Source organism: Impatiens glandulifera, chromosome 3 (genome assembly GCF_907164915.1).
Source record: "Impatiens glandulifera chromosome 3, dImpGla2.1, whole genome shotgun sequence".
NCBI classification, from domain to species: Eukaryota; Viridiplantae; Streptophyta; class Magnoliopsida; order Ericales; family Balsaminaceae; genus Impatiens; species Impatiens glandulifera.
In genome coordinates, this window is record NC_061864.1 from 50,496,102 (window position 1) to 50,640,280 (window position 144,179).

The 144,179-nt window shown below is 30.6% G+C and overlaps 5 protein-coding genes and 1 non-coding gene across 10 annotated transcripts; 3 read left to right on the forward strand and 3 right to left on the reverse strand.

The window, feature by feature from the left end:
• Positions 1 to 20,582: 20,582 nt before the first annotated feature.
• Positions 20,583 to 25,751, reverse strand: LOC124931580 (polyadenylate-binding protein-interacting protein 7-like). 5 transcript variants are annotated; one of them, XM_047472080.1, is made up of 7 exons: positions 25,698 to 25,751; positions 23,697 to 24,501; positions 22,530 to 22,747; positions 22,304 to 22,455; positions 22,160 to 22,230; positions 21,232 to 21,356; positions 20,583 to 21,005 (listed from the first exon to the last, which is right to left on the reverse strand). In XM_047472080.1, exons 2-7 carry the CDS (start codon positions 24,426 to 24,428, stop codon positions 20,675 to 20,677), a joined length of 1,629 nt encoding a protein of 542 aa, XP_047328036.1. In that variant the 5' UTR covers positions 24,429 to 24,501; positions 25,698 to 25,751; the 3' UTR covers positions 20,583 to 20,674. The 5 variants fall into 5 exon arrangements, with proteins under 5 accessions (XP_047328036.1, XP_047328040.1, XP_047328038.1 ...); XM_047472084.1 differs by lacking the exon at positions 25,698 to 25,751 and having other exon boundaries at positions 22,319 to 22,446; XM_047472082.1 differs by lacking the exon at positions 25,698 to 25,751 and having other exon boundaries at positions 22,304 to 22,446.
• A 2,936-nt stretch (positions 25,752 to 28,687) lies between these two features.
• Positions 28,688 to 33,274, reverse strand: LOC124931236 (G-protein coupled receptor 1-like). The gene is made up of 9 exons (XM_047471661.1): positions 33,025 to 33,274; positions 32,309 to 32,340; positions 32,052 to 32,221; positions 31,839 to 31,942; positions 31,664 to 31,765; positions 31,523 to 31,579; positions 29,877 to 30,020; positions 29,294 to 29,364; positions 28,688 to 29,150 (listed from the first exon to the last, which is right to left on the reverse strand). The coding sequence occupies exons 1-9, from the start codon at positions 33,205 to 33,207 to the stop codon at positions 29,039 to 29,041; spliced, it is 975 nt and encodes a 324-aa protein (XP_047327617.1). The 5' UTR covers positions 33,208 to 33,274; the 3' UTR covers positions 28,688 to 29,038.
• A 92-nt stretch (positions 33,275 to 33,366) lies between these two features.
• Positions 33,367 to 33,448, forward strand: TRNAS-GCU. Its single transcript has one exon. It is a non-coding gene; the product is annotated as a tRNA-Ser (tRNA).
• An 11,956-nt stretch (positions 33,449 to 45,404) lies between these two features.
• LOC124931302 (guanine nucleotide-binding protein alpha-1 subunit-like) lies at positions 45,405 to 50,463 on the forward strand. The gene is made up of 14 exons (XM_047471738.1): positions 45,405 to 45,598; positions 45,839 to 46,028; positions 46,348 to 46,420; positions 46,879 to 46,916; positions 47,012 to 47,101; positions 47,176 to 47,253; positions 47,412 to 47,519; positions 47,615 to 47,716; positions 48,622 to 48,677; positions 48,972 to 49,106; positions 49,196 to 49,289; positions 49,698 to 49,757; positions 49,843 to 49,922; positions 49,998 to 50,463. The coding sequence occupies exons 2-14, from the start codon at positions 45,942 to 45,944 to the stop codon at positions 50,173 to 50,175; spliced, it is 1,179 nt and encodes a 392-aa protein (XP_047327694.1). The 5' UTR covers positions 45,405 to 45,598; positions 45,839 to 45,941; the 3' UTR covers positions 50,176 to 50,463.
• Positions 50,464 to 75,917: 25,454 nt separating this feature from the next.
• LOC124931409 (fatty-acid-binding protein 2-like) lies at positions 75,918 to 80,361 on the forward strand. Its single transcript, XM_047471865.1, has 11 exons — positions 75,918 to 76,149; positions 76,325 to 76,836; positions 76,904 to 77,129; positions 77,395 to 77,470; positions 77,559 to 77,661; positions 78,834 to 78,902; positions 79,030 to 79,066; positions 79,157 to 79,231; positions 79,843 to 79,894; positions 79,979 to 80,023; positions 80,101 to 80,361. The coding sequence occupies exons 2-11, from the start codon at positions 76,379 to 76,381 to the stop codon at positions 80,196 to 80,198; spliced, it is 1,239 nt and encodes a 412-aa protein (XP_047327821.1). The 5' UTR covers positions 75,918 to 76,149; positions 76,325 to 76,378; the 3' UTR covers positions 80,199 to 80,361.
• An 11,080-nt stretch (positions 80,362 to 91,441) lies between these two features.
• Positions 91,442 to 98,936, reverse strand: LOC124931137 (LRR receptor-like serine/threonine-protein kinase ERECTA). The gene is made up of 27 exons (XM_047471533.1): positions 98,111 to 98,936; positions 97,894 to 98,032; positions 97,641 to 97,712; positions 97,484 to 97,555; positions 97,335 to 97,406; positions 97,174 to 97,245; positions 97,017 to 97,088; positions 96,862 to 96,933; positions 96,699 to 96,770; positions 96,553 to 96,621; positions 96,415 to 96,486; positions 96,244 to 96,315; positions 96,062 to 96,133; positions 95,809 to 95,880; positions 95,569 to 95,640; positions 95,429 to 95,500; positions 95,259 to 95,330; positions 95,095 to 95,166; positions 94,941 to 95,012; positions 94,797 to 94,868; positions 94,643 to 94,711; positions 94,497 to 94,568; positions 94,335 to 94,411; positions 94,120 to 94,251; positions 93,204 to 93,551; positions 92,394 to 92,764; positions 91,442 to 91,966 (listed from the first exon to the last, which is right to left on the reverse strand). The coding sequence occupies exons 1-27, from the start codon at positions 98,262 to 98,264 to the stop codon at positions 91,598 to 91,600; spliced, it is 3,024 nt and encodes a 1,007-aa protein (XP_047327489.1). The 5' UTR covers positions 98,265 to 98,936; the 3' UTR covers positions 91,442 to 91,597.
• Positions 98,937 to 144,179: the final 45,243 nt, after the last annotated feature.

Sequence of the window (144,179 nt, forward strand, 5' to 3'; positions counted from 1 at the left end):
GGTCTCTTCACTACCAAAAGACATTCGGCCAAGTCAAGTGGCCGACCTGTACAAGAAGACACTTTGGGTATCTGTTGAGAATGATACCAAAGGAACAGACTGAATACTTCCATATCCATGCAAGTCTGAGGAAAGCCTGTAGGCTGCAGAAGACAGTACTACCGGATCCTTCTACTTCGGGATAAACCAGAAAGGAAATCTTCAAAGTACAGACAACTGTCCAAGCAGACAGTGCCTATATCAAGTAAAAGACAAACCCAGCAGGTTTGCCTTACAGACCGGCAGGTCTGAAACAGGATACCAGGTCTGAGACGACCGGCAGGTCTGAGACACTGAATCACTGCATCTCTGATCAGCCAATCAGATTCAAGGCTTCGAAATATGACCGTTGGCATATTTCACCTATAAAAGGAGGCAGTTGCAGAAGAGTAAATGCAGTTACTAAGAGTTACTAAGCGGGACATTAAGTGAGACAAGTGAAGCGTTGAGAGCATTTACTACAAGTGATAACAGTGTGGTATTCTAAGAAAGCCTAAGTGCTAAATTCTAAGTGTGTGCTACAATTTCGGTGTGAATTGTAAGAGTGTTATCGAGCAGGAAATAAGTCTCGATCGAATTGTACTTGTATTCCTTAGTGAATATCCTTCTCGCGGTTTCGAGAGGAAGGGGTGACGTAGGAGTTCTATCTCCGAACATCCATAAAATCTGTTGTGTTATTTACTTTCTGTTGGCTTCATTACATAACCGACTAACTTAACCATACCGCTCCAAACCAACTCCATACTGACCATACCGAATATCCAGATAACCGAAACCGATCCACTATTCTTCAAATCTCCATCATCCGAAACCGACTCCGCCTATCATACACGTGTACCGCTTCAACCTGAAAGCAAACCTCTTCCGCGCTTGAACCTAGTTCAAGGGTTTGTGACAGGTTGTGTAGTATTGAAACCCCGGTGTTAATCTCTAACCGGATTAACCACCACCCTACGAGTGAGAACCGCTAACCGGTCCAACCCCCGGTCCACCAGCGGCGACCTAGATCCTAACAATAATTATAATCATTCATAAAAATTAATTTAAATATCTCAAATCACATAATTTATGAATATTATTTTAAACAGATCTTGAAATAAAATTATATTAATTCATAATTATTATTTTATATATATCAAAAATAAAATTATATGAATTATTATTTAATCATTTAAATACATCACAAATAAATTTATGAACATAATTTATAAATCGGAGTCGAATGAAGTTCATTTCACTCAACAGTGAATATATTTCAATCAGTTTTACATGGACAACATAATGTAAAACGGTGTAGACCGTCTTTTCAATTGGTCATGTAAAACGGAGTGAAGCGAAGGAAGCTTCATTTTTTTCCGCTTCTATTGAACCCGGAATGAAATACGGATTCCGGGTTCTCTGTTCCTTTTAACCCAGTTTTAATTTATTAATATAACTAGCATGGATCCCGTGTATTTGCACGGGTAAGGATATAAAAAAATATTATTTATATATAATGTGTTTAATTTTCTTTTGTAAATGTGATATACTTTGTCTCCTACTTTGAATTTTCTATTTAGATTTTTTTATATAAATTTCGTCTGTAAAAACCAATATTGTATATAGATTGTAACAATCAATCCATAACTTCTTCATGAAAAATTATAAAATGACAATTGAGTAAATGAGATAACAAATAAAAAAAAAAACTTATAAATTTTCGTCTAAAAAATTATTTATATTAATATAATATATCAATGTTTGTTATATTTAATAGTTTAAAAAAAAAAATAATTCAATACAATAAAAATAGTTTTCACCTTAATTAAATTTTGTAATATAAAATATGACACATTTAAGTTTCATTTTTTTTTTAATTTACAACTTTACACATGATTTATACCAAATTAATAATCATTTCAATTTTATTCCATAAATTTTACCAAATATATAAGTTTGAGAAATTTTAATATTGTGTGTATGTTGTTCTTTTATTGTTCTATTTTTTTTAATATTTTGTGAAGTTATATAATCCCACATTTGTTATAAATTTTCTTTTATAATTTTGTTTTTGAGATTAAGACAACTAAAATAAAATCTTGAAAATATGGTTATTTTTGTTCAAAATTTTAGTTTTTTGTTCTATTAATTTAATTTTATTTTTTTTATTTTTTTTAACGTGAATTATCACAATATCATCTCAAATTGGCGAAAATAATATTTGAACGAAATATATGTTTGTGGTTTTCAATCTTGTGCATAATTGTTTCAGCTTCCACTATATCATCTCAAAAAATCTAGAAACAGTTTATTATATTTAAAATTTTCATTTCAAAATAACTAATATTTCACCAAAATAAACTTTGACTTATTAATATTCAGATCTCACCTTAAGCATTCTTTAATTAATCTCTAATTATAGACCTCCATTCGATGAGTTATTTGTAGTAATCTTACCCTTACATTTAACCTTCCCTGTCATTGGATCACCGCAAATTCACACATGCATTTACGTATGGACTCAAATATGTCATCTTACATTCACATATGTCATCTTACATTTACTTTTGGCTTTATCAAGTTCTCATCGACCAAAAATTCACACACGTATTTACGTAAAGACTCACATATGTCATCACATCAAGTATGTATCCATTCTCAATAAGCACCATTATTCACCCTTCCCTCAAATTTACAATTCACACCATCATGTAACATCACTTTCATTTTAATATTTATAAATTTGCATCAATTGACACTATTAAACCTCTTTTGATTGTTGAATTTAATTTAAAACTTTATGTATGTATAAATATTTAATCATGGTTAATTAATAATAGATAAAATATATAATGAATAAAAGAAAATTTAATTAATTATATAAATAATAAATATGCAGTTAAGGTATAAAAATATTTTTTTAATAAATTATTTAGAAATTTGAATTAAAGAATAAAGTAAATATAATTTTAAAATTTAATATATAAATATATTAAATTAATTATTAATTTGTAAAATTAAATTTAATGTTTATTTATATTTTTAAATTCATAGAGTATATAAAATTTATAAATACATTATTAAACATCATTATATATATATATTAAGCATTATTATACATTTTTCTCTTATCTATGTCAAATGTCCATTAATTTATCATTTATTAAATTGAACGTTTTTCTCTTATTGATGTTTAATGTACATGAATTTATCATTTAATAACATGAGAATTTGATGAGAAATATGGTAAGATATAAATACAATATTATTTATTTATATATATGTTAGATAAAATTAATATTATTTAAATTTATTAAATTATTTTATTATATAAAAATTAAGTTTAGTCCAAATTGAATATTCAACATAAATTTTAAATTAATCAAGTGTATAAAATTATAAAAATAATTGTATGATTGAAATTTATTATGTTTATTAGAAAAATATTTTAAAAAAAGATTAAATATATAAACGATAAGTTGCACGTATACCAATCATATCAATTAACAACATTTGTTAGTTAGAAGTTTAGTAATTTTAATAAAATGTCTTTAAAATTTGAATTATGGATCAAATTATATAAAATTTTACTTTGATCTAATATTAATTAATAATTTTTTATTATAAAATATCTTATCATTTTATAAAAAAATAGTGATAATATGGTAAAAAAAAAAAATATAGTTAAATTTTTAATTTAAAAAAATTAATATTATATTAAAATAAACTTTGACTTATTTGTGATCTCACTTTAAAGTTTTAAACAATCTTTAATTTTCTCTCATTAGACTTCATTTCAAACATTTTGTACCGGTCTTATTCTCTTACTTTTGGCATTTCCCAATTGACTCCTCGTATTATTAATCTCGTGACTAAAAATCACTCTCTCAATTCGAACCATAATTTCTCCATTCCTCAAATTCTGACTCACATATACTATTATATTTTATCTTTAAAAGATTGATAATGGTTAAATAACAATATAATTCAATTTTTAATTTAAAAACAACTAATATTCTACTAAAATAAATTTCTAACTTATTAATATTGTAACATTGTTTTAAGCATTCAATTGATCTCTCATTAGGCTTCACTTGCATTTTGTACCAATCTTACCTTTACTTTTGACATTCCGAATCGACCTCTCATATTACTAACACTATATAAAATATATTTAAAATTTTCATTTAAAAACAACTAATATTTCACCAAAATAAACTTTGACTTACTAATATTCAGACCTCACTTTAAGCATTCTTTAATTAATCTCTCATTATAGACCTCCATTCGATGAGTTATTTGTAGTGATCTTACCCCTACATTTGATCTTCTCTGTCACCGGATCACCGCAAATTCACACATGCATTTACGTAGGGACTCAAATATGTCATCTTACTCTTACTTTTAGCCTTCCCCATCAACCACAAATTCACACACACATTTACGTAAGGATTCACATATGCCATCTTACATTTACTTTTGGCCTTCTCATCGACCAAAAATTCACACACGTATTTACGTAAAGACTCACATATGCCATTACATCAAGTATGTATCCTCTCTCAATAAGAACCATTATTCACCCTTCCCTCAAATTTGCAAATCACACCCTTATGTAACATCACTTTCATTTTAATATTTATAAATTTGCATCAATTGAGACTCGAACTCTGGTCTCAAATATTAAATATGAAAATTTTAACTATTAGACCTTTTTTTGATTGTTGAATTTAATTTAAAATTTTATGTATGTATAAATATTTAATCATGGTTAATTAATAATAGATAAAATATATAATGAATAAAAAAAATTAATTAATTATATAAATAATAAATATGTAGTTAGGTATAAAAATATTTTTTTAATAATTTATTTGGAAATTTGAATTAAAGATTAAAGTAAATATATTTTTAAAATCTAATATATAAATATATTAAATTAATCATTAATTTGTAAAATTAAATTTAATGTTTATTTATATTTTTAAATTCACGGAGTATATTAAATTTAAAAATACATTATTAAACATCATTATATATATGTTAAGCATTATTATATATTTTTTCTTATCTATGTCAAATGTCCATTAATTTATCATTTATTAAATTGAACGTTTTTATCTTATTTATGTCATGAATTTATCATTTAATATCGAGAATTTGATGAGAAATATGGTAATATATATATATATATATATATATATATATATATATATATATATATATATATATATATATATATATATATTAAGCATTATTATATGTTTTTTTTTTATCTATGTCATATGCACATTAATTTATCATTTATTAAATTAAACGTTTTTCTCTTTTATATATATATATATATATATATATATAATGCTTAATTTTTAAAGTGTCCGAATTGTCGGGTCGAGAGCTGTGGTTAATTTGAATACTTGGGTCGGATTGTGGGTTGACCCGTTTTTAAATTTAAAATGGTTAAAAATAAAATTAAAAATGTTAGAGGTATGTTTCGAACTTGCAACCTAACAAAAATAAGTATAACCTTTACCAACTAGGCTACTAAGACTTTATATTTTAAATTCAACACCAAATTTGATTAACGCAGGACGTTTTAACATTAATATAAATTCAATTTTTTAACTAACTAATCTATATATATATAATGATGCTTAATTTTTATAGTGTCCGGATTACCGGGTCGAGAGCTGTGATTAATTTGAATACTTGGGTCAGATTGTGGGTTGACCCGCTTTTAAATTTAAAACGGTTAAAAATAAAATAAAAAATGCTAGAGGTATTTGCAACCTAACAAAACAAGTACAGCTCTTTAACCAACTAGGCTATTAAGACTTTATATTTTAAATTCAACACCAAATTTGATAAACGCGGGACGTTTTAATATTAATATAAGTTCAACTTTTTGACTAACTAATCTATATATATATAATGATACTTAATTTTTAAAGTGTCCGGATTGTCGGGTCGAGAGTTGTGATTAATTTGAATACTTGGGTCGGATTGTGGGTTGACCCGTTTTTAAATTTAAAACGGTTAAAAATAAAATTAAAAATGTTAGAGGTATGTTTCAAACTTGCAACCTAACAAAAATAAGTACAACATTTACCAACTAGGCTACTAAGACTTTATATTTTAAATTCAACACCAAATTAGATGAACGCGGGACGTTTTAACATTAATATAAATTCAATTTTTTAACTAACTAATATATAATGATGTTGAGTAAATTGATACTTGGGTCGGATTGTGGATTGACCCACCCATAAACTTAAAACGGTTAAAAATAAAATTAAAAAATGTTATCCGTAATTTTTTTTCACGGTTTTTTTTATTATTACTCGTGCAAATGCACGGGCTAAATGTTAGTTTATGTTTAATGTCCATTAATTTATCATTTAATACCACGAGAATTTGATGAGAAATATGGTAAGATAAAAAATAAAATATTATTTATTTATATATATTTTAGATAAAATTAATATTATTTAAATTTATTGAATTATTTTATTATATAAAAATTAAGTTTAGTCCAAATTGAATATTCAACATAAATTTTAAATTAATCAAGTGTATAAAATTATAAAAATAATTGTATGATTGAAATTTATTAGGTTTATTAGAAAAATATTTAAAAAATAAATAAATATATAAACGATAAGTTGCACGTATACCAATTCTATCAATTAACAACATTAGTTAATTAGAAGTTTAATAGTTTTAATAAAAAATCTTTAAAATTTGAATTATAGATCAAATTATATAAAATTTTACTTTGATCTAATATTATTTGTGTACCAATCCAATCAATTAACAACATTGGTTAGTTAGAAGTTTAGTAGTTTTAATAAGATGTCTTTAAAATTTGAATTATGGATCAAATTTTATAAAATTTTACTTTTATCTAATATTATTTATTTTATCGTTGATATTTTTATTTAAGAAAATATTATAAAATTATCTAATTAATTAATTTACATTTTTTTATTCACAATCAACATCCACGGATATGTCTTACACTAATAAGGTCTGAAATTCAACCATAGACTACACAACAACAATAAACTACTAATTATTTATTTTTCTTATTTATTATTAAAGGACTATTTGTAAGTCTAACGGTTACAAAACAAAGTGCAGCTATAAATATTTATTTTAAATATTTGAGAGAGATGAATTGAAAAACTTTTATCATTACATGATACTTTTGATTGTAAATCAAAGTTTCATATAATATAGATCAAGAATAATGACAAACTTATTTAAAATTATATTAAATTGGAAATATATTGTAAGAAATTCTAACTAAGAAACTATTCTGAACAGTTTGAACCACAATAAGAAACTATGATTCAAAAAATAAGCTCTCAAACGAAACACATGTTAGTTTTCTAATATATCATGTTCATACTTTGAGTAACTTTTCATATTATTATATAAGTTTTGGATGTCGCTATTGAGAGTTACCACATGGTCTAAAAAGGGAGTGAAATTGCCTTTGAAATCCATCACCTTCAGCTCGAAATCGGCAATGGTTATGTCAGAGGTTGGATTTAACACAAAAGCCAAGTAGACCATCCTCCAGTTAGCACTGCATCCCCTTTAACCGTAAGGGATAAAAAGTTTAGAATTCGTAAGGTATATTCTGTTTTTTTCGAAAAAGAGAAGGAATAGAAAGTTTACCACGGGTCAAAAGAGGGAGTGAAATTACCTTTGAAATTCATTCGCTTTAGTTAGAAATCGTCAACATTGAAGCTGTCACTCAGCGTCTGCAGATCGAAGATCACTCATCTAGTACAGAACAGTGTCTCGCCCGTCCAAAATCCTAGCAGAAAAGTAAAAGAATGAATATATGAGAGACGGAAAAGTAAAAGAAGGAATATGTGAGAGAAATTAAAGTTTACAAAGATTTGTATTGTTTTTCTCAAAAACAGAAAAGTGAAAGAAGGAATATGTGAGAGAAAGAAAAGTTTACAAAGATTTGTATTGTTTTTCTCTTATTTATGTTTAATGTCTATTAATTTTTTTTTATGTTTTTCTCTTATTTATGTATAATTTATCATTTATTAAATTGAATATTTTTTCTATTATTTATGTTTAATGCCCGTTAATTTATCATTTAATACCATAAAATTTTTATGAGAAATATGGTAAGCACGGTGATATTTTTATATGTAAATATTTATAATATATATAATAATACTATATAATTAATAATTATGATATGAAATATAAATTAGTAATTAATTATGATAGGAAAGAGAAAAAAATACTTAATAATTAAATTAAGGGAAAGAAATATATATATTAGGAAAGATATTTATATATATATATATATATATATATATATATGTATATATTAGGAGAGAAAAAATAATTAAGATAAATAAATTAGAAAAGAGAAATTACTGGATGATATTGGAGAGAGCGTGTTGTATTATATAATTAATAATTATGGTAGAAAATATAAATTAGTAATTAATTATATGATAGGAAAGAAAAAAATATAATAATTAAATTAAGGGAAAAAAATATATATTAGGAAAGAAATTTATAAATATATATATATATATATATATATATATATATATATATATATATTAGGAGAGAGAAAATAATTAAGAGAAATAAATTAGAAAAGAGAAATTACTAGATGATTGTGGAGAGAGCGTGTTGTATTATATAATTAATAATTATGGTAAAAAATATAAATTAGTAATTAATTATGATAGGAGAGAGAAAAAAATACTTAATAATTAAATTAAGGGAAAGAAATATATATATTAGGAAAAAAATTTATATATATATATATATATTATGAGAGAGAAAATAATTAAGATAAATAAATTAGAAAGAAAATTACTTGATTTGTACATGATTGTGGAGAAAACTTGTTATACACTTTCAACATTTTAAATTAAGAGATATATAGATAATGTTGCTGAGTTTTGATTGGTCCGCAACATAGGAAAACCAATTCGGTAGTACCATATATCTACAAATAGTTAGTGTGTTGTTTAGATGCAACACATATTAAATTATCCTTGTGACTTTTCTTGTAAACATAGCGTTTGAAATGAAATTAAAAAATTTTAAAAAAACATTTTAATCCAAGTGTGTTGTCATTGGACTATGTTATATGATTAAACAAAATCATATATAAGACTTGTTTACAAAACTCTAACAAAAGAAGTTAATATTGATAAAAATTTATTTAGAAACACTTGTTTTTTAGTATCTCATATGAATAATGATATTTGAGATAATATTTTACAACATAACTCAATTATATATATATATATATTATAAATTTGTTTAAATTTTGAATCGTTTTAATAATAAAAAGTGCTTTCATGTGAGTTAGACTAAGGATATGAGATATAATCTAAGGGAAAATAGGTGTAGACATCTATTTTAAACTATGATCATACTTAATTATTAGATGGAGAGAATAAAAAACAGAAACACTTTTCAATACTAGCTAGAAATGACCATTTGAAAATAGTATAAACGTCAATTTTCGAAAATACTCGAAATTAGAATGATCTAATATGTTCATATTGACCGATTTAGAAAATCATGAATTTTGAGTATATAATATTGTTATTAGGCAAAATGTACATATCAACCATTTTAAGGCGTGTTTTTGCACCCAAACATCATTTTCATAAAAAGTCGGAATTCGGGAGATCTGATACGTTCAAATTAATCGGTTCAAAAAATTATGAATTTTGAGTACGTTTATAATTTTGCGTATAAGGTTTTCAAAAGAGAAAAAGAGTGAAAATCGAGTCAAATCGGACGGTTCGAGATCGGGTCAACGGAAGTCATCGTCAAGCTACCATGCCCAGACTTTTCAAAATGAGTGAGTGACACCATCCTAGCATCAGCAAGTGCCTCATTTGAAAAATGCCCAAAAACGTTTTTCACTTGGCAGCATCAAAATGAAGGGGATTAACAATTTCAACTAACTTCAAAAAATACTCAAAGCTCTACACTTGATGATTTTAGATGATTTGGAAAGTTTGAAGAGTCCTCTACAAGATCTGTTTAAGTCATGTTTTGGATTGAAGCTATTAACCACGAAAAATCGACGTACAAGACAATGCATCCAAAATAGGATCAAATTGGACACATTACAGTTATAAATTCATAATTTGAGCCACGTGGCGTTAAAATTGAATTGTTACATATGGTTAAAAAAAATTAAGACACAGGTCGATCGAATGGCACCAGTCTCAAGTCTCTATTTGACGGCTAAGGTGGTATGCGTAGCCCGACAACATGATGCAAGTATACTCGTTTCAATCCTGAAGCGAACTAAAGTTATATGTGACTTTGTAAATTGTTATATTTTGATCTACTCAACCATTTGATACAAATGAGCTACCATCGAAAAGATCTTTGAGTTAGTTTTTTATTAACAACAAATAACACTCATGGCACAACCTACAGCCCACGTTAGTCGCCCGTATGCCAGATTGTCCATTTCGGGGCCAACGACGTTTTATCAAGAATTGAATGAACTTGCGACTTGTCTTGGACTTCATGGACAAGACGAAACTTATAACTAACTCAAATACATTTCCAATGCATCCCAGCTCGACCTCAATTATGATATGAGTCAAAAGTTATACCAAAAGAAAAACACTCCAAGCGTTTTCCGACGAGTACAACTTCTGCAATTGTTCCTTCTTTTTCTTCTCTTTCAAGTAGGTTCTCTAATCCTACGCTTGTATGACATTTATCAATTACCTCGATGTTAGAGTAATTGTTAACATATTCAATTGCAATTGCTTAATTTGTGAATGCATTGTTATTTGGATTTGTTTGATTGAATGTTAGTTAACCATTAGCTGCTAGTGATTTAGGATAGTGTGTGCGTCTAGAGTAGAAAGAGGCTAGGTCAAGACTAGCCTCATTACAAACTCTAATTGGCATTGTCGAATTCTATAACAGATGCCGAAGAAGAAACTATCAAGAATTCTTCAACTGAAGCACTAGAACGACTTTGAATCTCGATGAACATTCGGTAGAGGCTCAATGTCACAAAGTAGACTAAGTCAAAGGAGAATGAATTAAAGTTGTGACAAAAGAAAATTGCGAACAAAATCCACAGACGTGCTTCTGATCCATAGGGGATTCTAAATCCGCTGCTTCTCTCTCTTCCAGTGAACATAGCTCTAATTGTCTATGCTCAATGCATTGGCAAGATCTGTAGACACTCATTTTCAACCTTCCAATTTTATAGCTTATACTTTTAATAAATTTGAGTCTATACAAATTTCTAAAATTCATTTATGGGTTCATTGCACGATTTATTTTAAAGACAATCATTTTTAGAACAATTGAGTTTTTGGAATAATTTATGTTGGATTCTTAGAAAGTTAATGTAGTAATTTGTCTAAATTACAATACTTAGGGAAGTTATTATATTTTGAATATTCAATGTTTCATTTAAATTAATACCTTAGATATTTATAAATAAACAAAACATACAAAAATATATATATTAATGTTTTTTAATTTAAAAATAAAAGTTTCTTTATATATAATTTTGTTGTTTTTTTACAATTAAAATAGTTGTTTTAAATTGTTGGATTAATTGTCGATTAAATTAGTTGTTAGATTAGATTTTTGATAATTTCTTGAATTAGTTTGTTAGCATTTTTTTAATTAGAATTGTTCCTTAAAAGTACGAATAATTTTAAAAAAATGACTTTTGTTTTTAAACAAAAAAAAATTATAGGATGAAGGGATATGTTTGACTTTTCAAATGGTCAATCCAAGATTCACATGCAAGATCGGAATCAGATTTATGAATGGGGCCAAGAAGATCCAAATTAAAAGCAAGTCAACCCGAAGTAAGGCCAAAGAAAGGATCCAATTGACGAATCCGATCGGTGATCCGACCTATGGACCGACCCATGCCCGAGATCCAACCCATGGAAACAATTGCTAAAAAGGAAAAGGTGAATGCAGCGTTCACCTTCATGATGGTGACAACCGCAAATATTGAAGTCTCAATCTAATTGTGTGTGATCAAAGGAAAAAAATGGGAAGTTGCTAAAAAAAATAGGAAGTTTCCAAGAAAAAAAAGAAGAAGTTAAAAGGAAGAAAGATTCAACACCGTGAGTTCAAGAATAATATGAAGACTTGGTCATTTTTTAAATAAAAATTAAAATGAACAAGTATTACATCATTTTTTTTAATTAAAAAACTTAATTATTTTTAAACATTTGTACATGTTTAAAAGCAAAATCTCTTTCCAACTTCAAAAGAAAGGTGTAAGAAAGGTGTTAAGTGGGCCTATGGTCCCTAGGATTTCATAGTTTTTTTCTATAAATACCCCTTTTAACACTTGAAAAAAATTCTCTTTTTTACTCTCAAGTGCCTTAGGCTGCCCACCTAAAAAGCTTCTTTTTCATTCTCTAGTGCCTTAGGTTGTCCTTACTTTCTCTAAAAACAATCTGTCCATTTTTCAAAATTCAAAACCTAATCAAGAGTACCAACTAGTTTTGTTGTGTCAGAAGTCTCTTGCTTAGAGTCTTCATCCTTTTTGTAAGAATATAAGAGCATCTCCAGTGCATGACCTGTGTCTGCATCGGACAGCATGGTTGCATTGTAGGTAAAAGCAAAAGGAGGGCAGTGCCCTCTATGCCGTATGCCCAACTCTGACATTTTCATTATTATATAATATAATATACTCTATAATATGGGCAGTGCCCTCTATGCCGTATGCCCAACTCTGACATTTTCATTATTATATAATATAATATACTCTATAATATAATATAGGAATATTAGTTATATATTTAATTATACTATTTTTTTCCTACTATTTTTAAATAACATTATAATAACATTAAATAAATATATATTCTAAGATTTTACTATAATATAGGAATATTAATTATATATTTAATTATAAAAATATTATAATATATTTTAAATTATAAAAATATTTTAAGTTATAATTACATTAACATGTTTTAAGGATGAAATTCTCAAATTTTCTTATAATATATATAATATAGAAATATTACTTATATATTTAATTAATAAATTAATATTTTAAATAAATTAATATATTTTTTTATTAATTATAGGAATATTAGTTATAATAGTATAAATTAGTTATTTATTTAAAATAGTATAAATAAAATTGACATTTAAATTATTTAGATAAGAGGGCGGGCAGAAGCATTGGAGTGTTTTGCCCAAGTACAACATGTGCCCGCTTTCTGCTGAGGTGGAATATTGATTTGACAAAATAAGAGGGCATAGGCTTTGTGCGCTGCTGATGCTCTAAGAAGCAACCCCTTCTGTAAGCTATTTTATTCCTTTGGTTTCTTTTTATTCATTTTATTGTTTATCTATAACATTAAATTAAATAATTGCATAATTTCATAACAAATTTTTGTCTTGGTTTAAGTTTTTTTATTCATACTTGTATATAGTGTAAAATATCATTTTTTTTTAAGTAAAATAAAAACAAAAATCGACCCTTGAATTGGCTACTTTTTTTAAAAAAAACTCAAAAGCTATAAAAAAAAATCTATTTTGATTTCATTTATTGTTTGTATGATGTTAGATTTAGAATTTACTTATTTAATATTAATATGTTAATAATCTAGTTAGTTTATTTAGTTAAGGATCACCAATTAGTCATAAAAACCCAAAGCGGTTCTAACACAAGGAAACTAGTAGGGTTTCTACCGATTAATGACACTTAGGGCCGAAAAAACTAGCCCTGGAATGCATTAGAAGAGCATCCGACCGATAAAATTGCACCCTAGAGCGTACTCGGGTGCCAACCGACCAAGGAGTTTCTCTACACGCAAAAGTCGACGCCTTCCCGACACTTCTAGCGCTTTTGGATGTCTTTATGCACACAAGACCGAGAAAACTAGCCTAGCTCCACGCCTATGTTGGTTTTCTTGACGTTCTGGACCCTAAAACTTGACCCAAATTTCTTTTCTGACCGAGAAAACCTAGCCCCAAGTTAAACTTTTCTCACACTCGATTCCTTTAGACCTCCTTAGGATTATTTTCTTTAATATTTTGTTTTATTTCTTTTATTGGCCTCTTTGAGCTGTAATTTGCAGCCAAGAAGGACCTATTGCCCATTTAGGACCAAAATGGAGAGCTGCATCTGGTCAAGGATCGATGATGACTGCACATGGCGATTGAGGACCGACACTTGTTGCACCTTGATAGGATCGGGATCGTCGATAGAGGAACGGGGTCCGGCTAAAGGAGAACGATTACACACTCACAACGGTTGGTACTAATCTGGTTAGAGATTAATACCGGTCTCAACACCATACAAACAGTCCCAAACTTTTGAATCGGGTTCAAGTGCGGAAGTAGTTTGTTTCAGCTTGAAGCAACACACACAACTTGGATAATAAGAACGAATAGAATGAAGAGGGATCGATTGGAATAGAGAGAAGTCGGTTCAGATAATGAAATGACCAGAAATGAGGAAAGAACACAACACAAGGATTTTATGGATATTTAGAGACAAAGCTCCTACGACACCCCTTCTTCTCAAACGTTGAGAAGGATATTCACTAGGAATATTCAACACACAATACAATCTGTCAAATGATCAAGGCTTATTTACTACTTGATATTGACTTACAGCTCTCACACAATATTATAATTGTAATACTCTGAACAATATTTAAATATAGAGAGTTTTTCAACACTAGTTGTTGTTCTTGAAAGATGAATTCGTGTGTCAAGCTCTTTCTTCTGTTCTTCAGCTTCTCCTTTTATAGTGGAAATATGACAACGGTCATATTTCTCTTTCAACGGATACCTGCATGGTAATCCTTGAATCTGATTGGTTGGTCAAAGGAGCTACAATGCATTAAATGCGGTTGATGCTTCCCAAGAAGCAATACAGCCAGTCAGTTTTGTCTTCACTTGACTTTAACAGCTGGTCGGTTGGGCAGTTCTCTACTCCTTGGAGGCTGCTTTTGGACTTATACCAAAATAGGTATATCTGCACACTTGACAGTTTTTTGCTGACTATAGTCTATCATCAAACTTGTATCAAATAGGAAATAGCACAGTCTGCATATTTGAAAGACTCCTTCTACATATTCCCAAAGAGAACTTATTGTATCAAAATGGAAACTTCCAGTAGTTCTATATCTTTGATTTGATCTTGATTAATCTTCTTGTTGGAGTTGTACCGTGACTTAGAATTTTTCAGGAAGTTGAACCAACTGGACATCATCGGTTGACCGGTCCTACCGAAAAGTAGCGACCGATCAAGGGAAGGAGTTCACTGATCCTGAAGTTGAGCCTGACCGGTCTTCTAAGAAGATAGATCAATTAAAGTGAATTTTGGTTTGTGTTGCTTTAGAGATGTAGATTTGACCGCTTCCTGTTTTTCCTGCACCAAAGGTTGAGTTTAATTAAGTTTTTTAAATAGTTAATTACTTATTAATTAACTATCTAATTTATCTAACACACCTGACGACCAAGGACCGTTGATGCTTGTTGTTGGTGACCAAAGACCGATGATTACTACACTTGGTGACCGAAGACCAGTGTTTGCTGCACTTGCTGACCAAAGACTGACGCTTACTACACTTGGCGACCGAAGACCGGCGTTTGCTGCACTTAGAGATCGAAGACCGATGCTTACTACACTTGGTGACCGATGATTGCTTCTACTAGTCAAAGACCGACGTTTGTCGCACTCAAGGACCGAGGACTACTTCTGCTGATCATGGACCGACGATGACCCAAGGACCGAGGATCGCTATTGCTGATTATGGACCGACGCTGACCGCACCCAATGGCGGAGGATCGAAAAAGGATGCAAATTCTGACTGAGTTGGGTTTGCGCCTTGACTAAAAATAAGGTATAGGACCATGGAGGCTAACCACGGTCCTTTGCTTTATTTATTATATTTTTTGGTTTTTTTGTTTTGTTTGATTGGTTTTATTATTTTATGTAATTTTGTGGTTTATGTAATCTTAGGTTAGCATAATTTTTTTTAAATCCAAAATGTAAAGCGTAAGGATTTTTTTTAAAATATGCCAAAAATAACTAGTAGAGACCTTAGGGGCGTTGTGGGACATAACGTCTAAAAACTCATTTCCCACACGTAATCAAACGTCGAACTCACTCTCTTATTTTCCTAATTTTTAAAATTAAGTGGAGACTCTCTAATCGTGAGAATTAATTAATATTGAAAAAAGTTTAAATAGGCCTATGAAATACTTCATATTATATTAGATTCGACGGGAATGTAATATATGTAGTTGTCTACAAAACCTCGTTTTTTAAACTTAAAATTTTCAAACCTTAAAATTAATTTCCTTCACGTTTTAATTTTTTTTAAAGAGCGTCCCAGATTTTTCAAACAAGTTGATCAAAAAAATTTTTTTTTTTAAAAATTGATAACTGACGATGTGTTCTTAAGATAAATGGATTCTCGATCTAGAATAGAGTAGACCTCTACTTCTTTTCTCATATTCCTCTAGCAATTAGACGTGCACTATACGAAGTTTATGGCGAGGCAATTACGAGGACATCTCGAGCAGGCGACTTCCAATCGATCACTAGCGTGCAACTGCTGTCTTGGAAAAATCTGCGAACGGAGCAAGACGACGAACAAACTGCTGCAGATTTCCAGGATTCCTTCTTTCCGATTTCTCGAAGTCTTGAGGCGTGTTCAAATCGACCCTCGTGATTTCAAATCTTTTAAAGTATGCCTGGAAGTTATATTATGAATTGATTAATTGAATTAATTTATAATAATTTAGCCCCTACACTCTCTGTTTCGGTACAAATCGGTCCCCAAACTCTTTTATCGTCCAATTTTGACCACAAACTTCCAATTTTAAATAATTGTTAGAGAAATGATTGGGGGAGGGAATTAGGCGGCGCAATCTGATTGGCTGAAAAAATAAAATAATTTTTCTCTCTTTTCTCTTTGCTCACAATTTTTTCTTTTTTCTAATGAATGAGGTGATGCTACACCATTCATTCTTTTATCCCTTCCTTCAAATTCTCTCCCCCTATCACTCTTATTTTTAATAATTTTGAAATGTTTTGCACACTAGACTATTTCTTCAAGTTTAATTGGATCCCTAAACTTTATATATGTCCAATTTTAGTTATAAAGTCTCAATCAATTTTTTGGAAATTTCTTAAGCCTTGTTTGGTTCCCTTTTACACCAAACGACCTTAATTTTTCAATTGTAGCCTCTAAATTATTTTAGAAAAAAATCTAATTTTTAGCCTCTAAATCAAGGATGGTTAAAAAAATTTATTTTCTACAATAATAATATTTCGCAAATTTTAGGGCCCGTTTGAAAAATGACCTAACTTTGAGGGCTCATATCTACACCTCGGAAAATAAAAAATTCTAAAGCGGGTCCATACAAATAATTTTGACCACCATGAATTTTTTTTGAATTTTCGGAACAAGTTTGGAAAAACACTTATTTTTGCAGTGTCATATTCGGAATTCTACAGTTCTGAAAATTTCAAACTCGAGTGCAACGTGCTCCTAAAAATATGTTTGACATGCACAATATTTTTTAATGAATTCAAAAAAAAATTGAGAAATTCTTACTTTTTGTGTGTCGTAAACAGGGCTCCAATTACCTCTAATTCTCCTCATTTTCTTATATTCGTGAATTCTTTTTCTACAAGGATTCACCGACTAAGCAAGCAAATAATCAATCAAGATGCAAATAAGCAGATTCACATTGATGTTCACATGTGCCCATAATGAATCCGAGGTTTCATTATATCCTCTTTGTCTAAAAACCTAACAAATGTTTGAGTCATCTTTAAACTAAGAATAAAGTTACCTCTTTTAAATAGAAATAAGACATGATAATAAAAATCAATAGAATTCGAATAGCATGATATCAACCATATCTAAACCTAATGGAATTAGAGTCATTTTTAAACAAGTAATATGGTTAATCCCTTAGCTTAGACACAAGGTTGGGATATTCACAAGCAAAAAAATTGAACTCAAAATGTATTGTAACATACCTTCATACCTTCAGAAAATGCAACGACTATCTATTATATTATATGGAGAGAGAATGATATATTTTTAAAGAGAATATATATAGAGAGAGAGAGGGGGAGAGGAGAGAGAGGGGGAGAGAAGAGAGAGAGATTTTTTCCTAATTATTTATATTGTAAATTAGTTGTAGAGGGTGGTGAGACTAAAAGATAGAACATACATAAAGTTAGAATTTGTAATTAAAACTCTATTAAATTGATTCTCCGAAAGTATGACGTATGATATTTTTGATCCGAACCTGGGTAAAACTCTTGTGTCGTTATTCTGTTTATTATTTTCTTTTACTTTATTGTTCTACATTCATTACGATTGCTATATTTTCCGTTTTTCATTCTTCGGGTGATAGTTTTCACAATATTTTTTTTGTGAAATAACTAAAGTGGCGACTCTTAAAGTCAATTAGTTACTATGTTTCTACATGTACTAATCTAAAATTTGTACGGGTCAACCAAGAAGTTAATGCTGTAGAACTCCACTTTGGTTCATCATCTCTAAGATATCTTACATGGATATATAATAGTCCTATCTACTTTTATGAGATTCGAAAGAAAGGTAAGCAAATGGGTTCTATAATATAACTTCTATAAAAAATTTCTTTCTAAAACAGTGCACGAGTTGTGTCTACCATACAAAATTTTCGTTGTGTCCCCTCCGTGGGTGGAGCACTCGAAAGGATAGGTAAGGTATGGGACAATCTAATTTCAGATCGCACAAATCGCCCTTAAAGACGGGACATTCGAATGGATAAGAAACATACTTATAATAACATATCATTTTGTGTCTAAAATGAGAAAAACTTTTTAAAAAAGAGACAAAAATTAAAGCTGAAGAGACGATGATATAAAAAAAATGTACAACATGATGTTATTTTTCTACACATTGAGGCTCTAACCAATTGGATTGGGTGAGGTATATGAATGTGACAATAGTTCATTTAACTCATTAGTGCAATCTGATATTATGGTCAAGTGAATAATTTTTATTTGATGATTTTTGTTCTTCTTTAGATTATCATGCAGCGAAAAGGATAGCTTGTTTGGGAGATAGATAAAAACATACTTTACTATTTGCTCTTAATCTCTCCAACCAAATGGAAGAAACAAATTCTTGAGAGATTAAGTTTATAAAATATATTCAAATTAAGTTAAACTTAAATATATTTAATTTTAAGCATGAGTTAATTAATAAATTACATTTTATACATTAAATAAAATTTAATCAACTTTTAATCTAGAATTTAAATTTTAAATAAGATATTTGCATAATTAGAATTTGACATTTTACTTTCCTTCTCGTTTTTAAATTCAATAGTTTATCTTCTTACAAAATTACTTTGTCTGAAGTTGGTATATATTATTATCTCATTTTTTTGTCGTGTGTTGTCCCTAGTTTTGAAGGCGGTGTACACGATGATTTCCTTTGTGTGGCTCGAACTCATCCTCGTTGAAAACTGAAAGCCAATGTACAATTCAATTTCGCCTCTCATCTTCTCGTAAAACTGCCGTATCATCAATAGAAATAATTCATTGATTCAAAAGAAACCTGCCAACAAGTTTATGAGTTTAATGCAACATGTCGAATTAGGGTTTGCTTCAGAATAGTTTTATTTTTATTTTTTCAAATAGGTTAGTTTATTTCCAAACAATTTGTATTAATGTTAATTAATAAGGATAATGATAGAAGGTCTTTATTGATTGACTTAGATTATTTAAAAAAAGAATATTTGCTAATCGAATAAGATCACATTCATAAATTTTCATTTTGTCTCTGTTCACAATTGTGTATTTAACTTGAATCCATTAAGTTTGTTAAAGTTTAAAAAAATTCTATAAAAGACCAAATATATCATATTTAATTCTCAATAAAAAATATCATTATCGAATCATGGTTATAAGAAAAGTTTTACTAAATTAACTCAAGTTAAAAACACCAAATATTTTATAAGTAAGAGTCCTAATTTTAGAAAAATAGGAAAGACATGCTAAGCTAGCTCAAATAAAAAAATTGGTTTAAAAGGGGTTATGCCAAGAAAATAAACCAAATTTAACACAAAGTTAGAATTCTAGCAAGTTTCCTCAAAAAGAAAGTAGCTCCAAAAACAAAATTGTTTTAAAATGGAATCATGTAAAACAAAAGATTTTTTCAAAATGGGTTAATTTGAATGCAAAAAAGATGGAGATTTAACCTATCATCATATTAACTAAAACACAAATTCTGTCAAATTACATCTGAGATTAAAATTAAAAAAAAAAAAAAGAGTAACAATGTAAGGGTTGATGACAGTAAAATTACAAAAGAGTACAACAAACAAAAAAGAGTTACTACAATGATATTCTCTCTTTTCCTACTATTGATTGGTTTGATCATCATCCATCATCTCAAAGCTGACTGAAATTATACATACTTTTCCTTTCCTTTCCTTTCCTCTTTTTTCTGCAGATATTTCACCACTTTCCCATATACAGATGGAATTTTTTTGTTTTTGTTTTTGTTTTCAATGATTTTCTTTTGTTGTTGGTGGTTATCTATATGTCAAATAAAAAAGGTGTCTACTATACCTGCTGCTGCTGCTGCTTTTTCTCTTAACGAATGACAACACGGAGTAGACCGGGCTGCGGTTCCGTGAAATCAAGGCCTTCTTCCTCCAGAAGATATCGCTGCACCACAATCGGGAGTCTTGCAGGTGTGGCGCGCACCCCGCGAGTTTGGTTGATTGTTCCTACGCATATATAAACCTGGACCCTTTGTTCGTCAGCTCTAGCCGCGAGTTTCAGTAGAGTCAGTTCTCGATTCAGGATATGTACGGCTTCGTTAGCTTGAAGTCCTTGCAGGTCTATTAATCTTTCGTGAACCCTCCCAGCATTCAATTGTTGATGCTGATGCTGATACTGCATCATCATCTCATTGTTCCTGCTGGAAATATATTGATACCAAGGTTCAATCTTTTTGGGACTTGTTGTTTTATCAAATCATTATACAAAATATATATTAGGAGTATAAAGATTGGATAATGGGTTCTTTAGAACTAATCTGATATAACCCATTGTCCATTCTACCATCATATCATTCAAATCATCGACTCAAATACCAAATTACCCAGAGTTTAAAAAAAAGGCGAGAGGAGAGATGAGAAGCAAACCTCTGGCGGAGAAGAGATTCCTGGACTTTCCCATGGGCAGCCTTCATGTGCAAATTGTGTAATTGTCCTTTCATGCTCATTTCTTTCGCTAAAACCTTGTTACCAATATAGTAAGCCTGCCGTGCCTGTGCATTGCAACATAGTAACCATAAACAAACAACATTTAAATTACAGTGAGAGCCAAACACAAATCTCATGTTCTAAGGATTTATAGGATTAAACCAGAAGTTCACAGGAATGCACTATTTGAATCCTCCCCCTTTTTGCACAACTTTTTTTGAGGAAAATGCCAACTTTTTGTTATTAAAAAGGATGGAAAATGAGGGGAGTTCTGGTTTACAATCAAGGAAGAGGGGAAAAATAACAGCAACAAAGTACAGATAGTTACAACCCTATTTAACTCAAAGTAATCCCATCCTGTACAAATCCATAATAGTTGTTTGTTATCCAATTAAACAATCAACCTAGTTCTTACCTATTTTTCTCTTCCATACTCACTTGGATTAAGATGTTAGAAACAATTTAGAGCAAGATAATAGAAGGCCTAATGTTTGAAGTAATGACAAGCCCAAATAACCCACACATCAAACAAAGCCTTACTGTTTGAAGTTAACATTTGTATCTCTTGTGACATGTCATGTCCAGTTCTGAAACTATCATCTCATCAGCTTAACAATCATGCATCAACTAATAAACAAGGAACTGTTCTTCTGCTCTCTCTCTCTTTTCTTTGAACAAATTCATTTCATTAAAAAGATAAATAAAGAAAATGTTATGTACATCAAAGAATGAAAGCAGAGAAAAGAAAAGAATGGAGGTGCAAAAACCCTTTCACATTGAATCAGCTCATTGCCTTCTCCCACAAACAGGTTAACTGTTTTCTTTTACTCTTTCTATAGTAAAAAGAAATGAGTTCCAAGCAACAAACCTGTTCAAAGTAAGCATTACGTAGGCGTGCATGATCACGAGCTTCCTCTCGCGTCTCAGCATACAGATTCCCTGCCATCTCAACAAATTAAGAGTGTGTACAGGCAGAAGAATTTGTCACACAAACTAAATCGAAGAACATTACCAACTACTGCATCACCAGTTTCCATCCATGAAGGAGCTGCCCGTGGTGAAGTCCGAATTTGAAACCCATCACCAGTTGTGCCCCTAGCCTGCCCGAATAAATGTGGGTAGCTTGATCCCCCAGTAGCATCAGTAGAGGCATTTCTATCATACATGTTAAAAATAATCATTAATAATTATTTAAATAAAAGGAAATAATGATAATAAATAATTATCTTTAACAATACCTCCCTATATTAGAATCGTGGGATAGCATGTTCCTTATTAGTGCTGATGTAGATGCTAAAGCAGCTCTGTCGTGTGCCCTACGATAAACAAGAGGTTGAGCAAGAGTCTCTTCCCCAGAAGTAGAATACCTTCCTGGTGGACTTTCTGCCCCAGCAGCAAGAGAAGGATAATCCGGCATACCAAAAATTGGATCTGAAATTCTTCTCTCACCTTGCAACTGCAGTTACAAATCAAATGGGCTATTAGGACACTGATAAGAATCAAGAAAGTGTTTTACATTTAAGGCAAGGATGGAAAGCAGGGTTACTATTCATGGTTTTCAAACATTAATATGAAGTTCCACAACAATTGCAAGATGAAAACTACATTTTTTGTGTAAAAGAAAGAGGACTGCAGTAAACAACACATGTAAGACAGGATTCAAAATCTTAAAAAAACAAGAATTATAAGGTGTTCAACTTGGATACACAAACTTCATAGCTCTTATCAAGATACTCCAAGGGCCATCATACTCAACTAAACAAATGAACAACCATAGACATTGTATTAATGGAGATAAAATCTAGCACATTGATGTATATCTTCTTAGAGATGTTTGAGGAGGGATTTTTTTCCAAAAAGATCTGATCTTTTGAGAGAAAAAGAAAACTGTTCGACAAGGGATATGGGTTATTTGGGTTTTTGTCCAATATGTCTGTCGAATTGAAGGTGAAAAGACAATATTTCCCTTTGAAGAAATTAAGAAGAAGGGTAGTTTTAGTATTTTAGAATATGGGTATTTTAGTTGATGGTTTGAATGATTTGATTGATGAAGTGGTTCACAATGGGATAACCCTTCATCAAACAAGGCCTAAAGCTCCGTATTCTTATCTCCTGTGGTAGAATTCCAAATCTAATTATGTTCTATAAAGCTTAAGAAACATCATTACATCTGCTTACCTCCATGCAACCATTTTTTCCTGACAAACAAAATTTCTAAAATTATAATGTAATTTGATAACTCAAAGCTACATCAATCCCAGTTGTAAGAAAACATCTTAACATAAAAGTACAATAAAGGGGATTAGAAAAAAAATCAATTTAATGATTTGAAATATTTTTGTGGCTCCGGAATTTGTTAGACAATGAAAAAGAGTCGTGTAAAGAAGATGATTAGTCTGAAATACCTCTCGTTGATTTAGCGCCTCGAATGTCAGGTTCAAATCGCATCCATTAGAAAAATACAATTCTGCAAGGCTATCTGTAGAAACAGTAGGAAATTGTAAAGTCAGGAGCTCAAAAGGACTAACATTTGGCACTTCTACTGTTGCCCGATCAGGCGGGGCAATGGTTGGTCGTCTTAGAGCAAAACTCCCATTGTGAAGAGACCCCTCATTGGAGGTGGAAGGAAGCTGGTCATTTTTCAGGACTGGATCATCCCATGGTTTAGTTGGCAAATTGAACAAGTTAGCAGAAGAAACATCATCAACATATGATGGAGCTGAAGACCTTAATGGTAGTTCAACTTGATCCTTCATAATGAATCTGCTACCCGAGGAAGCTGAGAACCTGGGCAGTTCATGGTTCTCTTGCAAGGACAAATTCGCAAATGGAAGGTCATTAATCACTTGAGGCTCTTCTTGTGCCATTAGATTGAAATCAGGAATAATATCGTCTGGAAGCTGTTGACGCCAGTATCGATGAACTTCGTCATCTGATATTGATGATTCAGATCTATCAAGCACAGATTTTCCCATTGTCTCTGAGCGAGAACTTTGATGGTTTGAACGAATGTCAGCAGTGCTAGTGCTTCCAGGAGACGGTTTATGAGAAAATGGAACGAATTCCACAGCATCTGGGTTCAAAGACTTGAGATAGCTGTTACCAAGAATGCTCCCTTTTCTAGTAGATAAGCTCATTCTTGTTTCTTCTCTGTTTGTCTATCGCTTTTCGCAAAGACGGGAGAAGAGCGCACAATCCGTTAGCCAAATCCTGCAAAGACAATAAATGCACTAGAAGTTAGATAGAACAAGACTGTGTTTGGTTCAAGCGGAATTGGAATTAGGGGTCCAATTCCATATTCTTTGTCTGTTTGGTGACTTAAAATAGGGAACTATAACTGAAATAATAACTCCAATTGAATTGAATGTATGAGTTTTTAAGTTTCCATTTACCTCACTTCCACTTTGGAATTGCAAGTCAATGATTTCTCCAAACATAAGAATTCAATTCCAATCTTATAAAATTGGAATTACAATTACACACATCCAAACATAGAGTCTCTAACTCATTTTGACAAATTAAGAATGACAGTATCACTCAATCATTATTCCCGTAAGCGACAAAAAGAAAATGTATTTTTCTCTATTAGGGCTCAAGAGAGAACCACACGTACGTCACGACAACGGTGACCATCCCATTTGTCCGTTATGGAAACGACAAAGCTAAGAAACAGTAACTAATTAATACAACACACAAGATTTGCAGCAAAAGTTACAACCAAACGTACTAGATGAACACCATGCAAGTTTTGGAATTTAATTGAATTATCACATATGACACATTTAACTAATGGAACGAAAATAATTCAGCCAAATCCACATTTACTATCAACTCATAAGAGAAAAAATGAATACCTAAAGGTACATCAAGCACATAAAACCTAAATTTGCAATTAATACAGATGGAAAAGGTTTATATGAACAGCAATTGAACAGTAAAGTTAAAGTTTCTAAACAATCGTTCCAAACCAAAATCTAAACCATGCAACAAACAGAAATCTAAAACAAAACTTCCTTAAGCAGACATACCAAACAAAGTAACATTTCCCATACATTTCAGAATCCAATAAATCTATCTATCCATCCATCCTTATCTCCAAAAAAACAAAGAAATCCATCTGGAATAACAACAACAAGCCACAACTTTGAATTCCACCTCATGAGGTCAATTCCGATAGATCTCAAGATAAACAGAGCTTCTCAACCACATGCGAAACAAAAGAAACTAATGCTGTTTCAAACTGTACAAAGACTTAGAGATCTGGAAGTGATAGATGAATGAACACAAGCGGATTGATGAAACATAATGAACGGTGTTCATAAACCAGTAGATATATCAAAAAAGAACGAAATACTGAAAAAACAGATTCAGAGAATTGCTTTAACCTGATTTGTAGCTACGATTACCTGTCGATTTGGAGCTCAGATTTCTAGCTAATCCTCGTATCCGTCTTCCTCTTCCTCTTCGAATCCTCCACAGAATATGTATATGTAGAGAGAGAAGTAGAAGAAGAAGCAAACGCAGAAACCCTTCGCCACTCAATTTGACGACCCCTCTTCTCTCTCTATCTATCTCTTTTAGCTTTGCTGACCTCTCTCTCTCTCTCCTTTCTTCAAAGCTCACTAATTACAGTCATATGTGGCTTCCGTAATCATTTAGAGCTGTTTTTTATATAAATTATTTCTAAAAAAATCAAACAAGGCCTTATATTTTTTTATTAGTAAATATATCATAATCAAACTATAATAACAATCATTTTAATATATTTTTTACTATTTATAAACAAGTTAGATATATAGATATTTTTTTTTTGTTAGTTTATTTAAAATAACCTATTTTAATAAAATTAATTGAACTCTTACCTTGAGCTTCAATTTATCGTGAGGAGTCGTGATATTTTCATAAATAATCGGTGTTGAAGTTAGTATCTAATACATTGCTTAAATTTTGACTATGGATGGTATTGGAATTCGATTTGGTTAGAAGGGTAATGCGCGATTTGGTTGGAGGAAGTCTTAACTTGAAGTCGTGAATATTTTAGGTACCAGAGTTGTTTTATTTCTTACGACGGATCGTAAAATTTTCAATAATAAACGTTGATTTATTAGGTTTTTCGTGTTATCATGTTTTTGATTAGGTTTTGTGAAGGGATTACCGTGTATTTTGTTTTTATCTCATATTTTGTTTCGGGTCTAATCATTTATTCGCTTTTTAAGTTTTTCTCTTATCTTGTCGTTTCCTTTTATTATTTATTGCATTGATATTTTTATTGGTTGTAAACAAGATAATTATGACGGCGAGAAATATTTCTTGTAAAAAATTAAGTACACATTATTTTATACAAGTTGTATTGTTTTTTATTTTCTCTATTCACTGTAATATGTTTTTAGAATGGTTGTATTTGTTATATAGTCTTATTTTAGGCTTTGTTTAAAATTTTGAGTTACTTAAAAATAAATATAAAGATGTTTTTGTTTAATTAAAAAATAATTATCTAAATAAAATATTTTTAGTATGTAATATTTTAAAATATTATAAAAAATAAAATAAAATAAAAATATTTTTAGTTTATGATTAGAAAAATAACTCAAATTATGTCAATCAAACAAGGCCTTATCCCAAAAAAAGTATGTCAATTAAACAATCACCATAATAATGTTAACAAACTATATTAAATAAAAATATAAAAGATTCTTATTAAGATTATGATCAATTATCTTTAGATAATGATAATTAATTATTGTAGATAATTATTCATATTTATTTATTATTACTATTAATATTTATTTTATTAACATTTATTACTTTTTGAAAGTAAACAATTAAGTATAAATTTTATAAATATATTGTATAGTCAATTTTATATATTTATGAAAGTTACATCACTACTATAATTTATTATATATTATTTAGTTTATATATCTACTTTGTTTTCACAAAATAAATATGACTTTTAAAAGTGAGATTTAGACTCAACTATAATTTATTAAAATCATTTTAAATATACTTATTTTTTTTTTCTACTTGATTTACATTCATTTTGTCTATAATAATTATGTGAAATATGTTTTATATGAAGTCTATTTTTATTTCTTTTTAAAATTATTTGAAACTGAGTTAATCGTTGCATCAAATTTAAATTTAATGCATCTTCCCTCAATTGGTATCATTTACTTACATTTTTTTCAGTTTTAATACAATTTTATCACTTTGACCCATGTACATCTCAACCCACCAAAAAAAAAAAAAAAAAAAAAAAAAATAGTAAAAAAAAAAAATATTTAAAAATTGGTAAAGAATATTTTATTAAAATTCAATTTTATATATATATATTTTTACTTTTCTTTCAATTTCTTAAGTTTCTATTTAATAGAAGTACACTTTTTATGCTTTTTTTCTACTGAATACCTAAAAATGACTTCTACTTTTGACTTTCAATCTTTTTTAAATATAACTTTAATTGTGAGTGATATCACAAAATATTTTCATAAAATATTAAAATAAGTCCATTTAAAAATTAATTTATATTGATTCATACTCATGTGATAATATATAATAATATGATGTTCAATAAAACTTAAAATTATGTCTGAATAATAAATTTTAAGTATTCAATAAAGATATATAATAACATAGATATATGAATATAAAAAACTGAATTAATTTACATGCAGAAGATCAGATTTTGATAATAAATTCATTCTGATTCAAAACCATTATATATATATATATATATATATATTGAAGTCAAAGTTTGAAAAATATGATAACCACCTGTAGCTAATAATAAATGAAATGAAATAAAAATATTTAAATACTCAAATATAAATATATATATTAAATATATTAGTTAATAAATTATATAATTAGATAAATATAATATTAAATATTAAATAAAAATTAATTGAAAATATTAATATATATTTTCTTTTGATTTGTATATTAGATAATTAATTTATAATTTATTCAAGTAATATATATATATATATATATATATTAGATAAAAAAATGAAAATATGTATATATATAAATAAATATGAGTTTGATGAAATATATATATAAATAAATGATAGTGTGATGGAAAATATATATACAAGAAAATAAGATGATATATATATTTTTATTTTTCATAATTTCTTTAGATCTATTCAGATTCATTCTTCTATTTTAAATTATGTTTAATTAAAGAGAAAGTGCTGTTAAGAGAGAAAATATAAAATCTAATACAATTTTTACTAAAATTTTGTTCAATTTAAAAAAAAAAAAAAATTGTAGTATTTCTTTTTGTTAGAGTAACATACTAATTATTTTCTTCCTTTACAATAAACTAGACATTTTAACTTTTTATTTTTAATATATTTTTACTTAATTTTACATAAATAAGTTGGTCATTTTATCAAACACTACCTATCTCACAATTTCTCTATCAAATCAAATCCAAAGTGTTTCCAAATAGAGGAATTACAAACCAAAACAGTCTAATCCTATGACAAATGTTTACTACAAAACAAAAACCACAATTGGATAGTAATGTAAAAATACACTCATTATCTTACCCTGTTTTTCTTCTTGAGAACAAATCTTATCGGTACGAAGTGAGTAGCGAGCGATGTTATGTAAGCCAATCGGAGAGTTTATCTTGCAGTGGAAGAATAGGCAAATGCACGAAGAACAACACTGTGTTCTCTCCTTCGTACTTGTCCCAAAATATTAAAAAAATGTTTCAGTTTTGTCGGTCACGATTTTGCTAATTCTGCTGATCGATTTTTAGTGAAACCAGTTCATTCTCATGTGGTTGGTTTCTGGACTTTGAAATACTATTAGGAATAGGAAGACATCTTCTGAATCTTTCGGGTAACCTACAGAAAGTCAGATGAAAATGCATATTGGTTGTTGTTCATCATTTTAGGATTATTATAAAATCTATCTATTAACAATATAAAAGATTTACAAAATTTTAATGAGATTTTGAATAGGGTATTTAGCTATTTCTGAGACTTACAAATCCAATCTCTCATAAATTGCTCGACGAACAGATGTGTTGAAGCCATATGCTATTGAGTTGAACAAACCCTGTTATCAGATTTTCAAATAAACAAACATTTAGAATCTATCAGATTTCTCATCCAGATTGAGGCAATTGGGATGTTTTGTTATGCATTTTTTTCCATGATTCAAGAAAATCACAACAATTTAGAAAATAATTTGATCATGATCCAAGAAAATCTCTACACCAAATGAAACAAAAATAATTATACTATAATTTGGATCATAATTTCGAAAATAATTTGTATATAAAATGAAGCAACGATATTTCCATGGGATCATGAGTGTGACATAGATTGTGATAAAATACCAAATAGGCTCATCAAAAAGTTATTAATGTTTTCTCATCCCGATCAGGAATAGAAAACAAAAGTGTTTCCAAATAGGTTAGAGTTTAGTTTAAGAGGTTTATACTCCTTTTTCACAACAACTACACACATTTAACAGAACCCTGTGTAAACCACAGACATTTATAAACAAGACTAGTTTCCACTTTCCACATATATATAGAAAAAGAGAAATTAGGGTAAGATGGTTACCATTAGTGAGGCCATCCCGACATCAAGAACCGAGAGCCAAAATATTTCATGTCTTGGTTCAATGAAATCATGGATTCGGTTGATTGTCCCAAACATCCACGACACTATTAAAATTAGAGGATAATAACCCCACCTGTTCAAAGCCTGTATAAACCAAGAAAAGAGAAGTCTGAATTGAGAAACATAAATATAAAATGGAAGTTGCCAATTGAGAGAACTATGAGCTGCCAAAGAGGATAACTTATAAAGAAATGAAACCATTGTCATGAAATTAGATCTTTGAGGTACTGTCAACCATCTTGATCATACCAAAGATAACACTACAAGGAAGCTAAACAAAATGGCTTGTTTGTTAAATTTTAATTTGAACAGGTACTCTTGGCATTGTGTAACCGCACTAAACAGACATTGAAATATACACAAGATCGAATAATGTTTGGGTCTTGCATAGCAATGGAAAAGAGACAAAAACAGCTTTTACTCAAAATACAACAACAATTAGAGTCAAGTTTCATCACATACTTGGGCAACAAATATGCAAAACCCAAAAACAAAAGTTGTAGAAAACAGGCCACCATTTTGATCGACAAATGAGATTCCTAGGTCAATTCATCGTTTGGTTGGTGTTCCATGGAAGACTATAGACGGAAGGCATTCTACGAAGGTTCATGGTCATGGACAACGTTCATTGCCTGTTGTGCATAGATGCAGAGAAACACACAACAAGAGAGTTCTAAGAGGGTGAAGCCCTACAGGATTGGGTTATCGAAAAACTAAAGAAAATAGCATTTCCTTGAAGATCTACAAATGCACTTTTGGGGCAATGATCTATCTAAATAATATGGCGGGAATGAAATGCTAGACATTTCGACAAGACAAGAAAAGTGCGTTGATTCAGATTAGAGTGTGAAAACAGTGCCCGAACATTACAATCTCACAAAATTGGACGTTGAGCAAAGAATGGAGATTGGATCCCGATCAGATAGTATCCATGACACATGTTTAGGCTAACTTGACGAGTGAAATTTGTGTTTTTTTTTTTTGCTTTTGAAAATGAGAACCTAGTATGTTCGGCGTCTCTCTAAAATTAAATAAATCCTTTTCATTATTTATTAGTTTTTCCTTTTCGACATAAAAAAATGAAGATAGATCACCACATCATTCTGCATACTGAATAACGTAAAGCTACCCTCTTTATATATAAGCCTTGGCAACGTCTGTTAGGTCACTAACAACAAGAATACAATTTTTTATCAGGGATTATATCCTCTACACCCTATCTATTTATCATTCTCAACAAAACCTTGATCTACTCATGACAATGTTCATATAATCATATTGAATATTAAGATGGATAATTACAAACAACAACAATGTTTTCACTTCCCCGTTAATGCAGACATGATTGTTCTTAGAGCTTGTTTGATGTGAGGTTATTTGGAAAACAATCTAGGTTATGAAATCAAAATCTTGTTTGTTGAAAAGTGGTGTTTTTGGTATTAGATTAAATTGCTAAAATGTCCTTTTGTATTTAAAATTTAAACTAAAAAAAATAAGGCTAGTTTATTTAATCAATTAAGTAATTTGATGTGATAAAGTTTTTTTTAAATAACCCAAGATTAAACAATCTCTAATGAAAGGCATACCTTCATGTCTGGTCGTCCATCTGGTTGGTAAAGCCTATTTGACATACCAGCAGCCATCTGAAATATTGTAACAGAATAACTATGATCTCAGCATTCAAATATTTTCAACCAGCAAGAGATTTAAAAGGAAGGAATCCATACACGTGCTACGTTATTCAGCATGCGTATCACTTGAAAGTATGTGATCCCATTGAAAAGAATAGCACCCCAGAGAGGAATATAAAATGTTATGAAGTGAACCGCCTGTGACAACTCAATTCATTAATTAAATTGCAAAACCATAACATATTTCTAGGCACATCTTCTATATACTCACCTTCCCTGTTGTTCCGAGCTGCGTCAGACACCAGGCACCAAGACCCCTTAAATGCCCATGATGATTTCCAATAGATCGTACGACAGTAGTAACTAGTGAAGTTCCTGTACAAAGAAAAAAAAAAGCAACAGAGAATAGGCAAGAAAACCATCCAAGTGTTAGACAACAATTAAGAAAATCAATATTTCTGTCTCCAAAGAAATGCTTACATACCCCAAACATACAAATGGAACATTGGTTCAATATCTTCAACATCTGTTTTGTGTCGAACAACCGTACGATGAAGAGTAAAGGCAATTGTAGTGGTCCACAAAAAAGATGCCACACAGAAGAAATGTGTGATATATCCTTGAGCATAGCAGAATAGTCCTTTAGATGGATCCCTACATAATGCCAGAGAAATCTTTCAGTTGTTCATGGTAAGACATGAGATCTAATAGTGTATGCACTTGAACTTGAGATCTACACACCCAATAATACTGAAGAAACTGAATAACATGTCCTGCACACAAATAAATGCAATAATTAGGAACTGCATTTTACAAGCAATTGAGTAAACTAGGACAAAGAACAACAGCATAAAATCTGATCAAGAGAAGTTTATAGCATTTCAAACAAAGTGTAAATGCATTCACTTATCTCCAGCATCTATTCTCTAAGGATGGTCATGAAAATGACTCAATATCCAATTGATGACATATGATCAGGACAAGCATAGAAGTCCCTAAACCTTCTTTTGACAAAAACTTACTAAGAAAAAGCTTATGACATGCTATGCCAATTCAACATATAACACTGTACAAACAGTAAGTCCTACTGTCTCTTTCATCCACAAAAAAAACCATAAAATACACATTGAACTTCTAAATGCTCAAGTGAAAAAAATAACCTATAATATACCAACAACTGTGTTTCTACATGCTCATCTATTGTCTCCAATATGTAAATCTCAAAGTCTTTCAGAACTATCTTAGAATCTGACAAAAACTCAGTATGAGAGAAAACCCAATTATGAATGATCCTAGTTTAAATTCCTATAAATAGCTTGGCACACTTGTTAATAGCTAGATCAGCACAAGGAATGCATATATCTAGTTCTTACAAATCCTTTAATGTGAACAATGCAACCCAGAAATCGAAAGGTAGCATTCAGCGAAACGCAATAGAAAGAGTAAATTAAGCTTACAGAAAGGGCTAAAAAGAAGACAAGCTTGAAGGAAAACTTGCGGAGGTCCTTGAAAAGGTAGTAGCAGAGAACTATGAATCCTGAACCAAGAAGAGAGAGACTGGAAGTGGCGCTATTGACGGTTGTCAAAATTCGGCGCTCTTCTGACGTCCAATTGCCTAAGAGAGCCTGCACCGTCGCCATATGAAGAAGAAGAAGAAAGTTACTTGATGATGCTCATATTGAAAACTGCAAATCTTGGCTGCTAAGCTATTGATTGATCTTACGCCATTATCAACTATCAAAAGAGAAGTGAACAAATATTTTTATAAGTAAATAGAAAGAACGCAAGATTTCAAATAAGTCGCTTTGGCCGAGTGGTTAAGGCGTGTGCCTGCTAAGTACATGGGGTTTCCCCGCGAGAGTTCGAATCTCTCAGGCGACGGTTTATTTTTTTTTATTTTTAAATGCCTTATCCCGTCTCACGCGAAAGACACGATCATGAGTTCGAATCTCTCATGCGACGGTTTTTTTTTTTTACTTTTAAATGCCTGACGAAATTATCCCGTCTCACGCGAAAGACACGATCATGAGTTTGAATCTCTCGTGCGACAGTTTACACGAAGGACACGATCATGAGTTTGAATCTCTCGTGCGACAGTTTATTTTTTTTACTTTTATGTGACTATCAAACAAGGCTAAAAATAACTTCAAATGCAATATTATGACGAAATTATCCCGCGACGGTTTATTTTTTTTTTATTTTTAAATGCCTTATCCCGTCTCACGCGAAAGACACGATCATGAGTTCGAATCTCTCATGCGACGGTTTTTTTTTTTACTTTTAAATGCCTGACGAAATTATCCCGTCTCACGCGAAGGACACGATCATGAGTTTGAATCTCTCGTGCGACAGTTTACACGAAGGACACGATCATGAGTTTGAATCTCTCGTGCGACAGTTTATTTTTTTTACTTTTATGTGACTATCAAACAAGGCTAAAAATAACTTCAAATGCAATATTATGACGAAATTATCCCGTCTCACGCGAAGGACACGATTATTCTGGACTTTTCACCTGCCTTCCTTTCGCGTGACGATCCTCCCCTTTGCGTTACGCGAATGAAGTGTTTTTGTCAAAAAAAAAAAATTCAAGTGGTCATGCAATTTAATTTATGTGTTGTTTCTGTCTCACGCGAAGGACATGATTATTCTGGACTTTTCACCTGCCTTCTCTTCGCGTGATAATTCTCCCCTTCTCCGTAAGAACTTCTCGTTACGTGAATGAAGTATTTTTATAAAAAAAACAAAATGTGATGGTGAACCCTTTTTTAGGGTCATTTTTTGAAATTTCCCTAAAAACAATCCTTCATAAATCATCTCATCTCATTAGATATATGTCAATCAAATGTTCTACTATATAATTCCAGAACTTAAATAAATCAGAATTATTTGAGTCAAAATTCTCTTTTGATATTTATTTTATTTTGCAGTCTCCAATGAGACTTTAATCTGAATATATTAGTTTGTTTATGTGCCTAAAATTGAGTAAAATATTTCCTAATTGTATTCTAATATTTTTTTAAAATTAGACTCTAAAATAGATACACCTATTGTTAAATAAAATAGTGTATAAAGTAATAAAATAAAACCAAAAAATTAAGTATATTTGGATAAACAAACCTATAATCAACTAAGAAAACAAATGTTCTATACCTTTAGAATTTGTAATCTGTATTTGGGACAAAGTATTTTGATATGTCACTGTTTTTTTATCTTTCTTAATAGAATATGAAATGATTTTTCTTCAATCATCCTCATATGATGTCGGCTAGCATACAATTAGTGTGGCATGTGTTTTGGACTGCCCAACCTCAAAATAGAAAAAAGTGAATGAAAATTTTGGCTACCTCAGTTTGAGTTAAAAAAATTATTTTTAAGTAAGATTTGAACATGTGATCAAATAAAAATTCTCAATTTACATCTTGGACCATTACACTAAACCTTTTAGGTTTAAGAAACAATTAAATTTAATTAAAACCTTTTTTTTGCGTTAAATGTAGGGGTGAAAGAAATTACCGTTATTATAGGTATATCGAAAATACCGTACCGTAATATATTGAAAATATCGATTTTTAAGGTATACCGAAAAAATATAAGGTATGATAGCGATACCGAAATTATTGGTACAATAAAGTACGAAATTTTTAAAATTTTGGTATATAAGGAAATAATTAAATAAATATGATATTAATTTAAGTATATAGAAATATAATTTTTGAATAATATTAAAATATAATTATAATAAAATATTATTCAATATACGCAATTTCTATCTACTGATGAGATTGAAAAAAAGATCCAACCAAATTTTCAATTTTTTCGAGTGTTGGAAAGAAAGTGAAATTTGGTATTCAATCCTTTCAATTATTGTTAAAGATATTTTTACAATCTAATCATTAACGGTTGTTAGTGAGTCTGTTTCAACTTTAATAAAAGAATAGTGGTTATTTTTAAAAGTAATTTAAGTCATAAAATGGTTGAAACATTGGTTTGCGCAAATGATTGACTAAAAGGAAAAAAATTGATCTTATAAAAATATCTTACCGATGATGATGAACTTGAATTTTAAAAAAAAAAATAAAAAAAAAATTAAAAGAGTGATTTTGTTTATTAATTAAGTCTAAATTAACTAATATTTATTATTAATATTATTATCTAACCTAAATTGTATTATCAATTTATAAAACAAATTTATAGATACAAATGAATTTCACTCTCTCGTTTCCATTTTAGTATAACTTGAAGATTATACTTATGTTTATTCTTATTAACTCTATTTTTTTAACTAACTTTAATTTATAATATTTGATAGTTTTTATAAATGTTGGATTTTAAAACGAATATTTTAATTTATGATAAATTTGTTTTTTAGTTTTGTATAACGTTTTTGTATTAATTATATTAAATTGATTTTTTTTAAGTTAATATATTTTTTAGGTATAAAAGATATAATATCGATATCGTACCTAAATTAAGATATACCGAAATTAAAGTAAGGTAAATGTATGATTTTTTTTTGTATACCGAAATTAAGGTATACCGAAATTAATGTAAGGTAAAGATATGTATTTTTTATATACCGAAATTTTTGATAAAATATAAGGTATGAATAAAACATTAAAGTATACTGTAGTACACTGACCCTGCATATACTTGTTTCAAAATAAATAAGAAACAATGTATTTTGAGTCAAAATTTATCAGAAGACTGATTCGCATCGCGGCTCTCTACTCTAAATCATTCCGAAGTAAGTTACGGGTCTAGCTCAGCTCTAAGCCTAGGATAGGACCTTGTCCAGGAACCAATCTTTTATTTTCCCTATCTGATGATTATCATGATGCCTGAACTGGTAGAATCCCTACTAATCACCGATGTTGGTGCCTTTTCTGCTCTTGTCGGAGTAGCTACTCTTGGTGCTTTTGTAAAGGCATAGCGTAAGGAAGCTTTGCTTCTTCTTATTCATCTGGGGCCTTTTGTCTGTACCAATCTCAGGATAGAGCTTTGTTGTCGATCGCCAAATGTAATTTGCGACAATCTCTGAAACCTGCTCATGGCTAGAATAAGACAGCTTCGAAGACGAATAATGTTATGCCCCACTTTATCTTTTCTTTGTCTCCCACCCATTTTTTTTTCCCTAAGAAGAGGGGCTTATTTTATTCGATTTCCTGCTTCGAGTGAGTTCCACCCAATGGTATCCCACCAATGGTGTTAAGGTATTCCTTCCAAACGTCAGAGTAGGAGTTTCCTGGCCCAGGGCTTTTACTGTTAACATTTGAATTTCCCCAATCAACCTTGATTGAATATGTTTACTCTTTTTTTTTAATTGACTAACGGGACTTCTGAGGTTCGGAGTTTACTAGTGGAAGACCATAACTCGTTTAGTCGTAATCGTAATTCTATCCGTTATAGGGGGTCTTGCTGCATAAATATGGGTCGCCGGAGAGTGATAGGCGACGCAACACGTCTCCTCTTTGGCGTGGTGTTCAGAACGTTTGGAGCAAAATGCTTGAGGGGGTCCTCGGTAATGGATCCAAGGGTGACTGAACTAGCGGGCTTAAAAAAGCGCTGTTGCCCTGTCTGCTATGGTGAAGTGACAGATGCTTTCCTATAGTATAGTAGGAAAAAAACAGGTGGGAGCGAGCGAGAGCAAAGTTTTTTCGGAACCCGGTTCAAGCCATAGTAGGTAAAAAGGCTAGTGGTTGCTTGACTTCCTTACCTCGGGGAGGTTGAAAAAGCTGCTAAAAAGAATCGTTTTTCTTTTCTCTTGCGACCTTGAGGCAATCTTAAGACGAGAAAAAAACAGCGCTTACCTCTATTCTGGCTGAATACAGAGATGTTTTTGTATGGTCTTATGCTACCGGTCCCGATTCATCCTTGGTAGAGTAGCACTGCTTGGTTGTACGGTCCGATGAAAGGACGGTATTGCAGGACTCCCTGTCCTTTAGGCATGCATCTCTTCTGCTTGCGGGCAGCTCGAAAACCTGACTTCCACAAGCAGAGTCAACGAGTATAGAAGAGCGCGTCTATACGTGTAGTGTGGTGGTTGGGCCTACCCACCCTATTTGTTCCATGATCTATGGGTCTACTGGAGCTACCCACTTCGATCAATTAGCTAAGATTTTGACCGGATACGAAATCACTGGTGCTCGATCTAGTGGTATTTTTATGGGGATTCCGATAATATAATCTTTCTCTCCTATCTCTTAGCAAAGACAAAAAGACGGGGTTTGAAAAAGTTGTACGATTGAAAGGCGGAGAAGCTAAAAAGTCACTAAGCAAAAAATCCCGACTTTCCTCAACCGGGCTGATGAGGCCTGCTATGACAAGGCCGAAATTAAGGTATACCGAAATTAATGTAAGGTAAAGATATATATTTTTTATATACCGAAATTTTTGATAAAATATAAGATATGAATAAAACATTAAAGTATACTGTAGTACACTGACCCTGCATATACTTGTTTCAAAATAAATAAGAAACAATGTATTTTGAGTCAAAATTTACCTTCCCATAGTCCTCTATTTGACTTCACAAACATAAACATGTAACAAAAATGATTGGATTTTAATTATTAAATATTATTTATATATATATATATATATATATATATATATATATATATATATATATATATATATATATATATATATATATATATATATATATATATATATATATATATATATCATTAATGATTTTACAACTTTCTAGAGGATTTGAAAAAAATTAAATTAGTATGGTTTTTTTTTCAATGATTCCTATATTAAAATTAAATAAATGAGTAGTTAAGTAAAAAAACAAATATGACAGAACCATAATAAAAATCAATAACAAAAGATAAATTAATAAGTGAATTATTTGATTTTTTTCTATCGATATATGTATATATTTTTGTTTGAAAAATCCCTTTAAATAAATTAATATATCATAATCACAATCATCTCAATGTTTAAAAGAATAAGTCAATTATTATAATTCAATTTAGTGTCATAAAACAAGATAAAATATTCTTATACAAATTCCATAAGACAACATATGCATATACAGTTACATAGGGTCCTTCATATTTATATAGCCTCATTTTTTAATATTTAATAATATTATTAATTATATATTATATTATTAATCTTATTTTTTTTCTTCTTTAATATTAAATATATATTATAATATATATATATCATTTTTTTAATTTTTTCTTTTGGTATTATAATATATTAATTATTTATCATTTTATATTATTAATTTTTTTTAAATAATAAAAAAATTATTTATTATTTTAGGAGACTCAAATTTAAATTTGTATTGACCCAAAATTCTAAAGACATGCCCTGCATACCGCATACCACGATAAAAATATTTAGTGTAATTATTTAAAAGATAAAAATAAAGACATATAACCTTATTATATATATGATATTTCACCTAAAATGTTTTTTTTTAGATCTTAACAGTTTTCTTGGTTATAATTTTGGTTCCGCCTATTTTAGTATATATAGTCTAATAAATAATATACATTATGCAATTTATTAAAATATATTTTGTCCCTCAAACTGCATTTTTTTAAGGGATCAAACTAGGCCTACTTATAGATAAAAAAAGCAAAAAAAAAATAAATAAGGCCTACATCTATATCTAGAGCTTGTTTGATCTTGAGTTTATTCAAATTTTCGGTAAATTTTTTGTTTGACTAAATTTAAAAAAAAAATGTTTTTTAAAGTTAAATGACCATTATACTTTTTTTTTTTTTGTATAAATTTTGAGAGAGAAAATATTGAAAGAATTTTATTGCTCGCACTTTTTCGGTACATAAAAAGTTTAGTTTAAATAATAAAAATTATATTTACAAGAAATGTTTAAACAAATTAAAATCATATGAATTATAATTGATTTGTCAATCAATAGAGAATCTTCAATCAATTATTCCAATTGAGTTGTGGCAACAAAAGCTGAATATTCTCAACCTCTTTAAGAGTCAAGTGCCAAGAGCCAAGTGACAAGTGCCAAGAGTCAAGAGTCAAGAGCCAAGAGCCAAGAGCCAAGAGCCAAGAGCCAAGAGCTAAGAACTTTTCCCAAGTGAAATTTCGAAGAAATATGTGACAAGTTGGGTACTCTCAATATCCTTTATCTAACTTGAGGGGAAGTGTAAAATTACATCTCTATCATCCTTAGAAAGAAATATGGAAAATCAAACAATTCTGAGAATGAAATGTTAATAGTAGCAAATCAATTAGTCTAACTGATTTGCTACTAATAACATTTCATTCTCGGATTAACAAATCAATTAGTCTAATTGATTTGCTACTGATAACATTCCATTTTGGAATTGTTTGATTTTTCATATTTCCTTCTAAGGAAGATAGAGAGATAATTATACACTTCCCTCAAGTTGGGTAAAGGATATTGAGAGTACCCAACTTGCCACATAGTTCTTCAAAATTCCACTTGGGAAGAGTTATTGGCTCTTGGCTCTTAGCACTTGACTCTTGACACTTGTCTCTTGACACTTAACACTTGGCTCTTGACACTTGACTCTTGTCTCTTGACACTTGTCACTTGACTTTTGACTTTTAGCACTTGGCTCTTGATCTGGCTCGTGCAACTCTTAAAGTGAAAGATTTGCTAATTTTTGGACTGATGAAATGTTGGAAGAAATCCGTCGAAACATAAAGACGATGCTCGATACATATTTGAATGAAGTGTAGTTTCGAAACGATGAAACTGTCAAAAAAAAAAAAAAGAGAGAAAAAAATACACTAGGATTTGTGATAAATAATTTTAAAAGAAATGAGATTATAGAATCATTTGAGTTCTCATCCAATGACTATTTACACCATTGGAGGGGGCAACGGAAAATTGCGAATCGATTTCTTCAAAATGGAAAAACCCGCTCTGAAACCATGTAGAAATTTTGAGAGAAAAAATATTTAGAAAAATTTGTTGCTTACATTTTTTCAATAAATAAGAAGTCTAGTTTAAATAATGAAAATTATATTTATAATAAAGGAAATGATTTAAACAATAAATCAATTAAAATCATATGAATTTTAATTGATTTGTCAATTAACGAATCTTCAATCAATTAGCAAATCAATTAGTCTAATTGATTTGCTACTGATAACATTTCATTCTCGAAATTGTTTGACTTTTCATACTTCTTTCCAAAGAAAATAGAGATAATTCTACACCTTTAAATATATAAGATAGAAATATGAGAAAGAATATATATATATATATATAAAATATTTTAGGCCTAGTTGAAATATAAGTTATTTAAATAACCTGGTTAATAATGTTATAGTTATTTGGTTAATCTATTTTTTTTTTTTTTAAATAATGATTAATGATAATTTTAATGAGTTGATAATGATAATTTTGATGAGGTAAAAGATTTTTTTTTTTTATTTTTAGCGGATATTAATATATATAGATAAAATAAAAAATTTAAAATATTTGATATTTTAGTATGTAATAATAAATTTAGGATGTAATGAGTGAGAATATGATTGATGGGATGAGTTTTGATTTTTATTATTCAAATAACTCAAAGCTTTAGGTTTGTGGGTTTGTCTCAAATGAGTTAGGGGGGTTATCTCAAAATTCAATCATCAATTTATATATTTTTATTAATCAAATTAATTAATTCATTAAATAAAATACCAAATTATTCTTATTTAAATATTTTATTATTTATTAAAGATAAGTGTATTTAAATAATATATACATAAAAAAAATCATTTTTTTCCAAATTATATCAAACTATTATTTTTAACTCAGTATTTACCTCCAAATAACTCATATCAGACCGAACTTTTAATGTTTTTGTTGGATAAAATGAATGATGGAATAAATAAAGTGAAATAAAAAAAATATTAAATGTTGGATAAAAAAAATGAATATCAAACAAAGTCCTTAAAAGTAGTTGACCAGGGGACAAGACAAAATTAACTTGTCTCCTCTTTGATTAAGACATTAATTCTTCATATCCTCCAATTAATAATATTGATTTCTTGTGTAGTTTAATAAGTGCCGATCTTAGATATGGGTTTAAACTAATTAGTTTAAGCCAATTGGGTTGGATTTTAATTAATCAACTGAACATCAACTTAAGTTACGTACTCCAATTACTTGGTAGCACGTGAATTGTTGTTAGGACGTGTTTGATTTCTAAGTTATGTTACAAAAACAACACATTTTATCCTCTCATTTTGTTTGTGTAATATATTATCAATACCAACTAAATTATATCATATTCTACCTTTTAAATCATTAAATATTAGTAAAATTAACTCAAAAGTTTTTTATATTTTTTATAAAGTTATTTAAATAATTTTAAAATAATTAACATATTTTTTAAAATAATAAATATTAATTAACTTTAAAAAAATCACTCAGACCCAATATTTTCAAATAACAAATACAATTATTTAAATAACCCAAATACTTTTTTAAAATAACTCAAATCTCATGTAGGTTCAATTTTAAATTAGGATAAATAAATAACATCTTTCCTAAATTTTCTTTTTTTAAGTAGTGAGAAAGCCTTAACATTTTTTTTACTTTCATATTTTAATAGATCATAGCTTTCAAATAATTTATAAATATTATATTTCTTTTACACTCAATATATCATTTAGAACTTTGTTTAGTACTTTTTTTTATACAAATTTTAATATAACTATTAATTCAACATCATTTCTTACATTTTTATTTATATATTTTTATTTGAATGTAAAATACTAACAATCTAGCATAACTCTTCAATTATTACATCCACTTCAACTTAAAACATTTTAAGTGAGAATCAAATAATCTTAAGTCTATCGATAATCCATCATTTCATACTTTCTCATTTCAAAAATTACTATTATATATTAATATTCTTTAAATGATTTTTATATATAAAAAAAAATATTACCCTTCAAAATTACCACTAAAAAAATATATTTTTTAATAAAATGAAACATAATCAAACAATATTTCATAACTCTTTTATCAATTCTATCACTAGTAAAACTAGGAATAATAGCGAGGAATAATAACGATGGGTATAAAAACCATCAAGGTAGTAATAACTATTAGTCTTCAAAGCCTTCAAATAATTTATAAATATTATACTTCTTTTACATTCAATATATCATTTAGAACTTGTTTAGTAGTTTTTTTTTCTTTATACAAAATTTAATATAATTATTATTTCACATCATTTCATACATTTTTATTTATATTTTTTATTTGAAAATAAAAGACTAGCAATCTAGTATGACTCTTTAATTATTAAACCCACCTCAACTTAAAACATTTTAAATAAGAATAGAGTAATTTTAGGTCTATAAGTAATTCATCGATTCATACTTTCTCATTACAAAAATTATTATTATATATTAATATTCTTTAAATTATTTTTTATAAAAAAAATATATTACTCTTCAAAATTACCACTCGAATTGAAAAAAAAATTTTTTTTTTAATAAAATAAAACATAGGATAATAAAGATAATAACGAGCAATAATAGTGATTGGTCTTTATACCAATCATTATTACCCTATATATAACGCCAATTGGTTACAAAAACTAATCAGTATACCCCCAATTAAAATCGCGAAAAAAAGCGCTAAGTTTTGTCGCATTTTGGAAGCGTTAGTAGCGATTGGAATAACAACCAATCGGCTTTAATTCCTTAATAAGTGACCAATCGCTATTACTCAATTCATTAATTAAAATATTAAATTTTTTATTTTAATAAAATATATATTTTATTATTATATATTAATACATTTTCTACTTTTTAAAATAAAAATAAAAATTATATCTATTTAAAATCATTATTAATATATATTTTTTAAATAAATCAAGATTTATTTAAAACCCCACTACCAAACAAGGAAGTAAATGTAATAAACCGTACAAAAGTGGTCATACAAGTTTAAACCACTACTTTATGGTCATTATCTTCGCAATCTATTAATTAATGAGCTAAACAAGCCTTCTTAAACAAATTTATATTACAGATACTTTTATTAAAATAATCTTCAAGATAAGCTTTTTTAATATTGCTTGATTTGTAAACACTTGATCTAGATTCAATTTTATATTAGAATAAATTTGGAACTATAAATTTATACATGAAAGATATAATTGATAGAGATTCACCAAGCTATCTGTTTTGTTTGAAAAACTTAGATCCAGCCTGCCCCTGATCAGGTTTGAACAAACAAGAAATTTATAAATTCATTTTAAAATATTTTTTTATTATTATATATCTACTTCAAATATTTACTTAAATTAGATAATATTTTAAAATACATATTTTAATTATATATATTAACAAATTCAATCATATTTCTTCGAAGTATACTCTTATTATTTATTAAAATAGTTTATATATATTAAAAATTATAATAATCATTAAAGAAAAACGAAAAAATATGAAAATAATAATAATAATAATAATAATAATAATAAGATAAAAATAAAGCCACGTGACCCAATAAGTTTTTAAACTAGTAAGTTCTCGAATTTTTTTTTATTAACTCTTCAATCTTTTTCACCCGCTTTCCGAAATGTTTACGAATCTACGATTATGGAATGTTCGACGTTTTTTTCCAACCAAAAGTCCAGATAGGATGATAACTCAAATATGTAGGTCTATCATATTAGTCACATTAATTTAAACTTTGTAACAATTACCTTAGTGAAACTCAATAGGTGAAGGGCTGATTGAAACTCAATAGGTGAAGGGCTGATTCAATCTCCTCGTGACCAATTGAAAAACTACATAGATGGCGGATGTGGGCTTTAGCCTAGGGTAAAGTTATAAAGTTTAAACAAGAAAAGAGTTGTGAACGTTGTTGTGATGTTATATAATTATATAAGTTAAAATATAAGGAATTATATATAAAATAATATAAATTTATTATTTATTTTAAAACTATATTTATATGATAATTATATAATATTTTTTTATTAATTTCAATATAATTAATAATACAGATTATTTATAAGATAAAGATTATATATAATAATTTATATAAATATAAGGGCAAAATAGTCTTTTATATTTTTTACTATTTTTTTATTCTACTAACCAAAAATAAAATAATAAAATATATATAATTGTCTTTTCGAGTATCTACTCACTTAATAATCTGTTTTTGATAATGATTTTATATTTTTATTCTTATTTTCATGTTTGGTGTCTTTTTTACCTATTTTTTCATCGAAGTATTTGAAATATACTAAATTAGACTTTCATATTTTCTTTATTTATATATTTAGTCTTCACTTATTTAAAATCTAATTAATTAAAATTTTCACATTTTCTTAACATAATTTTTCTTTAATTATATAATTTTAAATGTATAAATTTGTTTTTTAAATCGATATTATTATCACTTTTTAATTTTCATATATTTATTTTATTATGGGTATTCGTAAAAAAAACTCTATATATGTTAACTTATTACCCGTGTAACATTGTAATACCTATAATCTTTAAACCTAAAGGAAAATTTTTTTAGATTCGCTCTTGCTCGTGACGCATATAATTTACCATAATATAACATTTTTTTTATATACCTATTATCGATAAGAATTACACTATAAATAACGTTTAATCCAAAAAAATATATTTAATAGAATTTTTGACTCCTAAATTTTCTAATAACAAAATTATATAATTTTTTTTATCAAATAAATTATATATCTTGTATAATCCATAGTAAAACTAATTTTCAAAAATGTCCATTTTTTTTTAAAGAAATGATACATAGAAATGAATATTATCACGCGCCCGTTGATCTATGTCAGTCTTTGACTGATTTTTGTTTTCTCTCTCCTCTCTTCTCTTCTCTTCTCCACAGTCATACACTCTCAGTCTCTCACTCTTAAAACCACTTTACAGAGAGAGGTTAAGGTCTGTGAATGTGAACCAGAACAGTTTCTTCTGCATTTCCACTTCCCGATCACCTCCATCGCCACCGCAGATCATCCGTTTTTCCAGCAGATCCAAGCGTTGCTTTGTTTCAATCTGGTTTGTTATCATTCTGCTTCTATCCACAATGTTGTTTATTTTAAGGTGTTTTTTCTGTAATTATGAGAATTTGACAATGCATTTTATGTGCATTGGAGTATTTCCTGGATGAACTACGAGTTAAATCCATTCAATTTTGTTCATTCAAGCTTTAGCATCATTTAGGAAGAAGTTTTGTAGAGTAGAAAATTAAGAAATTCATTAGGTGTAGCTTAATTTTCCTTTTATGCTATTTTGCAGTTAGGTGAGCTTGAAATTGAACTGCTCCTCCGAGGTCACAAATAGTTGTCAAATTGAAGATTTTTTCTCATATGTAGGGCTCTGCCTGCTTCATTGCTATTATATGTTGTCTACAACAATAAAAAGTATGGGTATATTTTGTGGTAAACACCAACATCGCAAGAAAGCAGATTCACGAGAGAACACTCACGTATGTATCCTACATGAAAACTTGTAGATTGTATGTAAATCTATAATACATTATGTTATTCATTTCAATTAGGCTATGAGTTTTGATGAAACACTTTCTGGAGCTGGATCTGAGTCTAGGTTTGGATGAGAATAAGTTAACAAATGTATGAATATATGTCTAATTAAGTTATGTTTCAAAACATGATCTCATCTAAATCAACATCCTGAGGAGACACCAATAAAAAAAGTGTTTCCAAACCCTGACTCAGCTCTAGCTCCAGGAAGTGTTTCCAAATGGACGGGTGCCATGAAATCACTTACCTGTCTTGTTCAATCAGACTGCAGAAATTGAAAGACGGATTGTGGAAGAGACGAAGGCAGAGAAACATATACAAAAACTTCTACTACTTGGTACATAAACAATCAAATATTTCCTTGTGATTTTTTTCGGTACTTGCATAATGTAAACTGTAACTACAAATATCACTCTTTCTTTTGGTTGGGAGGGGGAAGTTTCTTGATTTCTAAAAAACTGATTAACATTCACCTTAGTGATTGCTGATGTATTTAAGTGAGATGAATGCTTCAGTTATACCATTAGAAAGTGTGGCTATGCTTTGAATTCCCTTCTAAATGAAACAAGTGTTCATGCTTTCACTTGCTTGCACATGGTATATTCTTGATGAAGAATTGAGTTTTACGCATGAATATTTTCTTCACAGAACTGTATTTCTATTCGGTTTATTTATGTATTTGCTTATTCTGAAGTGTTTCTCACAATGCCTCCATTTGATTGCAACAAGATGCTCAAATTTTTCCATGTTTGGTACGACTCTCTTCACATTGTTATGCCTGATTTTTTTACTCAGGTGCTGGAGAGTCTGGGAAATCAACTATTTTTAAGCAGGCAAGAATTGAATTATGATTTGCGTATTGCTATATTATGTGCAAAATTTGAAATTTACATGTTATGCACCAATGGGGTTTATGATTATTTTGCAGATCAGGCTTTTGTTTCAAACTGGCTTTGACGATAAAGAGCTAAAAACCTACACTCCTGTCATTCATGCCAACGTGTATCAGACTATAAAAGTATGTGTACAACTATGTGATAAGACTTTTTGCTTTTTCAATGACTGTTAAATGTAAAATCTTCTCTATGTCAGATATTGTATGATGGATCCAAAGAACTAGCTCAAAATGGAACTGATTCTTCAAAATATGATGTATCTGCTGAGAATAAGGTCTGATCCTTCATTTTCTAACCAATGGTTGATTGTTCACCATAAATTGTGTTGGAAACACTACGTGAAAGACATTTCTAGTGCCAAAATTGCTTCTCTCACTGTTCTAACATCAATGGAGGTTCTTTTGCTAATGACAAAAGTATATTCTATGCCAGACAATTGGAGATAAACTATCTGATATTGGTAGTAAGTTGGATTACCCACGACTAACAAAAGAGCTTGCAGAGGAAATAGAAACCTTGTGGAAAGATGTTGCGATACAGGTACCTTCACTTTATTTGTTGTAAATTTCTGGTCAAGTAAAACTTGATACCCACAATAACTTCCAAAACTTAAGTTTGTTTTATATGTCATGTAGGAGACATATTCTCGTGGCAATGAACTTCAAGTTCCTGATTGCACGTACTATTTTATGCAAAATGTACAAAGAATGTCTGCAACAGATTACGTTCCAACGAAGGTACTTCGTTGTACAATTCATCATAAGTTTATCTTCACTTATTCAAGTTTTAAAAAACTGGGGATTAGCAATCTTCTTCCACAATCAGAAGAAATTCTTCCAAATCTTCTCAAATTAATGACAAATATTGTCTGTTAATCGCTCTTTTATATGGATACAAAAAATTATAGTTTTGGAAAGATTGACACTTTCATTAAAACTACTGCAAATGCGAAATTTGCATCAACTATAGAAATGTGTTATGAGATAACTAGAAATTAGGGTTGAGAAGATAGAAGAAGCCTAAAGACGAGAATGGAAGAATCCATTAAGATAGAGAAGCATAATTACATCAACATATTTAATACCTACAAATATATGGGCCACTTTTTATATTACGACTAAACCCATTAAAAATATTAACCAAGGCCAACTAACAAGACTCTCTAACATCCCAACTATTGCATACTTAACCTTAACATGTATCAAAATGATACACTAGTGAAGGACAGTGTAAATAGTTAAGGCAAATAAATAAATCAAAATGGAAAATAAGTAAAGGAAACAATTAGAAGTAGGCATCATCACTTACTCCCTATGTCACTGCCTCCATATAAGGTACCTGAATCATAAATCAAATTGCTGAAAAAATCAAATAGCTGAAAAAATCAAATAGATACAACAAATTACAGTTGAAGCTTAAATTTAGGGCTTTGGCCTATTTGGATTATGACATTCATGTGTTTGACCGATCTTATAATATGGATTCCATGTATATTGTTGGGAGAAGACTGTCTCGAGCTAGGCAGCACAGATTTAAAATAGAGAGATGGAGTGGAACAGTATGAGAAGACTGATAATATGTTTGAGCATATGCAACAGTCTCCGAGTCTACTACAGTGATTCCTCTTTTCTTTGTTTCGTAGGAAGACGTTCTCTATGCTAGGGTTCGTACAACAGGTGTTGTAGAAATTCAATTCAGGTGAAGTTTTTTAAATATAGTTCCTTCTATCATCTTCCTTTATTGGTTTACCAACATGATTCTTGTCTCAAATTAGTGCATTCATTGATATATCGTCTAGGGTTGAATCATATACTAAAGTTTCATCATCAAAGAAATCTGAATTTTCTGTGATCTTGAGACACATAATGAATGGAGGACTTAAAATCAATCATGATTCCCTTTTCTTTTTCTTTTTCTTTTTGCATGAGTTTGTTCAAAATTATATGGTTTGTTATACCCATATAATTCATCCACACCCCCTTGCATTTGCAGTCCTGTTGGGGACAATAAAAAAAGTGGGGAAGTATATAGGCTTTTTGACGTTGGGGGGCAGAGAAACGAAAGAAGGAAGTGGATTCATCTGTTTGAAGGTGTAACGGCTGTTATATTCTGCGCTGCCATCAGCGAGTAAGAAGGAATATGTTTAAGTTTGACTTCAATTTGTTTTGGCATTTATGGTCAATGGAGACTGGATATTAAATTGACTGTTTTTTCAGGTATGACCAGACACTATTTGAAGATGAAACAAGGAATAGGATGATGGAGACCAAAGAACTATTTGAATGGGTTCTTAAGCAGCCATGTTTCGAGGTTGTCATCCCTATTTCTTTTCTCTTTTCTCTTATTTTTTATTTATTTATTTATAATCTATCATCTTATTCCTCAAATAACCTTGTTTAGAATCAGGTTATTTGGAGTTATTTTAGGCCCTATTTGAAAATGTTTCCTAATAAGGAAACATTTGGAAATGAAATCTAGTTTTTTTTTTTATATCTAGATAAAAATTCAAAATTGTTTCCAAATGGGGATATAATGAATATATATTTTTTAGATTGAGGGTGTATACTTTATTTTGGTTGATGATTTGAATGATGTTAGTAGATAGTTGATTGAATAGTGGGTTATTTGAAATTAATCTCAAATAACCCACATCAAATTAAGGCTTTGCTCACGAAGTAGGTTATCTTGTTTTTTATTTTATTTTTGTTTTGGGTGCAGAAAACATCTTTCATGTTGTTCTTAAACAAGTTTGACCTGTTTGAGAAGAAGGTTCCCAATGTAAGAGCCAATTAAACATCACTAATTTACTCCTCTAGTTGGAAATATGATTTAAAATGGGAATTTTGATGTTTCATTCTCTTAGGTGCCACTGAATGTTTGCGAATGGTACAAGGATTATCAGCCGGTTTCGACTGGGAAACAAGAAGTTGAGCACGCCTACGAGTAAGCATCTTAAATCTATTCCCATTAATTATGCTTGTCCCTAATAATCCTGAACAAAATATAATGGATTTACAGATTCGTGAAAAAGAAATTTGAGGAGTTGTATTTCCAGAGCACAGCTCCAGATCAGGTTGATCGGTTCTTCAAAATTTACAGGACAACTGCCCTCGATCAAAAGCTCGTGAAGAAGACATTCAAACTGGTTGACGAAACCTTAAGAAGGAGACATCTATTCGAAGCAGGATTATTGTGATTTATGACGAACAACAAACGCTGATCTGAAGAAAAGAAAGATGAAGAAATGAATATTGTCAATATCCTAAAGTAAGTTTTACTGAAATTCTTGATTCAATATCCATTTGTTTAGATTTTTATTTGAGTGCTGGATTCTCCTTTATTGGTCTGTTATTCTCGTTTCTGGGAAAGTAAGATGAAATTGAAATACAGAAATATTTGTTGTATTCTTTAACACTCTAGTACTCCTATTTGGAAATACTTTCTGGATTTGAATTCGGATTTAGATGAGAAATCATTATTAAAATTTTAATTTATGTTTTACTAAGTTTTATTTTCAGGATCTTTTCTCATATACATCCGGATTCAGCCGCCAAACCTATTTTGAAATAGCTTTTGTATATAGATTTCAATTAAGTTATTTAATTTATAAATACATATTTGATTAAGTTATTTTTGTAAAAGCTATATCATAATGACTAGAATTTGATTAGAATGAGTTGGAATTAAACTAACTAGTCCCAATATAAAAAATTGTGTAAAAAATATTACGGTAAAAATGTGATAGCATTTTTTATTTTATTTTTAATCGTTTTAAATTTATAGGCGGGTAAACTTACTATCCGACCAAAATATCAATTTACTCTCACATATATATTCAAATTAATTACCGCTCTTAACCCGGCAATCCAGACACTTTAAAAATTAAGCATTATATATATATATTAGTTAGTTAAAAAGTTGAATTTATATTGTTAAAATGTTCAACGTTCATCAAATTTGATGTTGAATTTAAAATATAAAATGTTATTAAACTAGTTGGTTAAATGATTTTACTTGTTTTTGATAGGTTGTAAGTTTAAATCATACCTATAGCATTTTTAATTTTATTTTTAACCGTTTTAAGTTTGTGGGCGGGTCAACCCACAATCCGACCCAAGTATTCATTTACTCTCACATATATATCTAAATTAATCACAGTTTTCGACCCTGCAATCCGGACACTTTATTAAGTATTATTATATATATATTAGTTAATTAAAAAGTTGAACTTATATTGTTAAAATATCCTGCGTTCAACAAATTTGGTGTTGAATTTAAAACATAAAGTGTTATTAGCTTAGTTGGTTAAAGAGTTATACTTATTTTGTTAGGTTGCAAGTTCGAATCATATCTATAGCATTTTTAATTTTATTTTTAACCGTTTTAAGTTTATGGGCGGGTAAATCCACAATCCGCTCCAAATATTCATTTACATATATCCAAATTAACCACAGCTCCTGACCCTACAATTCGGACACTTTAAAAATTAATCATCATATTATATATATATATATATATATTTCATTAGTTTAATGAAAATAATAATTTAGACAAATGAAATTTATACTAAATTTAAATGTGAATTAATGTGAAATTTAATCTAATTAAAATTCACATTAAATTTAAATATAAATTTAATCTAAATAAAAATAATTTATTAATTGTTATTCTCCTAATGAAAAGTAAATATCATTGTAAGAAGGTGCATCCACTACTAACTATTGAATTAATTTCAATAATTAAAAAATTGATGAATCATTTTAGAGTTTAATTTCCAAATATATATATATATATATATTTATATAAAATTGTTAAGAAATTGATGAATCATTTTAGAGTTTAATTTCCCTGGTATACATCATCTTATTATCTCTTTTAAAAACTCCAAAATTCTAAAAGTTTTTTATTATATATTATATATTGATTGTTCTTCAAGTATTCTGATTTGACTATTTCTGTTTGAAACTCGGTGATTGAACTAAGATAATTTTATCAAGTTTGTTGTTGTAGTGGTTATTTTGTTCTAAACAATTGCATGTGTCGCTTGTACCATAGGAAGCACAAATGAGAGACAATTAAACTATTTTAAGTGAACTATGATCCTCATAGGCCTCAGAACAATCAAGAAAAAATCCTTCATTTATTTTCTTTAATAAATTATTGTATTTCTTATATTATCATTTAGTTGTAGTGTGATAATATTTTCGTGTATTTGTTACTAGATAAAATTACAAACAATATTAAAATAGTTATGGTAACCCCTGGAAAACTCTTTAATTTCGGTTTTGTGAAAAACTCGAAGTTCGAGAATTTCAACATCGATTTACTTGTCATAAATTTTCTTTTAAAATAAAATATTATTTTTAAAAGATTTTTAACTATTCATGAATTTTTAGAAATTAATTAAAAATAATTAATTTGGAATTTAATTTTAAATAATCTGGGAATTTACGATAATCAAATCACAATTTGATATTTTAGAAATTATTTTAGTTTAAATTAATTAATTTAAGAGATTATTTATTTTGAAACAGAGTCGCCAATTGATTTTTGAAAATTAATAAAAGTCGACATACGTGTACAAACGTATTACCCAAAGTTTCTTTTAGTTTATAGTTTGGTGATACTCGAGAAACGCTTTCACACTTCATCCTCCATACCCGTTTTTAAAAATTGATTGTATAACATTTTATTTTTACCGATTATTCTTCCGGTCCTAAGAATTCATAATGTTTATGCGTTATTTAAAATATTGTAATAACAATATTTAAATACTGGTACCTGTTGTTGATGATGCTAACTTAGGTAAGAAATACCTGAAGAACATCAGTTCTTTTAAGGATGTAAGAGTTTATAAATAAACATGCCTTAGTCAAAATATTTTTTGTGTGGAAACATCCCAAAAATATTTTGAAAGTATTTTCTAATTTTTTAGGATTTTTAGAAAATAGTTCCAGGGTCCAAAATTATAAAAATAATTTTGGAATTTTAAAAAGGGAACCAAACAGGCCTTAAGACCGAAGTCCTAAGCCTTGTGTTCTTTTTTATCGGCCAAGATCTAAAATCTCCCGGTCTAAGTCGAGGAGCCTCTTAGTCGAGGCTCGAGATCTTCGGTCAGAGTGCCGAAGTCTCTCGATCTAGGTGCTAAGGACTCTCGGTCCTTGGTTGAGATCATCGGTCTAGGTGTATAAATCCACCAATCTTGGCTAGCTCTGGGCTAAGTTCATTGGTCATAGGTTCAGGAATCCTTGGTTATGGTCAAGATTCATCGATCCTAAGTTTAAACATATTAGTCATAGGTTAGACCTATCGGTCATGAATATACAAATCCTCGGTCGGACCTCTCAGTCTTAGCTCAAAAACATCGGTCTGAACTCTTAGTCTAAGCTCAAGAACATCGGTCGGACCTGTTGGTCCTATTTGATTTCTCGATCCTAGGTCTTGGTCTGGACCAATGATTGTCGGTCGGATCTCTTGTTCTCAAGAACACCAAAGTTACAGATTTTATAATTTTGATTTAAGCTTGGATTCTTTGATCCAAGAGCTTGTGTAGCTTCACAAAGCTCACGGGAGCATGTTGATCATCATCTCAATGTATCAATCAACATGGATGATGATCAAATCGTTCAAAATAGTTTGTGATAAAAAAATCCTGTTAGGGATTTATTTCGCTTTCTATTCTACGCAAACCCTTGTAAATACTTGAAACAGAATCAAGGCGGAATTGTTTACTTGGGTTTGAAGCTCAAGATGAAGAATGAAAAGATGACAGAAATGAAATGACACATCAGTTTGTTTATGTATGTTCGAAGAAACTCTTCTACGTCACCCCTTCTTCCAACCACTGGAAGGATTCACTATAATATGATTAGAATCAAATACAGTTTGCACACACTTAGCTCACTATTGAACAGAACACACTCTGTTCAATTTACAAGATGAAGAGTATCACTCAACTAATGATGTTTTTTATTCTAGCTCTCTCTTGATTCACACACAGTACAATCAGGAAAGCAACTTCACAGTATGAATATTCAAAGGCTTGATTTCTCTCTCTGTAATTCCGGCAAGCAAGATGATCGAATGAATTTTCAATTAGTAGTTTGTCCGTTGTCCTTGAGATTTGATAAATACTGGGCAGAGACTAACGGTCGAATCTTTAGAATGATACGTGGCACTCTTCCATTGGAAAGTCTCCATAGTACACAACAGGTTCTGAGCACAATGATCGTGGACGTACAATAACTGATAGTGCCCCGAATATTTCATTAGAGATGTACCTGCAAAACAAGTAATATGAGGGAAATTCTCTTACGTGGCATTCGTTGGATGGTTGCATATAGTTATCGTACTAATCTTCACTAGAAAGTGGAGCATGAGTAGAGTACAACTATAGCACGTGGGTAGGCGGGTGCTAGCTTCAAGCATACTTCTTAAGCTGAACATTAGACGTATTTCAGTTAGACGACCTCGTCTAATGAAATCAAACATCCCCGTCTAAGAGCAGAATCCATTAGACCGCTTGGTCTAATGGGATTAGACTTACGTCTAATTACAATCACTTCAGACTAATCTGAAGGAGTTAGACTACACGTCTAACTTTCACTAATTAGACTTCACGTCTAATCATTCACAAACCATTAGACTGCACGTCTAACTCTATTGAGTTAGACTACACGTCTAATTCCGGTTCTACTCCAGACTTGTCTGAAGGAGTTAGACTACACGTCTAACCTTCTAATTCTATTAGACTGCACGTCTAACTCCACGAGTTAGACTGCATGTCTAATTACGGTTCAACTTCAGACCCGTCTGAAGGAGTTAGACGACCTCGTCTAACTTTCACAATCCAATAGACTGCACGTCTAACTCCACTGAGTTAGACTGCACGTCTAATTCCATATACATTAGACTGCACGTCTAACTCCACTGAGTTAGATTGCACGTCTAATTCCATATATATTAGACTGCACGTCTAACTCCACTGAGTTAGACTACACGTCTAATTCCGTATACATTAGACTACACGACTAACTCCGTTGAGTTAGACTACACGTCTAATTCCGTATACATTAGACTGCACGTCTAACTCAGCTGAGTTAGACTGCACGTTTAATTCCGTATACATTAGACTGCACGTCTAACTCCGCTGAGTTAGACTGCACGTCTAATTCCGTATACATTAGACTGCACGTCTAACTCCGCTGAGTTAGACTACACGTCTAATTCCGTATACATTAGACTGCACGTCTAACTCCGCTGAGTTAGACTACACGTCTAATTTCGTATACATTAGACTGCACGTCTAACTCCACTAAGTTAGACTGCACGTCTAATTCCGTATACATTACACTGCACGTCTAACTCTGCTGAGTTAGACTGCACGTCTAATTCCGTATATATTAGACTGCACGTCTAACTCCGCTGAGTTAGACTGCACGTCTAACTCCGCTGAGTTAGACTGCACGTCTAATTCCGTTGAGTTAGACTACACGTCTAATTATTAGATCTATTAGACTGCACGTCTAACTCCACGAGTTAGACTACCTGTCTAATTCTGTGCATCTAATGCCAAATCGGTCTAATGAGCCTCATTAGAGCCAAGTCTCATGAAATATGATTTCGATACACCTGCATCAACGCGCATAAATCATTTCATCATCAAAATCCCAATAGTCAAACTATTTCAACACATAGTCAAAATAATTTGACCCAACAATTTCCCCCTTTTTGATGATGAAATTTAAAACCTGCATATATATACCAAAATACGCATTCATCATATAAATAAACAAACCCCTATTTGCATGCAGATATAGCATTCAAAATATCAAGATCAGAAATGCCCATATATGAGTGTGTTAAGAAGAAACACACAAAACATTGTTCAAGGTAACGAAAATAAGTTCACAACAAAAACTTCATCAAAAGATCCAAAAAAAATTTCATCTTAAATGAAAATGATTTCTATTCTAATCTTCTTCTTCTCCTTCTTCCTAATCTTTTCACTGGAAATGATGATCTTCAACCTAGGAGATCTCTAAGACTACGGTTAGAGGAGGGTTGGAGACATCTCTCTTTCTTTTCTTGGTCTTAAGCTTCTTCACCCTAAGAACGTATTCGACAACCTTCTGATTGTTTATAACTTTGGAGGGAAGATGAAAACTTTTACCAGGTTGATCCAGAAGAAAACATAGGAAGGCGCTGAAAGGACCATCAAAACCAAAGATCGTTTTCCGGGCAACAACCATTCTGACCAGATTTCCGAAGAGGAAGCTTGTCCAGTTGACTGACACACCCCTTGTGATAGCCACCATTATCTCGAAGACTTTGGAACAAAATTGGTATGAATATTCTTTGGCTAGAAGAGATTTAGAGATGATTTCACTTAGAAGAGCAAATTCATCCTTCAGAAGATTTTTCTTCCCATAGATGTCCTTTTGAGGAGAATTAGAGAAGACTTTCATCATAGTAAACATGATTTCAGGAGGAGATCGAGGAAACTCATGAATACCTGCAGAGGGAAGTTGAAAGAAAATACCGAAGGACTCTTCGGAGATGCAAATCATTTGGCCCATGACAATCCCAACATCGATTTTGTCCTGATAAAAGCTCACAGTTTCGAAGAATTCACGGACCAACTGTTCGTGATAGAGTTAATGAGGGGTGAGGAATTTTCTCAGCTCGGAGGCTTTCAGAGATTCAAACATTTTATGCATGCCTGGACATTTTAGCGTGGATACGGATTTGAAATACACTTGAATCGATTTTGGACGGAAGAGAGACATTTCGACTTTATGAACAATATTTTAGTCGATTCGAATTCTAGAGAGAGAGATGGATTTCGAAGAACTCTTATCTTTAGAATTAGTAATTAAATAAATATAAAGGTCTAATCATGTAGAGAATATCTAATGATTACTCCTACCATCAAGAACTCAAGGGTCTATTCCCAATAAATGCAACCGTTAATATTAGCATGAAACCGAACAGTTAATACTAAATGTACCAGCAAAAGTTGTCAGAAATATTAGTCATTCCTTATATATTGAGAGACACGTGTCTTCAATTCTTTTGAGGAATGACTGATTTGATTTTCGGCGGGAAAATGAAATTGAGTAGAAACATAGGCAGAAACAGAAGATGAAGGGTCTAATTACACTAGTAGTTAGACGTTTATTCTCATTTTCACATTTTCAACTTCCTTTTGAAAACCAGTCTATTAGACGTATACGTCTAATTATGCAATAACACCACGTACGACACGCGTGTCTGGTTAGACGTGAGCATCCTCTTGCTCATGAAGTAAAAAAGTCTAACGTCTATTAGACGTATCCGTCTAACCATGCAGGTTAATAAAACCAAGACAAAGATTCCAAAGGAAGATTAAACTGTTAGAGTAGACATAAGTCTAAGTAGATGTGTTTCTCAAAACCTGAATCCTTAGGATGAATTAAGACCTCTGTCTTTCATGTCTGTTCAGTTGCGTTTTGAGCAATACGCCCCCCCTCAATTTATGCACGTAATCACATCAATCAAGATCAACAAGACCTAACATGTTTCTAAAGTGAGAAAACTTAGCTTCCGGTAGGGGTTTTGTGAAAATGTCTGTAGTTTGTTGATATGTAGAAATATGTTCAAGACGAATCTGCTTCTGACTGACGTGTTCTCGGATGAAATGATGCCTGATTTCAATATGCTTTGTCCGAGAATGCAGAACTGGATTGTAGGTGATTGCGATAACACTCGTGTTGTCGCAGAAAATTGGAGATTCATCAGCCTCAATCCCATAGTCCCTGAGCTGTTGTTAAATTCACAGAATTTGAGAGTAACAACTTCCAGCTGCAAGATACTCTACTTCAGCTGTAGACGTGGCGACTAACGTCTACTTCTTGCTGAACCATGAGATTAGAAAATCTCCAAGGAACTAGCAAGTTCCACTTGTGCTTTTTCTATCAATTTTGCACCCTGCATAATCTGCATCTGAGAAACTAGTTAAATTGAAACTGGAATTCTTCGGATACCACAGTCCCACATTTTGAGTTCCTTTTAAGTATTTAAGAATACGTTTAGCAGTAGTAAAGTGAGAAAGTTTAGGATTAACCTGAAATCTGCCACAAACACCAACAACACATTGAATGTCTGACCTGCTAGCAGTTACATATAGCAAGGATCCGATGAGTCCTCTATATGCTGTTACATCGACACTTTAGCCACTTTCATCTCTATCCAATTTACTAGAAGAGCTCATTGGAGTAGCTGCTGCGGAACAGTTCTCCAAACCAAACTTCTTTAGCAATTCCTTGGTGTATTTGGCCTGATTGATAAGGGTTCCGTTTTCTAACTGACGGACTTGAAGCCCAAGGAAGAATGTTAATTCTCCCATCATGCTCATTTCAAATCTGTCCTGCATCAGCTTAGCAAACTTCTCACACAATTTGGGGTTAGTTGAACCAAAAATAATGTCATCAACATATATTTGAACAAGTAGAATGTGAGAATCTTTAGTGAATCTAAACAGAGTTTTATCCACAGTTCCAACAACAAAATCATGATCAAACAAGAATTCAGTTAATGTGTCGTACCAAGCTCTAGGAGCTTGTTTCAGACCATACAATGCTTTATCAAGCTTATAAACATGATTAGGTAATACATGATCTACGAATCCGGGGGGTTGCCCAACATATAATTCTTCACTTAATTTTCCATTTAGAAATGCACTTTTCACATCCATTTGAAAAACCTTAAAGTTCTTAAATGATGCATATGCTAAGAAGATTCTGATTGCCTCTAGTCTTGCAACCGGTACAAAAGACTCATCAAAGTCAATACATTCCTCTTGTCTCTATCCTTGAGCAACTAAACGAGCTTTGTTTCTAATGACTAAACCATCTTCACTAAGCTTGTTTCTAAAGACCCATCTTGTTCCTATAACTGACTTGTCAGTTGGTCTAGGAGTAAGATACCACACTTTATTTCTCACAAATTGGTTTAACTCCTCCCGCATAGCATTGATTCAATCTGGATCAACTACAGCTTCACCAATCTTCTTGGGTTCAATTTGAGAAATAAATGCTGAATTGGCCATTTCATCCATCAGTTGACGTCTTGTCCTTCGAGGAGAAAAAGGATATCCGATGATCAGTTCTAGTGGATGATTTCTGTTCCATCTGAAGTTGGATCCAAGGGGATTGGTCATCTGAACTGGTGACTCCGCGACGTCTAAACTCTCAACTTCTTGTTGAACAGGAGTTTGTACGTCTGGTTGAACTTCAACCGGATCAGCCACTAGATTAGACAGGGCAATCCTTTTGTCCAGAGTTTCTTCTTCTTCACTTACAGACTCAAGACTAGTCGCTTTTAGTCTGTCAGCAAGATCGATGGATTCAATGGATTTGCTCTCAATAGGCTCATCAAAAACTACATGGAGGGATTCCTCAACAGTCTTTGTTCTTTTGTTGTATACTCTGTAAGTCTTGTTTACTGATGAGTATCCCAACATGAATCCCTCATCTGCTTTAGTATCAAAAGCGGTCAGATAAACCTTTCCATTGTTATGGATAAAACATTTACACCCAAAAATCTTAAAATAAGAAACTGTGGGAATTCTCCCATAGTACAGTTCATATGGAGTTTTATCAAAACGTTTGTTAATTATTGACCAATTTTGTGTATAGCAAGCAGTACTAATGACTTCCGCCCAGAACTTCTGAGGTACATCTGATTCAGCTAGCATAGATCTCGATGCTTCCTTCAAAGTTCTCACTCTTCTCTCAGCAATGCCGTTTTGCTGTAGAGTTCTGGCACTAGACAACTCGTGCCTAATTCTAGTCTCCTCGAGATAAGATGATAGGTATCTGTTAGTGAACTCAGTTCCCTAATCACTTCTAATGCACGTAATATTTAAAGATTTCTGATTTTGAATTCCTTTCAATATTCTAATCAAATTTTCAGCAGTTTTATCTTTTGATGGTAAAAATGCAACCCATGTAAATCGAGAAAAATCATCAATAACAATTAGGTAAAATCTCATTCCTCCTATACTCTTTACAGGAATTGGACCAAACAGATCCATATGTAAAAGTTCTAGGCAACGACTGGATTGTGATTTACCTTTACTTTTGAACGATGACCTGCCCTGTTTACCAAACTGGCAAGCAGTGCATATCTTGTCCTTTGAAAACTGAAGTTTGGGCAAACCAATAACTAAATTGTTTGAGCAAATGTTGTTGATGGTCTTGAAGTTTAAATGGTTCAAACGTTTATACCATAACCATTTCTGGTCATTCTTGGCAATCATGCACATAGGATTAGAGGACTCTTTTTGCCAATTCATTTTGTATGAGTTTCCTACTCTATTGCCAGTCAATAAAGTGTTTCCATCTTGGTCTTTAACTAGACATGCATGAGTTTGAAAATCTACTGACAAACCATTATCACATAATTGACTAATGCTGATCAAATTATAACACAGATTGTCAACAAGCATCACATCATTAATAGTTAGATTACCATGGATAATTTTACCCTTACCCACAGTCTTACCCTTCTTGTTGTCACCAAAAGTAATTTTAGGTCCAGAGCAATCTGATATGTCAGTGAGAAGCCGTTTGTTTCCTGTCATATGCATGGAACATCCGCTATCAAGATACCATACAGATTCCTCCAACCCTTCGTTTATTTATACCTACATAAATAAATATTTACAATCTTTTGGTACCCACTTTCAATTGGGTCATCGGTCAATCAGTCCCTTAGGAATCCATATTTGAGTTATTCTGATGGATTTCCCATTTTGTGTTGTGATTAATGCGTATGTTTTTGACTTAGTAGACGACTTTTTTCTAGCCACTGATCCCTTAGCTTTTGAAGAAGACTTTCTTTTAAAATTCCTTGACTTAGAGTCAGGTTTTAGATTGCCAGACTTGCTAGCTGCTTCTAGCTTATTCTTAAGCCAGCTAACAGTCGGCGGAACATAGATTATTTCATTTTTGAAAGCTACTTCTTCATGAATAGGATCAGATTCAATGTCAGTCATACTCCCTTTGACAAAGCTTATTGGCTTAAACTTGTCATTTGTTGAGATTGACTCTTTGCAGGACAGGTTAGGGTCATTGCTGTCAAATCCCAATCCGGATCTAGATCCAGCAGGTTTCAACATACTGATCTGATGTTTGACAGCATCTCCTGACCTTGTCCATGCACTGACTATATAGTTTAATCTTTTGTTTTCAGATGAAAGAGTTTGAATCTGTTCTCTGAGCATCTCATTCTCAAATGAGATCTCTGCTATGTTTTCGTCAAAAATGTTTGATTCAGATTCTTTGTTGGAAGAAAGAACAGTTGATTCATATTTAACTTTCATTTCATAAAAAGAGTTAGTTAACTTCTTGTACTCAATGGCCATTTCATTGAGTGCATTAGTTAACTCCTCGTTTGTAAATTCTAGTGCAGAGATATCATTTACCTTGGATTGGTCATCTGCCATCAAACATGTAACAACTTCATTCTCTTTTTCAGCAGGAGACTACTCTGAATCGCTATCGGCCCATTTGGATTTGTTTTCACTGCACATGAACGCTTTCTGGTCCTTCTTTGCTTGAATAATTCTATCGTAGATCTGGTTAAGCTTATCACATATCTCTTTAGCAAAAGAACATGACTTGATTTCATAGAACACGTTCATGTTGATCGACTGATACAGAATGTTCCAAGCAACATTATCCAGGTTGTTGGTCATCTTATCTTCAGTAGTCCACTCACTTCTTGGCTTCGAAATCTTTATGGGGCCATCAGTAATGACGCTCCACATATCACAATCAAGAGCAGCCAAGTGAGCTTGCATTCTCATCATCCAATATTCACAGTTATCCCTTGACAGAATAGGAATTTCATTGATGATAGACATGCTTCAGGTTCTTGATGATTGAGAATAGAAACAAGGCTTTAATACCAATTGATAGGATCGGCTTTATCGATAGAGACGGGGGTCTGGCTATTGTTGAAAGCTTATGAAAAACGGTTGGAAAGAAATCCTGTTAGAGATTTATTTCGCCTTCTATTCTACGCGAACCCTTGTAAACACTTGAAACAGAATAAAGGCGGAATTGTTTACTTGGGTTTGAAGCTCAAGATGAAGAATAAAAAGATGACAGAAATGAAATGACACAGTAGTTTGTTTATGGATGTTCGGAGAAACTCTCATATGTCACCCCTTCTTCCAACCACCAGAAGGATTCACTATAATATGATTAGAATCTAATGCAGTTTGCACACACTTAGCTCACTATTGAACATAACACACTCTGTTCAATTTACAAGATGAAGAATATCACTCAGCTAATGGTGTTTTTGATTCTAGCTCTCTCTTGATTCACACACAGTACAATCAGGAAAGCAGCTTCACAGTATGAATATTCAAAGGCTTGATTTCTCTCTGTAATTCCGGCAAGCAAGATGATCGAATGAATTTTCAATCAGTAGTTTGTCCGTTGTCCTTAAGATTTGATAAATAAAGGGCAGAGACTAACGGTCGAATCTTTAGAATGATACGTGGCACTCTTCCATTGGAAAGCCTCCATAGTACACAACAGGTTCTGAGCACAAGGATCGTGGCCGTACAATAACTGGTAGTGCGCCGAATATTCCATCAGAGATGTGCCTGCAAAACAAGTAATATGAGGGAAATTCTCTTACGTGGCATTCGTTGGATGGTTGCATATATCTATCGTACTAATCTTCACTAGAAAGTGGAGCATGAGTAGAGTACAACTATAACACGTGGGTAGGCGGGTGCTAGCTTCAAGCATACTACTTAAGCTGAGATTTAGACATATTTCAGTTAAACGACCTCGTCTAATGAAATCAAACATCCCCGTCTAAGAGTAGAATCCATTGGACCGCCTGGTCTAATGGGATTAAACTTACGTCTAATTACAATCACTTTAGACTAATCTGAAGGAGTTAAACTACACGTCTAACTTTCACTAATAAGGCTTTACGTCTAATCATTCACAAACCATTAGACTGCACGTCTAACTCCACTGAGTTAGACTGCACGTCTAATTCCGGTTCTACTTTAGACTTGTCTGAAGGAGTTAGACTACATGTCTAACTCCACGAGTTAGACTGCACGTCTAATTACGGTTCAACTTCAGACTTGTCTGAAGGAGTTAGACGACCTCATCTAACTTTCACAATCCAATAGACTGCACGTCTAACTCCACTAAGTTAGATTGCACGTCTAATTCCGTATACATTAGACTGCACGTCTAACTCCACTGAGTTAGACTGCACGTCTAATTCCGTATACATTAGACTGCACGTCTAACTCCGCTGAGTTAGACTGCACGTCTAAATCCGTATACATTAGACTGCACGTCTAACTCCGCTGAGTTAGACTACACGTCTAATTCCGTATAAATTAGACTGCACGTCTAACTCCGCTGAGTTAGATTGCACGTCTAATTCCGTATACATTAGACTGCACGTCTAACTCCGCTGAGTTAGACTGCACGTCTAATTCCGTATACATTAGACTGCACGTCTAACTCCGCTGAGTTAGACTGCACGTCTAATTCCGTATACATTAGACTGCACGTCTAACTCCGCTGAGTTAGACTACTAGTCTAATTCCGTATACATTAGACTGCACGTCTAACTCCGCTGAGTTAGACTGCACGTCTAATTCCGTATATATTAGACTGCACGTCTAACTCCGTTGAGTTAGACTTCATGTCTAATTCCGTATACATTGTCTAACTCCGCTGAGTTAGACTGCACGTCTACTTCCGTATACATTAGACTGCACGTCTAACTCCACTGAGTTAGACTGCACGCCTAATTCTGTATACATTAGACTGCACGTCTAACTCTGCTGAGTTAGACTACACGTATAATTCCGTATACATTAGACTACACGTCTAACTCCGCTGAGTTAGACTACACGTCTATTTCCGTATACATTAGACTGCACGTATGACTCCGCTGAGTTAGACTGCACGTCTAATTCCGTATACATTAGACTACACGTCTAACTCTGCTGAGTTAGACTGCACGTCTAATTCCGTATACATTAGACTGTACGTCTAACTCCACTGACTTAGACTGCACGTCTAATTCCGTATACATTAGACTGTACGTCTAACTCCACTGACTTAGACTGCACGTCTAACTTCACTGAGTTAGACTGCATGTCTAATTATTAGATCTATTAGACTGCACGTCTAACTCCGCGAGTTAGACTGCCCGTCTAATTCTGTGCATCTAATTTTAAATCGGTCTAATGAGCCTCATTAGAGCCAAGTCTCATGAAATATGATTTCGATACACCTGCATCAACGCGCATAAATCATTTCATCATCAAAATCCCAATAGTCAAACTATTTCAACACATAGTCAAAATAATTTGACCCAACACTCAAGAACACCAAAGTTACAGATTTTGTAATTTTGATTTAAGCTTGGATTCTTTGATCCAAGAGCTTGTGTAGCTTCACAAAGCTCACTGGAGCATGTTGATCATCATCTCAATGTGTCAATCAACATGGATGATGATCAAATCGTTCAAAATAGTTTGTGATAAAAAATGAATTTTTGATTTTAAAACTGTTTTAAGGAGAAAATAGTTATCCAATAACTTTCTTATATATCATATACTTGATTGGTACTAAAACAAGAACACTAAATTTCATTTTGACCAAATCAAGAACTAAAAAATTTCAATTATTTTGAAAATTTTAGTTTTGATCAAACATGACCGAGATGGATTAAACATGATCCAAATAGTTTCCCAACATAATTATAATCATGTTGGAATGCTTTATGGACTGTGATTCAAGAGAATTAACCAAAGAACAACAAATACATTTTTTTAAAAATTCAAATTTGGGTTTTCTGTTTTTCAGCTGAAGTGTAATTAAGTTCATACATAGTCATCCTTTTACTGATGTAATACACAACCATTTCGAGTTTGTCCTCGTTTTCTTGAGCTTTCCCATGGCTGTGTCTTTTATAGTAAGGTATATGATGAGAGGAATGCCGACTCTGAAAGACATGAGTATGGGAGGGGATTTTAAATAATCCTTAATTTTGTCAAACGCTTGTTGATAGTCTTCATCCCATACCAACTTTTGGTCTTTTTTTAGTAACTTAAACAACAAATCGCATGTCATAGTAAGCTTGTTGATGAACCGACTAATGTATTGGATTTTACCTAAAAATCTATGGACCTCTCTTTCATTTCAAGGGACCGGCATAGCCGTGATTGCTTTTATCTTAGAGGGATCGACTTCAATGCTCCTCTATGTGATTAAGAAGCCAAATATTTTACCAGCTGTGACTCCGAAAATAAAATTCTTCTGGTTAAGTCGTAGATGATATTTACTGATTCGTTACAGGAATTTCTCGAGGTTTCAAACATGTCCTTCTCGATCCTTTGATTTGACTATCATGTCGTCGACTTATACTTCCACTTTGTTGTGGATCATGTCATGAAGGATCATGGTGACTTCCCTTTGATAGGTGGCTACCGCATTCTTAAGACCAAAAAACATGACCCTATAATGAAAGGTTCTTACATCTGTTATAAACTTGGTCTTTTTCTTGTCTTGCGGGGCCATCATGATTTGATTGTATCCTGAAAATTCGTCCATGAATGACAACAATTCATGACTAACAGCATGATCGACCAATATGTTGATGTGTGGTAGCGGAAAGTGATCTTTAAGGCTAGCCTTGTTCAGATCTCAATAATCTACGCACACATGTATCTTCCCATCTTTCTTTAGGAAGAGAACTACGTTAGCTATCTAGGTAGGATATTCTACTACCTCGAGAAATTCAGTTTCGAGTTGCTTTTGGACTTCTTTTCAAATTTTATTCATGACTTCCTCTTTCATCCGTCTGAGCTTTTATTTTACTAGTTTAGCGTCAAGATATAGAGGAATGTGATGTCATGTGATCTTTGGATCAATGCATGACATGTCCTTGTATGACTAGGTAAATACGTCTTTATTGGCTTTCAATGGCTCAACTATCTCTAGACGTTCTCGTGGCTTTAAACTTTGGCTGATTTGTACAATCTGAGGATCGTCGGCTGTGTTTAAATTGATTTCGATTGTCTTTTCCGCGACAAAGACAATCTCATCCTCAATTTCTAAAAGTGTTTGGTTTTAAAGTTTAAGTCAGAATAAAATGAAATATCATTTTTACTCATAGATTCAAAGTCTACTTCTTGTGTAACATTGAGGAAAAAGAGAAGAGAAATAAAGAGTTCTACTTTTGTCGATCACAGTATCGACGAATGAAAGATAGTCGGTTTCTTGGGAACTGAGAGAGCTAGATTCTTGAGCTGGATTAGGTGTCTTGGGAATCCGAGCCAATAGTCTGTTCTTTTCTTAATCATACAAATAAAAGGGTTAGGTTTATGAGGACAATCTGAAAAGATTTCGAGACCTGGAAAACGTTTTTGTAAATTTGGATTGGTAAGGAGTTCGGGGAAGTCAAAGCATAGGGTTCTTTGTTTATCGTGGATGAACTGTCCATTCAAGGTTGGTGGAACAACTATGCATTATTTGGATATCATTTCCTTACAGATTTCTTCGAATCCTATAGGGATGTATCCTAGACCGTGATGATTCATGTTACAACATGGTTGCGGGAATGTTGGCATGCCATTGGCATTTGGACCTACGCCTATGCAAGGGAAATATCCCATTTTGCGCATCATTCTAATAGAGGGGAGGCTAAACATACTAAAGTTAGGATGTTTTTGATGATTCTTTACCTTTTGAGAGGATTAAACATATCTCAAACCCGATTAGTTCAACCTTAGTGTGTCAACATTGGTAAACATAATGACTGTTGTCGTGTCAATTGTGCCGTTGATTGTTATAACTTGGTCGTTGGCGATGAACTTGAGTTTTTGGTGTAGTGTAGAGGCTAAAGCCTTGACTTGATGCAACCATAGTCTTCCTAAGATCAAGTTATAGGAAGACTGCATGCTGATGACACCAAAGTCAACTTGGAAGGGTATGTCGATGACTTGGACAATGCACTTAAGGCAACCCATTATCTCACAACAAGAGTTGTCGAAGTCTCTATCACAAAGGTCAGATGATATAATATTGTCTAGGGATATTCCAATCTTCTCAAGAGTCTGCCAAGGACATATGTTGAGAGCGAATCCACTATGTATCAAGACCATTAGAACAGTCTTCCCTCCATTTGCAATGAAATGTAGAGGGCTTTATCAAAGTTTGATTCGGCGGATGGAAGATCATTGTCTTCAAAGCTGATCATGTTATGTTGCGAACTAGTGGATATGATCCATACTAGTTTTCCAGGGGTGGTGTTGGCAAGGACATTGACCTTTCTTAACTCTTTGAAGACTCCTTTCTTGTGCTCGATAGAGTACATCAAGATTTCCCAGATAGAAAAGTTAGCATTGGTCATTTTCAGTTGACTCAAGAGGCTGTCACTTGGGTTAAGAGATCTAGGCTCATTTTCCCTTCTAATTCCTATAGGATGTTAGGATGTGGATGGAACATTGGCCGGTGTGATTTTCATGAAATTGGGTTAGAAATTCGTTCCACCACATTTTATTGCGATGTAGATGCGGGCAGTCACTGTTGACCTCAACAATTTAGAAGACTTACCAGAACAAGTTTTGGACCTCTTTTTGGACCAGTGATCGATCATGTTGATCTCTAGTTCGGTGTTATGGATCAAGTCTAGTAACGCGTTAACGTCAATGGATGCTTCATCGGTGGTGAGCATGTTGACTTAATGATCCGGTAGTAATTTCTTTGTTATTTCCGACTTGGAGAACACGTTCTAATCGATCAAATTCTGAAATAGGTGTTTGAGGGTGCTACAACTGTTGGTAGCGTGACCCTTTTCTTGGTGGTAGTCGCATTAAGCGTTCTCATATTTTCCCAAGAATGGTCTATCAGTTATTGGGGAGAGAGGTTTGATAAGATTATTTTCCTGAAGAATCTTCATCACTTGACTTAAATGCATTCCTAGGTGATCAAAGACTCTAAGAGGTCTAGGTGCCTTTGGAGGTGTGGTTCTGGTAGGAGTGATTGTACCTACCTTAGGCTGTGGAGGCTTACTTGGGCTCGTCTTTTAAGGTGATTGCTCCTGCCAAACCGTGGTTACCTTATGTACTTCTATCTTTTCTTTTCTCGGGAAATGAGTTGGGGATGTGGTATATTTGACTACTTTTCCCTTTTCCCTTCTTTCTCGATAACATCATCGAGGTTATTGCTAATCTTTAACATTTTTTTTCATATTTTGAAAGGTTTTGACGATGAATCCAACATAATATTGCACATTAACATTTTCTAAAATCATATCGATATGTCGATGTTCACCCGGGAGGGAATCAATTTCCTCGACGACATCTTTCCATCTTTTGATAAACACGGAGAATTTCTCATATTCACCTTGTTTGATGTTCTTCAACCTCTTTTCTAGTTGTTCAAGGTTGAAATACATTGAGAAGCGTTTTATGAACGCTGCAACCAATTCCCCCGTGCTCTATAAATAGACTATCTTTTGTTGGTGATACCAGCGTAGAGCAACGTCATCAAGGTAATAGAGGAATAAGTGGAGAATAATTGGTTCTCCGAGTCGCAATGGGGTCATTGCGGAGGCGTACATTTTGAAAAAGACCAACAAGTCGCTTTTTCCTATGTATTTAAAAAGAGCTAGAAGATTAACACCTATTGAAATAACTGCTCGTTTGACAACTTTCATGGCGTCTTTCCAGTCATGGTGTTCTTTAGTGCTTTTGCCCTTAGCTATCTTATTTAGCTGGGCTTACATTCTTCCAGCATGGCTTGGACTTGAGTCATCTGGTGTTCATATTATGTTAGCGGTGGTTGATCAGTCGCTGGAATTTGTTTTTTCTATGATCCTAGGGGAATGATTACCTACTCATGTTGTTCCCGTGTAGTTATGTTGATATTCTCTTTGGAGTCTTCGTAGAGAGGGACTTCTTATTGAGCTTGTTGACTAGTAGGACGGGGGTTAATGGGAGTGAACATAACTGGGATAGTCTCGTTAAGTTTGTTACAAATAGAGCTCTCAAGCTGATATTTTACAAGAGAGTCTAAAAGGGAAAAGATGTTGACGGAGGTCAAAGACTTGTAGTCCTACTATAGCCTGTTCTAACACTGAAAGATTTCTCTTCTTCATTTTTCTTCATCCTCTCGTATTCTTAAAACATAACGGTCAAGTAATTCTTTCTCTCTATTGGAATAACTATCTAAGAGGCGTTGTTCCAATTCTCGAGGTATCTCACATAAGCCTTGTGATCGATTGACATGTCTATAATAATGGTATTTCCCGTATAAGGGGGTATGAAGTCACAACCAAACTGTTTGTAGAGGTCGTGAGTGTAGTAGGAGATAACCCATTCTAACCCCATAATCATTATCATGGGTTTAACTTCCATCATGTATGCCATTTTCTTGATAGGATACCATAGGAATAAATACATGACTTCATCGTCATTTTCCACGAGGGGTCCAGGTGAAGCCTTCCTCATTCTTCGGTATTGAAGAGAAGGGAATATGATGTCTTTGGGACATACTAGCGATATGCGTCCTAGATTTTCAAGTAGTCAGTTGTAGAGGATTAGAGGTGAGCCTCTTTTCACAATAGAGGTTAAGAACGATCCATTCAAATTTATCAACGTTTTAGCCAAGATGATACATGAGGGGTCTTTGTTTCCCCTACGCATGTGGCATGCTACCTCTAGGATTTTGGAGGATGGCTTGTTATCCGTTGGAGCCATAAATAAATGGGCCAACATGATCGTCATCATCATCAGGGAGAATCCCATAGTTAGGGGAAATTGTCCATTCCCAATTTCCATCTTTGTCCATTTATGGAAGTCGATGACATTCTTTTTGATGATTGTTTCGGATGTGGTTTTTGTATATCTGTATTCCTCTTGCAAGAGTTTACTCAAGGAAATTGATTCGACAAATGGTTTCAAATGTATAACATTCTTGTTGTCTATTATCAGAATAACTCAAAACTCTTCTATGGTTGGGCACATAGACCTTTCTCCCATATAATAAACTCTTCCTGTATAGCTCCATCTTTTTGTATTTGCATTATGAATGTGAAGTTTATTTTAAAGTTTGTGATCCTCGTGATGGGGGTTAGTTAGTAAATTCCATGGTTCCACTCGTTTTCGTGGAAACTTAAATCCTTAGGATTAACTCAAAATCCGTCATCATGGACATTGTCTTTGATAGGAAATTCAAAACATTTAAAAAATGTTTTTGTTTTGAAAAGAAGGAACATCTTTGAGATGCTCACTTATACTATACATGCATACACACAATACATATTTAGTAGTCACGTAATGGTTGTAGTGACAAGGTTTTGGGTTGTCTAGGCACAACAAACAACCAGATTGGTGATAGTATCCATGTTTTTTGTTATAAGAGTAATCATAAAAGAGTATCATTCGCCGATAGTGAAGGGGATAAACTTCCGCCATAAACTAAGGAATATCAACTCAATTGGGAATTTCCTCCCACCTCTACAATGCCTACGTCCCATTGGACGGCTCATCGCCAAAGGGTGGGGTCGATTCCGTGCATTCTTATTTTTCCTCTCGCAATATCACTCAGTTTGTAACAAGTTATCAATCTTCATTGACAATCTATGTATATAAGTGTAAAAGTACCGATCATAGTCGTGTACTTCTTTGCAAGTAAGAAGAGGGTGATGTACCCTTTACACGTAAATGTTTTAAATAGGGTAAACATATGTCTTTTAGGTGTTGTACCTTTCAAGACAACCCTATTAAGTATAAAACGTGATACAAATATTTCAAAAACTAAGTTTATGTTTTCGAGTTAAACATTTAATCCCTAGTAGAGTCGCCAAAAAGTTATAACCCCTAGAAAAACCCTTTAGTTTCGATTTTGCGAAAAAGCTCAAGGTTCGAGAATTTCAACCTCGATTTAAATGTTAGGAATTTTCTTTTTAAATAAAATATTGTTTTTAAAAGATTTTTAATTATTCCTGAAAACCTTTAAAATTAATTAAAAATAATTAATTTGGGGTTAAATTTTAAATAATATGGGGGTTTGAGATAATCAAATCACAATTTAATCTTTTAGAAATCCATTAGTTTAAATTAATTAAATATAATTAATTTAAAAGATTATTTATTTTGAAAGAGAGACGCAAATTGATTTTTGAAAATCAATAAAAGTCGGCATACATGTATAAACGTATTGGTCAAAGTTTCTTTTAGTTCGTAGTTTGGTGATACTCGGGAAAGGTCTTTCGCGCTTCATCCTCTATACATGTTTAACAACCTCTATTTATAAAGTTGACTTTTGAAAACCAGTTGCATAACGTTTTATTTTACTTATTATTCTTCCGGTCCTAAACATGCATAAGGTTTATGCGTTATTTAAAATATGGTAACAACAATATTTAATTGCTGGTACCTATTGCTGAGTACGTTGACTTAGGGAGGAAATACTATAGAATATCAGTTATTTTAAGGGTGTTAGGGTTTAAAAATAAACACCAAACATGCCTCTAGTTAAAAATATATTTTGTGGAAACATCCCAAAAATATTTTGAAAACATTTTCTAATTTTTGGGATTTTTAGAAAATAGTTTGAGGGTCCAAAATTATAAAAATAATTTTGGAATTTTGAAAAGGGAACCAAATAGGCCTTAGGACCGGAGTCCTAAGCCTTGGGTTCATTTTTATTGGTTTGGGTCTAAAAACCCTCGGTCTAGGTCGAGGCTTGACATCTTTGGTCGGAGTGTCGAAGTCCCTCGGTCTAGGTGCTAAGGACTCTCGGTCCTTGGCTGAGATCATCAGTGTGGGTGTATAAACTCATCAATCTTGGGCTAGCTCTGAGCTAAGTTCATCGGTTAGGGTCAAGATTCATCTATCCTAGGTTTAAACCTATATGTCTTAGGTTAGACCTCTCGGTCCTATATATAAAAATCCTTGGTCGGACCTCTCGCTCCTAGCTCAAGAACATCGGTCAGACTTGTCAGTCCTATTTGATTTCTCGATCGGATCTCTCGGTCCTAGGTTCGAATTTCCCGATACTAGGTCTCGATCCGGACCAATGATTGTTGGTTGGACCTCTCAGTCCTAGGTCGAACCTCTCGGTCCTCAAGAATACAAAGGTTGATGATTTTATAATTTTTATTTAAGCTTGAATTCTTTGATCCAAGATCTTGGGTAACTTTACAAAGATGTGTTGATCATTATCTCAATGTATCAATCAACTTGGATGATGATCAAATCGATCAAAACAGTTTGTGATAAAAAAAAATAGATTTTTGATTTTAATGTTTTTTTGAGGAGAAAAGAACTATCAAATAGTTTTCTTATATCTCATATACTTGATTAATACTAAAACAAGAACATTGGTTGTTTGTTTTGACCAAATCAAGAACTCAAAAATTTCAATTTTTTTATTTTGATCAAACATGATCGGGATGGATCAAACATGATCCAAACAGTTGTCCAACATGATTACAATCATGTTGGGATGCTTTTGGGATGTGATCTAAGAGAATTAACCAAAGAACAATAAATACATTTTTTATTTTTATAATTCAAATTTGGGTTTTTCAATTTTATGTGGATTGATTGTTTCCAACCTATCCATAAAGTTTATAAATGATCATATGATCGATTACCAACCATAAAAACAAATAAACAACAAGCATACAAGCTTATGCAATTTGAAATATAAAAAGTTCAAATTCAAATTGTAAATATGAATTAGAGGATGATTGAAACCTTACCAAGTATTAGAGAACACTCCTTGATAGAGGATCACCTAAAGACTATTTATATTAGCTTTAGGTCGGTCGAGGAGGATGAATTCAACTCCAATTTGATCGCCAGAGTTCTTGTCTCTAATTCTATCTCATTCGTGGCAGCCTAGTTCTAAGGGGAAATAAGGTTAATAGGTTTAAGGTAATGATGGCGAGGATAAGGCGAGCACATGGGTGAAAAAAATCAGAGGATAAGATTAGGCGGAGATAATCCTTCTAGAAGATCACCGTAGTTCGTCACAGCCGCCTAGAATTCACGAAGAAGACGATCAAAACGACTCCATTTTGACCAGTCCAAAACGTGTCGTCGGCGGTGCGTCAGCGTTCCATTGGCGCTTGGGCGATTAGACTAACGGGGTTAACGTCCCGTTAGTTAATCCCATGTGGATCGGGCGCACGCGTGCTTCTGCTACAATGGGGTGCGTGGCGTCTTCCTAGGTGCTAGATGAAAATCCAGCACTGATCCGATGGCTGATATTCTAGCTGCAACAATTAAACATAATTTCTGCTACACAAGATTGTTAATTTTATTTTTAATAAAAGAGTTATTTGAAATCAAATTTAACCCCTTTCTTGCGTTTTTCTTCACCAAAAATTCCACAAAATATTTTTGGAAACATAATAAAAATTATGTCCATTATTTTATTTTTGGGTATTTTGGGGTATTTATTTAATTGTTTTAAGACATAAATTATATATAATTTATGTTTAAAATCATAATAAAATAATTTCAACCCCTTCTTAAATTAATTTGGGTAAAATAAATACAATATTTTAACCTCAATTTATTTTTGGATTTTTATTTAATTTTTCTAATTATGGTTTAATTATCATAATAATTAACCCTAATTTGACATTTAATCTCTTTTTGATTATTTTGAATTTAAAAATTCAAAATATTATTTTAATATTATTATAAATAATAATATTATTTATAAATTAGGGTAGGTCAATTTTTCATGTTTACAGAATTTGTTAATTGTTACAATTAATATTAATACTTGTTACTATAACCTATTTAACTTGCATTCTCCTAATGAAAAGTAAATGTCAATGTAATGATGAGACAAACAAGACTAACCATTAGATTGATGAATAAGTGGTTGTTGATTAAAGAATTGGTAAATAGTTTTATGGTTTAATTATATATATTCACTCTAAAATTCTGAAAGTCTTTTATTATCTTTGTGAGTGTTCTTAGTGTTGTTCGAGTTTCTTAACTCGACTATTTCTGTTTAAAACCCGATGATTGGATTATGGTAATTTTGTCAAGTTCATTGTTGTAGTTATTATTTTTGTGCTAAATTATTGCAAATTATGTTGTACCCTAAGAAGTAGTCACCGACAGAAATTTATCTGAACAAATAAGAGGAGACTGTGAAATTGTTTTAAGGGAACTGTGGTCCACACATATTTCAGAACATCAAGAAGAGTTTTTTTATTTTATTTTATTTAATAAATGATTGTATTTATTATATTATAATTTAGTTGTATTGTGATAATATTTGTATGTATTTGTTACTATCTAATATTACCAAATTTATCCATCTTCAAATGACTCAAAGAGATTCCTTAGGTTGAATAATTATTTAATATTTTATGATAAAAAAAAATAGCTTCCCAATTTGTTTTCTATGCAAGAATACCTAAAAAGTTAGAACTACATTAATTAAATAAATAAATAAATAAATAATACCCGAAACAATTTAAATAATTAAAATGTGTAACAGTTGCTATCTTTGACCATTGTCTCCTTTGTGGCACGTGCAAGTTCATAATGCATTGTTTGGAATGAATTTGTTTCTTTTAGGATAGTTTGACATATTTTTAAAGAATATTATAATATGAGAAAAAATAAAATATGATATAAAAATTCTCTCTAACTAAACAAATAAATTGTAATTAGATTGTGTATATTTATTTCTCAAGAAGTTGCGGGGGTCTTGTTTCGATAGCTTATATGAGTCAAAATAATTTTTTCGCTAAATAAATATTTAATTATTTTAGTTTTATCTCCATATTTTTAAAATTAATTTAGATAATATATTTTCTTTATTCTCAATGAAATTCATTAACTGTTTATATCATTGTTAAATATTAGTTACAATTTTACATAAATTTCTTTTTTAATAAGTAAGTTTTTAAACTATTGAAATTCAAAATATTTTATTTAAAATATAATAAATATTTAGGCTAAATCAATTTATAAGTAGTTTATTATTATTATTGCAGCTATTTTTAGAACATATTTTAGTATAATTTATTATTTAACAAAATAAATAAAATTAATATTTAAAAAATATTCATTAATTCATATGAGTAGTTATCTATCCAAAATTAAATTGCAAAATAATTTGTACAAAATAAAAATTTAGGTGTTAATAATACAACATGTTTGTAATAATAAATATTCTAATGACGAAGATCAAACAATCTTGTAATTTCTTAATGGTGGCTCCACCTAGGACTGCAAATGAACAAAGTTGTTCGCGAACTGCTTGGTCAAAACTCGACTTGAGTTTGACTTTGACTTTGACCAAGTTCAAGTCGAGCTCGAGCCGGCTCGTTTAATATTTGAGTCGAACTCGAACTTCGAACTTTTTCGAACTTGATAATAAATAATATTTAATATTAAAATAGTAAAATTTAAAATAAATATTTTTTATTTACAAATATTTGAAAATTTAATTTTAAATTAAGTTTTTTGAGTCGAGTTTAACACACATTTATAAACTCGTTTAAGCATAAGTTTAAGTCGAGCTAATAACTATTCAATCGAGTCGAACTCGAGCTCAATCTGCTTTGAGCTCAGCTGAACTCATTTGCAATTCCCGGACAATTTTTTTTAGCAATTTTTTTTTAGCAAATATTTTAAGAGGTTCTTCCGACTAACCTTTCTTTTTAAAAATCAAATAAAATGTTTTTAATGGAATATGATAAAATGAATATGCTTGATTATATATATAACCTGTCTCTTTCCTCATAAATTTAAAAAAGAAAAGAAAAGAAAGAAGAATGGAACTGGTTATGAATGAACATGGACTAAGAAAGCGGGTATAGAGAGAGAATGACGAAAGAGAACCAGATGGAGGAAGAGAGAGAAACAATGGAAACAGAAAAGTAAGACAAAGGCAGGCAGGCTGACTGAGATTCCTTTGATAGTCACACGACATTCACATCTTCTTCAAACAAACGAATATTCCTTTCCTCTTTCCTCTCTCCTCTCTTTCTCTGTTCCTTCCTACGCGGATCATCATCCGCGCCGCGCCAGAGACCCTAAGAACCCTAAAACTCTATTCATGCATCATTTCCGTTGATTCAGGTTAGTTTTCTTACGGCTGATTGAATTGCTTTCGATTGTGGTAGCGATCGTCGATGTTTTCTACAGATCACAAACACGCATGCATTTACGCAAATAGTATTTAATTCATTTCTTGGAAATTTTGAATTTGATTAGAATGTGATCCTTGTTATTGATTGATTGATTGATTGATCAGGCGCTTTGTTTCGTTTGGCTGAAGAAATCTTAAATTAGATTACAAATTTCATATATGAGGCATAATTGGTCAGTTTTCCTTGATCCTGACGGTGGATCATCGCCTTACATCTTGCCAGCAGATCCAATCGTGTCTCATAGTTTTGAATTGCTGTGTCAAATTGGTTCATTAGTGAACAATTCTATTAACAACTCTAGATACTTGTATTCCCATGGCAGCCTGGCTCTTCAGGAAGCTTTGAGTTGTATATCAAAGTTTGCTGGAACATTGTTATTGTGGTGTGCCAGTCGGTCAAACTCCAATTTTTGTCATGGATTGTCAAGGAATTCTTCTACTGTACAATCAACAACTATAACCTCAACTAGGAATAATAATCTCTTGGGATTTCGCTTCGATTTTAACTCCAAAGGTGAAATTTCCAACCCAGTGATTTTGGGGAATGGAGCACAAGAGTTTTACTCATTTCCAATTTTCTCCTTGGCTGCTGCTCTAATACCGCCGTTTGACAATATGTAAGTAATCTCGTGTTACTTTTTACATAGCTCGATGATCTTTCTCATCCTGTTGTATTGTTATCAGCTCCTCCAAGACATTTAAAATTCCGTTGGAGGATATGGATATGCAAATGCAAAGATGCTTAGATAAAGGAGGGCCATGTGATGTTCATTATCGTGGTTGTGGTGATCTTTCATTTTTGGATTCCGATTGGAGAAGACACACAATTGAGCCTAGAACCGGCATTGAGTTTCCAACTATGTTGGAAAACATGATTGACGACGGAAACAATTTTAGCTCAAACCCTGAGGTTAGCAAAAACAGCTAAGGCTATGTTCAGTTGTGGTGAAATTAGAATTAAGTTGTTTGTTTGATCAAATCAAATAAGGAATTAGACTTGGAATTAAAATTCTTGGATTTCTCCAAACATAAGAATTGAATTGTGATTCAATTACAATTCTTACAATTTCATTTCCAATTACATGAATTCAAATATAGACTAGTCTAAAATTATGCTGATCAATTGGCTGTAAAATTGTCACACTTATCTAAACTTAAGCATTTGGAGATTCCAGGTCCTTGTTGGAACGGGATCTAAGACAATGAAGATAATCAAGATCAAAACTCTGAAAGTTTATGCGTTTGGCTTCTGTAAGTTAATCAAATAATTGACTTTATAAGTTTTAGCATGTTTGAAAATCCTTCCCTTGAATAATTTTTGTCTCTATGTCTCTTACAGATATTCATCCTTATGATGTTTGTAGAAAGTTGGGTCCAAAGTATGCATCAGTTCCATTCGCCGACTTAACAAAATGCCCAGATTTCCTTAAAGACATTCTCAGGTACCTTCACCAAAACAATAAAATGGAATTGTTTTAAGTCAAATGCAGAGTTTTTTTTCTAGAAAAATTCCTGTTTGTTAAATTAAATTTAAGCCTTCTAGAAAGTCCTAACAAATGACAGGAACTGTAAATCAGCTTGTAGATCTGTTTTAGCTATTCTGTGAAGAATAAGGAAGACAACTGATTCATCATCAATCCTAAATTGTTGTATCTCGATCCCATCAAGAAATCGCAAAACTTGTAAACATATTCGTTTGACAAATGAAATTGTGCTTAGATTATGATCTTAGAGCCGGTTTGATAGGGGCTTATTTGAGATTATTTTCAAATAATCGACTTCTTCAATCACATTATTCAAATCATACACTAAAATACTAAATACCATTAATTTTATAATATTTTAAAATATAAAATACTATTTTGGTCATGTTATCCAAATAATCCACTTTAAAATGAAAAAATAAATTTCCAAATAACCCTAGATTATTCAAATAAGCAAGGCCTCATACATATAAATATTCTAATATTTCTGCCTGTTAAATTAAATCAAATTTAAAGCCTTCAAGAAAGTTTAACAAATATTAAATTCTTTTCCTAAAACATTCCATTGCATCCTATATGGAAGAACTAAAAAATGACGGGAACTGTATATCATCTTGTAGATCTGTTTAGTTTTTCTGTGAAGAACAAGGCGGGCAATTGAATTATCATCAATTCTAAAGTGTTGTACTTGTATCTCAATCCCATTGAGAAATCGTCAAATTTTTATTATCATATATTTCCGTTTGGCAAATGAAATTGTGGCTGGATTATGATCCTAGAGCTGATTTGATGTGAGATGTTTGAAATTATTTTCAAATAATTCACTATTCAATCAACTAGTACTTCTTCAAATCATCAATCACAATACCAAATATCACTATTTTATCTTTTTTAAATAATAGATACTAAAGAGACTTTAATTCCAGGATTGAATTTCATATTCGAATGAAACTCGTAATCATCAAAAGGAAATGGTCATTTTATCCAAATAATCCACTTTAACATCAAACAAATTCCAAATAACTCAAGATCAAACAATGATCCATATTTGTTGAGAAACATTTTACATATATATATTGCAAAAATTGTCTTTAGATATATGTCCTTAATTGTGCGTTGGCTGCCTGTAGGGAGGACATCAACATGAGTATAAGGCTTGTGGTTAACTATAATGGGATGAAAGTTAGCTCGGTAAAAGAGTAAGTTACTAATGCCCATATCAATGCTAATACTTGTTAGATTGATCTTATAAGTTTGAAGAGCATTTTGTTTTTTTCTCTATTTATCGATATTCGTACTTATGTCTTTGGTTTCCATTTATTCTAGGGCCTTTGAGAAATCACTTAGAGCGCGTTTGTTGAAGGTGAGCTATGAATTTTCATAGTAGAGAATGAACAATTTGTATCTTTTAAGTCCAAACTGCTGACAAAATACCTGAAATTTATTTTGCAAGGCAAACCCAGAGACTGATTATGCCTGTGTAAAGACATTTGGATCTCTTTTCACACAAGATGTTCCTTTACATGTGGTGAGCGTCCCTAACTAATGGCTTTAAACACATTTTCGGTTAGATTCCTCAATCGATGAAATTTAATATTAAGTGCTAAATGTTGAATACTGAATTTTAAATGGCGAATCAGTTAAGTTCTAAAAAATAAATTAAATGAAAATATCTAAATTTATATGTATTTTGATATGTTAGTTGATTTGATAAAATGTGGACTTATATTGTGGGAAAAGTTACAAAAGACTATTTTACTTTTATACTGACTGACATGGTGTACTAATCCATAGCTTACCACATTAAGCTAGATATTTAAGCTTAACTTTTTTAACTTAATTTGAGCTAAATCTAAATAATTACACATTTTGCATCTGAATTTGGTTCTAAATTTATAAATATATGTATAACTAAGTTATGTTTCATAACTTTTCTTAATTCTTGTCTAAATCGTCATCCAGACCTAAAATGTGCTCTCAAACGAGCCAATATTTATGAGATGAACTTCATACAAAAAAACACTTAATCATTTACCTCACATAAACTGAGAAATGTTTGCAAATAGGCCATAAGTAATTCAACTCTTCACATTCCTTGCTGAAATTGAAATTATGAATTGCTCGTTTCTTCTTCTTTAGGGAACAATAATAGATTTCCGAAGAACAGCTGATGGAAGATTAATAACTGAAAGTAAGTTCGCACAGTGAAGACATCTTTGGCCAAGTTTCTTATTCCTTTCGATTTCAAATGTTTTCATTCGCTTTCTTTTTGTAGTTGGCGGTAATAGGATTGGTGCAGTCCAAAGCAGAGATTTATGCAGTAAGTGAAGAAATAACCTTTTCTTGACTTGAATTTGTTTCGGAGGGCTCATTCCTTTTTGCTGTTGTTTCATTTAGGAGCTTTTTTCGATATGTATATTGGAGATTACCCAGTCTCGGAGAAAACAAAGGAAGAAGTTGGGAAAAACATCGTTAGTATAATCAGATGGTGCTAATTACCAATCCAAACATGTAGCAACTCTTAATCTAGCGGTTTAGATTCGGAAACAGTCTTAAACAGAGCGGGAAATATTGAACCAACCGCTTTAGTATATTCTTTGTAAAATGTTTTTTTAGGATAGAAAATTCATTTGTTATCTTACAAGTTCAAATAAAATTTATGTTGCAGTAATCTTTATTAGAGGTGGTCATCAAGTAAACCATTAAAAACTGATTTTCATTGTAACTACTCAGACAAAAGTTCAGTATTTTATTTCATATTTGAGACCATAACTAAATAATCTTAAAGACACTCATATTAATTTTATTTATGTAAATTTTATAAACAAACAAAGTATAACCAATTATTTAATAGAAGAACATTTAATCAATTAAATGAACTCTACTCTATTGTAGATTTATTTATTTCGATGAAATTGTAAAATTCAAACAGAAAACTTTTCAATAATAAATATTAGTCCTAACTTTCAAGATCAAATGAAATAAATATTAGTCCTAACTTTCAAGATCAAATGAATTAGTGAAATAGTTTTGCATTTAAAAAAATATCAATCATTAAATGAAACGAAACGTCATTTTAAAAAAAAATTCTTACATTACATTTTTTAAATAACATTAAAAATTGAATATTTAAGATATTTTTATTAAAATTATATAAAAAAAATCAAATAAAAAATAATAAAAATCAAGTCAGAATATTCATTAAAAGTGTTGTTCTATATATAACTTTATAAATTTCTTAATGGTTACAATTAACAATAATGCGATGATAATCGTTGGATGAATGGAAGATGGATTAGTGACCGTTGAATTAAAGAATTGATTATGAGTTTAATTTTCAACTATAAATATCCTTTCACATTGTATTCCTCTCCACACATTATCTTATCACTTCTTACTCTAGAATTCTAAAAGTCTTTCCTTGTTCTTGTAAGTATTCTTGTGAGTGTTCTTCGAGTTTCTTGACTCGATCATTTCTTTGCGAAACCCGGTGATTCTGATTCATGTACTTTTGTCTAGTTCGTTGTTGTAGTGGTTTTTCTGTGCTAAATCATTGCAGGTTTCGTTATACTTTGGAAAGCAGTCACCAACGAAACTCTCCAGCACAAACGGGAGATGGTGAAACTGTTTTAAGGAACTGTGATTGCACAGGCCTCGGAGCAAACGAGAAGATTTTTTCTTCATCTCTTAAATAATATATTGTATCTGTTCTATTATCATTATATTGTATTCATATATTATTTACGTGTAATAATTACGAGATAAAATAATCAACAATCTTAAAACCGTCTCATTATTATTTATCTCAAATTTTTACACGTTTCTGATTTTGTTTCAGAAATGACTATCAAAACACCTACTTTCAACATGAGGATACCGGTTCCCGCTAACCATCTGGATAAACCAGAAAAGTTTGATGACTCAAACTTTAAGAGATGACAGCAGAAGATGTTCTTCTACCTCACGACCTTGAGTCTGGTGCGATTCCTCATGGAGGATCCTCCCACTCCTAAAATCGATGAGCCAAGCGTGGTTTCATCGACGGATGCAAACGTGCATCCGAAAGTTGATGTGCAAGCGACTTCGACTATTGATACTTGGCACCATTCAGATTTCTTATGTAAAAATTATGTATTGAATGGTTTGTCAGATTCATTGTACAATGTGTACAATGAAAAGAATACGACCAAAGAACTATGGCAATCTCTTGAACGTAAGTACAAAACCGAAGATGCAGGTGCAAAAAAGTTTATGATTGGTCAATTTTTGGACTACAAAATGGTAGATTCAAGACCGGTCATTAAACAAGTTCAAGATATACAAGTTATTTTGCACGAAATTCATGTCGAGGGCATGAATTTGGGAGAAACTTTCCAAGTGGTTGCTATTATTGAGAAGTTGCCACCGTCTTGGAACGATTTCAAGAACTACCTTAAGCACAAGCGAAAGGAGATGAACGTAGAAGAATTGATGATTCGTCTACGCATTGAAGAGAAAAATAAAAGTGCCTCAAAGAAATACTTTAGTCAACATGTGGCTAAAGCAAATGTGGTTGAGCATGGTAAAGACAAGAAAAAATAAAATTCTTTTGTCAAAAACCGAAACCTTAATCCTAAAGGAGGAATTTCTAAGAAGTTCACGGGCAAGTGTTTCAATTGCAATGGCATGGGTCATAGATCTTCCGATTACAAGAAGACAAGAAGAGTTCGAGAGGCTAACTTGACTCAAGAATTATCGGACATGGATCTATGTGCGATGGTATCTGAGGTTAACTTCGTGGGGTCTAATCCACAAGAGTGGTGGGTTGACAAAGGAGCTATAATACATGTTTGCTCCAACAAAGAAGTGAAGAATGGTGAAAAGTTGTTCATGGAGAATTCTGCCACTTCTAACATACAAGGTGAAGGAAAAGTGATGTTAAAGTTGTCTTTAGGAAAAGATTTAACATTAACTAATGGCAGAATATAATAGCATGGTAGACTTTTTAATCTCAATATAATGGCAGTTAAGCCAAGTATGAATGAAAAGAATAAGTCTTCTATTTATTTGTTGGAGTCTTCCATTTTATGGCATGGTAGACTAGGTCATATTAATTATGATTCGATGCATTGATTAATAAAATTGAAGAGTATACCTACATTCAAAATAAATAAGAAACACAAGTGTGGAATTTGTGTTGAAGCGAAATTGACGAGATTATCTTTTCGAAATGTTGAAAGAAGTAATAGACCGCTTGATTTAATTCATACATATGTGTGTGATTTAAAAGGAACACCAACACGTGGTGGAGGAAAATACTTCATTATTTTTATTGATGATAACACAAAATATTTTTATGTGTATATTCTTAAAAGTAAAGATGAAGCCATAAAGAAATTCACACTCTATAAAAATGAGGTTGAAAATCAACTTGGTAAAAGGATCAAGGTGTTAAGAAGTGATATATGAGGTGAATATGAATCACCTTTTGCTGAGTTATGTGCTCAACATGGTATAATCCATGAGACGAAATCACCTTATTCTCCTCAGCAAAACGGTACGACTGAGAGGAAAAATAGAACATTAAAAGAAATGATGAATTCACTTCTATTAAGTTCTGGTCTACCACAGAACATGTGGGGAGAAACTATTTTGACGACTAATTACCTTTTAAATAAGGTTACACGAAAGAAGCTAGATAAGAGTCCATATGAGTTGTGGCATGAAAGAAAACCATCATATGAATAATTACAAATGTGGGGGTGTCTAGCTAAGGTAGCCATACCATTACCTAAAAAGGTAAAAGTTGGACCAAAAGTTGTTGATTGTATATTTATTGGATATGCACATAATAGTAGTGCTTATCGTTTTCTTGTATTTAAATCAAACATTCTGGATATTCATAATAATACGATAATGGAATCGAGAAATGCATTGTTCTTTGAACATGTACTTCCATATAACTCTAATGAAGAAAAACGTTCTCAAAAAAATTTCTTGAACTAGATGAACAAGAAAAAGAAAAAGAATTTGAGGTTGAACTTAGACGAAGTAAACGAGCTAGAACCGAAAAATCATTTGGTCCAGATTTTATTACTTTCATGAGGGAAAGTGAACCTCAAACGTATAATGAGGCAAGTACCTCGTCTGAAGGGCCTCAATTGAAAGATACAATTAATAGTGAGATAGAATCTATCTTGCAAAACCATACATGGGAACTAGTGGATCTGCCTCTAGGAAATAAACCACTAGTTGCCGATGGATTTTCAAAAGGAAAATAAAATCTGATGGATCAATTGATAAATATAAGGCAAGACTAGTGGTAAAAGGATATCGCCAACGAGAAGGTCTTGATTATTTTAATACATATTCTTCAGTTACGAGAATAACTTATATTCGATTGATTCTTGCGATTGCTTCTTTGCGCAATCTAAAAGTTCATCAAATGGACGTAAAAATAGCTTTCTTAAATGGAGACTTGGAAGAAGAAATTTACATAAATCAACCTTAAGGGTTTTCTTCTCAAGGGTAAGAAAATAAAGTTTGTAAATTGGTTAAGTCATTGTATAGCTTAAAACAAGCTGCAAAACAATGACATGAGAAATTTGATCATTCTATGATCTCAAGTGGATTTAAGATCAATGAATGTGATAAATGTATTTATATTAAAGACACAAAAAATGGTTACGTCATTTTATGTCTTTATGTAGATGACATACTTATCCTTGGAAGTAATGATAAAATGGTTAAATTCACTAAAGATATGTTAAATTCAAAATTTGACATGAAAGATATGGGATTGGCTGATGTGATTCTTGGAATCAAAGTGATTAGAACATCGGAAGGGATAGTTCTAAGCCAATCACATTATGTGCATAAGATCCTTGAAAATTTTAACAAGGATGATTCTACATTGGCTAAGACTTCGATAGATACAAGTCAACATTTATCTAAAAATTGCGGAGAGAGTGTTTCTCAATTAGAATATTCTCGAATAATTAGAAGTCTAATGTACTTAATGAGTTGTACAATACCAGATATAGCTTATGCTGTAAGCAAACTAAGTAGATACACGAGTAATCCAGGTAATAATCATTGGAAAGCCATTGCACGATTACTTAGGTATTTAAGAAATACTCGTGATTATGGTCTGAACTATACGAGACATCTTGCTGTTATCGAAGGATACATTGATGCTAATTGGATTTCAGATATGAAAGACTCTAAGTCAACAAGTGGATATGTATTTATACTTGGAGGTGCAGTTATATCTTGAAATTTTCTAAACAAACTGTTATTGCTAGATCCACGATGAAATATGAATTTATATCTCTTGACAAATGTGGTGAAGAAGCTGAATGGATACGTCTATTCTTAGAAGATATTCCAATATGATCTAAGCCCGTACCAACAATTTCTATTCATTGTGATAGTCAATCTGCGATCGGACGAGCTAAGAGTCATATGTATAATGGTAAGTTTAGACATATACGTCGTAGACATAATACCATTAGACAATTACTCTCTACTAGAATTATCTCAATTGATTACGTAAAATCAAAAGATAATATTGTAGATCCGCTAACCAAAGGGTTAAATAAAGAGTTGGTGTTAAAGTCCTCATAAGGAATGGGACTTAAGCCTACAATAAGTTAGTATGAAGGGAAACCCAACCTATGATGACTAAAGATCCCAAGAACTATGTTCAATGGGACAACCTAATTGTACTAAACTTGGTAGATTACTATGGGTAAAAAATCTTACGATAAAATAGCATTTCAGGAGAGGATAAACACACAGGCTTTTAATGATTCTTTATGAAAAAATAGATCACCTATGTGAGAGAGAAGTGAGGTCGCTTCAAAAGAATTACACGACTTAATTCTAGACCCTCTCACTAAACCAGACGAGTGTTCATGGACAAAACGAACACAATCATGAGACCTGACATGTATTAGGAAGAATTCTATGTGAAAGTGTGTAATCGTTTACACAAAAGGCAGAATAGTTCAAGGACAACGAGTCTACTAATCGGCTAGTAAAGTTATATACTTTCATAAGAGAATGTTCAAAGGGTTACACATGCCTATCCTATGTAGAATTCAACTGTTGAACCTTTCACCGGGTTAATCTTTCAATTTTTATTAATGTGGGGGATTATTGGAATTAGACAAATTCCATTAATTAAATGGAAACGATATTTGGGTTAATGAAATTCACACCAAATTCAAATGTGAATTAAGTGTGAAATTAATCCAAATGAAATTCACATGAAATTCAAATGTGAATTAAAGTGAAATTAATCCAAATGAAATTCACATGAAATTCAAATGTGAATTAAAGTGAAATCAATCCAAATTAAATTCATATCAAATTCAAATATGAATTAAGGTGAAATTTCATCCAAATGAAATTCACATCAAATTCATTGTGAATTAAATTTGTTAATGGTTACAATTTATATTTATGCCTTGAATGAGGAAATTAACAAATGGTGCTAAGGTTTTAACCGTTTTTCCAAAAAACAAATGGTGTTAATTGTTATTATAACTACAAAATACTTATGGATAGATGTAACTTGCAAGAATGATAAAAAGACAAGCAAGGATAACCGTTAGATGAATGGATGATAAATTAGTGGCCGTTGGATTAAAGAATTGATTATGAGTTTAATTTTCAACTATAAATATCCCTTCACATTGTATTCCTCTCCACACATTATCTTATCACTTCTCACTCTAGAATTATAAAAGTCTTTCCTTGTTCTTGTGAGTATTCTTCGAGTTTCTTAACTCGATCATTTCTTTGTAAAACCATGTGATTGTGATTCAGGTACTTTCGTCTAGTTCGTTGTTGTAGTGGTTTTTCTGTGTTAAATCATTGCAGGTTCCGTTGTACCTTGGAAAGCAGCCACCAACGAAACTCTCCAGTACAAACGGGAGACAGTGAAACTGTTTTAAGGGAACTGTGATTGCACAGGCCTCGGAGCAAACGAGAAGAGTTTTTCTTCATCTCTTAAATAATATATTGTATATGTTCTATTATCATTATATTGTATTCATATATTATTTACGTATAATAATTACGAGATAAGATAACCAACAAACTATAGATAAGATCGGAGATCATCAAAAGATCCGACCAAGAATTAGTTTTTGTTAAAACCTTCTCCGACGATCCCAACACTGATCCAGGCTTCTGGATAGCCTCCAAAACATCTAAGGAGTGTTCTCCAGTTGTAGGTATGAATCCAAAAACTCTGTATTTCGATTTGTAATTGAAATTCTGAATTTTTTTAATTTTTTTAGTTTGATCAATTTGACTTGTTTCTAGGGCTTGTTCATGTGGATTCTTTGTTTAGAATCATTCTCTATATTATGTATGAACTTTCTGTTGAAAGAAATCAGATCAAATCAGCCTGAATCAAAAATTTTGAAAAATTAAGCTTAAAAACTAAATTTTGTAAAAAAATTTGTTCTTGAGTTTAATTTGGATTTTTCTATTCAAATAGATACTAAACATGTTTGTAAACATGATTAGATGAATTATCAATGACTGTAACATCGTTTTAGTCATGTTTGATCAAACAGAATTATTGAAATTTTTTGGATTTTGATTCAATCTTCAAAAATTGTTTTAATGTTTGAATGATGTTCTTGCTTTGGTTGTATTCAACTATATTCATCATTATAAAACTAATGGAACAAAACTCAGATATTTTTTTTGGGGGGAAACGGTTAAAACCATTTCATTAAAATCTCAAAAGTGGGAGGGTCGAGAATAAAACCTAGACAAACCCTAACTATGATTAAAAGATGACAATCAAACGATCCTAAAAAACCTGATTAGTAGAAAAAAATCAGATCTTGAAATAACCTAATTTGAAATATCCCAAATTTTGACCTAAAAATAGATTTTAAAAATTGATCTTTATAAAAATCCAATAATCATGATTTATGTTAAGACTTTTGTTCTTCATAATTATATGAACTAACTGTAGCTTACAGATCATGATTCCATGATTTGGATCAAAAGTTATAGTACTTACAATATTGACCAAATCAAGAACACCTCGGTCCTATCAGTCCTAGGAAAAGGACCGAGATTCTTAGCCTAGGACCGAGAGCGAAGACCGAGGATCTTAGCCAGGACCGAGGATCCCGACCGAAAATCTTCAGTCCAGACCGAGACCGAGGACTAGTGTTCTTTAGTTAGGACCGAGATCGAGGACCGGTGTTCTTGAGCCAAGACGGAAGATTACGACCGGTGTTCTTGAGGAATGACCGAGCCCAAGGACCGATGGTTTTAGCCTAAGACCGTGGATTCCGACCGATGCTTCTAACCCTAGGCCCGAGTACCTATAACCCTGGGACTGATAACTACCTAATCTTAGGACCGAGGACTAGGAACGATGAGCTTGACTTGGGACCAAGCCTCCTAGGTCGAGGACCGAGTAGTTTGAGTTCGGGACCGAGCCTCCTAAACCTAGGACCGAGCCCTTCCGATCTAATGACTCATGCGCCTGAGCCCTAGTCGACTAGTCCAGACCACCCTGGTCTAGACCGAGCCCGTCCGAGCCTAGATCTACAAAACCGAACCCATACCCTATGACCCGTATCCTAAGGCCTATTTGGTTCCATTTTTCAAAATCCAAAATTAGTTTCGTAATTTTGGAACCCGAACTCATTTTCAAATAATTCCGAAATGTTAAAAAATGATAATTAAATATTTTCGGGATATTTCCTAAACCAATATTTTGGCTAAGGTCCTGTTTGGAATTTATTTTTAAATTCTAACACTTTTCTGATATTTTTTAAGGTTTTACTCAGTAATATATCAACGCAATCGCATGTACGCCTTCTGAATAATTATGTATAATTATTTGCACATTCTAAATCTATCTTTATTTAGGACCCTTAAATTACTATAGTATTAATGGAAATAAATGTTATAAATAAATTTGAAATATATAAACTTTGTTTATTTTAAAATTTTAAAACTGTCATTTGACGGGCGTAGAGAACATAGCGCGAAAGCTTTTCCCGAGCGTAATCAAAATAAACCCTTTATAGAAATTCTGTTATAAATACGTTTATATAAGTATAATTTTAATGATTTTCATAAAATTATTTGGCGACTCTGATTTTCAAATAAATAACCTTTTAAACTATTTATGTTTAATTAATTTAAACCGGGTTTTGGTCAAATTATTATTTAGCCCCCAGATTATAAAATTTGAAAAAATTAATTATTTTTACATAATTAATTTCAAAAGCTCTAATATATTAAAAGAAGTTTGATATGCAAATCAAGGTTAAAACATATCGAACCTCGAGCCACCTCACAATGTATTTCCCTTATTGGACAACACGTGATAAGAAACATAGTGGAGCCTATTCCGGGATTACAATACCATGTATATATATCACTAAATTTAAAATTATTCAATTTAGCTAAATATATTTTTTTCTTTATTTATTATTTAAATATATATTTTTTTATTTATTATTTAAATATATTATTTTAGAACTTTTTAAATCATTTTAATTTGTTTTTTATTTCAACCTTTTTATTTAATAATATAGACTTTTTTTTAAAATATAATTAGTTTTTTTAAATAATATGTATATAATCTTATTTGCTGAAAAAATCAAATAATTTCTATATTTTCTCTCTTTCCTCCCACTTTTACATTTTCCAACCAATGATACCAAGTAATTCTCTCACCAAATTCCCACACTCTATCACTCCTCTCGTATAAAATATATACAAATATCAAAATATTTTTTAATTTCCAACGGTTTATATATTACAAATAAATAAATAAGAATATTTAATTAAAATTAAATAAACAGTCAACAATTAAAACTATTAAATTATTATTTAAATATTAATATTTTAAAACTATTAATTAAAAACATATATATATATATATACTAAATATCAAATACAAATACCTAATTATATTTCACATATTTATTTTTTATAAAAAAATATTATGCTATATTTATAATTAAATAAAATAATAATATTTAATGTTATTATTTATTGAAACAAATATATTATTAAATATAAAAGTTTAGAATAAAAAGTTAAAAAAAAACTAAAATTAATTTTTAAAAGTTGCAAAACAAAATTTTAGAAAATATTTAAATTTGAAAATAATATAAAATTTATATTTAAGTATTAAAAAATATATTTTATAATTGTTATCTTTTTTTAATATATATTATTTTTTAAATATTATTCTATAATAAAAATAAATATAATTTTTTAATTAAAATAAATTAAAATTGAAAAAGAAAAATATTTGCAAATATAAAATTATATTAAAGTATTTAAAATGAATTAATAAATTATTTCATATTTATTTAATAGTAAAATTACACCTTACATATTTTAAAAAATAAAAAATTTTCAATTCTTATTCGTATATATTTAAATTAGTTAATGATTTATTTAATAAACATTAAAAATAATATTAAATTTATAGAAAATAATTATATTACTTCTTTTTAATTAATACTTAATAATTTAATTTATAAAAAAAATGTTTAATCCTGGAATATAATATTTATATAAATTTTTAATACTTTTATGTAATATATTATATTGAAATGTTTAATAAATAAAAAAATATGTCTATGAAAAAATATTTTATATTTTTATCGATAATAAATATTATAAAAAATAAGAATATTTTAATTAAAAAAATAAATAAATTATAAAATTATTTATATATATATATATAAAAATATCAAATAAAAATAATTAATAATACTTAAAATATTTAATAAACATTTATTATTTTAATTTATAAAGTTATTACATTTTTATATAAAATATTATGATATATTTGTTAAATAAAATGATAATTAATATTATAATTTATCAAAAACAAATATATATTATTTTTAGAAAAGTATTATTAAATAAAAATAATTATTTTTTAAGATATAACTTTAAATAAGTTAATTTAAGTAATATTTTTATATAATATAATTTATTTACTTTATTGATTTATTTAAAATTATATAATAAAATATTTATAATTTTTTATTTTTTAAAATTTTAAATTAATTTTTATATATTATTTTGTAATGTATGGTATTGTTTTTATATAGTTTGAATAGCATAATTAATTTATGATAAAATTTTATTTTATTAATGAATTATTAGGTTGCAAACTCTTATAATTTAATATTATTAGAAAATTTTTTATTTTAATTTTTTTCAATTTGAAATTTAATGTTATTATTTATTTATGTTTCTATTAATCAATTAAAATTATAAAGTTAAATCATTTTATATAGCATTATGAATTTAAAGATTTTATTCTTTGTTAAAAATAATATTTCTTTTATAAATATTCAAAATAATATATATATATTAAATGAAAATAACATATTATTTAATATTATTAGAATATTTTTATTTTAATTTTTTTCAATTTAGAATTTAATGTTATTATTTATTTATGTTTCTGTTAATCAATTAAAATTATAAAGTTAAATCATTTTATATAGCATTATGAATTTAAAAATTTTATTCTTTGCTAAAAAAATATTTCTTTTTATAAATATTCAAAATAATATATATTAAATGAAAATAACATATTGTTGGATACATTTAATATTTGTGTAAAAATATACACACATTTAAATACACATTTATGTTGAGATGGGTTTAATAATTAATATCTAATAGTTTTATTTATTAATAAAAAGTTCACAATGTCATTGGCTTCTATCTTTCTGCCAAACAAATAATAAGAGTTAAAACTACATATTAAATATTCACCTGATCATCATCATAATTCATAGTAATAATAATAATAACTGTTTCCAACCATTCTACACCTAGGATCATCATCTTTAACCTTAACTTACCCAAAAAAAAGACAACATGATCATGTTCAGTGACTGTTCTGAGAAATAACCTCTCCAAACTTGAGAAACAGCTGAGCATCTGACGTGCTCATAGATGAGCAGTTAACCAAATGTGGCGTCTTAATATTTGCGTATTCGTCTATGTAAGACGGTACCTTTGAAGGTAGGAGTGGAAACGGCGCAACAGGAGCACACATCTTCGGATTCTCATCAGGCGTCAAACTTTCAAGAACCCTAACCACTTCATGCATTGTTGGCCTGTCGGATGGCTGTCTTTTAGTACAAAGAAGTGCGAGTTGGAATAGTTTCTTAATCGCAGTTGCATCTTTACATGTAGCAGTTATTTCTGGATCAACTGTTTCCATCACTGCATTGTTTGCTGCCTTTGCCAAGATCTGATTAGATTTAAACATCAAATGTTAGAAAAATATAAGAAAGTGTTTTCAGTTCTTGGGTTATGTGTTAAAAATCCTTTTTGAGGAAGAAGTTGATGAATTAAGTTAGGTTGTTGAAAAGATGTGTGATTTCAGATTATATAGAATTAATCTAAATAACCCCAAGATCAAACAAGATCTAAAGCTTGTTTGATGTGTGATTATTTGAAAAAAAAATGGTTATGAAATCAAAACAACACCTTATAAATTATGTGAGTAAAAGTATATTTTTTTTCAAATAACACAAAAACAAACAGGCTAAGTTATTTACAATATAAGCTTTTTCTCAATGTAAATTATTAAAAAATGAGAATTGAATTAAATGAGTTCAATTCAAATAACCTAGATATCAAAACAAGCCTCTAAGAAAATGGATAGAAAAACTTACTAGACTAAGGAGGTTGCATTCATCATCCACAGCTTTTCGACCCGTCAGAAGCTCAAGAAGGACAATTCCATAGCTATAAACGTCAGATTTTTCAGTTAAACGAGAAGTTCGGGCATATTCAGGGTCTATGTAACCGATTGTACCCATTACGTAAGTAGAAGTGTGAGTCTTGGATGTGCCTAAGCTTTTTGCAATTCCAAAGTCAGTTAAATGGGCCTCGAAATCTTTGTCGAGTAAAATATTAGACGATTTCACATCTCGATGGATTATCCTTGGGCTACAGTCGTGATGAAGATATGCAAGCCCTTGAGCTGCACCCATTGCTATCTGAATTCGAGTGATCCAGCTGAGTTTCTTCCTTTTCGAAGATCCTAGAAAGAAAAAAGAAAAAACAATTAATATGCAAATCTTATGACCTTATTATCAACTAAAATACCTTTCTAATTTATATGAAATTTTGAAACCTAAATAGTCGACCATTACATCAACCAGGAATTGTTTTTAAATAAATTATTTCATAACCCTACATCAAACAAGATTCTAATATTTTTGTCACCCAAAGAACTTAATTTTCAATAAACCACATAAAGTTATTGATAATTTGAAAAAACCTTTGCTTAGTCAAATGATTAAATAATTAAAATTGAACCCTTAATAAAAAAGTTATTGAAGATGGGATAAGGAGTTGTTTAAATTAAATTCCAAATCAAACATGATTCTAATGGTTTTTTTTCAATAACCTACATAGTTATTTATAAAAAAAAATATAAAATATCATTGAAATTTATTAAGAACCATTGAAGAACTCACCATGAAGAAGATCCCAGAGGCTGCCATTTTCAATGTAATCATAAAACAGCAAGTTTCCCATTGGAGACAATGAATAACCTTGAAGGCTGACAAGATTCCTATGCTTGATGCTTCCGACAGTTTCGAGCTCAGTTTCGAACTCTTTTAAATACTGCGGGTAATGAGAGTAGATCTTTTTAATAGCAACAGGCCTGCAATTCTTTAATACGCATTTGTAAACCGTGCTTGATGCCCCACAACCTATTATGTATTTCTCGCTCAGATTCTCCGTCATTCTCATTATATCCTCGTAAACGTGAAGTGCCATGTTCATGTGGAGGATTACGAGCTTTGGCGTTGAATAAGCCACTGTTACATTATTGGAAAAGAGAATGGTATCAGGAGGTCTTAGTTTGATCATTAATTTTTTATCAATCAAATAATTCAAGCCTTGTTTAATCTTGCATTGTTTGAAACAAAATCATTGAAGCATTGTTTAATCTTGCATTATTTGAAACAAAATTTGAGTTGTGAATTCAAAATTGTGTTTAATGAAATAATTGATTATCTGAGTTAAATTCCTAAAATGTTATTTTTATATAAAACTGATTTCTTTTAAAGAAAATAAAAAAGGGTAATTTAGTTGATAAATTAAAGTTGTGTGATGTTAGGGGATTTATCTGGAAATAATCCATACAACCCAAGATCAAACAATTTAAAATAATCTTGTTATGTTTAGTTAATTAAAAAATGGATTATTTGGGGTTAATTGGGCAAGAAGACTTTAAAAGTATAAATATAGTTAAATTTCAAAAAGGAAAAGAGAAGTAAAAGAAAATAGAAGGTTTTAGTTCATGATTAATCCACTTTTAATCAACCAAACTTGTTTTAAAAACATAAATCAAATAAACGACAAACAAGTTTAATCAAACCATACCTGGTTTATGAAACGATCCGTCAGGAAAAGGAGTTGGATGATTGTGAGGCCAACAAACGGCTACTAAGATCATAAGGAGAATCACGAGAGCTCCCAATGCAATCCCCAATATCGCCGCTTTCGATATTACAACTGCGGGTTTTCAATTAGAAAAATATAATAATTAAGATTTAGCGACAAATTAACTGTTTATTTATGAATTTGTCGTGTTTTACCTCTCTCGGTTGTTGCATGTGGGACGTGACATTGAGAATCAAGCCAGTAGCCACAGAGACCGGGATTACCCATAAAACTGTAAAATGCGCAAATTTGGTTAAAAATAAAACTAAAAAGTGTATCAAATAGAGAAATATGTAAAAAAAACAACAAGATCTAACCTTTCGGATGAGAACCTCGAGAAGTTATTTCCGGTGGGGATAACTCCATTAAGATTGTTATACGATACATTTCTACGAATGAAAACAGATTTGGTAAAATAAATCTAAAAAATTTGATGAACTAGATGAATTAAGGAAGGTCTTACAATACTGCAAGGCTTAGACAACCAACCAAAGAACTAACATCTCCAGACAAGGAATTGTTTTCGGCTTGCCTATCAAAACGCATTTCAAATCTTTTCATAATCAAACAAAAACCTTAAACAAAACAAAATCAAAACATGAAAACAAACAACTTACAATAAGAAAAGATTCTGAAGCAGAGCAAGCTCTGATGGAATGGGGCCGGAAAGACGATTATTCGAAACATCGCTTCATGAAGGAGACAATGTATGAGTGGTTGTCCTAGAGAAAATAGACATTCCAATAAATAAAAACACTTACATTTCCATAACACTTCTCAGATTTCCAAATTCAGCCGGTATAAACCCATCCAAATTGTTACTGCTCAAGTTCCTGTATAAAAATGTAACAAAATAATTGCTTAATCGTATTAAACCTCCAGAGAAGAAAATAAAATGTGTTCATCATCACTCACAGTCTAAGAAGATGTTCCAAATCCCCAATTGAAGATGGAATTGGACCAGTAATTATATTGTTGGATAAATCCCTTTTTATAGCCACAATACACAAAATATTCAATAATTTAAATAAAAAGCACGAAAAATAAACATTCAAAGGCTGGATGATAATAGAATTTACAGCGTATCCAAGTTTCCAATTCGTGAAAGTTCAATTGGAATGGGTCCTTTGAGGTAATTTGAAGAAAGATTTCTGAAAGGAAAAAAAAAACACGCAAGATTAAAATGTCATAATAAACTAGTGGTATAATCTTGTAAATTCAATGAACAAAATAGCATAATTTAACTCACAGATTAGTCATGCTTTCGAGCTTCTCAAACGCAAGAGGAATGGTTCCATTCAATCTGTTCTTGTACACATTTCTACCACACAAAAGCAATCGAATCAAAACCCTTCAAAAGATTCAAGATGAAAGTTAAGCAATGCTCACAGGCTATTAAGATTTGTGCACGAGCTAAGATTCTCGGGGATTGAGCCTTCGAGTAAGTTGTTAGCAACATTTCTGCAATAAAATATTCAGAAAAAATAACATTAAAAATTTTGATCACTAGAATATTAAAACAGTCTTTCCATTTTTTATAATATTTTAAAATATTAAATATAAAGAGTATTTTAATCATTTAACAAAATAAGCTATCAAATAGTTTAATAATGGAAAATGGTCACTTACAAATCAAACAATTCAGTTAACTTTCCTAGCTCTGGAGGAATATGTCCTGTCAGCTTATTATCATTTAATTCCCTGTAAATAGCAAAGAAAATTTAAATGTATATATATTAATAGTTCAAGAACAGAACTTACACTTCAATCTTTGGATATTTTTGGAAAACCGATGCAAAATTGGAAAAAGAAATTTGCGCCTAAATCAAACTGTTGGTAAATTTTGGAAAATCAAAAGGGAAAAAAGGAGAAAGGTTAATACAAGTAATGGAGCTTCGACATCAATCCGAGTTCTGGAGGAATAGAACCACTCAGCTGATTCCCATGAAGGTATCTAACAAATAAATAATTTCCAATAAGAACATTGCAGAAATCGCAAGATTAACCAACAAAATTATGGTAAATTTCTCAATCAAAATGTTCATCTTTAGATAGAAGACTCACAATTTCTCGGTATATGTCAAATTACCCAGAATTGCAGGAATAGACCCACTCAGCATATTGCAGCTTAGATCTCTGCATTTGGTAATATCATCAATAGGGTGTTAAGCCAAAAGATGTAAAATGAAAAAAAAAACATAAATTTCGTCAATTTAATTGAATATTAATACTCACAGAACAGCTAAAGCTTGCATTAAGCCAATGACATATGGGATTTGACCTGAAAGCTTGTTACTTTGTAATGATCTGACAAAAAGGAAAATCATTAAGATCGCGTTAAGATAATAAAGAAACAAACATGAATGATCTTACAGGGTTGCGACTTGCAAGAACCCAATGTTAAATGGAATCTCTCCAGTCAGATGGTTGTAGGACAAATCCCTATATGATAATTTAATCGTTCGTAAGTTAAAATATATCGATATGCGAAAAGTAAGTGTAAGACATCCTTTACTTACAAGACTTGGAAAGAAGTGCAATTCCCAATGTTAGAAGGAATTTCACCCGTCAAACTATTATTTCTCACATCACTACAAAATTCATATAAAGTTATTCACTTAAGAAATTATAAGAAATGAAAATTATTCATTTTCTTGTTTATATAAAATAATTTGAACTTACAAGAACCACAATCCAGTTAGCTGACACATATCTTCTGATAAAGTTCCAACCAAATTGTTACCGCGCAATCCCCTTTGAATTTCATTAACAATATTATACAAACGCATATTAAAAACTAACAAAAAAAAAAAAAAAAACCGTCATTCAACACTCACAGATATTGTAGGACTTCATTCCAATAAATTAGCCTTGGTATCTCTCCAGTCAGATTGTTCTGAGCCAAATCTCTAGAACAAAAAGAAACTGAACTGAGTCGGATTCAAAAACGTATTAATTGTTTCTCATTTGAATCTGGATTATCGAAAAACTTACAAGATTTTTAAGTTTGGAATCTGAGACAAGGTAGAAGGTATAGGACCTGTCAATTGATTGTTCTTCAAAACCCTAAAACCATTTTAAAATATTAAATACTACAAATATTTCTAAATAAAAAAAAACTATAAACTCAAAAAATCCCTAACAATCAAACTCACAGATTTTCGAGTTGTTTCAACTTAGAAATCGAAAAAGGTATATCGCCATATAACCCATTACACGATAAATCCCTAAAAAGCAACATAATCAAGATCAATACTCAAAATAAATATTAAAAAAAATTGTTTCATATGAAACTAATACTCACAAGTTTTTCAGATTCGAACAATCGCCGATTTCATCAGGTATCTGACCGGAGAGACGGTTACCCCTTAGATCACTGTCATTATTCATTGAAGATTCAATTATTTATTCTTAAACATGAAAGAAAAAACCAAATATTTGAAGAGAAAGAGAGAACATACATAGATTCTAGGTTTTTAAGACTTCCAATTGCAGGTGAGATTTCACCATCAAGATTTAAACTCGAGAGATTACTGTAAAATGAAAAACAAAATCATCATACCCTAACCCAACATTCAAGAACTTTAAAAAAAGGTAAAAATATTAAAAGAGAAACAAGAACAGTATAGATCACTATTTAAAGCTTTAATTGGTTAGACATTCTTATAGATACAACCAGTTATTACATATTTATAAAGAGACAGAATCATTTACAGTGCAACGATGGTGAATGTGACATTATCACAGATAACACCTCTCCAAACGCAATGATCCCCGGAGGAAGAAGAAGTCCAGTCGTACAATACATTATCAACATCCCTAAACGATTTCTTAATCTCCAATAAAACTGTTTCTGTAATTTAAATCAAATGATTACATGCAGAAAATATGTTAATAAGGGTTTTAACTTTTATAGAAAGAAGAATCTTACCATCATCCGCTTTCACTAAACCGGAGTTAAACCAGCTGTGAGGAAGAACAAGAAGAAGAAACAGAAGGAGATGAAAGGACATGTCGCCGGAACGACTTTTCCGGCCAAACATCGAAAACCCAAATGAGAATTTCGTATATAGAGACGATTCCATTAGTCAATCGAGGTTGCAGACATCATTGAAGAAGTGTGTTTTAGCAAAAACCCAAATGAGACTAAGCTTTTGAGAAGTGTTAATCGACCGACAATGAAGAGTGGGATATCGAGCTTTCCGGGGGAAACAGTAAAAACCCAAATGAGAATGAGGTTTAACCGACGTCAATGGAGGTTGCAGACGACATTATAAGAGAGAAGAAGTCTAGGATTTGAGGGTTTGTTCAATCTAATCGGTAAATGTGGGAAGGTGGGTGGGGGAGTAAAAACTAAAAACACTACAGAAGAAGAGAATAGTACTGTAGAGAGAAGTTATGAAAGAGAGAATTATTTGAGAAGATAAAGTTAAAAGAGTTTCTGCAAATCTCTGCTGCAAAAACCTGCAACGAATACAGCTCTCTCTTTCTTTCTTTCTCTCTCTCTTTACACTGCTGTCTCAATTACTACTGTATATCATGCGTCGTTATCGGTCTTTCAATTTCTGTAACAATGGCAGAAGGCTGTAACAGGTAATGCTTACCGGTTGAAAATGACGACCCTTTTTATTATTATCTCTCATACCATTTTGAGGGCCTTAAGGGGGCCATTACTATCTTACATCTGCTCGTCTTTTTATACATAAGCGGGATGGGGAGTTAAATTATGCACTTATTATTTACAGCTGCTTCTTTCTTTCTTCTTCAATTTTCTGAATTGGCATCAAATAATTGAACTTTGGGAAGAAGGAATTTTTTTTCTCAATTTTTATGTCAAACTTTCTTCTTCTTCTTCCTTGAAAATTACAAGTTGTTTTCTCTAGATTCTATTCAAATGAGGCCTCACTTCCAATTTCTTTCTTTTTCCATTTCTGTGAAAACCCACAAAAGATTAGGGCTTGTTTGTTTTCTAATCTCAAATCACTCTCTCTACAAATCCAAAAACCTTCCCTTTTCTTGTCATAATAATTTCACTTTTTAACTTCTAAAAAGTACCTATGACCAAGTCCATGTTTCATTATCCTTATTTAAATTAAATGACAAATAAATAAATAAATATTCCATTATTTCAAAAGGCTAATGGTTTCTTCTTTTTATTTTTAAAATTGTTAATTTAAACAAAACCAAGCATTTAAAAGAAAGTTATAAATGTCTACCAAATATCATTAACTAACAAATAATGATATTGGGGATGACATGTTATATATTCAGTGGATTACAAAGTACTTAAAGTTTTTTTTATACAAGTATTTTACATGTGTAGGGTAAGAGCTTGTTTGGATTAATTTTTAAATAATTAAGATTAATGATTGGTAGTTATTTTTAAAAAGTGTAAATTTATTTTTGATAAAAGACTTTAAAATATTTATATATAATGATAAAATAAATTTATTTATTTATTAAATAAAAATATTTTAATATTTTTGTTAATTAATTTAGAAACTTGATGAATTTGATAATAAAATTATATTTAATTAAGTTAAGTTATTTAAATAATGCTTAAAAATATATTAAGTTTATCCCTAATATAACCAATATGATTTAACCATAAATTTGACTGTTTTTTAAATAGTGAGTGATTTTAATCTGTATTAGCAAATAAATTTAAAATACATTTTTATTATCTTTAAAAGCTAAAGTTAAATCTATATATATTTTAATTTAATTTTTGTTTAATATTTTATTTTTTTTATTTTTGTAAATGTATTTTTATTGAACTTTTTTTATTTAATATTAAATTTAATAATATTCTTTTAAAATAATATAAACATTTTTGTTATAGAATAGTATTATAAATAAAAATAATAAATATTTATGAATATTTAAAATATGACAACTTATTTTTTAAAATTTATTTTATATTATACTATGTTTTTTTAAATAATAATTTAAGATAAAATTTAATATTTTCAATGTAATATTACAGTAATTATTTAATCAATATAAAATAAAATATTAATATATTTAACCTGATATATTTTTTTTATTCATTTTTTAAAACTATTAATTATATATATATATATATAATCAATAAAATATAAATATTAACTTTTTCGAAACATAAAAAAATGTATATATTTAACTGTATATTTAAATAGTTATTATTTTAATTTATAATAATATTATATAATATAAAAGTATTCTCTTTTGTTTTAAGAAAATATATTATTAAATTTAATATTAAATAATAAAAAAATTTATTATTTTAATTTTTTAAAAGCATATTTAAATTAAAAAATATATATTGAAATATATTTAACTGTCTAAGTTAATTTTTAAAGTTATAAAATATATTAGAAAATACATATTTTGATTTTATTGGTAAATAAACTAAAGTTTGTGTTAGCATTATTTACAATAATGTAAACAAAATAAAATAAAGTCACCCTCAAAACCCCAAAGTATCAATGGTGGTAGATCCATTTAAGTGAGTTTTCTTTGTCTGTTTGTTGGGATATTTATCAATGATGATTACATGTCTAACATAATGTTAATTTAAATCATATATTTAGTATGCAGTCTCATATTCTTGAAAATATGAAAGAAAAAAATTAATGTCATAAGATATTAACTTATGTTGTTGTCATTTAGTTGTTTTTGTTTATTGTATATAAACATATATTATTGTAAGCCTATATATGCTCCCTATTGATGGAAATATCTAATTTAGGGCTACTAATTGGATTGAAATGTTGATAAGTTAATCTTAGTCCTTGTTTGGGTTATTAAAATAAGATTGAATTATTTTTATAATTTTGTTTGGTATAAAATTTTGATATTTTTTAAAATGAAAAGACAGTAATATATAATGATAAAATAAAATAATTTTTAATATTACTTTTTAATAAATGAGTTAAAAAATAGAATAATGTTTAATTAAGTTAATCTAATGCCTTATTCAGATTTATGTTGTTATTTGAAAAAATTATAATTAGTATTGATTTTAGGGAGATATAGAATTTTTTTAAGTAAAAAAACTTAATTTTTTTTAATATATAATAATTAAATTAAATATAATAATTTAAAATATAAGATATTTTAATTAACGAATTAAGTGATATGACATGTAGGGATACCAATGAGACTGTTCGGGACAAAAAAATACATTCACCATCCCATCTCGTTTTACTTCGGTGATTTGTTTTTATTATCATTCTCGCGGGGCACCATTTATACCATATTTAAAACATAAAATGTTTTTATATAATAAAATTATATAATTTTTTTTTTAATATAATATATTGAAAATTTATATTATTATAAATAAATAAATTTAAAACTCTTGTAAAATATAATTAATAAATATATTGATAATTTTATTTTTTAAGTAAAAGTATGGATATTTCAAGATTTATTTATAATATTTATTTTCTTTAATTAATAGTTCGGGGACCTAAATAAGAATATGTTTAGATTACATAAATAATTGTACAAAATTATTTAAAATAACATATTTACGATTGCGTTGCTATAAGATTAAGTATAACACCTGAAAAATATCAAAAAAGTGTTAGAATTTAAAAATAAATTACAAACGGGGCCTTAGCCAAAATATTTGTATGGGAAATATTTTGTAAATATTTAAATATCATATTATGACCTTTCGAGATTATTTAAAAATGGATTGAGGTTCTAAAATTAAAAAAAAATGGATTTTGAAAAGTGGAACCAAACATGCCTTAGGACCGGAGCCGTAGGGCTTGGGGTCCATTTTTGCCGATTTGGGCTCGGACGGGCACAGTCTAGATTAGGGTGGTCTGGATTAGGGCCTAGGAACGTGGGTCCATAGATCCGGAGGGCTTGGTTCTGGGTTTGGGAGGCTCGGTCTTAAACTTAGACTACTCGGTCAAGGGACTAGAGGGCTCGATTCTAGGTCTCGTGAGGCTTGATCCTAAACTCAGGTTGTTCGGTCCTAGGTCTGAGAGGCTCGGTCCCAAGTCTAGTTTCCTCGGTCGTGAACCTAGGAGTCTCGTTCCCAGGTCAGATCTCTTGGTCCGAGGTTAGAATCCTTGGTCAAATTCCATGGTCTTTGCTCAAGAACAACAGTCCATGCTCTCGGTCCTAACATAAGAACACCACTCCTTGGTCTTAGTCCTATGTCGGTTTTCTCAGGTCTCGGTCAAGACCGAGAGTTCCTAGTCCTATTCCTCGGTCTCGGTCAAGATCCTTGGTCCTTGTTCTCGGTCTTAAACTAAGAACCTCTGTCATTTGCCTTGGTTCAAGAGAACTGTGTTCTTGAATTAGTCAAAAATTTCAAGTCTTATATCTTTTGATACATATTATGAAATCATGATCTATAAGTTGCAACCAACTCATATGATTATGGGGATTAAAAATTCTAACCTTAATTACGAATAATCGATCTCTACAAAGATCAATTTCTCAAAACCGTTTTTAGGTCAAATTTTGGGATCTTTTGAATTAGGCCATCTCATGACCTAATTCTTGTTCCAACAACTTTGAAATGATGAACATAGTCGAACACAACCAAAACAATAACATCATTCAAGCTTAATAATAAATTTACAAACCAAAATTCAAAGTTTATTTTTCAAAAATTTCAGTTGGATCAAACATGATTGGATTAATGTTTTTATGATTTAAAAATCATCCTAACATGTTTACAAACATGTTAGGTAGATAATTGAACCAAAATTCTAGTTTAAAAGCTCAAAAACAACAAATTCAAAAAAATCCAGATTTTCAAACCATTTTTTTGTTTTTTTTTTGTTTTAGGTTGATTTGATCAAAACTCTTTTAACAGAAAATTCATATATCATATAAGGAATGATTATAAACATAGAAAACACACATTGAACCCCAGAACAGATCAAACCGATCAAACTTGAAAAAAATTCAATTTTCAATCACACATCGAAATATAGAGGATTTGGAAGTTTACCAACACTTTGAGAATACTCCAAGGATTTGTGGGAAGCTTTCCTGAAGCCTTGAACAAAGCTTTGATCGTTGGAGAGGATTTTACACAAAATCCAGATCTTGCCGAAATCTTGATTATTTGAATTGGACTGTAAGATGTGATTCTTGTTTGATGGCCTAGAAGAAGAATGTCTATAGAGTATTTATACTCAACTAGGTCAGTTGTGGAGGTCGTATTCAACTCCAATTTTGCTACTGAAATCATATCCTTCGAATTTAATTTTGTATTCGGCAGCCTAGCTAAAGTTTAGGGTTTGAATTCAAAGTATAGAGGAATTAAAGGAGAAGAAGAGACGTGCACGAGGGTGAAAAATGAGAGGATAAGGTTGAGAAATGGCGGAGATATCCCTTTTAGAAGAATCGTCGGCGTCGAGCGCGGCCTCTGGCGATCACCCTGTTCGGCCGGGGAACGAAACAACGTCGTTTCATTTAACTAAAACACGTCGTTGCGTTCTGTTGGAGATCCGTCAGCGTTTGGGCATTTAGGCTAACACGGTTAGTTGTCCCGTTAGTCAATTTAGTGTGGCTTCGGGCGTGCCATTATATCCAGATGCGCGACGTGTTCCTAGGTGCTAAATAAAAATCCAGTGTCAATCCGATGGTCCTGAATCCTACTGTAACAATTAAACATAATTTCAGCTACATAGGATTATCAGTTTATATTTATAATAAAATGGTTATTTAAAATCGAATTTTAACCATTTCTTGCGTTTTTTTTCACAAAAATTTCCAAAAAAAATATTTTTGGTAGAAACATGATAAAAATTATGCTCATTATATTTATTTTTGGGAATTTATAGGTATTGTGAGGTATTTATTTAATTGTTGTAAGTCATAAATTATACATAATTTATGTTTAAAATCATAATTAAATAATTTCAACCCTTTTAGGTTTAATTTGGGTAAATAAATAAAATATTTTAACCTTAAATTATTTTGAAATTTTATTTTATTTTCCTAATTAGAGTTTAATTATCATAATAATTAACCTTAATTTTGATTTTTAATCTCTTTTGGTTATCTTGAATTTAAAAATTAAAAATATTATTTTAATTTAATAATATTATTTATAAATTAGGGTATTTCAAATTTTCATGCTTACAATGATCATCCTCTTTTATATTACTGTGAACTCTTTTTTTACCTCCACTTTGGTAAACCAATCACCGAATCTCAATTGACATCTCATCTCGTGACCTCACACACTTCTTAACATTGTCAAACCAACTCTAATCCCTCAATTGACCTCTCATATTGTGACTCACATTTTTTCATGTGTCTTTTTGTTCCATCGACAAATAACTTACCAATCACAATCAACCTCTAATCTTGTGACCTCACACACTTTTAAATTTCGGTCAATCAATATCTCATTCATATATTTTTAATCACTAATATCTCATTTGTTACCAAACTCTTAAATTATTTCCCACTTTCGGCAAATGTACCACCAAATCTCAATCGACATCTCATCTCATGATCTTACACATACTTTCACATACCTCTTATTCCTCGTCAAACTAAACATAAATCTCCTCAATCGACTTCTCATCTTGTGACTCACACTTTTTCATATGTCTCTTTATCCCCTATAAAAACCACTCACCCAATCCTAATTCGACCTTTAATCTCATGACCACACACATGTTTGTACTCCGGTCAATCAACATCTCATTTATATATTTTTAACCATCGATATCTCGTTTTATTATTGACTTCTTTTCCCGAAAAATCAACCACATATCCCCACATCGCATCTCATCATATTTACTCTTACCGCGACTTCTTTTACCCCTCACTTCAACAACAACAACAACCAATCCATTAACCGACCCCTTCGATCAATCAACATCTCATTCATATATTTTTACCATTGGTATCTAATTTGTTAAGAAGATCTCTTATATTTACCCTCACTTTAGTAAATTAACCACCAAATCTCAATCGACATTTCATATTGTGACCTCATACACTTTCACACACATCTTATAACATCGACAAACCACTCACCAATCTTAATCGATCTCTTATGACTCCCATTTTTTCATATGACTCTTTATCCACTCGGCAAGCCACTACCAAATCTTAATCGACCTCTTATGACTCACACTTTTCATATCTCTCTTTACCTCCTCGGCAAACAACTCATCAATCTTATACGACATCTTTTACCCCTACTTCAACAAATCAACAACCAATACCAATTGACCATCATCTTGTGACTTACACTTTTTCATATGCTTATTTATCCCCTCGGCTGACAAACCATCCACCACCCAACCTCCATCTTGTGACCTCACACTTTCAAATTCTAGTCAAACCAACCAATAAATCCGACCTCCCACTTTTAAATGTCTTTTATCTCTTGTTTAAAAGTTGTGTCACCATATATTATACTCAAGAATACATTCTTTAACATTGTTCTCTCACTTTTAAATTTGTAGTTTTGAGATTCGAACCCTAGTCTTAAACATGAATTGTGAACACTTTAACCGCTAGACCACTTGAGATTATTGAAATAATTTTATAATTGTGTATATGTATATATTTTGCATTCAATATTTATCACCAATTAGTTAATTAATCGACATCTTGTGACTCACATTTTTCATATGCCTCTTTATTATATTTTCACACACCTCTTATCCCTTGGTAAACCAACCACCATCTCAATCACATTTTTAAACACTTGTATTTCTCATAAAACCAAGCATCAATCTCAATCACAGTTTCACATGCCTCTTATCCTTCAGCAAACAAACCACCAATCTTAATCGACCTATAATCTTGTGACCTCACGATCATTTTTTACCCACCTCTTATTCTTTGACAAACCACATCACAATCACACTTTCACACATCTCTTATCCCTAAGAAAATAAACCACCAATCTCATTCGACATTTAACCTTGTGACCTCACACTTTGGTCAATCAAATATTTGATTCATATTTTTAACTACTCTCATTTGTTATTAACATATTATTCTTCAAAAAAAAAAACACACCCTAATCACACTTGGTTAAATGGTTGTACTTGTTTTGTTAGGTTGTAAGTTCAAAACATAAATATAATATTTTAATTTTATTTTTAACCGTTTCAAGTTTATGGACGGGTCAACCTATGATCCGACTCAAGTGTCTATTTACTCTCATATATATATATATATATATATATATATATATATATCTAAATTAACAAATTCAAATTAAACATTATTATATATATATATATATATATATTAGTTAGTTAAATAATTGAACTTATATTGTTAGGAATGTCACACGTTCATCAAATTTGGTATTGAATTTAAAATATAAAGACTTATTAGCTTAGTTGGTTAAAAAGTTATACTTGTTTCGTTAGATTGCAAGTTTGAAACATACATATATCATTTTTAATTTTATTTTTAACCGATTCAAGTTTATGGACGGGTCAACCCACGATCCGACCCAAATATCAATTTACTCTCACATTTATATCCAAATTAACTATAGTTCTCGACCTGAAAAATCAAGCAAATTCAAATTAAGCATTATTTTATATATAGATTAATTAATTAAAATGTTGAACTTATATTGTTAGGATTATCGCACATTCATCAAATTTAATGTTGAATTTAAAGTATGTTTTATTAGCTTAGTTGATTAAATGATTGTACTTATTTTGTTAGATTGCAAACTCGAAACATATAAATAGAATTTTTATTTTATTTTTAACCGTTTCAAATTTATGGGCGGGTCAACTCACGATCCGACTCAAGTAACCATTTACTCTCAAATATATATTCAAATTAATCACAGCCCTCCGTCCGACAAATAAAGTAAATTCAAATTAAGCATTAATATATATATATATATATATATATATATATATATATATATATATATATATATATATATATATATATATATATATATATATATATAAAAAGTGATATTAGTTCAAATGTAAACTGATTTCTCTCATGTCCGATTTTCACCCAGAGTTGTAGTTATTATTTCTAGTCTAGTCATGCTCACTTGTAAAATATGTCTAAGAGTTATATATAATATTTGGTTTGATATTAAGTTAATTCTCATTAATTAAAATTAAAGGTTACATATGTAATATTAATTTATAAATAATACAAAATAATGTTTAAAAAATCAAAACAACTAAACGAGAATTTAGATGTTAAATAATATAAAAAATTTATAAAAAAAAATATTTTAGTCGAAAATATTCTACAATTTTGAAATTTTTGTAGGGTGACTCCAAATACGAACTCGTTTGAGTTTCATAATGATAAATGATAAAGTATAGCAAACCGAACAAACTAATAATGACGTGTCGAAATAATCTCTACTAAATATTATTAGCGGTAGTAAAATTTATCATTATCCGTGGGTTGGTAAACAACACTGGAAAGGATATTCGACGACGCCAAAAATCCAGCTTCAAGCTACTTCTACACCTCTTCCTTAATCTTATGGATAATGTTTGGTCACATGGTGTTAGGATCTAGATCGACGCTGGTGGACCGGGGGTTGGACCGGTTAACGGTTCACACTCGTAGGGTGGTAGTTAATCCGGTTAGAGATTAACACCGGGGTTTCAATACTACACAACCTGTCACAAACCCTTGAACTAGGTTCAAGCGCAGAAGAGGTTTGCTTTCAGGTTGAAGCGGCACGCTTGTATGATAGGCACGGTCGGTTTCGGATGATGGAGATTTGGAAATGGTGGGTCGGTTTCGGTAATCTGGATATTCGGTATGGTTAGTATAAAGTCGGTTTGGAGCGGTATGGTTAAGTCAGTCGGTTATATAATGAAGCCGGCAGAAAGTAAATAACACAACAGATTTTATGGATGTTCGGAGATAAAAACTCCTACGTCACCCCTTCCTCTCGAAACCGCGAGAAGGATATTCACTAAGGAATACAAGTACAGGCCGATCGAGACTTATTTCCTGCTCGATAACACTCTTACAATTTACACCGAAATTGTAAAACACACTTTAACTTTCAACACTTAGGCTTTCTAGCACACTCTATCACTTGTAGTAAATGCTCTTAATATCACAGTTGTCTCTTAATATCTCGCTTAAGTCCCCCGTTGTCCCGCATTTACTCTTCTGCAACTGCCTCCTTTTATAGGTGAAATATGTCAACGGTCATATTTCACTGCCTTGAATCTGATTGGCTGATCAGAGGTGCAGTGATTCAGTGTTTCAGAGGTTCAGACCTGCGGTCGTTTCTCAGACCTGACGGTCAACCTCAGACCTGGTGCTCTGTCTCAGACCTGGCGGTCTGTTCTTCCGGTGTGTAAGACAAGCCTGCCAGGTTTGTCTTTTACTTGATGTAGGCACTGTCTGTTGGACAGTTGTCTGTACTTGGAAGATTTCCTTTCTGGCTTATCCCGAAGTAGAAGGATCCGGTAATACTGTTTTCTGCAGCCTATAGTCTTTCCTCAGACTTGCATGGATATGGAAGTATTCAGTTTGTTCCTTTGGTATCATTCTCAACAGATACCCGAAATGTCTTCTTGTACTGGTCGGTCATTTGACTTGGCCGAATGTCTTTTGGTAGTGATGTAACCGGACTTCTTCCGGTTATTCTTGTCTTGTGGATGATCGGCTGTTTGATGATTCCGGTTTTGAGCTTTGGCCGATCCTTTCTTTGTGCGGTCACGTTCCGAATGCTCTTGATCGGTTTGGTAGCTTGACCGGTTAGGTTTCTTTAGTTGATTCTCTTGTTCATCCGGTCCGGTTCCTTGTTTCTGCATGGAAAGTTTATTTAAGTTAGGTTTATTTGAACCGGTCTGAATTTATCTAACACATGGGCATAATTTTTTCTTAATTGGTTTAGTGTTTGGATACAATAAAATGAGATATGATATTGTACCATCTTAATTGGATGTATTTATTATTTATAATATGTAGAATAATTAAGCAAAATATAAAATATAAATACACTTATATTTTTTTTTTAATTTATAAATATAGTTTTAAAAATCAAACTAGTCTTAATTAATTATTTAAAATACTATTATAATTGACCTGAATAGAAAATTATTATAATTGACATGAATAGAAAATGAATTATATAGGAAGATAGTGATTGAGCAAGTAGAACTAACAATTAAAAGATTTGGTGAAAGAAAGAGTATGGAAATGTGAAAATATATATAATAATAATAATTTTTTATTTATTTAATGAATCATTTAAATATTTTTTTGAAATAATTGGAAATAGAAATGTAAATGGAGAATAAAGAGTGATTTTCAAATAAAATAGAGAAGACCGGAAATTTAAAATATTATTAAATATTTTTATGTATATTTATATATTTTTATATCATATATATGTATATATATTAAATATATTTAAAATTATATATTTATAAAAATTAATATATATTCATATAATTTATTTTAAAATATATTATTTTTTTTAATTTAAGTCATTTATTAATATTTTAAATTATATATTAACAAAAATAATTATAAAAAGTTAATGTAATTTATTTTAAATAAATTATTCTTTAATTTAAATCCTTTATTAATAATTAAAATTAAATTAAATTAATAAATATACATATAATAATTATTAAATAATATTATAAATAAAATAAATAAATAAATAAATAAATAAATAAGCTATATGTATAAGCTGAACCAAACTTACCATAACTTAATAATTAAATAAACTGAGATGTATCATGTAACCCTAAGTTAAATCTTATTAAACATATTTAAAAATAAGCTGAAACAAATGAACTCAAATTTATACCGAATCAAATTTATACTAAACAAAATTCTCACATTATATATATATATATATTATTGTTTAAAAAAAGTACGAACCCATGGTTATGGTCCTTTATTATGGTCCTTTATTATACTTGAAGAGCTTGTTTGTTCTTAGGTTTTTGAGTAAAATTTTATTTGACTTAATTTTGAATATATATTTTTTTGTTAAATTTAATAATTATTATATTTTCTAAATAATTAAGATAAAAATATTAAATAAAAATTATTTTGATATTTTAGTGATTAAAATAATTGATGAAATAAATGAAGTATAAGAAGATAAAATATTAAGCTTTAAATAGAATCTAAGAAAAAAACAATATCAAACGAGCTCTAAGTGTCTTAAAATCATGTTTATTGTTTCTATTTTGGATAGTGACGTATCATCTAATATCCTTTCGTTTGTGACAATCCATTTGATTATGGATGATGGATAGTTTTGTATAGTTATATGATTTATGTATGTTAATAGTATAATATATATTATTTAATAATTTAAAATATTATAATATTTATAAATTGGGCTCGATTGTTGGGTGAATTTTATTTTTATTTTTCAGAATTTTATCATAAACCCAACCCTTCTTTCTTTCGTCATTTTAATTATTTAATTATTTTTTTTATATATTTAAATATTAAAATTACTTTTTATTAACTCTAAAAAAAATAAAGAAAAATTAAAATATATGTTTAGTATAAAATTTAAAAAGAATCTCATACAAATCAAATATTATTTCATTTTTCTTTTATCAATCACATTACTCAATTCATTACTTAAAATATTAAAATACATTCTATTTTAAATTATTAATTTTTATTTTATTTATATATATCAATACATTTTAATTTTTTTTTATAAAAAATAATTATTATCTCATCAAAATCATCACCCATTATTCAATTTTTCTCTTTCTTGTTTTTTTAAAAAACCCATGACTTAAAAATATTTTGATAATTTAACCCAAAAAAGTTAATTTTTTAAAAGTATTTATTAAAAAAGGTTTTGAAAAAAAAATCTTAAAAAAACAAAAAAAAAACAATATTCTCAAACAAACTAGACGTGTACAAATATATAGAATGTACTTAAATTAATCGAGAATTATTTATTTTAATATTTTTAAGTGATTCTCACAAATTTATTTCAGGTCCGGTTAGGGATTGAGATTTTTTTTTAAAATTTAAAGTGAGAAAAAATAATAATAGTAGATAATTTGGAAGAAATGATAATTATTTTTTTGATAAAAATATTGATATATATAAATAAAATAAAAAATAATATTTTAAAATATGAACCATTTACGGTCTACCCACATTTCAAACAAAAGTTTTCCCAAACTACCAACATTTTCATTTTCATTCCCAAACTACCCACATTCTCTCTCTACAATATTAATTAACCTATTAATTAACTCACTCTCTCTCTTAACCCACTAATTAATTATCTCTCTCTTTAAACCTATTAATTAACCCCTCTCTCCCTCTCTTTCTAAACTATTAATTAATATCCTCACTTTTAAACTATTAATTAATTCATTCAAATAATTAAAATATATTATATAAATATTAAAATAAAATAACACATATATTTTATTTTTATTTAAATCTATAAATATAATATATATATATATAGTTCAAATTAAATAAACTAAATTAAATAATTTAAATAACTATTATAAATTAAAATAAAATAAAATACAAAAACTAAACTTAAAACTTGAAATAAAATATTATATCACAATAAAATACATAAACATTATAATAAAATAAAATACATAATAATTATTAATCATTTTATTATTCAATATACAATCATATTCAATATACAATAAAATTATTTATTATGTATTTTATTTTATTAATCACGTTCAATATACAATAAAATGCATATTTAATATACAATAAAATGCATATTCAATATATAATAAAATAATTAATATTTATTATGTATTTTATTTCAAGTTTCAAGTTTTCGTTTATGTATTTTATTTTATTTTAATTTATAATAGTTATTTAAATTATTTAATTTAGTTTATTTAATTTGAACTATATATATTACATTTATAGATTTAAATAAAAATAAAATATATTTTATTTTATTTTAATATTTATATAATATATTTTAATTATTTAATTGAGATAGAATGAATTAATTAATAGTTTAAAAGTGAGGATATTAATTAATAGTTGAGATAGATAGAGGGGGTTAATTAATGGGTTTAGAGAGAGAGGTAATTAATTAGTGGGTTAAGAGAGAGGGTGAGTTAATTAATGGATTAATTAATATTGTAGAGAGGGAATATGGGTAGTTTGAGAATGAGAATGAAAAGGTGGGTAGTTTGAGAAAATTTGTTTGAAATGTGGGTAGGACCGAAAAAGGTTCTTAAAATAGATGGTACTTTATTATTTTTGTTAATGAAATAAGTGATGCAACTGGTGAGAAGTGATTAATTGAAAAATTAATTTTGTTTGAGTTTTTTTTAAAATTTAAAGAAAACAATGCCTTAGTGTCTTATGACTTGTTTGAATATGGGTTAAAATTACAATAATTAGTGGTAATTTTAAGAAGGTATAGAAATTTTTTGATAAAAAATTTAAAATATATTAATATATAAGAATAAAAAATATTATTTTTTTTAAAAAATATTTTATATATTGAATTTAGTGATGTTACATAAATATAAACTATCTGAAATAATATCTTTTAAATTTAAGTTATTTAAATAATTTAAACAAAATCACATCCCTCTCACTCATTTTGATATTATAAGTAATGTGATATTTACTTATTTTAACTTTATAACGAAAAGTATGTTATTATTAATCAATTAAAAGATAATTTATCGTAATAAGATGTGTAGTTGGGGATGAAAAGGGAAGCAATAATAACAATAATAATAATGGGGAAAATTTATTATTCCTATTATTATTATTATTATTTTATTACCTCGGTAATGCCACTGAATGGGTCCTACAGTCTTCTTCTCTTACAGCGCTGTCAGCCTTTTTATTCTGACAGTAGGCACCCCTACCCTATCTAACCACTAGCTGGGCCCTTCTCTCTATAAATATCTGACGGTCGTTAATTTCGCGGGTCATGATTCGCTATACTACGCTCTACTTTATATTACCGTGTACCACCAACGCTCAAACTTGACCTAGTTAAAGTTTTGATTCAAAATTGAACTATTTGTAACTGATAAAATACGTTACTTGTTTGGTTTGTAGGTAAAAAAACTTAATGGAATGAAAATAAATATTTTTTTTAAAAAGAAATAAAAAATATTTAGTTATTTTGATTATTGATTTGAATGAAGAGATAAGTATAAAAATGATGAGTTATTTTAAGATTTTTTTTAATTCTTATTACAGACCATTTTTTAAAATTGAAGAAAAATTATATATATGTGAAATTATGAGTTTGAATCATTAGAGTTAGAAATCTAAAGTAAACAAAAGTTTATTTTTAGTATTTTTTTTTTTGTTGTTGTTTGAATAAGAGTATAACAAAAAAAAAAATATTATAGGAAGAACAAAAATAGACAGAGTTTCGACGAGACGATTATAGGGTCGAATTTTATTGGTTTTGACTTGATTCACGCGTGGTGAATCATTGTGACATTTTCTATAATTCGACCGGTCTTTGTTTAGACTTTTCTGAAATACCGATTTGAATATTTCATTTCGGTGGGATATATTTTTGTTATTATAATTCATTGTGAAAGATGTATTTGTATTAGTGAAACTTTAGGGTGTTAAAGAAAACTTTAGTGTAATTCATGAATATTTTTTTACAAAACTTATGGGTCTCATAGTTTGAATTTTTCACGTTAAATTTATTAGTTTTTATTTAGTTTCTGATTATCTCATTCTAATATATAAATAAATAAAAAATAATGTAATTGTTATTAAGTAGGTTCCCAATATATGTAACATGCTGGCATAATTCATAACTAGACCAAAAATAAATAAATTTGCAAACCGAATTATTATAACATGACATGTATTGAGGGAAATATGTTCCTCTAAATTACAAGTCCAGATTTTCTCTAATAAAAAAAATATTCGTACTTATATTTCAGTCAATTAGAATTTGAGTTGAGTGAGTTAAAATAAAAAAATTAAAAAATATAATTCTAAAAAAAAGAAAGTTTCGACCCATTTATTATTATTATTATTGAAAGAGAAAAAAAACTCTGGGTGAATCAGCTTCACACAAATAATATTTATTTGTTTAGTTTTTTTAGGAGGTACTTACTTCGCTGATTGTTTCACTCTTTGCTGAGAAGTCGCTGTAAGGTGAAACAAGCTTTGCACTTCACTTAAGTATATGTTTTTTTTGTATCGGTGGTTATTTAATCCACTCAAACATCTTTTCACTTCATTTTTTATTAATTATATCATTTAATTTATTACTTAAAATACTAAAATACCATTTATATTAAATTACTATTTATTATTTTATTATTATATATCAATGCCCTTTAAGTAATTTTATCAAAAATATTTTTATCTCCTCAAAATCATTACCGATCATTATTCATTTTCCCCCTCTAAATTATTAGAATAACCCCAATTCGAACAAGCCCATAGAGTATATTACACATTTTACCATTTATAATTCATTTATTTAGAAGAAAGTAATATTTTTCTTTAATAAAACACTTTTATGAACATTGTTATTTATCATCTTAGGTCTTGTTTGGATTGAAGTTATTTAAATAATTTAAGAGAGAAAAAAATAATGATGGTTGATTATTTTGAAGAGAGAATTATTATTTTTGGTAAAAAAACTTAAAATGTATTTTTATATATAAATAAAATAAAAATAATAATTTAAAATATAAGATATTTTAATATTTTAATTAATGAAATAAATGAGGCGATTAGCCGATTATTGAAAAACAATTCATTCAAAAATTGATTTTGTTTGAATTTAAAAAAAAAACTAGCATATTTAGTAGTCTTGTCAAAATACACATTTTTATCAACAATCCTAAGTAGTTTTAGCAGTTTCCATTTTTTTTTGGTCCTTAGCCAATTGTTTTGTTTAAATATATGTTATTAAATAAGAATAGTTAAATAAAATTTTATAATATCAGGATTAATTAGTTAATTTTAATAAAAGATAAAATAAAATAAAATATTAATGAGTAATTTGAAAGATATATTTTTTTAGTATAACTAGATGGAGGCTAGCTATTGCCCAAGACTCGGTTGCTTTATCTGAGGGGCCCGGCCCTCAAGGTAGTAATGGTTCCATTGATTATTTTGACTTTCTTTAGTACTTTTTAATATTTGTTGTTCATTGTTAACTTTTATCGTTAAAAATAAAAACCAAGGCCAACAACTTGACTGAGTATACAATTATTATTATTATTATTTATATATTTTAGTCACATATTCTCATTAATTTAATTTTTTTTTATTTTTATAAACACTAAATTTCAAACTTTGGTAACTATGCTTGGTTGGTAGGTTTTTATCCTCAAATGGTAAAAGAAATCAATATGTATTTGATTTATGGATGTGATTTCACAATAGTGAGAATGATCAATTTTCTTTTCTCACATCATTATAATTATATTTTTTTAATAATGAGATAATTTTAATTTATTTATTAAAAAAAATAGATCAATTATTTAAATAATATCAGGTGATTATTTTAAACAAAATATTATACAGTGATTAATTTGGAGTATATTTGGTTCCAATATTAGTATATAATTAATGTTAAAATCTTTATTTTATATTATTTATGTTTGATTAATTATTTTTTAATTGTAATTCTATTTTTTTTTTAAATCTGGTAGATTTTTATTTTACTATCCGACTCCAATCTTGACGAATATCTTTATTTGTATTTTTATCCCCGATTCGTCGGGTATCCGATCCCCAACGGGTACTCTATTACCTCCCTTGATTCGACTTTTGGCAGACCATTGTCTAAGGGTCTAGGGGATTAAAATATTTTCTAAATATACTAATTATTCAAAATACATATAAAAATATTATTTATTTGCATAGTTATGTTGTAGCATATTTGGAGTTCAACAAATCCATAAAAAATGTTAAAGAAAAACATTGATGAAAAACAAAGAGAATAAATGGTGAGGAGAGAGAAAACCTTCTAATATTAAAAAAATTAAAGATTAAAAGTCACTAAAAAACAATTAAAATAATGTTGACTTGAAGTGTTTATATGAGTAAAATAAATTTGTAAATTTGTAATTATTGTAATAATGTGAAATTTAAAAATTCATTTTAAACTTAAACAAATATATATATTTTAATATTAATATTTCGGGTATTGGGTTTGGGTTTCGCACACTCCCCGTCCCGACGAACCCGATCTAGTAATCCTTTTCACCCCATTCCTGATCCCGATTTAAAATATCCGAACCCGATCGGATAATCCTTTTCACTCCCCATTTCCGACTCTAATTTAAAATACCCAAACATAACTATCAGGTACATACATGAATGAATATACCGGTATCCATTGTCATCACTAATAATGATAATGATTATATAATCATAATCAAATACTATAATTTTATTAATTACATATATTCTCAATCATCTCATTTATCAATCATATTTTATTCCCATTCAATCATATATATTATATTATGAATCCCATCATTTATCGATCATATTCTTATTCTCATTATTTTGTTTGAACCATAATTTTCTTTCTTTATCTAGAAAAAAGCTCTCAAAGAGGATGAAAAGTAATTGTTTTTTTTGTCTGTCATTCTAGTGATTTTTCTAACATTAAAGTGTGTCTTGTTTCTATGTCCATCACTTATATTTGAGTTGTGTTGTATTTGTTAGATTCAGCATCATGTTTAATCGGATAAAATTTGTCGTAGTTGAATTTTATAATTCAAATACTCTAAAGTTTTGGTGGGTCATTTGACGACTGTGTTGTGATATTTTTTTGAATATGTGTGTCATTTTCTTAGTAACAAAGGTGATTAAGTTGCTAGATCTTAAGTTATTTCTCATTTATTCAATAATGAGTTATTTGAATTGATATTTCGTTTGGAGGTCATCTTATAAGTATCTTTATTTGATTTTACGGGGTTCTCATTATATTGACAATATATGTAGATGATCAGTTATCACTTGACATAACTTTTTTTAGCGTTGTTTATTAACTCACAAGAATGACAATTTTCAAAGCCGCTCATAATATTTGATAGAAATTCTTCCGATACCGTTTAATTGGTTTGTTCGATTTGCTCTACCTCCTCATTCATCCTTATAGAACTTTAAAGAACTCGTCTCTTTGGAAACACACTCAAATTATTGGAAATTCTTTATTAAAATTTTAACTTTTACAAATTATTTTTATACGATTTAACATATATATTTTCATTTAGTCGTTTTAATTTTGTATTATTTACAAATTGATTTTTTTATATTTCATTTTAAAATTAATGAGAAATAACACATTATTAAAAAAAATACTAATATTTATCTTACTATAAATCAATATGAGTATTAACAATTTAATACTATCACTATATTTATCAAATGGTAGTCAAACATTTATTTACAAATATATATATATATATATATATATATTAATATATATATATATATATATATATATTAATACATAAAATTATAAAATTTTTATTATGAGATTTATATCTCTGAGTTCTATTTCACGAATCTTATGGCTACAAAATACCAAAGCAAAAGTGGAAGGAGATAGAGAGAAAAAGGAAGAACATGAAAGAGAGAGAAAGAATCGATGATTGAATTTTGCTCTTCTCTCTACGATTTCGATCTGCTGACGTACAGCCCCATTGGTCCCTTCGATCTTGCAGCAATCAGTGATGACGAAAGTTTGATCAGCAAATTCAGACGGAGAAGAGAAGAGGTTATTGGAAGCCTATCTTCAAAATGTACTTGATGTCCCTTAGGAAGATTATTCTTGATTAGTATGGGAGGTCATACGACCCACTTAATGAACGGACAACCTAGTGTGAGAGTTCAAAAAAAGAGACAAGGGTTAGGAGAAGTCAAATGGTCAAATCGTGCTTCGGTCTTTGTATGTGTTTAAATTTGATCGCTTACCCCCAACGTTCCAAACGCGAGTTCTTCGTTCTACCTAAGTGTTTACCAATTTTAGGAGTCCACATAACGTCTTGTATTTTAGGACATGAAGGATCTAATCTTAAGATAGATTTATTCACTCGAATGCTCTATCTTAAAAGGATTTTGTGCAATCCAAAGTTGGTCGGTCCTATGCTTTACCCATCCTTTCGAGTGCTCCGCCCATGGAGGGGACGCATCGAATGACTTAAATGGTAAACATCCGTGCACTTTTAGAAAAAAAGTTTATCTATGAAAGCTATGCTATAGAATTCCGTGGCTTACCTTCCTCTCGAATCTCACAAAAGTAAATAAGAGAACTATCCATATAGGATGTTATTCACGGTGGAATTCTTACGGATGATATGTGCATGAAAAAATATTGTATTATGGTTAGTCGTTGTTGTATGTGTCACGATGAAGATTAACTGACAACTCACTACTTTTGTATTGTCGAGGGGTGACTAGTATATGAAGCTTTTTTTTGGTGTATTACTGAAATTTTTTGTGTGATGCCCGAATCTTTGAGTAGTTACTGTGAAGATTGGATTGATGCGACTGATATGACAAACCTATATATTTGGATTATCATCCAATTATTTTTTGATGGACTATCTAGTTGGAGAAAAATCGTTGAACTTTCATTAATCGTAGTCGTCCGATGCGTATTATTTATAATGCCATTCTTATTACACTTTTCTGAGATTAATTCCGAAAAGCAAATAGAGTTTGTCATGAAGTTAATCGTTCTTCTAGAGTAGTTACGTGTTCGATAACTTATTTAGTAATATTTGTTTTTTAATTATACTTTGTTGTTGTGTTTAAATTATTTTTTTATTATTTTTAATATATATGAATCTTTAAAAAAAAATATTTATATTTCATAATAATAAAGAAAAAGTGAAAAGTTTACTTAAAAAATATATATTAAAAAAAAATATAAATATATTTGAGAGATTTATTAGATAAAAATATATTGGAATAAAATTCTCTTTTGAAATTTTAATTAAAATGTTTATACTAGTTTATTTTCTTATTTATTTTTATAGGTATTACTCTTTTAATTTTACTTTTATGTATATATATATATATATGAATGGTTAATGGGGGTCAATAAGTTCATCGTTTAGTTTACTTAAAAAATATATATTAAAAAAATATATAAATATATTTGAGAGATTTATTAGATAAAAATAAATATATTGGAATAAAATTCTCTTTTGAAATTTTAATTAAAATGTTTATACTAGTTTATTTTCTTATTTATTTTTATATGTATTGCTCTTTTAATTTTACTTTTATGTTTTTTTTAATATATATATATATATATATATATATATATATATATATATATATATATATATATATATATATATATATATATATATATATAAAAGAATGGTTAATGGGGTCAATAAGTTAATTTTTTTTTTTTTTGTTTTAAAAAAATATCTTAAACAGACTCATAATATGAGATTTAAAATAAATAATATTTTTGAAAACGATATTGTATCGATAAATTTCTAAAATAATTATAATTCGAGCAATTTTAAAAATTAAATAAACGCAAAACAAATATTAATTAAAAGAAAAAATTAAACAAGGCATATTATTTATCACTAATAAAACTAATATTTGATTGGGAGGAAAGAAATAAAAAAACAGGGAAATGTCAAACAGAACCTAGTAAATGATCCAAACAAAACAAGCTCTGGAACAAATGGTTGAACCTAAGATTAAATCCAAGCCAGACAGGGAATGGATTCAGAAAAAGGGACGTATTCTGAAAATATAGGTGGAGTGGGTTTAATTTTTTTTTAAAAAAAAAATTAAGGAAAAATATGTAATTTAAAAATATCATCCCATTAGCGGGTTGAAAATTATTGTTATTTTTATTTTTTAAATATTAATGTATGTCTTTAAGATATATATAATGTTAATTATTTTTAATTTTTTTGGTTATTTATTGTAAATACTATTTGTACATAAACAAATAAACACATATAAACAAATAGCTATAAAAAAAACTATCTTCCAAATAATTATAATCAAAGCAACTTTAAGAGCTTGTTTCATATTATGTTTTTATCGAAATTTTTACCCAAAATTTAATATTTTTCACATTTCATTTTATCTGTCTTATCATTTCTTTTATCCTGAAATAGAAAAATACTATTATAATATATTTTATTTTATTTTATTTTTATATCTCATATATTTAAAAAGTAGAATCTTATTTTTATCTTATATATTTAAAAGGTAGAATATTTAATAAATCTTTAAAAAATAATTAAATCAAATAAAATTTTTATACAAAACTCAGCTAAAACAAAAAAAAAATCAAACAAGCTCCCTCAAATCTAACACAAATATTCATTCTCTCTCAAATTCTAATTTGTATATCTTTCAGTTGGCCTATAATGAATACAGATTCAAGATTCAGCTAATACAAAACTAAACTTTGTATTGAATCTCTGTTCTTTCAATCTTTGTTGCTTCATATATATATAAAAAAAAATAAAAAAAAATCTGGGGTGGACTTAAGCCCACCTCACCTCAGCCCATACGTCTGTTCGTCTCTGAAGCCAGACCATGCACGATAGGCCAGCCCAAGTAGACAACAAGACCTAGATGGAAAAGAAGGCCACACCCTCCTTTAGTTAACGCGCATATGCCTACTCAACTCACACCCAACACGGAATGCCCCAACCCCCGCCAACGCCCATCGCGCGATTGAAGATCACCTGGATGCCTTGTCTTCTTCCTTTAGCGGATGAACTTCGACCGATTTATTTGAAAAGAAGTGATGAAGTCCAACTTCATAACTTCTCGACCAAATTCAATAAATCAAAAATCAAAATGATCACCAAGATATGGTGATCATTTTGCCTATAACCCTAAGCCGTCAATCACCATAAATGGATAAAATTCGGCTGAAGAGGAGACATGCTAGTAATAATCTGTCTCAAATTCGACCGTCTTAGCCACTTGTCTCACTAAGACTGACCATAAAAAAGACTTCCCAGTCCTTACAAAGGAGAAGGAAGAAACGAAAGAGAACAAAACTTCCTATATAAATAATCGCCATTAATTTTCTCTTCTAGCTTGACGACAACAAGATGTGGATATCTCCAGCCTCTTTAAGAGGTTTTGGGTTCGAGCCCGTCAAGTTACAAGTTCTAAGTGTGTTTGCGGACTATTTGCTTAACTCATTGTGGCTATATTTTTTTCTCCAAAAATCGCCATTAAAGTTTAAGCTTTTGACACTTCTATTTTTTTAGATTTAAGAATGGTATTAGAAACCATTTCATTCCACCCAAAAATTGATGTACAATTCATAAGAGTTGTTCTAAATAATTACATTAGTTTATTTATTTGAATAAATAATAATTATGTTTGAACATGTAAATATAGATTTATTATACTTCTATAAAATCATAAAATAAAAATAATTTATAAACTTGTAAAATCATAAAATTTTAAGATATTGCAAGACCCCGGAAATGGTGGTATTTTGTTTTCTCTTGAAAGCGTGTTTGTATATTAGAATTAATTAATAGATAATTAATTTTAAAGGAGGTTTAATCAATCGGTAGACAAATTTTTTTTTTATCAATTATATTCCATAATCAAAATTGTATAACTTATCCTCCTCTCAAATCTTGTAATTGAGATGAGATACTGAATGATAGATTCAAATATAGAAAATTTATTAATTTATTTTAATAAAAAATGGGTCGTCTTTTGATTTTTTAGAGTTGCAACTTGATTTTAACAAAAATAATAATAATAATAATATGTTTACGTGTATAAACGTAATTTCAAAAATTCTATTTATTTTTGGAGTTCGTTGTTTTGTGACACTCGAAAAATGTTTTTGCTATATCTTTTGTGGTCGTTTAAGAACGGTCTCCACTTCACAATATTTTGCCTATTTTTAGAAAATTTTAATTCACGTTTTATTTATACAATTATTTTTCTAAATTCTAAACATTAATATTATTTTGAGTATTTTAATTTTAAGTATTAAAATAAACATCAATACCTTTGTAACTCCTAAAATCTCTTGTCGAGGTTAAGAAATTTCAACCTCAGTATGCGTGTTAGAAATGTTTTTAAAATAAAACATTATTTTAACAAATCATGACCGTTTGAATTTAATTATAAAAAATAATTAATTTGGATTTAAGTTTAAATAATCTTTTAGATTTTAAATAATCAAATTAAAATTTGATTTTTAAAAATATGTATTTAAATTAATTAAAAAATAATTAATTTAATAGACTATTTATTTGAAATAAAGTCGCCAATTAATTTTTAGTTTAAAATTAATAAAATGATATACATATACACACTTATTTTAACTAGAGTTTTGTTATGGTTCGTAGTTTGGTGATATTCGGGAAATGACTTTCACGCTTCATCTTCCGTACCTGTTTTAAAAACGATCTCTATTTTATAAGTTTTGTCTTTTGAAAATTGGTTTTATAACATTTTATTTTAACTAATTATTCTTCTGATCCGAGACATGCACATGTTTTTGTGTATTTAAAATTGTAACAACAATATTTAAATACTGGTACTTATAGCTGATGATGATGACTAGGGAGGAAAATACTTGAAGAATATTAGTATTTAAAGGAATTAGGGTTTAAAAATTAATCTTAAACAAGCCTTTATCAAAATAGTTTTTGTGGAAATATCTCAAAAATATTTTGAAATCATTTTCTATTTTTTTTGGATTTTAGAAAATAGTTTAGGATTTAAAAATTACAAAAGTAATTTTGAAAATTAAAAGTGCAATCAAACAGATCTAAAGATCAGTGTCCTCGGTCATGGGTGTATTTTTATCGGTCGAGGTCTAAGACCCTCTCTCCTGGGTCGGAAGTCCCTTGGTCCTGATCTAGAATCATCGGTCGGGGTGCTGAAGTCCCTCGGTCGGGGTGCAGAAATCACCGGTCCTGGGTTAGCCTAGGGCAAACTTCGTCGGTCTTAAGTTTAGGAATTTTTGACCGGGTGCAAGACTCCTCGATCAGACATCTCTGTCCTTGTTGAAAATTTTCGATTGGACCTCTCGGTCCTAGTTGAAATTTCTCAGTCGGACCACTCGGTCTTGGTTGAAATTTTCGGTCGAACCTCTTGGTCATACTTGAAATTTCTCTGTCGGACCTCTCAGTCCTAGTCGAACCTCTCGGTCCTAGTCGAACCTCTCGGTCCTCAAGAACATAAAAATGCAAGTTTTGTAATTTTGATTGCGTCTCAGATCCTTTGATCAAGGGGTCTAGGTAGCTTCACAAAGCTCGTAGGAACACTATAAACATCATCTCAAGGTTTGATTCAACCTAGGTGATGTTTGATTTCATCAAAACAGTTTTGAGACTAAAATTAGGTTTTTAGTTTTTTAGTTGTAATGAAGTGTAAGGAGCTTGACAATAGTGTAAGGATCTTGGTAATTGCTTCCTTATATTTCATATGATTAATTGATACCAAAACATGAACACCGACCGTTCATTTGGACCTATTCAAGAACTTGAATTTTTTTTATTAAAACTTTTGATTTTGTTCAAATATGATCGGGATGGATCAAACATGATCTAAACAGGTTCCCAACACCATTAGAAACATGTTAGGAATCTTTTTGGAGTTCTGTTCTTGAGCAAAATTTAAGAACTGAAAACCTGATTTTAAGATTTTCCAAATTAAAATTTGGCGGTTTCTGTATTAGATAAATTTCTCGGTTTTAGCTTCAAAATAAAGCTTGAAAATGATTATATGATTGTTTTCCAATCAAGAAATCCAAAAACAAGACATTATACAAATTTCTGAAAATTAAAATATGAAAATTTCAATTTCAAATTGGAAGATTGAATTAGAGTGTGATTGAAAGTTTATCAATGATTGAAGAACATTCCTTAGACCTTAGAGAAGCTTTTGGAATGTCTAGATCTAAGTTTTAAGGCCTGGTATCAAAATTTAAAAAAATCAAAAACTTGAAGCTTCATTGGCGGATTTTCTCCCGACGTCGCGATGAAGACAACAATCCAGGGTTGAAACGACGTCGTTTCGGGCGAAAAGGCGGACGCATGACTCTCCTTTGGCATTCCATCTAGGGATGACAATGGTATAGTTCGGAGTAGGGAATACATTTACCATCCCCGCTCCAATTTTATTTCGGGGATTTTTTTAATACCTTCCCTGTCCCGTTCGGTTTCATTCAGTTTTAGAGAATTCCCGCGTGACACCGTTAATAAAATATTTAAAAAAAAATAAACTTACGATTCTTGTAAAATATAAAGAATAAATAAATATATTGGTGATTTAATATATTTAATTATATTTATAGTGTTCGGGGTAGAATCGGGGTGAGATCGGGGCGGGCCCTCATTCAGTTTTGGGGAAAACCCGTCCTAAATGGGGCAATTCGGTTCAGTTTTTGCAGGGAAATTTCAAATTGCCATCCTTAATTCTGTCAACGGTGGAGCGTTATGTCGCATTTCAGCTAACGGGGGCTAACGCGCGCGTTAACTTATCCCCTACTTTGCGAGTGGGCATTTGCTTCGTTACAACGGGTGACACAGGCATCTCTTGGACGTTGGATGATAATTCATCGCTCATCTGATGGTTGTAATTCTTGTTGCAGCGATTCCTCCGGGTTTCGACTACACTGAATTGCAAATTTATTTTATTTAAACTTTAAGAGTTTATTTGAAATTGATTTTTCTTTCACCCATTTGTCTTTGTTTTTAATATTTTTAAAATATACAAAATATTTAAAATAAATATGACATTTATTTTGTCAATTTATTTTATTTTTGTACATTTTTGGGTTTAATAAATAATTTAATTGGGGTAAAATGGATACACCATTTATCCTAAATTATTTATTTTAATCTCTTTTGATTTTTCTAAAATTAATTTGAGATAGAATGGATACAACATTTATCCCAAATTATTTTATTTATTTTCTTTGGCCATTATTTTTAATTAATTTAAGATTTAATTTCTATAATAATTAATCCAATCTGTTTGATTATGTTTTGACCTATTTTGATTTTATTTATTCAAAAATAATAAAATAATTATTTTAAAATTTACAAAATTGGATATGTAAATTTTTTGTGCTTACAACTTTTCGACTGATGTTAATAATTATAGAAAATAGTATCTTAACATAACAATTAAAGGAGTTAGATTTAAAAATAAATCTAAACCATACTTTAATAAAATTTTTAATTATTCTAAAATTATTTTAAAGATATTTTATATTTTTTTTCAATTTTTTTAAAAATAGGTTGGATGCCTTTAATATATAAAAAACAAGAACAATAAAAATAAATGTGCCTTAGGTTGGGCTGGCACAGATGCTGAGTGGACCACCAGTTCTTGAACATTGTTCGGGAGTGGCTTTGGCTTAGTTTGGACATGGTCTAGGCCGGGTCAAGGCGGTCTGGACGTTGGTCATTGCAGAGCGAGGAGTACGAGTGGATCGGGCACGACACGAAGATGACTCACGCATAGGGTTGTAAATGAATCAAATACTTTTGATTCGATTCGGTATTCGTATTCGAATTTTGATATTCGTATTCGTAATTTTGTGATTCGAATTCGAATAAAAATATTCGATTCGATTCGACTAATAAATGAATACGAATACAAAATCAAGATATCCGATTCGGTATTCGCTAATATTCGATTAAATATTCGATTATATATATATACCATTTTATTAATTTTAATTTTATAAATATTATTTATTCTAAAACCCTAGTACATATATACATTTCTTCGGTTGAAAACTTGAAACCCACATTTAGTTATTCTGCTACTAATCACTCAAAACCTACCACCGCCTCCATCTCATCTCTTCTCTTCTCCAGTCGACGTTACTTCGGTCGCCGCCGCCGCCTCCATGTAGTTCTCTTCTCCGCTCGTCGTCTTGTTGTAAACCACTTGATTTGTAAGCCATGAAGGATTCAAATATTGATTTACAAACCACTTTAATGAAATATTCTTTTGATAACTATTGTTTATGTTATGTTACGTGGAAGTTTTAATTAATAGCTTGCATTGCATTGTATTGGGATTGAGAGTTGAATATTGAAATCGTAATTTAAACATTATTATTTAATTTTTATTAGGTAATTTTATTGAATATTGTTATATATTATGTAAAAATATTAATTTTCAAATTTTCAAATAAATTGTAAAAAATATGTTTTAAAAAAAATCGAATCGAATACTCGAATCGGATCGAATAATACGAATATCAATTTCAAATCGAATACGAATCACATTAATTATTCGAAAAAATTTCGAATACGAATACGAATATTCGAATAGTTTCACGAATACGAATCGAATACAGTAATATTCGCTTCGATTCGATTCGTTTACAACCCTACTCACGCATACGGGCTGAGTTTTGACCGAGTTGCCTATATCGTCAACCTTCGTCAATAACCTAAACTATAGGTTTTGGATTTTCCTTTGGAGTCTTACAACTCCACTCCAAACAAGATGCACAAAAGGCTTCCCATGACCATTTAGAATACATCTACAATGGTCTAGGATCGTCACTCTTTACGTAGAGGTCTTGTTTGAGCCTAGATGGAAAATGTAATTTTTAATTAGAAAAACAGTTTTTTTTTTTTTTTTTTTTTTTTTTTTGTGTTTGAAAGCTTTAATTTGAATTACAAACTTATAGAAAACTTCCTTCACAACACGTTTCTAAGCGTTGGGTGGATATTCTTTAGAACCAAAACAATGAATTAACATCAACTGACTTAATTCTTTTATCATTATTAAAACTAAAATCTAAGAGTTTTTAAAAAATATTAATTTCGAACAAAAATGCATAAAATCTCTTAGAATTGATTTAAGACATTCTAAACATCATTTGATTGAGAAGTTTGTAGGATCTCCATTCTTTAGCTAGAAAGATTCAATTTTTTTAAATTTTGAAATCAAAATTTGGTATTTCTGATTTACGTGGATTAATTAAAATTTGTTTCGAAAAAAAACTTACAAATGATCTTAGAGTCAAATTAAAATTAATAAATTAAATAATAATGCTGTATTGAAGAACACATAAACCGAAATGTATAAATATCAATTTTTGTATATAACATGAATTACAACATGAATGATAGTTTCCAGTGAGTTGGACATCCTAGACACTTGTTGAATATTTTGAATAAACTAAAATCGAGCTTAAAAATTTTATACAAATTTTCTAAAAACTTGAAAAAGCTTGAAGAATTTTTAATAACGAATAATGATGAAGGATGATGGATGACTTGAGGTTGGACTTGTTCTCTTCGTCTTCATTAAGATTCTATTTAAAAGAGGCATGAGCCCACTACAAGTGGATGATTATTATTTCATTATTTTAATTATTTGTATTTTAATCAATTATCTAAAACAATTATTTAATTTTAGTCTTTGTTTTAATTATTTTGAATTTAATTATATAACATTTATTCAAAATAATTATTTAATTTTAGTTTTATCCCTTGAGGGGTCTATAATTTTAGAGAAATTATTTTAATGGCATTGATTATTTGAAGTTTTTATAAATTAGGTGAGTTAAATTTTAGTGTCTACAATTATAAATTTAAAATCACAAGAGTTTTAACTAATTTAAGAGTTAACTAAAACAAAAATCGCTAGACTCGTTTAAAATCGTAAGATTTTAAGAGTTACATCGAGATTTTAACTCATACCTTCGTATTGATAACCAATGGAGTTTTAATATACGAATTATCTTGCAAATCAAAATTTACTTACAAAACATATATCCATATATAAAATTATAAATATAATTAAACAATCACAAGTTATCTAATGATTAAAATATTCATATTTCACACCAGAGACAAGAGTTCCAATTCTAAGTGATATAATTTGATAGATTTATAAAGATTCCAATCCCAATTTGAGAGATTTTTAAATATTTAAATCAAAGATGGTGCTTTGAATCCCAATCAATGCAAGTTTATGTAAGTGAGAATTTGAGATATATATTCGACTCTCTCAAATTTGAGAGAAAAAATGATTGTCGTATATCTAAGTGCGAAATTGATTGAGTAGTTATATGTTCAACTTATGCAAATTTAAGGAATAAGTTATATGTGCAGAGTAATTTGAAAAATTATAAAGATTTAAATGTGTGATTTATTTTTATTTGAAAAGGAATTAAAGTATATTTTAAAGTGTTAGTTTGTAAGTATATTCAATTTATTTTCAAATATTTTTGTTATTTTATTTATAAACAAACTTGATAAATCTAAATACTAGTCCAAATTGAAAAATTATTTAAATGGGCATATATATAAGTAATGTTATATTCTTAATAACAATTCTTTTATTTTATTTATTAAAAATTCGTGGGTGTGAGACAGTTAATTAACAAAAGGGCACCATTGGTTATTGAGTATTTCATCTATTATTTTAAAAGATTAACATTGGACAACTATTTGATATACAATTGCGACATTTTTTGTGACGTTAAATTATTATTGTTATATTATTGATGTGTTTTAATTTCTTAACATATATAATTATATTAATTTTTTCTTTTAAGTTCTACACTAATATATTTAAATTAAAGATTTTCTTTACTTTTGTTTAAAAAAACTTTCGATAAATACTTCAGTTCTATTTGTGATAATTCCATTTTTCTAATATAGGAAACTAGCATTACCCTCCTCAGTCATAACTATGGATATAAACGAGTCAAGGTGCTCATGAGTAGCTCGATCAAAGCTCGACTCAATCTCGGTTTGACCAAGCTTGAGTCAAATTCGAGAAACTCAATTTTGTAATCGAGTTCGAGCAATATATTCTCAATTTGTGTAGCTCGTGAGTAGATCACTTTATAAATATTGTAAACATTTATATCTTTTATATATTGGTCTGACTCGTATTTCACTTCTTACTCCGTGTTCGATAGCCCGACCGTAGTGATGTTAATTGTGGTTACATCCATAAGTAGCTCGGTCCATCTTTATTTTATTTTATATATGTCTGAGGATCCGCATAACCCTCGATTTATGTGTTATTTATCAATTCCTACTTTTTTTATGCTAATATTGTTGACTGGAGATAACTCTTTTCAATTATTCTTGGGATGGGAGGGCGTAATTCTTGCTTCATATTTGTTAATTTATTTCTGGTTTACACAACTTCAGGCGGATAAAGCAGCTATAAAAACTATGCTTGTCAATCGAGTAGGTGATTTTGGATTAGCTCCTAGGATTTCGGGTTGTTTTACTCTCTTTCAAATAGTAGACTTTTCAACCATTTTTGCTTGTGCTAGTGCCCCAGAAATTCTTGAATTTCTCGCAATATAAGATTTAATGTCATAACTCTTATTTGTATTTTACTTTTTATTGGTGCTGTTGGGGGTCCTTCAATCGGTGCTGCACATGAATCTTACTCGGATCTATACATTGAGCTCAATCTTTTGAATTAGCCAACTAACTTTCCCTCTCATCGAGTGGAGAGCTCAAACTCAAGCCCTTTAACATGAAAAATGAAAATGACTAACTATCGTATCGATTTTTAGAGATAAATTGGGAGGGCTATACTTATACGGCTATAATATAGCCCAAGAGAGGTTACTAGGATCACAAATTCCCTTTTTGCTTGATCTTGCGTAATCGTACTAAGAACGGGGATTCATAATTGATGATTGAAATAGAAGAGACTATGCCAACCTCTTGATTGATCACTACTCCCTATTAAATATAAATTGTCCACCGTCCTTTATGTTATGATATGAATGAAGCATGGAAAGGATAGTCGCTCTCTATAGCTAATTATAAAGTATCCTCTCCTATGGATGATCAAGGCTTTCACAAAGGGTTCTCACGCGGATGATAAAGCATAAAAATCCGAATAGAAGAGGACTTCTTTGCAATGGAAATAAGGGAAATAGAGACTGACATGCCTGCCCATTAGGACTTGTTTTAACAAATTAGAGTAAAAAGGATCCTCAATCATTTTTGTCAGGGTATCAACATTAAGAAGGGGGGTGGAGTGTTGTAGAAAGAAAGCCAGAGAGAAGCATTTGAGAGGGAAGGAAGGCACATTTTACAACAGTTTTCTCTGCCATCCACTTCGGGAGGAGAGCACTATCTTGACTTAAAATGAAGGGGGAGATCCACAAGCCTTTCACACGCTTCTCTAATCAAGCAAAATAGCTCCTTTTTTATGAGAAAACTCAAGAAGGAAAAAAAATTTGACACACTGTCTAGGGTTTTAGAAGAAATGGAAGGTAGTATTCCACGTGCATAGAGCTCAAATCAACAACATATTTTAGAATTTCTTCCCATCGACCAAGTTTCAATCTCTTAGAACATATGCGGGTATATGATCCAAAAAAAGGGGGCTCCTTGATCTATGAAGCTGTTGGTTGATATAACTCTTAGGTTCTATGGTTAGTAGGTAGATCCTATGAGAGCTAATGAATTCAAAGATGCATATCCACACCTATCTCCATTGTTCGACTAGTCTCAAGGAGACTCGTTCAATTTTTGAAGCCTTTTGAGAGTTGCTAGAAAGGAAGAATCCCACCTTATTGGTAGAGGTCTTGCTTCAAAAAGAGAGAAAAGGGATCCCGATAAACGGTTGGAACTCACTTAGATCAATCATCAAGCTAGCTACCCATGGTTAGAAGGGGAGTTAACGGTAAGAAAACCAATCGCTGCTCTAAGTCCTTATTTTCTCAAAAAAGAAAGACTAAGAGACGGAAATGAAAGTGCCACTACTACGACTGAAGGAGATGACTAGCTATCTCGGATAAGAAAGATAGTCTTGATCGGTAACCACTAATTGAAAGGTCTTTCTCCACTATCTTCAACAATTTATGAGCGTTTGCCGAACAATTAGCCTAAAAGTCATGATAGTGACCTAACTTGTGTCAAAGACTTTATAGTTCAGCAAAATAGACCAATAAGCTTCTATTTTCTTGTTTTGTTTCATGCACCTTCTTCCTTATGACACTTAGGACTTATTACCCATTTTTATAGGTCTCAGAGGCAACATTCCATATCTCCTTTGATGTCTTTAGTAGGAGATAACCGTTACCAATCTCTGGTTACATATAATGAATCAACCAAGACATGACCAAGGATGTGTAAGTAAGCGAAGTATAATCATCAAGCTAAAACGATATGCAACTTGGCCCTTTCAACAACTTAGGTGCATGATAGAAAATGGTTGAAAAGCATACCGGAGGAAAACTGAAGTTCTAATTCGAATAAATAATTCAAAATTCTACGAAGAGGCATAATGTTCAATAGGTTATTCTGATAGTTTGGAGAACGGGTGACTAGAACAGATCGGTAAAGACCTTACTCTATTCATTGTCAGGAATAGAGGCCAATGAGATTCTACTACTATCTACTACCTAACATAACACTCGGGAAATCAGGTTTTTTTCCTCCGAAATCAGTGTTATGGTGGTGCTACATCGATTTTTTGTATATCAAAATAGATCCGCGAGCCTATTGATTAACTATAGATGCAAACCGATCGACCACTATCTAAGAGAAGATAAGTAGCATTGAACCAACATGTAGAGACTTGCCTAGACATCGTATTTTCCACTCCGCCCGTCGATTAAACCAATGATTATCTTCTCAAAGATCACTGGGTGCTTTAGTGGTAGGATAGGGGGATTTGTAGGTTTTTGTGAAAGGGATGATGTTATCATGTTATTGTTGAAAAGAAAAACTGAATTCTCATCCACACTAAAATTCTTTGTAAAGGAAGGCTAACTACTTGATGGTTGGGAGCTGTATGAGCGGTAACGTCCACGTACGACTCCGTGAGAAGGGTGGTTGACAGAAATGGCCTTGTTGTACCCCACTCTCGTATTCAATAGGGTCTGATATTTTTTTAGGGGGAGTATGCCAATATGATCTTAATGAGGTGTAGGGTTTTGCATCTGACATTCGTTGGGCTTCCCTCTTAGGAAGCCTACTTCTCGACGAAAAAGTGCAATAAATCCCTCCGACTAAAGACTAGTGATAAGTGGTCCCTAAGAGATTTCGAAGAAGGGTAGACTAGTGTGTAAACACAACAATGAACCGTGGTAAACCCTTAGGCGACCTATATAAGATTAGGGGGGATTGACTTGGTTGGTCCACTAATAGTCTCGCTCACGTATCACCTGCTGACGGATCAACCATTCTTCCATTTCTCTCTGGATTATTGTGGTTCATCCCTCATGGAGATTTCTCCCTTGTTCGTGTATTTGAGCACGCTCTATTCGATAATTATTTCTTTACTCGACTTGTCTAATGGTCCTGTCGCACTTTCTACGATAGAGATCAATCATTTACTAAAACTACATCCATTCACTTCTTGCTTTCCTACCACTCCTCTTCCTTACCATTTTCTTTTCATTATTCTCTTAATTTCACTCCTATTCCTTTCTATACTAAAGGCTCGGACGGGAATCACACTGATGTGATGGAAATGAATCAATCTAAGAGATTCTCCGCCTATCGACCCTTAGAAGAGAGCTAAGCCTTATGTGCTCCTAATGTTGGAGAGTTTCTAGTATAACGGAAAGGCTTAACTCAAAGACTTGAAAGAGCTTGTTGGAGGAAATTGATCAAATTCAAGGGTCGACCATAAGGAGAGAGTGATACAAAGAGGGCTACTACTACTGCAACATATGATTGATTAATGCGCCTACCGTTACAAATATAATATCAAATTGCTAATAGGTTCTTGCCTGCCACCTTCCTATGAGTTGGCTAACTAAGGCTAGAGGACTTATTACCGGTATACGAATACTTAAAGGTATGGGCCTTTAAAACAAATAGGGGAGGCATCAATGGGAAAGTTGCTTTACAATTCCTACAATTTAGGCACAACCTTTTACACATTTAAAGAAGACTTTACCGCAGATGACCTCTTTGACATATTTATTAGCCCGGATTGCGCTTTCAAATCAATAGTTCATTGGTCTTCTCTGATCTTTTGTTTGAACAAACCTTGTTACAAAAGCATTAATCGGTTTACTGCTTCTCTTTTTACTAATTATTGACCCAATCTATACAAGAGGTAAATTCATAGGTTACACAAGGAAAGCCCCATCTTCAAGTCAAGTTGTTAGGTTATGAAGAAACTATTCGACTGCCCTACCTACCTTCTTTCTGTTAAGCGAAGGCTTTCCCATCAGAAGGAGAATAGGGGAGATCAAGCGGAAATATCGATTAGCAAGCCTTCCCTAGCTAGTCATCAAGTCGGAGACGAAGCTTAGTCATCTCTTTCTACTTGTGCGCTTGACCATGGGGATCATAGACCAAACCGACCTATAAAGGGGGCCGGTCAGACTACGAACTCAATTTCCTGTTCATAGGGTATGAGATAAGCTAATATCTTTCAAGTAATTACATCCTTTTTTATCCTAGTTTACGTAATAGCTTTCCTCTTGCCCCCATCTTTCTTTCCTTTAGTTAAGGGAGGCGACAACACGTAGTAATTCCTCTCTCAAAGGTATAGTTTTTCCCTCAATTTGAAGGCATAAAGTATCGTATCTATTTCACTTTCCTTGTTGTATTTTCTTGTCTTGTATTCAAAGGGGAAGTCTGCTTTACCGCATCTTCTTAGAAAACGTATTCTATTAAATGTAATATAAATTATTATTTTCGATGCGAAGAATAACGTAGTCAAGTACCCAAAGGAATAAACTCTCTTTATCAGATGCGACTTGGAGAATGAACTTTGTTACGTTACGAGGGGAGGGATAAGTATATAGAAAGGAAGTTAAGCAAAAAAGGTAAACATCAAGAATGGTTACCCTGAAAGCGGACGATAGAGAGAGCACTCTACATTGAAGGGGAGGATGAGGAATTAGAAGGAAAGTTTCCCATGAAAATTGAGGAGGAACCAGCTATAGGAGTGGAAATCTCCATGCATGCTCTCCAAGGCAAGCTATAGTATCCTTCAATTAGTTGGGATGGTTCGGAAACGACTTATCACTATCCTTATTGACAACGGCCCATAATTTCCTCGACGAGGGTACTGTTGCTCAATTAGGTTGCACGATACAAGAGACATCTCCGTTGGCTGTCACTATTACAAATGGAGGTAAAATGTACAGCTGCTACAAGTGTCGACAATTCACTTGGTAGATGCAAGGCAAGGAGTTCAAAGCTGACGTGATCATCCTTCGTCTAGGCGGTTGCGACATGGTATTGGGTGTGGATTGGATGCGAGATTTGAGCCCAATCACATTGCATTGGACTATAAACAAATGGTAATGACTGTTAATTACTATGGCCAACTCTTCCAACTTAAAGGAAGTAAGAGTGCATGTGAGTTCAAGTTGATTAATGCGAAAGATGTGGGCAATTTTATCAATCAAAAGTGGAGTTTCTTGGTGGGCCAATTTTTATCGCTCTCAATTGAAGAGACAAAGGAGCCAACACCTAAATCCATACGATCTCTGCTCCCTAAATTTTCCCTAGTGTTTGCCGCCTGGACTTCCTCCTAACATGGCACATGATCATGCGATTCCACTATTATTGGGGAGCAAACCACCTAATGAACGCCCTTACAGGTATCCCTTTATTCAAAAGATGAAATTGACAAATTGGTGGCCGGACAAAATGTTATTTAAGGGATCATTCGGAGCAGCTCAAGCCCTTTTGCTTTGCCGATGCTATTGGTGAAGAAGAAGGACGTGGCATTTTTGTGTAGATTACCGGAAGCTTAACGATATTACCGTTAAAGACAAATATCCGATCCCGAGACGAACTCCTTGATGAATTACATGGAGCACAAGTCTTTTCTAAGATAGACTTGCGCCCGGGATACCATCAAATTCGAGGAAGAGGTTAACGTAGTCAAGCCTTTCGGACTCATTCGGGCCTCTATGATTTTCGAGTCATCCCTTTGGGCTGTCCAATTTGGAAGATTATTTCAATCTTTGATGAATGATATTTGAAGACCTTTTATGCTTTGTATTGGTATTCTTTGATGACATACTTGTTTACAGCTCGTCAATGGACGCGCATCTAAAGCTTCTCTCTCAGGTCTTACACGCAACATCACTAACTCTTTGTTAAACTATCTAAGTATTCTTTTGGCAAGAAGTAACTAGATTACCTCGGGAATATTATCAACAAGGATGGTGTTTTGGTGGACTCAAATAAGGTGGCAATCATTGCTAAATTCCCCCACGACAATCAAGGCTCAACGAGGATTCCTTGGCCTTGCGGGTTATTATCGCCGCTTCACTTGATTTTGGACAGATAAGCAAGCCACTCACAGATATGCTCAAGAAAGGGAATTTTAATTGGACACCCACGACTCTCTCAACTTTTCAACAACTTAAGACTGCTCTATTGTCCACTCCGGTGTTGGCTTTGCCAAATTTCTTTTACTTGGAGACTGATGCTTGCAACAACGGGATTGGGGCAGTTCCTGATGCAATTTGGGAGGCCCATAACTTTCCTTAGTAAGGCCCTCGCCCCCACCCAATGGTGTCTCTCCACCTATGAAAATGAGCTTCTCACTATTCTAATGGTAGTTAACAAGTGGAGACATTACCTCTATGGTCGGGCCTTCATTATTAGAATCGATCACCAAAGCTTGAAGTACCTCATGGAGAAAGGAATAACCACAATGCTCTAACTAAAATGGTTGACGAAGCTTTTGGGTTATTATTATACTATATAAAAGGGCTCCTTAAATAGAGATGTTGATGCTCTTTCAAGATAGAGGGATGCTGAATTTTTTGCTATCTTTGCTGTCAAACCAGTCTGGAATGTCGAATTGGAAGCGTCATACCAACAAGATGAGTTTGCTCAAGAGTTGCTCATCTCTCTAGCGGCTCAAAGACAGCCAAATGCAGAGTACTAGCTGCATAGTGGCATACTTAAACACAAGGGGATAATTTATGTCGGTTGCGACACCGATCTTTGCTAGCAAATGACGTCTTGCACAACTCCAGCATAGGGCCATTCTAGTATGCAAGGTACTTACTAGAGGATTAAAGCTCTATTTTGGAGGCTAGGGCTCGAGAAGTTGAGTAGTGGGTTCGCGAGTGTGACATCTTCCAGCAGTTTAAAGATGATCAAACTTCTTACTCGGGGTTGTATGCTGATTCCTACTCAGGCTTGGTCCCATATCGCGATGGATTGAATCGAGGGCCTTTCCATGTCTGGGGGAAGCTCGGTAATTATGGTGGTGGTCGATCATCGAAATATGCCCAATTCATTTTGTTGGCTTATCCATTCTTAGCTCAACAGGTGGTTTGAACAACGTCTATAAATTGAATGGCCTTCTCGAGACCATCGTTAGTGATCGAAATACATTTTTGACAAGATTTTCTGTTAACATTTATTCTTGCTTATGGGAACACAAACCTCCTTGAGCTCCGGTTAGAAACTAAAAACATATGGGCAAATAGAGAGACTTAACCAATGACTCGAAACTTATCTCCGATGCATGAGTGGACATCGTCCCCATACTTGGAAGAAGTGTCTCCCCTTGGCCGAATGGTGGTATAATACGAACAAACTATCACACGACCCTTAAGATGACGCGAAAACCGTGTACGGGTACTCTCCTTCTCACTTTCCCTTGGGTCTAATGATCCGCACACTCGTGGGAGCGATGTAAAATTTCCTGCTACAAAGCACCCAAATGCACTAAGTACTCAAAGATAAGATGAATATGGATCATAATCGAATGAAGCAATTTTTCAATCGCCACTGAACTGAAATGGAGTTTAAAGTGGGAGATTGGATTTACTTAAAGTTGCAACCATATCGGCAGACCTCTGTGGCTCTACGAAAGAATCTTAAGTTAAAGTACTATGGCCCCTATCATCTTTTGTAACGGATTGAGGTAGTTGCATATCGCCTCAATTTTCCAGATGGAAGTTAAATTCACCCCGTCTTTCACGTCTCCATGTTAAGGGCCAAATTGAGTCCCCTTCAGGCTACTCAAGTGACTCTGCCCCATCTTTCTACTGAAGGGGCTTTCTTTGTGGAACTAGAGACTATTCTATAAAGCCGTTTAATTATCAAGGAGTCCAGTGGCGCATGCCTTGGTTTAGTGGTCCCATGCTCTCATCGAAGACGTCACTTGGGAGGACTGGAATTTTTTCTGTTCACAGTTCCCAGAGTTCGCGAAGCAATTCGACGCCTGACAACCCCGTTCCTTGAGGACAATGAAGGCCTTAGGGGGAGGGAATGTCGTGTCCAAGGAGGCAGCTGGTACAGGCTAAGAAGAAGAAGGAAGTTGTTTGACAGATACATGATCTTATACGACGGGCGTCGTTCTAGCCAAGTAAATAAGGCAGGAAGTCCAAAGCCAAAAACAACGTCGTTCTACGGTTGTATAGCTTGTTTTGGTCGGACCATGTGTCACTACTAAGCAATGTGAGTTTTTTGCTATCTGTGGATTAGTTGCGCATATAGGGGAGATGCTGTAATGATGTATGCATGCAAGTTGAATGTGATTTTTTCTCTCTCTAATGCAATTATGAGACGTTCTTAGAGTTCGGTTATCCATTTTCTTTTCAGTCATTTTCTTTTCTATAGTCAAGCTAAGGATCTTACTAGATCTCTCGCCAATCATGGTGTAATTTTATTATAGAATGAGATTGCCTCAATGCGATTTCAGGAGAGCGCCCCATAGAGCTTTCTTGTGATTCAATTGAGTTAGGGTGGATATAAAGTAGAAAGGAGAGAGAAGGTTGTTTTCAAAGCACAACTATAACGAATTAAAAACCCCAATCCCTTGCTTCTTGCTTTCAAGCCCAAGACAACATTTAGTAAGTAAGCTTTTTTATTTTATATAAAATAAAGGTGTATTAGCGCTTTAGTTTAAAAGAAGGGGCGGGAAAAGCGAAGTGAACCTATCATAGAAAAAAGTGCTAGTTGTAGCGCATTATACTCATAAAATAAAAAGTCAAGACTCCCTCCCACTCGTTTCCCAGAGCCTTGACTTGAGCATTGTACAAGTATTTAAGGCTCCTTTGGGCTATGGCCAACATTATCATAGTTGATAAGTCTTGGAAGCAAACTACCAACGCCGATAGGCGAGAAATGATATATATAATAGAAACTCTAAATATCATTCGCACATCTTCTCCCAAACTCTTCATCTTCTCTACGGGAACATTTTTCCCTAAACTCACACTTCTTCTTTCTCTTTTCTCCCGTATAATTAAAGATGCAAATCGATCTTTTACATGTTCTATCTTCTATATTTTAGATGAATGAGTAAATCGATCTTTTATATGTCTGATCTTTCACATTCCAAGGATTATTATTTTGGTCCTTGTTAGCTATTTGGATTGATATTTTTATTTGAACTGTTATTGTTGTATTGATGAACTTGTAAAAAAAAATTCTTCAAAATTTTGTATTCTTAGGAGTAATTCTTTGAGACTCAATAACTTGTTATAATGTTTGCATAACTGTAATAATCTTTTTCATACGTTTGATAACATCTAATCTTTATTCTGCATAGTTTCTATAAACTATTGTTCGTCATCCTACTTTTGAAAGAGCTTTATGTAAGAAAGTGCTTTTGAAAATTATTGTATAGCTCAGTCTTTTATACTCCGAATGTCTATTTTATTATTGCTTTGTTCTTTCTAAGAAGTTTAATTAGGGGTTTATAACTAATTTTAAGACTAAATGCAATCAATTTCAGGTATTAAAATTATCTTATTAGAAAAATCACCAAAATCCTATTAAGCTTACAAAATCATATATATTTTTGCTTGTATAGAAAGAGCTAAGGATTAAAGAAATTGCACTTCAAATTCCTTGAAGTAAGACCCAATTTCCTTATTAAAAAATTGAGCTTCAATTATCTTTGTATTAATTTGTTACTATTTTTTTTATTGTAAGGATGACTGATGACTTTGTTGTGATATATGATGGGTTACAAATACCAACTTTTATTCTGTAATTTCTTAATGATATGTGATAGTATCTTTCAAATGTGCACTTCTCTTTTATAATTTTTAAATTATATTTTGATAGAATAAACATTTGTTATTTTTGAATTATGTGATAGTATTAATATTTGTCAATTTTAAATAATGTTATATATATATATAAAGTTTGATAATTAATAATATTTAATTTTTAAGTTTATGAAATGTACAATTTGATATATTATTTAGATATGTATAATAGGGAATTTTAATTAAAAAAGTTAATTTTTGAGTTCGAGTAGCTTGAAGGGTTAACGAGCCGAGTTGGAGTATAAATTTTGGTACTCGATTAAATCAATTTCGAGTTCAAGTATATATAATGCAAATCGAGCCGAGTTCAAGTAGTATGGTACTCTGTTCGACTTGACTCGTTTACACTCCTAGTCATACCCTCCACTTCAACTTAAGACGTTATAAGTGAGTATCAAATCTGTAACTTCTGTTCTCATATGAACTACTTTTGTTACTAAACTTTTTTTAGTGGTTTATATAACATGTATTTTTTTTTATAAAATATAATAATTTAAAATAATTATAATTTATATTTTGAGATGCATATATTTAGAGAGAATCACTTGAGTTCTCTCTTGCGTTTTAACACGAGACACAACACATTAACAACACAATTCGAAGAAACTTTAACAACGCAACACTAGACTATGAGACATATCATTTTCAGATATCTCGACATGACAATATTGAGTACTCCTCACACAAAGGGAATGGATAAAACAGTTTTAAAATAATAAAGTTTAATTTGAAATGTATTTAATTTCTTAAGAGGTTTAATTTAGAATGTATTAAACAATTATATTCTTAAAAAATAAGAATAAAACAAATATAATATTTTAATTTTTTTTATGTTAGGAGGGCGAAATAAGATGACGACGATAACAACGAATTAACGAGTTGATAGATCACGCAACAAAATAAATATAAACAGCACAATAAGATATGCTAAAAAAATTAATGTATGGATGAACAAATTCTTTTTTAAAATTATTATAATTTTACTATTTAAACACTAAATTATAATATCTTAAATTTTTTAAAAAAAATATGAAACTAATTATTGAAACAGTTTTAGAACTACACATTAAATATGAGCTGAGCGGACTTTTTGTTTTTTCAACTAATTGAGTTTCGTATATCTCATTTTATTTTATGACTTCCAATGTAATGTACATTTAATTTAAAAATCAAACCCATTAGAATTTTATATCTCATTTTTTCAAAAAGATTAAACTGATTATTAAAATCAATTTATCACAATGTCATTCCAAAGAGGGGTAGGACTCTCTCTTAGATAATAATAGATTTAAAAATAATTATAATAGGATTTGGATTTGAGACTTGAGATTTGAGTTTCAGATTGAGATTCTAATTTCAATTTTAATTATACAAGAATTGACATTAAATTATAATTTATTTATTATGTTTGAGAAATTTATAAAATTGTAATTTAATCTCGATTTTTATTTTTCTTAAAAATATAATAAAAATAAATTTTAATATATATTATATATATTATTAAAATATTAATTTGACAAAACCAATTAGAATAACTCAAGTATTAAGAAATTATTTATGTTTCGATTTTTATTAAAAAAAAATATCGGTTAACATTTTAACTTCATAGATTCTAAAAAATATTTGTAAGACATTTTAACTTTCTTTATTCAAAAAATAAAATATATGTTCAACATGTTAACTTCTTAAATTAAAAAAAAATATATTAGGTCAAAATATTAACTTACATAATTAAAAAGAAAAAAAGACATCGTTTTTAGAAAAAATAAAAAAAAAGATAGTAATAAAGAAAAAAATAGATAGAGTCAACGATACGACAGATAGGGCCGTCGACACGAGATCAATTAGATATTTTAACATCCTAAATTCAAAAAATATTTATCGATCGAAAACTTTAATCTTGTTTTAAATAATAAAATAATAAGTTATTTTGTTTGAAAAAATATAAAATAAAATAAAATTTGGAATCACAATTCCGAGCTAAAAAAATGGAATTAAGAACTATAAAATTATACTAGATTGAATTTCATTGAAATTTTAATTCTAATTCCAATTCTAAATCTTAATATTAAAGGGTCTACAAAACTTAAAAATTTGAATTAAACCTTCCATTTCGATTCTAATATTAATTCCAAGATTACCCAACACCTAAGAGAAATCAACACCTAAGAGAAATGATCAGAATAATGGATTTAGAGTAGGAATAAAAAAGGAAATTGAATGAAAAATTGAGGGAATTTCTCTCCCTCATCTTTCCTTATACCTTTTCATTTTTTTGTAAGTGCCATACCATTTCTTATTCATTTCCCATCCTTTTACAATAATGAAGTATTCATATTCTAACCTAATTTATTTATGAAGAAGGATAGAGGAGAAAAATTGAGAGATAATAAAAGAAGGAATGATGTGTCACTAAATCATTAATTAAAAAATAAAAAAGTGTAAGAATAGAGAAAAGAGAATCTTTTAAAAAAATTTTATTAGACAATTAGATTTCGTCACATTATTCTTTTTCACCCTCCATCCTTCAAACTCCATTTTACAATAATTTCTCTTTGTTTATACAAATTTTAAATTATATATATATTCGTAACTTTCGAAAAAACTCTTTGTATTGGTTTTGTAAAAAAACTTGAGACTCGAGAATTTCAAACTCGGTTTGCATGTCAGGAATTTTATTTTAAAATAAAAATTTATTTTTGAAAAGATTTCTTTGATTCTTTACAGTTTTTGAAATTAAAATTAACTAATCTTGGAGTTCAATTTTAAATAATCCGGGGATTTACGGTTATCAAATCACAATTTGATTTTTTTAAAAATCTTTTAGTTTAAATTATTTAAACATAATTAATTCAAAAAATTATTTATTTTTAAATAGAGTCGCTAATTAATTTTGAAAATTATTAAAAATTGACATACGCATATAAACGTATTGACTAGAGTTTCTTTTAGTTCGTAGTATGGTGTTACTCAGAAAATGGATTTCGCGCTTCATCCTCCGTACCCGTTTTAAAATGGTCTCTACTTATAAAGTTGACTTTTGAAAATTAGTTTTATAACGTTTAAGTTTTAATTAATTATTTTTCCAGTCCTAGTCATGATTCTAGGTTTAGCGTGATTTAAAATATTGAAACAACAATATTTAAAATGCTGGTACCTATTGCTGATTATAACTAGGGATGATTATACCTGAAAAATATCAGCCATTTTTAAAGGTATTAGGGTTTAGAAATAAACACCAAACAATTCTTAGTTAAAATATTTTTTTTTGTTGAAATATCCCAAAAGAATTTTTGAAATTATTTATTTTTTTATTTTTTGGTATTTTTAGAAAACGGTTTGGAGTCTCAAAATTAAAAAAATAATTTTGGGTTTTGAAAAGTGGAACCAAACAAGCCTTAAAACCGGAGTCCTAAGCCTTGGGTTTGTTTTTATTGGTTGGGGTCTAGAGAACCTCAGTCTGGATGCTAAGGAGTCTCGGTCCTTAGCTAAGATTACCGATCTAGGTGTATAAACCCATCGGTCATGAGTTAGCTCTAGACTAAGTCCATCGATCGAGGTGTATAAACCTCTTGATCCTGGGCTAGGTTTGGGTTAAGTCCCTCGGTCTTGGGTTCGGAGCTCTCGGTCCTATGTTAGGAATTCTTGGTCCCAAGTTTGGGATTCTTGGTCCCAAGGTCAGATTTCTCGGTCATAGATTGGACCTCTCGATCCTAGATGAGAATCCTCGGTTGGATCTCTCGGTCCTAGCTCAAGAACATTGATCGAACATCTCGATCTTGTTGAAATTCTCAATCCTAGGTCTCGATCCGGACCAAAGATCCTTGGTCGGATCTCTCGGTCCTAGGATAACAAACCTCGGTCCTCAAGAACACCAAATTGCAAGTTTTTAAATTCATTTTTTAGCTTGGATTCTTTGATCCAAGAGTTTGGGTAGCTTCACAAAGCTCCCTATAACATGTTGATCATCATCTTAAGGTATTAATCGACCTAAATGATGATCAATTTGTTCAAAACAGTTTGTGATCAAAAATTGGGTTTTTGATTTTAAAGATGTTTTGAAGTGTAACGAGTTATCCAATAGCTTCCTTATACTACATATACGTGATTGGTTCCAAAACAAGAACACTATCTGCTTGTTTGAACAAATTTAAGAACTAAAAAATTTCAATTATTTTGAAATTTTTGATTTTGATCAAACATGATCGAGATGAATCAAACATGATCGGGATGGATCAAACATGATCCAAACAGTTGCTCAACATCATTACAATCATGTTAGGAAGTTTTCTGGGTTGTGATTCAACAAAATTAGTCCAAGAATAGCAAACTCGATTCTTTGATTTTAAAAATTCAAATTTTTTTTTTGTTCTTAAGATCGATTGATCGGTTTAATCATATCCAGATAGTTTCTAAATGAACTTAAGATCAATATTTATTCATTTAACACCATAAAAATAAACATACAAGCTTATGCAATTTGAAATACAAAAATTTCAAATTCAATTACTAAATAATTAGAGGGTGATTGGATCTTTACGAAAACACTCCTTAGACCTTAGAGAAGCTGTTGGGATCTCAGATCCAAACTTTAAGGCCTTATCAAAAGTTTTCAAAAAATCCAAAAGCTTGAAGCTTTAATGGCAGATTTATGAAAATCGATGATTTGAAGGAGGAGAGTGAATCTCTTGCCTTTGGATCAACTTAATGGATTTATTTATAGCTTCCCAAGGTCGATTGAGGCTCTAAGTGGGCTGGATCAGCTAAAAGCCATTAATGGTGTTTTAGCTGTTCTTTCTTAAGTTGGCCGAAATATGGATGAATCATCCCTATTCTTGTAGGAAAAATGATCACCATCGTAGGGTGATCATTTCAGGCTTTAAATTAGCCGAAATGGTTGACTAACAGTGTTCCAATAAGAGAAGATCAAAGACGAGTCTTTGATCTTATTTTTCTGGCGTCATGTTGGAGACGAAGGTGGCACTCAAGATGACGTTGTTTTGAGCGCGTTTGGGCGTTCCATTGGCATTCCGTCCAGGTCTTGTTGCGTTTGGTCATTCCGTTAATGGCCTAGCTTACGGACGTTAGCCAA

Coding starts and splice junctions, on each gene's coding strand:
- LOC124931236 (XM_047471661.1), bottom strand. CDS start 33,207: ATGGCGACGGTGCAGGCTCTCTTAGGCAATTGGACGTCAGAAGAGCGC. Junction 31,580..31,663: donor TGCTGAATAACGTAGCACGT/GTATGGATTCCT, acceptor ACAATATTTCAG/ATGGCTGCTGGTATGTCAAA. Junction 30,021..31,522: donor ATGGACGACCAGACATGAAG/GTATGCCTTTCA, acceptor TGGTTTATACAG/GCTTTGAACAGGTGGGGTTA.
- LOC124931302 (XM_047471738.1), top strand. CDS start 45,942: ATGTTGTCTACAACAATAAAAAGTATGGGTATATTTTGTGGTAAACAC. Junction 47,717..48,621: donor CAGATTACGTTCCAACGAAG/GTACTTCGTTGT, acceptor TTTGTTTCGTAG/GAAGACGTTCTCTATGCTAG. Junction 49,923..49,997: donor GAAGTTGAGCACGCCTACGA/GTAAGCATCTTA, acceptor ATGGATTTACAG/ATTCGTGAAAAAGAAATTTG.
- LOC124931409 (XM_047471865.1), top strand. CDS start 76,379: ATGAGGCATAATTGGTCAGTTTTCCTTGATCCTGACGGTGGATCATCG. Junction 76,837..76,903: donor ATACCGCCGTTTGACAATAT/GTAAGTAATCTC, acceptor TATTGTTATCAG/CTCCTCCAAGACATTTAAAA. Junction 78,903..79,029: donor AAAGTTAGCTCGGTAAAAGA/GTAAGTTACTAA, acceptor CATTTATTCTAG/GGCCTTTGAGAAATCACTTA.
- LOC124931137 (XM_047471533.1), bottom strand. CDS start 98,264: ATGGAATCGTCTCTATATACGAAATTCTCATTTGGGTTTTCGATGTTT. Junction 94,869..94,940: donor CTGAGAAGTGTTATGGAAAT/GTAAGTGTTTTT, acceptor TCCTTCATGAAG/CGATGTTTCGAATAATCGTC. Junction 94,569..94,642: donor TGTCTAAGCCTTGCAGTATT/GTAAGACCTTCC, acceptor TTTCATTCGTAG/AAATGTATCGTATAACAATC.
- LOC124931580 (XM_047472080.1), bottom strand. CDS start 24,428: ATGAGCTTATCTACTAGAAAAGGGAGCATTCTTGGTAACAGCTATCTC. Junction 22,456..22,529: donor CACGATTCTAATATAGGGAG/GTATTGTTAAAG, acceptor TATTTTTAACAT/GTATGATAGAAATGCCTCTA. Junction 22,231..22,303: donor AACTGGTGATGCAGTAGTTG/GTAATGTTCTTC, acceptor TTGAGATGGCAG/GGAATCTGTATGCTGAGACG.